Source organism: Xenopus tropicalis, chromosome 3 (genome assembly GCF_000004195.4).
Source record: "Xenopus tropicalis strain Nigerian chromosome 3, UCB_Xtro_10.0, whole genome shotgun sequence".
NCBI lineage: Eukaryota > Metazoa > Chordata > Amphibia > Anura > Pipidae > Xenopus > Xenopus tropicalis.
The window spans coordinates 55,814,140-55,958,318 of record NC_030679.2 but is presented as its reverse complement, the minus strand read 5'-3'; the positions used below and the strand labels follow the sequence as shown (position 1 = coordinate 55,958,318).

Here is a 144,179-nt window from a genome sequence, read left to right as displayed (position 1 = left end):
AGCCAAGGGGGCTGGCAAGTTGGTCCAGCGATGCGATCGCATCGCACGACCTACTTACCCAGCAGCAGACCGATCGCAGCGTCTTCTGCTTGTTGAGTCTGTTCCCCTGCTCCTTGCTCCTCCTAGCTCCGCCCACTCACTTCCTGTGCTGCGAGGACTGCAGAGAGGACTGCCTGCCTGCGATCCCTGCCGGTAAGTGCTCTTTATTTGCCTAATACACACACTTACACACATTTACAGGCATTTACACACATTTACACACACATCTACACACAATTTAGCATACTTTTTTTTTTTTTTGTCCGATTTTGCACACTCTAGCACACTTTAGCACACTTATATACACACTTACACACTATCACACACATTTTAGATGTCTGCACACATGTATACACAATTTTTTGTGTATACAAATTTTTTTTTTTTTTACTTTTTTTTTTACCCCTTTGTCTTTAGTTTTTTTCCCTAAAAATTTTATTTTGACACCATGACTATTGGATCTATTATTCTGACCACTAATTACACTGTCATGTGACTTATTTTGTTGTGTCATCGATTTACACAATTTTTGTGGTTTCATTGCATTTTTATCCCTGTATAACTGTTCCTAATCTGTTTTTAGCGTAGCTTTGCCATGCGGTACTTTGGTGTAGAAAAATAACTTTACCTATTTTGAATTCCTCAGAATGTGTACTTTCCAAAAATATATGGTTTTCTGGGGGTCCCTGTGTAGTTTGGGGGTGTTACACATAATACGCTGTCAGGGGGCTCTGTGTGCAAAAGCTGAGCTGGCAGGCGAGAAATCCTTATGCGCTATTTTCTTTTTGGGGTCAGTACATACCGCAGACTTTGGTATATTTATGCATATTGGGCATCAAACTGTTCAGTAGGCCTCTGGTGTTCCTATTTGGGGTGATTTGCCATTGTACGCAAGAAATTGTGTGAGATAAATGCGGCAAACTGCAACATTTTTATGCGATTTTCTCAAATGTCATAAAAACCAATAACTTTAGGAACGCTCTGCAGATTGGTACTTTGGTGTAGAAAGGACTCTTTACCCTTGTTGGATTTGTCAGAATGTGTACTTTCCAAAAATATATGGTTTTCTGGGGGTCCCTGTGTAGTTTGGGGGTCTTACTTCATATAATACGCTGTCAGGGGGCTCTGTGTGCAAAAGCTGAGCTGGCAGGCGAGAAATCCTTATGCGCTATTTTCATTTTTGGGTCAGTACATACCGCAGACTTTGGTATATCTATGCATATTGGGCATCAAACTGTTCAGTAGGCCTCTGGTGTTCCTATTTGGGGTGTGTTGCCTTTGTACGCAAGAAATTGTGTGAGATAAATGCGGCAAACTGCAACATTTTTATGCGATTTTCTCAAAAGTCATAAAAACCACTAACTTTAGGAAAGCTTTGCAGATTGGTACTTTGGTGTAGAAAGGACTCTTTACCGTTGTTGGATTTGTCAGAATGTGTACTTTCCAAAAATATATGGTTTTCTGGGGGTCCCTGTGTAGTTTGGGGGTCTTACTGCATATAATACGCTGTCAGGGGGCTCAGTGTGCAAAAGCTGAGCTGGCAGGCGAGAAATCCTTACGTGCTATTTTCATTTTTGGGTCAGTACATGCCGCAGACTTTGGTATATCTATGCATATTGGGCATCAAACTGTTCAGTAGGCCTCTGGTGTTCCTATTTGGGGTAACTTGCCTTTGTACGCAAGAAATTGTGTGAGATAAATGCGGCAAACTGCAACATTTTTATGCGATTTTCTCAAAAGTCATAAAAACCACTAATTTTGGAAAGCTTTGCAGATTGGTACTTTGGTGTAGAAAGGACTCTTTACCATTGTTGGATTTGTCAGAATGTGTACTTTCCAAAAATATATGGTTTTCTGGGGGTCCCTGTGTAGTTTGGGGGTCTTACTGCATATAATACGCTGTCAGGGGGCTCAGTGTGCAAAAGCTGAGCTGGCAGGCGAGAAATCCTTACGTGCTATTTTCATTTTTGGGTCAGTACATGCCGCAGACTTTGGTATATCTATGCATATTGGGCATCAAACTGTTCAGTAGGCCTCTGGTGTTCCTATTTGGGGTGTGTTGCCTTTGTACGCAAGAAATTGTGTGAGATAAATGCGGCAAACTGCAACATTTTTATGCGATTTTCTCAAAAGTCATAAAAACCACTAACTTTAGGAAAGCTTTGCAGATTGGTACTTTGGTGTAGAAAGGACTCTTTACCGTTGTTGGATTTGTCAGAATGTGTACTTTCCAAAAATATATGGTTTTCTGGGGGTCCCTGTGTAGTTTGGGGGTCTTACTGCATATAATACGCTGTCAGGGGGCTCAGTGTGCAAAAGCTGAGCTGGCAGGCGAGAAATCCTCACGTGCTATTTTCATTTTTGGGTCAGTACATGCCGCAGACTTTGGTATATCTATGCATATTGGGCATCAAACTGTTCAGTAGGCCTCTGGTGTTCCTATTTGGGGTAACTTGCCTTTGTACGCAAGAAATTGTGTGAGATAAATGCGGCAAACTGCAACATTTTTATGCGATTTTCTCAAAAGTCATAAAAACCACTAACTTTAGGAAAGCTTTGCAGATTGGTACTTTGGTGTAGAAAGGACTCTTTACCCTTGTTGGATTTATCAGAATGTGTACTTTCCAAAAATATATGGTTTTCTGGGGGTCCCTGTGTAGTTTGGGGGTCTTACTTCATATAATAGGCTGTCAGGGGGCTCTGTGTGCAAAAACTGAGCTGGCAGGCGAGAAATCCTTATGCGCTATTTTCATTTTGGGGTCAGTACATACCGCAGACTTTGGTATATCTATGCATATTGGGCATCAAACTGTTCAGTAGGCCTCTGGTGTTCCTATTTGGGGTGTGTTGCCTTTGTACGCAAGAAATTGTGTGAGATAAATGCGGCAAACTGCAACATTTTTATGCGATTTTCTCAAAAGTCATAAAAACCACTAACTTTAGGAAAGCTTTGCAGATTGGTACTTTGGTGTAGAAAGGACTCTTTACCCTTGTTGGATTTGTCAGAATGTGTACTTTCCAAAAATATATGGTTTTCTGGGGGTCTCTGTATAGTTAGGGGGGTTACGGTACATAATACGCTGTCAGGGGGCTTTGTGTGCAAAAGCTAAGTTGGTGAGAAATCCATATGCGCTATTTTCATTTTGGATTCAGTACACACCACAGACTTTGGTATATCTATGCATATTGGGCATCAAACTGTTCAGTAGACCTTAGGTGTTCCTATTTGGGGTGATTTGCCATTGTATGCAAGAAATTGTGTGAGATAAATGTGGCAAACTGCAATATTTTTATGTGATTTTCTGAAATGTCATAAAAACCACTAGCTTTAGGAAAGCTTTGCAGATTGGTACTTTGGTGTAGAAAGGACTCTTTTCCCTTGTTGGATTTGTCAGAATGTGTACTTTCCAAAAATATAGGGTTTTTAGGGGTCACCCTACATTTCTGCAGCTTCCACCCCTCATAAAACTGCCATGCGTTTATGAATTAGGTAAAGATAAGCCATGAAATTAGTGTGCACAAGGTATATTTGGGGGTCTCTAAGTGCCATGTGCTTTGATAAACCTATGTACAGTGGGCATCAAACTGTTCAGTAGATCTCTGGGGTTCATATTTAGGGTGTTTTATCTTGGTACCTAATGACCTGTAGAAAATAAGATGCTGTATAGTGGAAGTTTTTAGGTGATTTTTGGAAATGCCATAAAAATCATCAAACTTAGGAAAGCTTTATGGCTTGGTACTTTGGAGTAGAAAGACATGGGTACCCATTTTAGATTCGGGGGGATGTGTACTTTCCAAAAATATATGACTTTCTGGGGTGAATGTACTTTTTACTAGCTTTATCCCACATATAATGATGTAAATGTATTGATTTTGCAGAAGCTGAAATGACAGAAATGACAGTACATATGGGGGTATGTTCTCATTGGGTCCCCTACATGCCACATACTTAGGTAACCTATACATATTGGGCCTTAAACTCTTCAGTGGGCCCCTGGCGTTCATATTTAGGGTGTTTTATCTTGGTACCTAATTCTATGTGGGAGATAAGATGCTGGAAACTGGAAGCTTTGAGTGGATTTTTAGAAATGTTATCAAAATTGCCAACTTTAGGAAAGCTTTGCGGCTTGGTACTTTGGAGTAGAAAGACATGGGTACCCATTTTAGATTCGGGGGAATGTGTACTTTCCAAAAATATATGGCTTTCTGGGGTGAATGTACTTTTTACTAGCTTTATCCCACATATAATGATGTAAATGTTGATTTTGCAGAAGCTGAAATAACAGAAATGACAGTACATATGGGGGTATGTTCACATTGGGGCCCCTACATGCCACATACTTAGGTAAACTTATACATATTGGGCATCAAACTGTTCAGTAGACCTCTGGGGTTCATATTTAGGGTGTTTTGTCTTGGTACCTAATGATCTGTAGAAAATAAGATGCTGCATAGTTGAAGTTTTGAGGTGATTTTTTGAAATGCCATAAAAATCGTCAAACTTAGGAAAGCTTTATGGCTTAGTACTGTGGAATAGAAAGACATGGGTACCCATTTTAGATTCGGGGGAATGAGTACTTTCCAAAAATATATGACTTTCTGGGGTGAATGTAATTTTTACTAGCTATATCCCACATGTAATGATGTAAATGTTGATTTTGCAGAAGCTGAAATGACAGAAATGACAGTACATATGGGTATATGTTCACATTGGGGCCCCTACATGCCACATACTTAGGTAAACCTATACATATTGGGCATCAAACTGTTCAGTAGACCTCTGGGGTTCATATTTAGGGTGTTTTATATTGGTATCTAATCACCTGTAGAAAATAAGATGCTGTATAGTGGAAGTTTTGAGGTGATTTTTGGAAATGCCATAAAAATCGTCAAACTTAGGAAAGCTTTATGGCTTGGTACTTTGGTGTAGAAAGACATGGGTACCCATTTTAGATTCGGGGGAATGTGTACTTTCCAAAAATATATGACTTTCTGGGGTGAATGTAATTTTTACTAGTTTTATCCCACATGTAATGATGTAAATGTTGATTTTGCAGAAGCTGAAATGACAGAAATGACAGTACATATGGGTATATGTTCACATTGGGACCCCTACATGCCACATACTTAGGTAAACCTATACATATTGGGCATCAAACTGTTCAGTAGACCTCTGGGGTTCATATTTAGGGTGTTTTATCTTGGTACCTAATAACCTGTGGAAAATAAGATGCTGCATAGTGGAAGTTTTGAGGTGATTTTTGGAAATGCCATAAAAATCGTCAAACTTAGGAAAGCTTTATGGCTTGGTACTGTGGAGTAGAAAGACATGGGTACCCATTTTAGATTCGGGGGAATGTGTACTTTCCAAAAATATATGACTTTCTGGGGTGAATGTACTTTTTACTAGCTTTATCCCGCATGTAATGATGTAAATGTTGATTTTGCAGAAGCTGAAATGACAGAAATGACAGTACATATGGGTATATGTTCACATTGGGGCCCCTACATGCCACATACTTAGGTAAACCTATACATATTGGGCATCAAACTGTTCAGTAGACCTCTGGGGTTCATATTTAGGGTGTTTTATCTTGGTATCTAATGACCTGTAGAAAATAAGATGCTGTATAGTGGAAGTTTTGAGGTGATTTTTGGAAATGCCATAAAAATTGTCAAACTTAGGAAAGCTTTATGGCTTGGTACTGTGGAGTAGAAAGACATGGGTACCCATTTTAGATTCGGGGGAATGTGTACTTTCCAAAAATATATGACTTTCTGGGGTGAATGTACTTTTTACTAGCTTTATCCCACATATAATGATGTAAATGTGTTGATTTTGCAGAAGCTGAAATGACAGAAATGATAGATCATATGGGGGTATGTTCTCATTGGGTCCCCTACATGCCACATACTTAGGTAAACCTATACATATTGGGCATCAAACTGTTCAGTGGGCCCCTGGCGTTCATATTTAGGGTGTTTTATCTTGGTACCTAATGCTATGTGGGAGATAAGATGCTGGAAACTGGAAGCTTTGAGTGGATTTTTGGAAATGTTATCAAAATTGCCAACTTTAGGAAAGCTTTGCGGCTTGGTACTGTGGAGTAGAAAGACATGGGTACCCATTTTAGATTCGGGGGAATGTGTACTTTCCAAAAATATATGGCTTTCTGGGGTGAATGTACTTTTTACTAGTTTTATCCCACATCTAATGATATAAATGTTGATTTTGCAGAAGCTGAAATAACAGAAATGACAGTACATATGGGGGTATGTTCACATTGAGGCCCCTACATGCCACATACTTAGCTAAACCTATACATATTGGGCATCAAACTGTTCAGTGGACCCCTGGTGTTCATATTTGGGGTGTTTTATTTGGTTACTTTATGACCTTTAGGAGTTAAGATACTATAGACTGGAAGCTTTGAAGCGATTTTAAAAAAATTTCACAAATTTTGATAAAAACCAATAACTTTAGGAAAGCATTGCGACTTGATAGTTTGGAGTAGACAAACAGTTGTGCCTATTCTGGATTCCCCAGAATCTCTTCTTTCTAAAAATGTAAAATTTTCTGGGATAAACTTTCTGTTAGTGGAATTTTTGGCCTTGAAATCTAAAGTATGCAGCTTTCTGGAGCAGTGCTTTGGAAATTTGGTAGTGTACTGCTGGGAGTTTTTGACCTATACAAGTGAGAAATCTCCATAAAACTATATCTATTTGGTATTGGCACGTTCAGGAGACATGGGACTTTCCAAATCAGTTGTAATTTCATGCATAAACTAATTTTTGTTTCTGGTGCATGTGTTTATATTATGGAAAATATGATTTTTTTTCATTTTTTAGACATTTAGAAGACTATATCTTGTTACAGAATTGGAATTACACAAAAATTCTACCATATTTTAAAAGCTTAGGTTGTCCTGAAAAAAACAATATATAGTTTTCCTGGGTAAACTAAAAGTCCCCCCAAGGAAAGGCCCCTAAAGTGAAACAGTGCAAAATGTTCAAAAACTGTCTGGCAGTAGAAGTTCCGCTTTGTCCAAAACGGCTGGCAGTGAAAGGGTTAACTGATGATTGTGATGCCAAGCTAAGACGTATAGAAAAGCCATTTTATGCACAGAAAGCTATTATAATGTGCATCGGTGTAACAATACATTATTTAACAAACTGTTTTACTAGAAACGCATATAATGGTTTTCATCTTGTTTTAAATCATAATACATTTCTGCTCCCCTCTATTAATAACCCATGTTGATGTTACTCAAAACCTGTTGTATTACTATAGGAGCAATGAATCAAACACTGGAGTCATAATTTGTTACTACAGCATGATGCAGCCTCCAAAAATATATTGTATCTTCACTCACATGAGCGTATCCCTAATTTCAGATCCTTGGCCACGATGTAAGCATTTGCAAGGCAAAAAATAATTGATGACATGAGGCTGTGACATAGCTTTAGCCATAGTAATATAAGCTTCTCTATCGTAAATGCTAAATATGAATATTATTTCAACAGAAGAGAAGGCGTGGATTCAACTTCTGTGCAGTACAGATAAGAAACAGGATTAGAACGTGTCCAGCTGTTGACACAGCTGATGCAATTGGTTGCCAAAAAAACAGGGACTTGCGATTATTGCATTCTTGTTACTGACATGAAAATGTTAAAAAAGCAAAAGTTAGAAAAGTGAAAATCCTTCTTCCTTAATATTTATGATGACTGCTATTAAATGCAATGGTAAAGCAGGACAAGTATAGTAGAAGTACAGCATATTGCATCTAACTCAAATACCAACATTTGTCAACAAATTGTTTAGCTCAACTCTAACTGGTATTGAACACCAGTATCCTGAGATGTAGGGGCAGACACAGTCAACAAAGGGCTTCTGTGCATAAGTACAGTGTTGGACTGGGATGCCTGTGGCCCACCAGAAAACCTTAGACTGTGAGCCCAGTCTCCAAACAATTTTTCCTTCTCTCTTCACTCACATTGTTTATTCTCTTAATCACTTCCCCATACATATAATTATTTATTCTTCCTTCTATCTATTCTCTTTGTTCTCAAATAGAAATTAGGAATGGCTATGGTAAAGGCATACAAGGAAAATGGCTGTGTGAGCAGGAGGGCCCACTGACACCTGGGCCCACCGGGAGTTTTCCTGGTATTCTGGTGGGCCAGTCCGACACTGCATAAGTAGTGCAAGGCCTTCCTGGTCATTGACCTGTCTCCTGTGGCTGACACGAGAGGGTGGGTAGTGGTTTAAGCTCCAGTATCTTGGTGGCCCCTGTGTAGCCATACCAGCTGTACAGTCTATATGCTTACAACAAATGAACAAATATAACACATATATTAAAAAATTATAAAGTATAAATTTATGTGAAAAGCACTTATAAATGGTGATGGCCATACACATAAGACCAATTATCTGAGGGTGCATGCACTAGTCGATGCACTAGTGATATTGGTCAGTTTTGGGTTTGGGCAGGTTTAAAAATTTCTTCTGCGAGTGTATCTTGTTGACCAGTGCATAGTGCATTAGCACGTGAGAAAGAAGGAGGAACCACAGCTCATCTTTACATTCTGTTGTTCTGAACATTTGTTCCAGAGTCAGTTATACATTTTCCAGAGTCAGTGCTAATACATCTTCTAGGTAAAAGGAGCCACCTTACTGTTAATCAAAATCTGACTCCAACTCCTGCTTGAAGAGCAAATAAAGAGAGACAGATGCTGAGAGGGGGGATAGTGAAGGTTAACATGAATATTTTAAAAATGGTACAGATTTGTTAATTAATTATTATTATTCTTTCAGTATGATGAAGCTCTATAACACTTTCATTTTCAAGTTAGTTTAAGCCAAAATTTTGTGATGGCCTGTGTGCTCCATCAGAGTTCATCTGGCTAGAAATAGATCAGTTCTCACAGTAACAGGAAAAAGTGTGGAAGTAAAAGACAGAACTTTGTACTTAAATTGGCTGATGTGACTTAGCATGTATGTGTGCCCTTGGTTTGTTTGTGTGCTCTGTGAATACTATGATCCCAGAAGGTGGCACTTAGTACTTAAAAATTTCTGTTCAAGATTAGCCAATGGCACACACTACTAGAAAAGTAGATGAAGCAGAGTTTTACATATGAGCTATTCTATGTGATATATTTTTATAAAACCTATATTGTTCAGGGGTAAAGTAAAATATGTAAAAATGCAATATTTACTGAAATATATATTTCAGTTAGGTAAAATTCTTTAACAAACCACATTATATAAACTCTGATTTAAAATATATTGGTTATGCATTCATTCTGAATGTATAGCTTTCCTTTAATGGCTATTTGCCACAAATGGATTGAATAGGCTGGAAAGTGAGCTTTAAACCTCTTTCCAGCCTATCCAATCACTAAGTGGATGTACCACAACTTACATTTTAAGAAAAAAAAACAGTTGTTAGCTGGATATTGTGCTGTTAATCATTGTTAATTTTTATATAAAATTAAACAGGGCTCTATGATTTCTAACAGTTACATAGAATATGTAATATATACTATTTTCATTTTTGAGACCCTACAGGCCACATACTTTGGTAAATCTATGTATATTGGGCATGAAATGGGGTATGGGTAAATAGGGAAAATCAGAAACTGTAGGTGAGCAAGGCATATGATAAAACTGGGTATGGCTTAAAAATTGTTGGTGTGGCTTATTATTGGCATACCACACTGCATGTGGTGCATGTAGCATCCCTCCACTTTTTTCACCCTAATCAAGCACTGAACATGGCTTACTTTTCTATTGAATGTACAATTTTACTTGTTAACTCCTTTCAGTGACCTCTGTTGGGTTTTTTTGGAAATACCTTGCATCCCTGCTTTCTATAATGCATGAAACCAATACTTTCCCAGCATACCAACCACTGCATTTTACTTTCCATTAATAATGTAGATTGATATGTAATATAAAGTGCAATGTTCATTACAGGTCTTGTCATTTATAGCAACCAATCAGCAGGTAGCATTCACTGGTTATCCGCTTAAAAGCAAACATCTTATTGGTTGCTATGGGTTGCTTTGTGCCTTTTATTGCATACGTAGTAAGAATAAAGGATAGCTGTCTTTATGAAAGGTAGATACAACACTTTAGTTACACTGGTTGTGTTACAATACCCTTCTTAAGGTTATATTATTTTTATTAGTAATGACTAAGACAATCAGGGCAACTTTATAATAATGAAGTTACTCTAGATTATATCCCCAGTAAATATCACCTGCAAAATTGTGCATGTCACTGATATTTTTAGATGATTTATGTTACTCAAATTCATGCACTGTGTAGCATTATTCTCATAAAACTATAAGAATGTTTAAGGAAAATCCAAATATTGAGGTATGTAACATTTTATCAAAGCAGCACCATACAGTGTTGATTATATAACAAACAAGTCACATGACGTTGTAGTGGGTGCAAACACAAAAGAGAAGAACAGCCAGTTTGTCCTGTTGGCTAAACATAGCCTTTCCAAGTAAATGTTGGCTGTCAGCAGGCAGTAACACATATATCTCTACTGAAAAGCACAGTAAAAGCCAGTTTTGGACATACCATTCATATAGCTGGAAACAATGGTTGTGGTTTTTTTTTACACTGTTTTGTAAATCAGATAGTGTGTCCCAGTGACAGAAAAGAAATAATTCTGATGCTTTTGTTTTACTGATATATATATTCATATTCTCCTTAGAAATCTCTCGTGTGCAGAAGGGAGAGATAACATGCCAGAGCTGGGTATGGGAACCTGTATGCAATGCAAGCCGAAAGAAAAGCACTCAACCACAAGGCTGAGAGACAAGAGGTTCTGCTGTAGCACAGAAACCCGCTGTATTGCTTTCTAACTGTGCCCACATTCTGCAATAATCAGTATTTGCCTGTTCTCCATATCCTCATAGCTCTTCCTGACTCCCAGGCCCTGAAAAAGTGGACAAGGTGCACTTATTGGCCACTGTTACCACAGGGTGAGCTGTGGTTAGGCAAGAAAGTATCATTTTCTCTGCGCAGCAGCCATTATGGCTACTGGCTTACCTGACTGATTTTTACAATATTTTAGTTAAATAATACATTTAAACAGTCCACCAGAAAATTGGCCTATTTCTGCGAGTCGGTTAGCATTTACCTCTGCATTAATTCCTGCCTAACTAAACTCTAAAAATAATTATGGCTAGACAATGCCATAATTATATACTGAACTTATTAAACTTTTTACTAAAGTAAATCTGAGCTGTCATATAATGAGAATCTGAATTAATTATAATCAGCCTTATACTGTTGCTTTTTTCTTTATATTTTTAGTTTGTCCCTAAACTTAGGTAACTGAAAGTATCACAGAGAATGTGCAGTGAATCAGCAAAAAAGAAGATGGGGCACTACAAGGGGATCTTCAAAGGCACAGATCTTCCCTACTAAAGGCTCTTGGGCTGAAGCCCAAAACATAATGTACAACATTTCTGCCCTACTTCTCTAGTGTAAAGGTGACCATACACGAGCAGATCCGCTCGCTTGGCGATGTCGCCAAGCAAGCGGATCTTCCCCCCGATATCCCCACCTATGGGTGGGCGATATCGGGGAGCATTTAGGTTAAAAAAAAATAATCCGATCGTTTGGCCCTGGGGCCAAACGATCGGATTATGTGGGCGGCAATGGGGCAGTCAGATCGGGGACCGCATCAACGAGCCGATGCGGTCCCCGATCCGACCAGATTTTCTAACCTGGCCGATCGAGATCTGGCCAATTTCAGTGCAGATCTCGGTCGGCCAGGCCGCTCTGCTCTCCCCATACACGGGCCGATTAGCTGCCGAATCTGTCCAACGGACCGATATCGGCAGCTATAGTCGGCCCGTGTATGGCCACCTTAACTTTAGTTCTCATTTAATTGTTACTTAATCTTTTTAAGGCTACTGCCACATGGAGGTTATCTTCAGGCCGAGAAGCTACCCCATGTGGCAGTAGCCTAATGGTTAAGGACTACTAATTTTGCATACACTGTTTTGTAAACTCAGACATTTAACAAGATTTAGCAAGATAACCATGTATGATTTAATTGGATTGAAAGCTTCTTTTGTCGTTCAGGAATACACAGCTACTTAAAATAACAGGATACTGCTAGCTAGTAGACAACTAATACACCATCCAAGCAAAAGCGGCGCGATTTCGGCAAATCGCCGAAGTTGCCTCTCGAGGCTTTGTCGGCGATTTCCCGAAATCGCGCTGCCGCGTGTGCCATCCCACCGGCGTCTTACATTTTCGCCGGTGGGATGGCAGGTGATGGCAACTCGGGGAGATTAGTCGCCGCGAACAGGGAGTTTTGTCGCGGGCGACTAATCTCCCCGTGTGCCAGAGCCCTTAGTGTAATCTGTGTAAAGTTGATTACATTACTTTCCTATTTCTTTCATTCTATGCTCACATTCCTTAGCCCAGAATTTTCAGACTTGTACAGTTGAAACCCCTTTTGTGGTCTTAACAACACACCCCATTGACAGATATCAAGATTATACATACTGTTTGTGTAATGCATGGTCATAACAGCCATCCTGCTATAGATATTGAGAGTATACTTATCTACATGTAGGAATCCACATTATCTTTTAAGATGCATATAGGCTGACAACAATTTTGTTGGAACTGTTATCAAGGCAAACATTGCATCATGTGACTTCTGACACCTTGCCCCCCAAGAGAGGCCAGCAGCAAGGTATGTAGATTTCTGCTTTAGATCATTAACACAACCAAAGAGCACATGTTGCCACTGCTGCCTTTCAGAAAGAACTAGGTACATTTTGCCAAGGCCAGTGCTGTCCAACTGGCGGCCCGCGGGCCGCATGCGGCCCGCGACCCCCCTCTGTGTGGCCCCCACCTGTCTGGCTGCTTTGATGGCTTACCTTTTGAGTAAGCATTAAATGGTATCAGTACTGAGATTAACTGGCCCCCTGCATGGTTCTCACCTCAGATTCAGGCTGTAATCCCTCTGTATTGTTTAAAAATGTAATCCCCTGTGTTTTTCACACCTTTTAATACCTGCATTGTTCACCCCCTGCAGTGTTCACACCTCAGGCTCAGACTGTAATCACTCCCATTGTTCACTTCTTCACACCTCAGACATAGGTACTGTAGGCAGAGTATGGCACATACAGCCAGCATAGGGCAGGGAGGGTATGGCACACACAGGCAGAGTATGGCACACACAGGCAGGGTAGGACAGGCAGAGTATGGCACACACAGGCAGGGTAGGACAGGCAGAGTATGGCACACACAGTCAGGGTAGGACAGGTAGAGTATGGCACACACAGACAGCATAGGACAGGCAGAGTGCTGCCTGTGTGTGCCATACTCTGCCTGCCCTATGCTGCTTGTGGGAGGTGAACCTGGCAGGGGTTTGTTGTGGGAGTTTGTTAGCAGTTGGAAATAGCCATTAAATGGTCCCAAAGGTGTGTAATTATGTACTGGGGGTTGCTCTGCTATCCACAGGGGAGGAGGAGGCATATGGAATTTAAGGGTATATCTTAATATGACATAATTCTTTCACATATGAATGATGGTTGATATCCCCACAGTAAGGACCAAGCATTTGGGATTTTGCTGTGCTACCACCATTGTGATAAAATAGGTGTGGTTTGAAGTGGGTGTGGTTTCAAAAAGGGGAGTGGTCAAAACTGGCGTCCATTAGCGGCCCTCCACTATGTCTGCTAGAGAAATTCCGGCCCTCGGCACCGTAGAAGTTGGACAGCACTGGCCAAGGCCAATAGCATAACTAGTTGTTACTAGTTCCCGCAGCTGAATATTCTTGGGGGCCCTAAAATTCGAGAAAGATTACCTTCTTAACAGACAAATATTAACATTGCTCATTAGTCAGGGTTTTTCTGGGCCTTCTATATTCCTTAACTTTTAGGTCTGATGCCTGTTAAATCATTCGGGGTATCTCATCACTGCTTCAGTATATTGTTGACTAGCCAAAATATTGATGACTGCCCTAATTCCATATGTATTTCTGTTTCTGTATGAATTTTACATCAGTATTTTCCATATTTCCCTGTTTCAAGGGCCCAGGATACTGTGGGACTTCCAGATGGAATTGAATCTGTCAGCCTCTTTGATAGATGACCTCTGTAAGTGAGGACATGCAAACAGAAGCACATTCAGAGTGGAGGGGTGACATTTGGAGACTATTAATTTCACCCTGTAGAACTGGACCCAGTCTGAGTGTTATATTGCTCTTACTTTGAACAAATATGATCTCATCTAACAGTCTTTCCTTAGTTAAGTGAAAACTAGGGTCATTGCAGTTTGAAGAGAAGGGACACACACACGCGCGCACACACACACACGCACACTAAACTTTACTTACTCTATATACATTTTTTTATGTAAAATTATTTTAGAATTCACAATAAGAGTATATAAGTATATGTCATTTTATGGGAACTGTTATTATGGCAAACTTTGCATCATGCTTAAATCTACTGTATGCACCAGAAAGGAGGAACCCACCATGCACATGGCCTGTATACTTATAGTCAATGTTGAGGGAAGGGAAATGTAAGGAGGTGCAGAAAAGAAAGTGAAAGTGATTGCGTGTCTCAGGCATAGAGAAAGGCAGCTGAGATTTTAAATCTCAGCTAAATCTCAGGTATGGATGTTTTAATAAGAAACTATTTTGTGTTTCATGTTTAATTTGAAAAGGACTTTTATTATACAGCTTTTTATGCCTGGGTGACAGATCTCCATTAACTGTAAATAAATCACAATATTAGAATGCAGCAAGATAAAAGGCAGGAGTTCATATGTTTTGAATATACTCTTCCCACTTTATTGACCAGTATTTTGGGGAATTTACATATACAGATATAGGATCTATTATCCAGAACACTTGAGACCAGTTTTTTATGGATATGGAATCTTTCTGTAATTTGGATCACCATACCTTAAGTCTGCTAAAAATCATTCAGCTTAGTTAGGACTGAGTACAAGGCAGTGTTTCATTATTACAGAGAATAAGGAAATCTTTTTTAAAAATGAGTTGCATAAAATTGTCTTTTTGTAATTCTGAGCTTTTTGGATGACACTTTTCCAGATAAATTATCCCATACCTGTATATGAAACCATTATTATAACAGGAAAGTAATCACTCACCTGAAATCTGCCCCTGTATTGCCATTGTATGGCCATTTACTTAGCTAAAAGTAAACCCTTCCATAAGGGTGTTGTAGCTCAGTAATTTGCCATAAGCTCTCCATACTCTGGCAGCTTTTAGGTGACAATTTGTCCCCTACCTGCAGCTCACCTGCTTGTGGATGGGCCTTCCCTGATGGGCTCGCCAATAGACATCTAGCTGAAAATTGGGCAAATCTCTATTGGTCAGGTTTAAAAATCCTGTCAGTGCGAAGGTGGGGTGCAATTTCAGAAAGTATGCACAGCAGGACACTATTTGAGTTTTACTTAATTAAACTGACTCCTTGGTCTCTCTCAGCTGCGCTGTCTGCCACTTATTGTGGCCATACACAGGCAGATTTCCGCTGCTGATTTGAGTCTCTCAGACTGGTTTAGCAGCTTATCTGCCCCTGTATAGGAACCCCTGACGTGTCTACCTGACTAATATCTGTCCAAAAATTGAGCAGGTGTCGATCAGACAGGTTTGATTTTGCAGTTGGATTGGGACCGTATGAACTCATTGATGCAGACTCGCTCCGATGGCTCCTATTCCTGTTGTTATCTGATTGTCATATGGGCTTATCAGCGGAAAGATCCACTCATTTAGTGACTTTGCCAAACAAGAGAACCTTACTGTGCGGCAAGCTTTACTCTTTTGGTGGGAGAAGGGGTTTATAATGTATGGTGGGACTGTAGTAGGGAGCAGATTGCCTTCCCTGCCTTGGGCGACAAAGCTTCTTGGGCCAGTTCTGGAAGGCAGTAAGCATTGGGCATCTCAGGTGTTTTGAGTCGGAAAGGCTAAGTCACTTGGGGGTGCTAAAATGTTAGGCACCCCCATGTGACTTTAATCGCTTACCTTGTACCCCGGGCTGGTGCCCCTGTTAGGAGAAAACAGCACCAGCCCAGGGTACCTGTAACAATGTGCTTCCTCCTTCCGGCTTCATTTCGCTGCGACTACACAATAGGCGCATGCACAGTAGAGTGAAAAGCCGACTTCTCTGTTAAAGTTCAGCCTTTCACTCTAATGCACATGCGCGCGCTCGTGAAGATGGAAAGAGGAAGCGCTGCAGGTACCCTGGCCTGGTGCTGTTCTCTCCTAACAGGGGCACCAGCCCGGGGTACAAGGTAAGCAATTCAAGTCACTTGGGGGTGCCTAACATTTTGGCACCCCCAAGTGACTTTGCCTTTCCTTCTCCTTTAAAAGAAGGGTCCTGGCTGCTCAGGGGTAGAGTTTAATGACATTATAAAGCGAACAAGGCCATAAATGGATCTCTCCTTGGTAAGTTATCAGATCACTTCAGTTTTCCAAGGTCATTGCTTTTTAAAAGCTGAATACAACATAATATGATATACACAAACATGCATGCGTTAATTAGCCCACAACCGCATTGCGTTAATTAGCACGCAGAAATAATACTAACGCATGATTCACAAACACTTAGACACGCTAAATATTGCATTAGTCTATGCAAAAATTAACACCTACTTGGGGCAGGCGGTAATTATAGAAAAGTATAGTTCAAGAGCTTTTGGCAACACAATATGGACTTTGCAGTGGATTTATTCAAGTATGTGTTGGTCCTAGAGTAATGTAGCCTTCAGTTTGCAGGGAAATGGTCATTCAAAAAAAAAAGTAGCTTTACGAATGTAATGGTTGTGTATGGCTAATATGGCGTGCGCGCGAAAAGTAGCCATTGCCACCAGCTATTCACTTTATTTTCAGTGGAAGACATTTCTGGAGATAAGTAGCTGAGTTTAACTGTGAGTGACTAATCACTCACAACTGATTGTGGGGGAGGGTGTATATGCAAAAAACAGATGTTATTCGCCATGTTTTTTGTACTTTACATCACGTACCTGTGTTTTCCCAGCGGTGCTGCAGCCAGCATGTGGGTAGTGTGCAGGGATGTCTGAATGCAGGTAGTTTCTAAATGAGCACTAAGGGGAATGGTCTAGCACTTGTATTGGGAGAATTAATAAATGAGGCCCCAGTTCTGGCTTGAAGCAGTTAGCTATTGAGGCCCATGATGTTAGCAACCACTTTAACCCACATCAACCTGCTATATGCACACTTTGTATATATACCTTAGCAGTGCGCCACTTTTTTTTTATGCATTGGTAAATTGATTTGTAAGGCAAGTTATAAATGCTGCCATGATAACTGTACTTGTGCTCTAGTACAATGCTGAAGCAAAAATTGCAGTGCATGAAATAAAAGTGGTACAGCAGATGGTTACTACTGAAGAGCTGGCACGTCCCGCTGGCTGCAAGAATGTCTCTGCCAAGCTCAGTGTAAGATGCTGGGAATCCTTTTCCGGTAAGTACTATTCACTTGTCATTTCTAATCAAATCTTGGCTCAAATGCACTTTCAAACAATAATTTTAATGGATTTTTTCAAATATTGCATAAATGTACTGAGGGTTTTCAAGCAATTTAAAAGTCACGTCATGGGAATCTGCACACATCCATTGAGACCGCTTTCAGAAAACACTATTTAACCCATAAAATGCAAGGCACATTTTGACAATAGTCGGAATAATTTATTTGTTCATCCAGTACACAGTAGGTTACCAATGCAGTATATAGAAAACAAAAATGAGGGAAATAAAGGGGAATGTTCAGGCACTCAGCTTATCCCCAAGAGCAGAGAGATATGAATTATTAGATCCCTGCTAGGTCAGCTCAACCCATAAAGTGCTTAACTTAAAACATGCCACTGTATACAACATCTAAATTGTAAATCAGTGTGTGTCCTCCCTCAGTTAAAACATATCAGCACAGGAGGTAATTGGCATCACAGTTACGTTTGTTTTATATCCAAAAACCCCAGCTCACGGTATAAATACACAGTCACCAATGAGAAATTCCAAGAGGTCCAAACAAAAGTTGTACATTCTGATCACAGCTCAGCTGATTTGTTCATCAGTGGGATGCTAAATCATCCATAGTCCACACTGATAAAAGCATATCCCACATAGTGTCTCTTCAGTTTCATTCAGCCAAAAAGAGAGAGTCTAAATATCTCTTAATGGCTTGATTATTTTGGGCTCTCCATACCGTGCAAAAAAAATGCCCACCGTCATAGCCTCAAATTTGAATTCACAGAATAATTTGTAGAAGCTTTGTGAGAGCTTGTTATTACCTTTGGGTTTGGTGTTCAAACAGATGAAATGTAAGAGACCAATTGATGGAAATGGAAAGACTGCTCCTAGAGCATTATTTAATCTTTGCAAAGGCTATTACATGGGAAAGCCTAATCAAAATTAAGAACACAGCAAATTATGCAAAGTTCTCCACAAATGCAATACAGTGATGTAAAATAAGGCATTTTGCTAAAATCTCTCGTTCTAGACTAATGAAGTTGTGGCTAAAGCTGGTACATCCATTCCACATAAATTTATATGCACTGTTACTGTTAGAACTGTAAATGGATACTGCATTAACAGGCAAATATTTGGTCAAAGATCCTTTTTTGGTCAGTTATTTAAAAGATCCAATTCCTGTGCTTAGTTGTTTGCCTTGTGATATACAATTTGAATGAAGCTCTGTGAAAACGGACATTTACATTGGAAATAAAAGTACTGCTACAACTGGAAAGGGACCACATTGCTCCATTAAACCTGCAGTCATTGGATGGATGTATTATTACAAGTACTAGTTTCTGCTACATGGCCAGTTTTCAAAATGTCTCCACTCAGCAACATTTCACTAGACTGTGCAAAGGACTTTGCACACAAAATGAAACTGCAACTCAATGTGAAACCAATCCATCTAAAATTGAGATTATTAACCTACTATGTCTCCCTATGAGATGCTGTTTCCCAGAACCTACGGAACAAGATATGATTAGAAAATCAGAATCTTCTAAATAGGATTCACCATTTGTGGTAACAATGAATAAAACTGGAGGTATTCAATAATGTGTTATAAGGCGGTTGTTGTTGACGGACACCCTTTGCCACACATGAAAAAAGTATTTTCAAAACTCCAAGGAGCTAAATTTCTACCCTAGATCTTAAGAATGTCTATCAGAGACCACACTGCATTTATCAATCATGATGGTTTGTGTTGCTTCAAGCATGTACATGATGTACTAGCTTCAGCATCTAGTTGTTTTCAAAGACTAATGTCTACAATACTCCATGACATTAGCGTACAATGCTATATGAATAATTCTCTACTGCAACTCAGAATCTTTATGATAAGCACCTTACATCCGTTTTAATAGGCACTGAATTATCAGGACTGAAACTGAACCTTTCTTAATGTAATTTTGAACAAATTTGTTTGTCATTCCTAGGTGATATAATTTTACAAGATAGATTACTGCCTGGCACTGAACATGTCAAAGCTGTTACAAAACATAAGGGTAACCGTAGGGGCGTATTTTCGGCCTGCGCTTATCCACAGGCTGACAATATGCCCATATTGTCAGCCTGTGGATACGCACAGGCCAACAATATGCCCCTACGTTTAAAAAATCTTCTTGTTGTGCCGGCACCCAGAAGCATTGAATCCACCCAGGTGCAGGCACACGCAGCCGATAACCATCAACTAACTAGAGACTTGCCGTTTGATGGTGGATATCAACTTTTTAAAAAAATTTTTAAACATAGGGACGTATTGTCATATTGACAATAAGCCGCATGTGATCTTATCCTAACAAGGGGTACCTTGGATTATAAGGTCCACTGGGGCAGGGACTGAGACAAATTATGTATATTATCTGTAAAGTGCTTTGGAATATGTTAATTCTATATAAATAGAGAAGACTAGGCCAAGACTCGCAACCTGGATTTTATAGATTCTGGCAAATGCCAGAGGGGCTGCTGTAAGATGCCATAGACAGTCACTCATTAGTGGACTGGAAGGGGGTTGTTTGGGCCTCTGTGTACTTGAAAGGTCAGGGCATATTCGGAATTTCTGTCCTGGAGAAACATAATATTCACAGATCACTGAACAGTTACGGTGTGCAGAGTAAATTTCTTCCTGCATAGCTCAAAGTAACAGAAACGTTCCTTCTTAAAGAAATGCTCATAATTCCAGATCTTTCCCTGAGAGGGCTTAAAACTGGTGCTTTGTAACTTGTTTCCATTATGTTGTTCTACTTCCTGCATGATAAACAAATAAGAAACATGTGGCATATATTTTATTTATTGTTCATCTGTATTCTGTTACTCTATTATTTTCAGATTGAATGAAAACCTACATTTGCCCTTATAGGATATACTTGCTGTTGTGCTCTTATTACTCTTTAGGAACCAAGGTATAAATAATGCAGATTTTGTTTACTCTCGATTTCTCAGGAAAGAGTCATGCTAGTGAATTCAAGGACCTGACTATTTAAATGAACCATAGAGAGCCATGCACTGGCTTGCAATGTTGGTATGGAAAGCCACAGTGAGGTATTTCCCATTTAAATACATTTCTAAGCCTTTGCATTATGTTCTGCCCACTGATTCCTGTCTGCTCTTAGCCATTACTCACTGTGCTTTCCTGCTGGGTAATGCATGCGCTAGCCACAGTGTAATAGCTGTATTATAAATGTATTACCATACCTTAAGTCTGCTAAAAGTATTTAAACCTGAAATAAATACAATGGTATTGTTTTGCCAGTGCCACCAATATGGATTCATGCAGCTCATTTACCATCATGTACTGTATTATTACTACAGAGAAAAAGGGAATGAGTTTGAGTTAGCTTTATATTCAGCAGCTCTCTAGTTCAGAATTTCATCAGCTTTCTGGTTGCTAGGGTCCAGATTACCCTGGCATCCAGGCATTGATTTAAAATGAAAGGCTGGAATATGAACAGAAGACGGTTTTAATATAAAGATGAGCAATAAAAGTAGCAATAACAATAAAGTTGTAGCTTTATAGAGAATTTGTTTTTTAGATGTTTAGATGTTTTTTAGATGTCAGTGACCCCTATTTGAAAGTGGAAAGAGTCATAAAAAGAAAGCAAATAATTCAAAAACTATATATAAAAAAAAGAAAAAACTAAGACCAATTGAAAACTTGCTTAGAATTAGCCATTCTATAACATACTAAGTTGAACTTGATGGACTCTGGTCTTTTTTCAACCCTATGTAACTATGTAACTACTATATGTAACCTAAATGTCAACCACACCTTTTAAACAAGTGTTGCAATGTATGTATTTGGGGTTCGTCCGGATCCTAAAATAGTGGATTTGGTGCATCCCTATTTTATATAAATTGTTTCTGAAGCAAACACACAACTTTTACCAGTGCAACTGTACATCATATTTTATTACTTTTGCTGTTACTGTTTCTTTAAGTCAATAGGGCACTATCATAAAAGCAATAATAATAGTTTAGTGTAGACAGTAGACACCCATACAAGGTAGTTTAGGGTTGGAAAACGTTCAAGTTTAATTTGAGTTTTATACAAAAAATGTAATAATTATTTAGCTATTTGTTATTGTTTCTCTCACAAAGCAGCAATTCTATCATGCATTATGGCTGAGAATTAAGCTATGTTTATAGGGCTATCAGGGATCCTCGTGAGTCTGGAGCATTTCATGTTATATGGTAAATTTTCCTAATGTGTTAATGTACTATTTCACACAAAAACACCTAGGGGCACATTTACTAAAATCTGATTTTTTGGGGCTTAAAATCACAATATGGTAAAAATTCGGAGTAACCACAATAATTTCTGATTTCTAAAATGTCTCGATCGTAGAAAAATATTGTAATTGCGTTCCAAAAGTCATAATATTTTCATACCGAAAAGTTAGTTAAACCACAATCACACAAAAAGAACTATGGAAAGCTCCTCCACACAATCATTTGTCATAGAAATTGAAAAAATATGACTATAGAGTAGGTTGGTTCCCACTAGTAGCAGGTACCTTATCAAAAACATGAAATAAGGACACAGTTGCATCAGAGAGTAAAAAAGGAATCAAGTGTGGAAATACACATTAATAGTGAAGGACATCTTGGAATTCAAAAATGTAAAAGATGAGTAAAAGAATCTTAACTTTGGCCCTCTATGAATAAGTATATTGTTCAAGTGGTATCAAGCTGCACTACTTGCCAAATCTTTGCGCCAGCGCTCCCAAAGAAGCCTTTAATACAAAGAGATGCCATGTGGTCCTTGGGATACAATGAGAGTCGATATATTTACATTAAATGGAAATAAGCTTTTGGCAATACTGGATGCATATTCTAAGTTAGTTAGTTAGTTAGTACACAAAATGCACCTGATAATAACCAGGAGCAAACATTTGCTTGTAGTGTGCAAGCATGCTATGGCCCATTAACCATTAAGACTTGTGAACAATGTAAAAGTGACATGGTCGGTTTGTTACCATCACATAATTATAGAAAATCAGTACTAGATTACACTCATTATAATGGTTTGTTGTTATTAACATCGTTTAGTGTTGTTCAAAAAGTTAAATAGGGAAGGATGTGTTGATAATTGTACATGTTAATAAAGTTGACTTAGCAAGGAAGCAGTTAGGTTAGAAGGAGATCAGAGTGAGCTGTACAGGCAGAGAGCCATGCTTCTTTCATGCATAGTATTTGAATAAATAAGTTCCTAGCTGCAAGAAGTTTCAAGAAAAATTGATACATACTTTAAATCTTGATCTGTGGGGAAAAACTTGATTTTTCTCCATTGAAGTTGAATTTTAGCCCATAATTGTTTGGTTTTTGAAGATTTTTAAAGATTTTACCAGCAATGTATGATCATTTTCTGTTAAACATTCCACTGAATATTTACTGGAAGACTAAAATAGAAAAACCAAGTACCATAAGTGAGGGAAGATTTATTTTATGATGTCTGGGTTATATCCTAATAAATACTTCTTAAGAGTTTTCAGTTTCATTGGTGCTATAAACATTAAACCTTATAGTGCACAGAAGAGCCAGGGCAAGGCTTCTCTTCTTGAGCAGCCTGTCCAAATACTTCAGATGGGTCACTTCTCAGGTGAATAAGAAGTGCAATGTAAATGTCATCAAGAAATGGCACTTGTTCCTACATGAGTCCTCTGTGGAGATGTGTACCATACCGCTACAGCAAGCTGAGAGTTTTGTAACGGCCCTCACATCACTGAAAATCTGTGGGTAGATCTTAAACATGCAAAGCAGCCCAAGAAAAGTTCAGAATTAGAAGTGATCTGCAAGGAAGAGTGGCTAGGGATGCCCACATTTTTGCTTTAAAGGCACAGGGGGCCAAGGGGGGGGGGGGGGCGGCATCAAAGAATCCACCTTAGGGGCCAGAAACGCAAAGCTCTTTCTGAACACCAGTGTCTTTAAAGGCTGAATACTCACATCTAGATTGTCGAATGTGCTGGGACAAACCCAGAAGAGCGTGCAGACCAGGATGCGCCAAAGGTAGGGAGGTGCCATGTAGAATGCATTCGCCGATGTTGGACCAAGCGTGTCTGACAATAAAATCTATTGGAAAACTGTAAGTGAGGCCCCTTTTTAAACTGACCATTCATTATATCATAGTGGGCAGATGGCACTCAAATACATGGATTGGTAAAAGCGAGTGAAAAGTGTGCAATGTTGAGTTGAATAATTTGTTAGATAAATACTGCCATTTGTAGCTTAGCCACCAGGTGGCGCCTTACAGAGGAAAGTCCCCAGGAGACTGTGGGAGAGACTGTGGGAGAGCAGCTGAATGATGCCAAGGAGCCTGAGGTCTGACACCTCAGCCAGGAGTAGTAGTCAGGTTAGTAAGTGACAGGTTAGATTTGTGGAGGCTAGTGAGCTGAGCAGCTGAGGCTCCAACGAGGAGATAGGAAGGGAACAGTGTCCCGGCGGTACCTCGCCCAGAAAGAAACTCAGCAGAAGAGGATCTAGGCTACGTAGGCTTGAATGCAAGGCCGACCCCTATGTTGAAAGTCCATAAGAAGGTACAGCTTCCCTGAAGAGAAGAAAGGAGCAGGGAAGTAGGCATCAGGCTGTGGCCCAGTGGTCTGGGATACTTCATGCTGGCCATCTTGTTCAATAGGAATTGGTTAGGCAAGGGTTACTTGAGAAGTTGTACTGCGCAATTTAAGTGTTTATGAGTTCATTTGCAATTTTGTGGTAATAAGGTATTACAAGTTCCCTGGTGTGTGTGTGACTGGTGCAAGTACTAAAAGAGGTTAAACAAGTTACACAATGATATCTTTAAGAATTGATACAGTGATGTAGGAACTATTCTGAAGAGAGGAACCTATAAGTGTATGGATACACTGAGGGAACATGCTTTTTTTCTGTGAAAAAACACAACTTTTCCCTTTACTATCACTGGCCAATGCTTACACTTATTTAAATACTAAGGGCTTGTTCAGTGGGTCTTTCCATAATGTATACTGTTTTGCTGGGTCCTTTAAAATGTTATGATTTCATATAATAGGAAGGATAGCCTAGAGCAGTGATCCCCAACCAGTGGCTCGTGAGCAACTTGTTGCTCCCCAACCCCTTGGATGTTGCTCCCAGTGGCCCCAAAGCAGGTGCCCATTTTTGAATTTCTGGTAAGGAGGCAAGTTTTGGTTGCATAAAAACCCAGTATAATGCCAAACAGAGTCTTCTATAAGCTGCCAGTCCACATAGGGGCTATTAAGTAGCAAATTATAGCTCTTATTGGCACCTCCAGGAACCTTTTTCATGCTTGTGTTGCTCCCCAACACTTTTTCAATTTAAATGTTGCTCACGGTATAAAAGGTTGGGGATCCCCGACCTAGAGTTATATGAAGCTGGAAAATACACAGATAGATCTAATTTGCATGACCCTGTTTGGCTGGAGAGTAATGCTATGTGCACTCCTTTTCTGCCTCAACACAATTAAGTTAAGATTTAACTTTCAGTATAAAGTTCCTTTCCATCAACATCTTGTTAACTAAGCTGATACACAGAGCACAAGGAAGGGTAAAGGGGCCAGTATATACATGTCCTAAGAATAGAATTAGGAGGGATACATGGAAAAAAAGCCAAAGTCAAACATTGTCAGGATGAAACCTTATTCAGCTGTGCATACCAACCTTATATACTAATGCCATAATCACACATACTTTATTTATTTAGTCCTTAGGGAATTTTTTTTTAATAAAGGAAATAAAGGAGATCTTTACAGGAAAAAATTATGTGTGCGCCAATTTTTTTTTTGCCACGTGACATTTTTGCTGATTTTTCTGAGAAATTTTCACTGAAGTGAAACGGGACAGATTCGCTCATCACTAGCCATTAACCCTTAAATTAAATATTTACAAGCCATAGAACTGAACTGCTGCCACAGCCTGTTCCAGGATCCATTATTTTTCTGTCTAGTTCAAAAATGCAACATTATATTTGAGTGCAGTATATGGGGTGCTAGATTGGATCCCAATGACAGAACTGCAGCTTACAATAAACGCTGGGAGTACACCAATACAATGATCCCATTTCACTAATATACCCTGCTAACAACAAGCCAAACCAGACTGATATGGTTTCACACCAAATAAGGTAGACAGCAGTAAACTATTGTACTGACATTTACAGTACAATGTATTATTATGGTATTATTTGTTTAGGAGCCAAAGATATAAATCCCTTCATATAGTACTACAGATTACTTTGACCTTGCAGGAAATTGTAATGATGCCTGTACATGGGCAGATGTTGGCTACCGACTCTCAAGGTGGCCATACATGTTGCGATCTACTTGTTTGGCAAGGTTGTCAAAAGAGCCCACCTACGGTGGGCCAAAGAATCAAATTAAAACAGCATAGGCACTAACGGACCAAGGAACACATTAACAAGCCAAAGCGGCCCCTTATACAAAGGCCAGATAATGGTTAGGGCTGTCAGGGGTGCCCATACATGGGCAGATAAGTGGGCGAATTGATCTGAAAGGACCCGTGCCCTTGTTTGGCCACCTTAAGGCTAGTGACGCCAGCATGAGGGAGTGAAAAAGGGCAATAACAGAACCGCAGAATTGGGATGGGAAAGGATACAAGGGAAGGGTTAGACAGGGAAGAAGTAGGAAACAGGTAAAAGGAAAGTAATTCTTGGGAGAGGAGGAAAATATAAAAAAACTTATAGGAGGAAAAGATGGTGGAAAGAAATGAAAAAATAGAGCAGAAAAACAGAGGAGAAAAATTAATGGAAAAGTCAGAAACAAAGAAAAGAGGTGAAGTAAGAAGTGAAATGCTTTAAAATGATAGAGTGTATGTATTGGTAAGCATTTGTATGCTTGTGGGGCCACGTGTCCCACGTCTCTTGGGCACTTAGGAACACCAAGGTAGCAGGGTAGAGTGGAAACGACTCCTAAATATCTTAACTGACACTGAAATTATACATTTCTTTGAAAAGAAAGTATCATGATTACATTGACCTATCCCTGTCCACCACAGGCCTAACAAATACCATTCAATGACAGGTCCAATATTTCACCAAAGTTATGCCTGGTGATAAAATTCAGCGCTGTTGTAATAAAGATTCTGATGCTTCAGATGACAAGTTTATTACCTGTAAACTTCATGTAGAAGTCTAAGTCTGACGGTTGTCTTCTGTGGCTGTCTGTGGGAATGAAACTGATACCTCCTCTGATCACTTTCCTGCAGTGCTTAGCAGCTGATTTTGACAGACAGATTGGTCTTCAATGGATACCTAGAAAAGGCTGTGAAGTGAATGTATCACAGCCAATATTTCTATTGGATGCAGATAAATTATGTGATTTTATTCCTTAGTTTCTACCAATATATTATTTCCTTAGTTTCTACCAATAAGGCCACATATAGAGCCTTTTATAAGTACAATGGGATGGGATCTTAAAGTCTCTTAAAATCTCTGCAGTTTAACTGATCATCAAGATTTATCGTCACCAAGTGGTCCTGTCAGTGTTTCTATCCCATCTTACTGTGACATTAACTATGTCCCTTAAAATTTGCAGTATATACGAAGTTTTATAAATAATTATAGTGCATTGGCTGTGTTTAGGCCAACAGATGAAAGGGTGATTTATCTGTTGGAGTAGTTCAGTCAACATAAAAGTGCCCCAGCCTGTGCCACCTTTCATTTACATTAGAAAATGCCTAAAAGCACTGTAAATGCAGTTCATAGCCCAAAAAATTGAACAGAGCATTTACAGGTCAATTATAAACTGTTCTAGATAAATAACCGAAATGAGATGTACAATTAGTAGCCCTCTTAAGGCAACTGTTGCCTGGAAATATACACAAATAATTTATCGAAATGGCCATTGTAGGCCATTGTCTGTGTTTCTTGTTGCTGTCTATGTGGTGTGGCTCACAGATATCCCCAGCATATTAACTGCCATTGCTTGGTTGTGGCGATAATAACTCCTCATGTCCTGAGGCTCTCACAGTCACATATTCATACAGACATACTTGTATATCATCAGCCCTCCATCTACTTTTCCCCATATCTAGAGTGCTAGCAAATATAGTTCACAGTGGAGTTGTGCAGGACTCAGTGGTAATGCTTTAACAACTTATTTATCAGAGCTCCAACATGGCAAACTATATATAGACATTTAGGCATGCAGCTCCCTCTAGTGGTACACAACACTAGTTTTAACCAGAAAAGTTGCCACCACTGAGGTGGATTTCCATGAAAAGCCACACACAAAATACCTGTTAGCAATAACAGACAGGAGTATGTGTTTGGTGTAAGGCTAATGGCAGACATGCCATGTTGTTGCTATTTCGTGACATGTGTCTGGGTATTGTCTCAGTGTAATATCTAATGGAAAAGCAAGGGATAAGGCAGGAGGAATGCAGGCAGACTTTTGTTGACATAAGTCTGAGAGTTGTCTCCCAGTATGGTTTAGGAAAATCCAGTGGGTTAGAGGCACAAAAGAATTTTTCTTGACGTCCGAGAACCATTTCCTAACAAAATGGAAAAACTACCAGCTAACAAATTTTCCATAGACTTTGCTTGTAGAGAATTCCTGGCATTTGTTGCCTATACTTGTTTTAAAAATAAGTTGTCAAACTTCATCTTAAAATTATCCAACAAAGGTTATTGTTCATAACACAGTCATTGATTTATTCTCATCACAGTTTATAGAACTTGCATATGGCACAACAGAAGGTTATTGAAATGGTTGTGTGTATTGGTGTCACCTCATTATTTGGGCCTTATAGTCAAGACTTGTTTTGGGTATCCTGCTATGAATGATATGTGCATTTATTACTCTGGGCTATTGGGCTATATTGTGATCCATGTAACCTACATAGGGTTACATTTTGGTGCCCAACTTAGGACATATTGGATAAATGGGAAAAACCCTAATTTTTTAGCCAATTATGAATAATACATTGGGCTGGTTTCACTTTGGACTAAACATTAATCCTATCTGTAAAAGTGGCCCCTGTCCATGTTTGGGCGTGTCCTAACAGTCCCTGCCAGAAGCACAGTATGGGGGGGAGAGCCAATCACAACCTTGCACTCACACAAGCAAAGACAAGCTATAGTTCCCTATCAGGTCATCCAAGCTGCTGATTGGTTCCTATCCTACAGTGCAGTGTACTGAGATCCGCCAGCTCCCCTGCACATCCAGAGAATTCAGCCAGCAGGAAGCGGAACAGGTGGGCGGGACTAGTGGGGTTTTGGTGGAATTTTTCAATAAATCAATCTGAAACACAACTTTAAGCACAATCCTTCTATATTTACAGGAGTATAATTCACTGGTATATGCATAACTTTTATAGGATACATCTATTGAAATAATCCTGAAAAGTGCAGGCCTTGCCAGACTCAAAAAAGAAATGCTGCATGGGACCCATTACTGTTAGGGCAGTGACACAGCGGGACATTTGTAGCCAGCATTAAAAAATTGGTACTGCTGGCTACAAATCTCCCCAAAAATTCCTTGCCATAGACTACCACTGGAATCGCCGCAAGTGAACATATTACTTGCAGCAATATGGCTTAATCGTGGGTAAATGCAAAGGGAGGCATATAAGTGGTATATAAGTAAAAGTTAATTGTGAATAATGTAATTACAGTTTTGGCATCCTGTACCTAGGAAGAGCATGCATTGAAAAACAACAGCAAAAAGTCCTTGAAACTGAAAGGCTCCCCTCTCTATTCTTATCACTCCCTAATAGCTAAACTACAATATCTTGGTGCAGTTTTCCCTAAGGGCTCTGGCACACGGGGGAGATTAGTCGCCCGCGATTAACTCCCTGTTCGCCCCGCCGCGTCTGCCATCCCGCCGGCGACTTACATGTTCGCCGGTGGGATGGCAGGGGTAGGCAACTCGGGGAGATTAGTCGCCCGCGAACAGGGAGTTAATCGCGGGCGACTAATCTCCCCCGTGTGCCAGAGCCCTAACAGGTTTCTTAAAATCTGAATATGACCTAGACACTGTTTTGGCACTTATTTGTAAATGCTTCCATTATTAAGTGGATTCCTTTGGTGCTTCAAGCTGTTTATGTGTTCCTAATATGTGACAATAATATGAGAAAAACTGTACTTGATTCTTTATATAGAAATTGGGTACTGAATTATGCAATAAAATAGATAATCGTCAGACTATTTTTTTCATACACATATAGTATATATATATATATATATTTAATTTTTTTTTAACTTTATATATTTTTTTACAATACAAACCATATTTAAGAATTAATATGTCCCTAAAATTGAAAAAACTTACAAGAATCCAATCCAGTGATCCCCAACCAGTGACTCGCCTGCAACATGTTGCTCACCAACCCTTTGTATGTTACTCCCACTGGCCTCAAAGCAGGTGCTTATTTTTGAATTCCTGGCTTGGGGCAAGTTTTGGTTGTATAAATACCAGTTATACTTCCAAACAGAACCTCCTGTAGACTGCCAGGCTTGTGTTGTTCCCCAGTTTTTTTTACATTTGAATGTGGCTCCTGGGTAAAAAACATGGGGGACCTCTAATCTACAGGGCAAAACCTTGTTTTTTTTAAAAAGATTGACATTAATCTTAGTACAAATATACAATATAAACATTTATATATTAGGGTTACCAGATCACTTGAAAATTAAGGGACACGTCTAGAAAGTGATCTGGTCATCCTGACAAAGTTGTTGCACTTGAAATGTTTAACAGCTAATGAATATTTAGAGTAATGGTGTCACCTAGTGGACAGAAGCTGTACTGTTTGTCATATTAGATATGCTTCTTTAGCATCAGTACTTGCATCTTCAAGTCAATGGCAGCAGGAGGTAATCGGGGTACTATTTAAATGGCTTCCATAAGCATTGTACATTGTACTAAGACAAAATATTATGTAGATATTTAGATACACTTTACAAAGGCTGTAAAAGAGATCTCAGGTCTGAGCCAAGGGGCATAGTTATGAAAGGGTGAAAGTGGAGCTCGCTCCAGTTTGCCAGCACAAAATTTCATAGCTTTCTGTTTACTTACATTGATTTTAAGGGCATATAAATGTGAAAACAGATCAATCTCAATTTTTGTCCTTTTATAACTATGACCCTAACAATCCTACCTAGGCTGGGCTCCCCTTTATTGATCTAAGTTCTGAGCAGGGCCCTCCTTACTTCCTTTAATAGTATTTTTATGTAATTTGTATCTGTGCTGTATTCACCCTTATTGTGTAGCACTGCAGAATATGTTGATACTTTATAAATATGTATTAACAATAATAACTGTTGAAGTCTAGTTTCACTATTTTAAGTATGGACTTAAACGAGAACTAAATCCTCCCACCAACCTCATCCAACAGCGCCCTGGTGAGCACCAGGCCAAAATCTTAATGTGCCCAAGGCAGTACCCATATTGGCACATCCCCCTATCATCACCCTCCTTCCTGCTCCTCCCCACTACCCCTCTGCACAATAAACATCCCAGATTTTCCCCCTTTACATAAAGAATGGGGGGCTGGGGCCTAAGGAGATCTGGAAGCAGTGACAAGCTACATAAGGGCTGGAACTCAGGGTTGGCAGGCAGAAAATGCCACCACTATTGCACCCTAGGCACATGCCTCTTCTGCCTACCATACTTGCCAACATTTGAAAAAGAAAAGAGGGACAAAAAGAAATGGTGCGTGTAGCGCTGTGAAAATGTTTTGACCGTGCCCATTTTTGCGACCACATCTCCTAAATACCATGCCCATTTTACTAAATTTGGCATGTTATTTGAACACATTTCTGGGAGTTTTGGAGTTGTTTTATATGTTATTACTGTTTTACTTGTGCCGGTAAAATTGCCGCAAGTCTCAGCGCAGGTGTGGCTTGTTAACATTCTGGGCTCTCTGCCAAAAGCTCACTGATTTAATTTAGTCTGAGAAACAATGTATCTAAGTGCAGTTGTAGCTTGTTAAGAATTCTGGGCTCTCTGCCAAAGCTACTTTTTAATTAAGTTTGTATTATTTTAGAGCTCAGTGCAGGAGATCAAAGGGAAATGAGGGACTTTTCAGTAAGAATCTGGGACTGTGTGTTGAGCTGTTAAAAGAGGGACTGTCCCGTGAAAATCGGGACAGTTGAGAGGCATGGCCTACCACTAGTTCCGGCCCTACTCCTGTAACAGAAATTACACTAAGCAGTAATTCACTAAGCACCATTTATAAAAACATAATTTCCAGGATATTTTTGTGTATTATATTACATATGTTTTTTGTGTATTATATTATAGTTTACAGAGGAGTTCTGTGATTACATAACCACAGGCACAAACCACAGACATCAAACAGTTACAACAAAAAGCAATAAAAACAACAATGTAATAATGTAACAAATTTCTCCGTGCAGATTTCATTCACTTCTCATTTGTAAAACTTATACCTGCACTTGTTTTAAAAATATCAAAATGTGCAGATATATATACAAACATATAGAAAGTTTGTCGCTGTTTCAGTCTGGGTTCTAAAACCTTTATCAACCATTTTCAGCAGAAACTTCATTAGTATGACATAAACACATGGAAGAGAATATGTCAAGCAACAATGCAATACATATCTGAGTTAACTATTAATCTACTCCATCTCATCTCTCTCCGGCAAAAAATAATTAGCCAATCATCCTGGAAGCTTGTTGCAGGAAGACCACAACAGATAACATCCCTCCAGTGTTTCTCAGGATTTGCAATTTAAACAATGAAAGCCTGTAAGTTGGTGACCCAGCTCTGCCTCTTCATAGTTTCTTTATTGTATCATCATCAACTGTCTCTCCATTTACCCCAGCAGAAGCCAAATGTTAGGCACCCCCAGTGATATCCTGGGCTGGTGCTGCTGTTTGCTGAAAGCTGCACTGGCCCGGGGTGCATTTATAGGGGCAAAAGAGAGCAATCTTCTTCTTCCTTCTTTATTTGTCAGTGGCTCTGGGGCAGTGCATGTGTGTAGAGTGCAAACGCACCTGATGTGAAGAGGGAAAAAGCTGAGAAAAAGAACAGGATATGCTACAGAAGTACCAGCCCAGGGTATCAGGGAAGCAATTATATATAGTACTGCAGTGGCTTGGACTTAGACTGCGTACTAATGCTTGGACCCCCAGGTGCAATAGTGTGGGGTCAGCCACAGGCACTCTTTACTTGTCCCATGTGGTAACAAGTTTCTTAAAGCATAAAGCCTAGTTGAATCTGTTGCTCTGGACTGCGCTCAGGAGATGAGGAAGCATCAAATTAGGTGGCAATTGGGGCTGCTGCCCAAACAACAAAATAATACCATACACTCATACAGAGTGTATTATTATAGGCCAAGGCCACATGAGATGCAAAAAGTATCATCTCTCTCTAAGATTCTGCTCACAGGTACAGTGAATTGCAAATCTATTTACACCAACTCAAATGGTTCCTAGATAATCCAGTATAGTTTTATGGATATTACATTGTGGGCACTGTTGACATTAAAAACTTAGTGCAACACCCAATCCCCGTGCATAGCAAGTGCTGGTGGATTAGCTGTTCTGTCTTGGCTGCCATAAAATGCAGCTTACATCTGCTTTTTTTCTCACTCTCTGCACAGTACTAGGGTGCCCACTTTCCTTTTACTGGTAAGTGACACTACCACAGCACAGTCCAAGCCCAAGTTGCCATTAGAATTGCTATATGACTGGGCAGTTTGTGCCCTCACCCAGTGCTGGACCAAGAAGTACTTCTGTATCTCATGTTCTTGCTTCTGCCCTTTCCCAGTTTCACTGCGGCAGTGGCACCAGCAGCCACCCTGTCAGAATTTCAACTCTTCCTGCTTTCACTTGCCCATTTCTGAAGTTAGAGCAACCAGGGTAGGTAGGAGTGAAGAGACTACTAAGTATATGTTGTTTTCTTATTGTGCCCGAGGCAGCTGACTACTCTGCCTACCCCGAATTCTGGCCCTGCCCTCGCCTCAACCAGTTCACAACTTGTTGTTGAGCCAGATCCTATATGTGAACCACCAGTCATTCTTCTAATATGTAAGTGTCAGTAAGCAGTTCATTAATAGCAACCTGCAAGACACAACAGTCCTTCTCAGCTCCTCTTGTATCTTAACCAGAGAATTTTAACTCTCTCATGCCCTGAAATCACCTTTGTGGGATTAAAAGAGAGCACATCTTTGCAGTGTTAGCTACCAAATGCAGGCATGGGGTGGATGCAGACCCACAGAGACTTTAAGTGGGGTAAGGTTGGGTGCAAAAAACATGCAAATTGTGTCCATTTTTTGTACTTTGCAGTAAAATATAGACTGACATGCTGTAGACTAAAACTTTCTGATTTTTGTCTCATGTGCATGCATAAGTCTGATGGAGGGATGACTAGTAAATAAAGGACACGTTATATATCTGTTATGGGGTTGGTTAAACCCTCTTTAAACCAAAATCAGTGCCTAGGGTTGCCATCTGGCCAATATGTGACTGGCCCAGTCGGTAAATTACCAACTACAAATTTACTGGCAATTAGGTAATATCCTACAATTCCTTCCCAGATTCCCCCTTATAAGGACAGGCCTGCCTATGCCTGTCCTGCCTATGCCAGTCCTGCCCATGATGTTATCACCCCACCCCCACATGACATCATTACCAACCTGCCAGAAGGTCAGTATTATTTAACAAAAAATAAGGGCAACCCTATCAGTTCCGCAATATATTTTCATTACGTCACTAAATTGGTAAAGTTGGCCATACAAGAATAGATTCACTCTTTTGGTAAGGTCACCCATGTGCAAGGCTGTTCCCATTCTCATCAGGGAGGTTAACAATCAGCTCTAATACTGTCCTTTTCAGTCTGCATCAATCAGGATTTTCAAATCTGTCTAAATGATCCCTGTCCGATTTTCAGCCAGATAATGGTAGGGCAGGTTGTCAGAAATGGGGCACATTACATAGGCCCATGTATGGGCAGTTTATCAGTAACGGGATTAGATATTCCTTTGGTAATTATTAATGTAGTTGTGAGACAAAGCCCTATCAGACACTAATGGCAGTGCTTTCAACGGAGAAATAACGTAAATCAGCAAAAGCATATTATCTTTTTGTTAACCACTACAGTTCTACAAATGAAGAGCGTGTATTGCAGCACAGAGCAATCCCCTGGAAGTTGGCTAGAGGGCGCTGTGGGAACAGGCTGCAGCTGTTTGACAGAACAGAAGGTTTGGATTGTAAACATTGTCGTTGGTTTGAATGATCGAGAAGAAAAGACATTCCCCTTTTCTATGCTCTTCCCCTTTGAAACCAATACAATACGAAAGTAACAGGCAAGAGCCTTTGTAGCCTCTGCTCCTTCCCCGCATTCGGTCTTTCCTTTTGGCTTCTGGCTGCACAGAGATATCTGCCCGCCGGGCCCTGGCACAGACATGTTCAGGAGGATTTTACAGCTGGTGAGCAGGGAGGGGAAGGCTGGCAGCTCAACACGTGAATGCCACTGCCCAGTGATATGTGTGTATGAGTGTGAGTATGTCAGTGTCAGTGTGAGTGTCAGTGTGTTAGTGTGTGCGTGAGTATGTTAGTGTGTATAAGGGTGAGTGTGTGAGTATGTTAGTGTGTGTGTGTGAGTGGGAGTGGGTGTGAATGAGCAGGGCCTGCACAACCAGGGAGTGCTGGCCTGGCAGCCAATACTGCTGGTAGCGTTGTTACACTGATTTAAAAGCTGTACCTCTCTGCCAGCACTTCATAGAGGGGATGCTGGGAGTTGTGGTGGTAAATATTTGTCCAGTACAGATTGATGATTTACTATTGTCAGCGCTGATATATTCAGATTTGTAAGTGAATGCCAGGTGAATACCAGGCATGGGATTGGAGCTGTGGTCAATGAAGAGTTATCATTAAGGCATTTAAAGAAGAACCAGGCCAGTGGTGCACACCAGCTCTGAGAATGCACCGGTCTGGCCATCCCTATCTCTGCTGCAAATCAGTTCAGCTTGAGGCAGTTCTAAAGTGCAGCGCAAGTGGATTGGGTCGCACCACTCAGTGGCCCTGGCACACTCTTGAAGGCAAGATCACCACTCTCACACACAGCACCAATGGAGATGGAGCTTCTGAATTCCTCCTCCCTTCTCCCCTCTCTCTCATTCCCTTGCTTCACGCAGCAGCAGGAGCTGCTAGGCAGATCAGTCACAGGAGCCCAAGAGCAGATCCCGCATTCCAGCCAGACAAGGCCACATTGTGAATCTCAGCAGCAAATGGGTAAGACTGATCATTTTTAACTGTTATTGCAGTAATTTGTTACTACTTTACTTTCCATTACTCTTGGAGGCTCATTTATCAATGAAGCCACAAGTGCGACACACGAAAATGGATTATTGCAATGATAATTGTACTCACATCCATCTGTGTCTGTCCTGCATCTGCTGATGTTTTTATTAACACCAGGTAACCCTGGAATTACTGCCACCTGTATATGGTGGTGACTCTAGGGTTCTCACAGCGTGTTGCATCAATAGCAATAGACTTATACTAAGCTAATGATGCTTTTGCCACATATGCTGGAAATTACTTAATTTTAACTCTGCAGATTCTAGCCACAATGTGCACCTGATTCATGGCACTGTGGATGGCTGCAGTGACTTTGCAATTCTGAGAAAAAATGCTGCATTGTTTGAAAAAAAAAATGTTGATTTATGTGTGAAAATAGCACTTTGCACATTGCACTAGACCAGACCTCACTTGGGCTCTTTAAGTATATAGATATATTTGAGGCCTATAGGGGAAAGGGGGGGGGGCGTGACCTATTTATCTATCAGCACAAGTTTTAATAAAAAGTCAACCTGACAGTAAATGAAGGTTGTTGATCCCCAGGACACAAAGCAGTAATTGGGCTACATCCCAAAGAACCTCAGGGGCCCCAGTTATAAAACTGTGAAAATACCTGCAAATGCTGCTTAGAGGAAGAGTAAATATCCTTTTTACTGAATAATTTTAGTGCCCCAAAAATAACCATCCATAATTGTCCTTCCTTAAGGGTCTGTCCATCATAATAGCATATTGCATTAACCCAGCAGCAGGCCCTGTGGATACAGGCAAATGCCAGAAGGGTCTCTTTAAGAAGCCATATTTAGTGGGCTGGTGAAGGGCTGTTTGGGCCTCTGTGTACTTAAAATACCAGGGTCTATTTTGAAAGCCAGTCAAGACCTGCCCAGCAGTGTGTAATATACATTATTCGACAAAGCAATTAAGCTGGTCACAGAATGTGGTTATGGTATACTGCTGGCCAAAACAGATATAGAGGGAAGATTTTTAATTAATTCCTATTCACCCAAGTTGTCACCATGTATAAGGTTTAGTGCCTCCATATGCTCCCTACCTTGCATAAATGATACGTAAGTTGGGGCAGGTTGGGAAGGCCTACGTGTTTTCCCGCGGCCACCCCACTTAGATTGAATGCTGGCTCGCAGTCAGCATTCAGTCCACGGGGGATGCCACAGATCTGTGTGCTCTGAAAAAAAGCACAGAAATGTGATGAAAAATTAAACAATACAGGGCCGATTGTTGCCTTTCTTTGCATTGTGCAAGCTGCTCGTGTTAGATATATAAGAGACATTCCTGTCAAATTTTAATAGCAAGTCACGTTCGTAGATAGAGCTGCTGTGGAACTTTATACTAATTCAGCAGGTTCCATTTGACTCGGGGCCTATCTCAAGATAGCTTGGTGCACCTATACCTGGCCTATTGAATGACTGGAGTTGAAGATGGGCTTACGAAGAACATGGTGCTGTGAAGTTTTTTGCTGGTGTTGGTAGCACCAGCCTTATGGTGGGACAAATCTGCTTTAATCCGCTATACTTTAGGAGAGGTGCAGGAATAACTTGTCTGCAAAATCCTATCCATTTCTAAAAAGTACTTGGATATATAGTACTTAACGCACTGCAGCATTATATTAAGCTAAGCCAAACACTTCCCTAGCTACTTAAATAATAAAGCAGACTCTTATATTTTCAGCTCTATCTCTTCATACAATTGAGATTAAGTGTTATTGCATTTTATTGTGCTTATAAAGACTATGAGTAGATAGAAATTACATATGGTAAATATAAAATCTATTTAAAGTCTGAAGTGGCTGAACTTTTGTCATTTCTTTTACAGATGCGTTTCACCAATTTGTTTTCATCATTGGGCAGAAGAACAATAACCCACTTATTAATAACCCAGAGAAGGACTTATTGTTCCCTATAAAGGAAATTACTACATCTTGGAATACAGGGAGCAATCTGGGTTGATATTTTTTTAATCTTGTCCCAATTTACATCCAGGCTGGGACTCGGCAAAATGCCATCCTTTAAACTGGTTATATTAATCAGAATGTGCATGGCCCAAATAAACCTGTCCATGCCAAAACAGATAATAATATGGTCCGAAATAGTTCCTTGCTTGATCTGGAGAACAAGATGCCATATCTAAAATGTTCAAAGCTGAACATCTCTACTTACTGATGCATGGATTTGGAAGTAAAATTAAATGGCCTTTATAGACCAAACAAAATCTACTTAAGTGATATTGGTTGGATATTTTTAATGTGAAAGCCCCAAAACTTATTTGAGAGTGTAGCTTTTTGGTGGGGAAGGGCCAAAGCTAAAGTCATTTGGCATGGAGGGAAGTTAAGCTGGTCTGTTAATCTATATAAATGAGCTCCTGGCTGTGTTCAAGGCAGAGTTGAAAGGAGGTCTGACAAGAACAGGCTGGCCAGGATCTAATTAAGTAGCGTATAGGAGAACTAAAGCTTATCAAAGAAACAGGCTGAAATTGCTGCACATTATGTTTTGAGATTTTGTACCATCCCAAGGCTGCCACAGTCCTTTATCAGTGAAGATTGGTAAATCTGAAGTTGTGCAGTTTGCTTAAGAATTTAATGATCAGCCCTGTAGCATTTTCTGCTTTATGACAACTCATAAGTTTAGCTTTTAACAACTGCCCAGATCACATTGAGTATCTGTGTGTCCTAACAAGATCCAAGATGGTGACCCCCTGTCCACAACTTTGAAGGCCTGAATCATTACAGTACATGTAGTATATAAAATACAGCATTTTCGTCCCATATTTGTTTTGGGGATTTAGTGCTCATTTAAGTAAGTGATTTAACCCTTTCCCTGCCATCAACGTAGGTACTACGTTGTTTTTTAAAAAAAAGCAGTTTCCTGCCAACAACGTAGTACCTATGTTATTGCTGGCTAAGCGATTCTCTCTGCACCGGCGGCAAAAGCCGCCGGTGCAGAGAGACAGATGTGCCCCCAACCCCTTCAGCAACAAGCCGAGGGGGTTGGGGGGTTGGTCCTGCGATGCGATTGTCGCAGGACCGTCCTACAAGCAGCAGATGCGATCGCATCTGCTGTTTGTACTGCTTCCTCCTTCCCCCCCCAGCGCCGCCTCCCACCTACTCCCGAGGACTGCAGCATGGAGGAGCAGGCAAGCAATCTGATCTTCAGGACAGGTAAGTGCGATTTTATTTTTATTTATAAACACTTTTACACACACTTACATACATTTATACACACATACAACACAATTTAGCACAGGTTTTTTCTTTTTCCACTTTGCACACTTATATACACTAATATACACTTAAATACACACTGTCACACAACTTTTACATGTGCACATGTATACACAAGCTCACAAAAACTTTTTTTACATTTTTATTTCATTTTACGTCTTTTTTTACATTTTTTTCCCCCTAAAAACTGTTTATTTTGACAGCGTGACTATTGGATCAGATATTCTAACCACTAATTATGCTGTCATGTGACTTATTTTGTTGTTTCATTGATTTGCACAATTTTTGTGGTTTTATTGCACTTTTATCCCTATATTAGTGTTCCTGATCTGATTTTAGCATAGCTTTGCCATGTGTAACTTTGGTGTACAAAAATAACTTTACCTATTTTTAATTCATCAGAATGTGTAAAATATATTGTTTTCTGGGGGTCTCTGTATAGTTAGCGGGTGTTATGGCACATAATACGCTGTCTGGGGGCTCTGTGCAAAACCTGAGTTGGCAGGTGAGAAATCCATATGCGCTATTTTCATTTTGGGGTCAGTACACACCACAGACTTTGGTATATCTATGCATATTGGGCATCAAACTGTTCAGTAGACCTTAGGTGTTACTATTTGGGGTGATTTGCCTTTGTATGCAAGAAATTGTGAGAGATAAATGCGGCAAACTGCAACATTTTTATGCAATTTTCTGAAATGTCATAAAAACCACTAACTTTAGGAAAGCTTTGTTGATTGGTATTTTGGTGTAGAAAGGACTCTTTACCCTTGTTGGATTTGTCAGAATGTGTACTTTACAAAAATATATGGGTTTTCTGGGGGTCTCTGTATAGTTAGGGGGTGTTACGGTACATAATACTCTGTCAGGGGGCTCTGTGTGCAAAAGCTGAGTTGTAGCGAAAAATCCATATGCGCTATTTTCATTTTGGGTTCAGTACACACCACAGACTTTGGTATTTCTATGTAAATTGGGCATCAAACTGTTCAGTAGACCTCTGGTGTTTCTATTTGGGGTGATTTGCCATTGTATGCAATAAATTGTGTGAGATAAATGCGACAAACTGCAATATTTTTATTCGATTTTCTGAAATGTCATAAAAACCACTAATGTTAGGAAAGCTCTGCAGATTGGTACTTTGGTGTAGAAAGGACTCTTTACCCATGTTAGATTTTTCAGAATGTGTACTTTCCAAAAATATAGGGTTTTTAGGGGTCACCTACATTTCTGCAGCTTCTACCCCTCATAAAACTGCCATGTGTTTATGAATTTGGTAAAGGTAAGCCATGAAATTAGTGTGCACAGGATATATTTGGGGGTCTCTAAGTGCCATGTGCTTTGATAAACCTATGTACAGTGGGCATCAAACTGTTCAGTAGACCTCTGGGGTTCATATTTAGGGTGTTTTATCTTGGTACCTAATGACCTGTAGAAAATAAGATGCTGCATAGTGGAAGTTTTGAGGTGATTTTTGGAAATGCCATAAAAATTGTTAAACTTAGGAAAGCTTTGTGGCTTGGTACTTTGGAGTAGAAAGACATGGATACCCATTTTAGATTTGGGGGAATGCGTGCTTTCCAAAAATATATGACTTTCTGGGGTGAATGTACTATTTAATAGCGTTATCCCACGTATAATGATGTAAATATGTTGATTTTGCAGAAGCTGAAATGACAGAAATGATAGATTATATGGGGGTATGTTCACATTGGGGCCCCTACATGCCACATACTTGGGTAAACCTATATATATTGGGCATCAAACTGTTCAGTGGACCCCTGACGTTCAAATTCAGGGTGTTTTATCTTGGTACCTAATGATATGTGGGAGATAAGATGCTGGAAACTGGAAGCTTTGAGTGGATTTTTGGAAATGTTATCAAAATTGCCAACTTTAGGAAAGCTTTGCGGCTTGGTACTTTGGAGTAGAAAGACATGAGTACCCATTTTAGATTTGGGGGAATGTGTACGTTCCAAAAATATGACTTTCTGGGATGAATTGACTTTTTACTAGCGTTATCCCACATAAAATGATGTACCGTATTTTCCGGTGTATAAGATGACTTTTTAACCCCGAAAAATCCATGCCAAAGTCGGGGGTCATCTTATACGCCGGGTACTTACTCAAAGTATAAGCCGAGTGCGCTCGCCCCCCCGCCCCCCCCCGTGTGGACGTATGTTAGGCACCCCTGGCCGTTCGTACTGCGCAAAAAATAAAAATAAAACAGAAAATAATACCTAATATCAACCTTGCATCCTTGGGTGGGCACCCCTCACATCCTCGTTCAACCGGCGCATCCCTTTGTCGTGCCGCTCTCACCACCCCCCCTTTGCACACAGACGTCGCATACGCGCAAGACGCGACATCTGTGCAGGCTGGGGCAGCGCATGGGGGAGGTGCGTGCGGCGCGACAAAGGGATGCGCCGGTTGAGGGGTGATGTGAGGGGTGCCCAAGGATGCAAGGTTGATATTAGCTTTTATTTTTATTTTGCGCAGTACGAACGGCCAGGGGGGGTGCAGGGGGCAGAACATACGTGCAGATCATTTACTGATTTCATACTGATCATTTACTGATCCCCCACAGGGAGAAGGGAACATTAGATTCTGCAGGTGATCTGTATTTGATTGCACTGGATTGCGCAGTAATGGGTGAACATCTGGGTGCCATTAAGTTATTGCCCTATATGTCCTGCGTTGTTGGTCAGTATCCTAATGCAGAGCCGATGGGTTATAGTGCAAAAACTAGCGACAGATGACTTATTCAAGGGCATGGGGGGTTCCGGGCGCTCTATTGCTACTTCCCCTTTAATAGAAACTGGATATGGGCCAGGCAGGACTTTTGCCCTGGTCCTTCAGAGTGTCCGCTGGAATTGCCTGTGATTGATGTTGACAAAGATGCAAAAGCTATGTAATGAGTAACGAGTATTTGAAGAGGGGTAGTCTTATACAGCGAGTATATTCCAAACTCTATATTTTAACTGGAAACGTTGGGGGGTCGTCTTATACGCCCAGTCGTCTTATACGCCGGAAAATACGGTAAATGTTGATTTTGCAGAAGCTGAAATGACAGTACATATGGGGGGTATGTTCACATTGGGGCCCCTACATGCCGCATACTTAGGTAAACCAATGCATATTGGGAATCAAACTGTTCAGTGGACCCCTAGCGTTCATATTTAGGGTGTTTTATCTGGTTACTTGACCTGTAGGAGATAAGATACTATAGACTGGAAGCTTTGAAGCGATTTTTAAAAAATTTCACAAATTTTGATAAAAACCAATAACTTTAGGAAAGCATTGCAGCTTGATAGTTTGAGTAGACAGACAGCTGTGCCTAATTTGGATTCCCCAGAATCTGTTCTTTCTAAAAATGTATAATTTTCTGGGATAAACCTTCTGTTAGTGGAATTTTTGGCCTTAAAATCTAAAGTATGCAGCTTTCTGGAGCAGTGCTTTGGAAATTTGGTAGTGTACTGCTGGAAGTTTTTGACCTATACAAGTGAGAAATCTCCATAAAACTATATATATATTTGGTATTGGCACGTTCAGGAGACATGGGACTTTCCAAATCAGGTGTATTCATGCATAAAATAATTTTTGTGTCTGGTATATGTGTTTATATTATGGAAAATATTATTTTTTTCATTTCTTAGACATTTAGAAGCCTGTATCTTGTTACAGAATTGGAATTACACAAAAAAAACATATTTTAAAAGCTTAGGTTGTCCTGAAAAAAACTATATATTGTTTTCCTGGGTAAACTAAAAGTCCCCCCGAGGAAAGGCCCCTAAAGTGAAAGTGGCGTTTCATGAAACTGTTAGCTTAAGGAGGGGTTAGGAAATGGCTGTTATCAGTATCAATGTTTCCTTTCAATCTGTAGAATCACTTATGCCTGTAAAAAAATACATTTATATTTATGTCTGGAAGTTCATATAGTTATCTCTAATTGTGTGTATTTCGATGGTGGTTGATATGTTGACAGTATAAAACTTTAGGAGCATAAATTCAGCCCATCAGTGTCATTACAAAAGTAGGTCACAAAGGTGTTAGGGGACCTTACACATGTCTTTGTGTTGTAGTACCTGTTGACTCTTTGGGGGCCATTTACTAAACGTCTGATTTGTTTTTTTTTGCGGTTCGAATTTTAACGCTAAAAGTTATGGAAAAAAAGTTGCACCTTTTATGAGATGTACTATGCGTATAAATGGCTAAGAATCTGAATGGCAGCTGTCCCTTCCCTTTCCTGAAAGATCCTTCTTTTGCCTCAAAGCTTTTGAGGTTTTGGATTTTCGATGCTGGTTTTGTGCGACAATTTGAAAAGTTTGAGTTTTTGGAGAGACAGTTTCAAAAAGACGCAATTTCTGACATTTGTTGAAATGAGTTTAGTCGAATTTTTAAAAATATGAGAAAAGAGTTTTAGTAAATCTGCACCTTTGTGTGAGACCATGCCTATTTCATTCTAGGATGCTTCTTTATGTATGATTACTATGTTGTAGATGTGTGCTGTCTATAACCTTCCAGTGTTGAAGCGCAGGGACCCCTAAAGGTCCCCATACACTGGCAGATCCGCTCGCTTGGCGATGTCGCCAAGTGAGCGGATCTTCTCCCGATTATCCCCACCTACGGGTGGGCGATATCGGGAGAATCCAGAATATTTCAATCATTTGGCCCTGGGGTCAAACGATCGAATTATAATGATGGGCATAGGTAAAGTCAGCCCGGGGACCGCATCAACGAGCCATTGCGGTCCCTGATCCGACTAGATTTTCTAACCTGGCCGATCGAGATCTGCCCGATTTCAGGCTAGATATCGTTGGCCAGGCCTGTCGGAAGTGCTCATACACGGGCCGATTAGCTGCCAAATCAGTCCAAGGGACCGATATCAGCAGCTACTGTCGGCCCGTGTATGGGGACCTTTAGTCCTCATGTGGCATGGAAACATGTCTGCATCAGAAACTTATGGGTCATGACTAGTTTAGTTACTTATAATTGGTGCCGATATATATTATATATGGTGGCAATATATTGGTTAGGGTTAAGCATAGCAAGTATTGGTTGCCAGATTTAGTTAAGGATAGCAACAGGGTAGAAAGGTTAGTGATGGGAAAAGTCAAACTATATGAGCAGGGTGCTCAGTCAGGGCCTTGCCACTTCATTGTCTCTACCAGGAGGTAAAAGAGTTGTCATGGCACCAGATAGTCCCAGAGGAGACCGCCTGCAGGATGTTCTTCACTGTATACAGTTCAAACCAGGGAAGTGATGAAAAGCATTCCATCCATAAATGTGGCAGTGCCAGTGTGCCCCAGGATACTACAGCTTTTCTGTTAACCCAAGATCGGCTTAAGAAAAAAAACTCAGACTTTTACGGCAGCAGAGCATTGCTGACAAAGATATTAAGAAAGAAGCTCCCAACTAATGGAATCTCCAGGGCATCTACCACAAGCAGGGGAAGTCACTCTGGGAAATGACCATACATGTTCCCGCCATCGCAAAGGCTGACATTCACAGTTGTTCCAGCTAGCTGACTTTCTTTGCCAGGAACTGTAATACCTGTTTTTCAGCCAGTGCTAACGCATTAAAACCAATGGCCAATGCTCTTTCTGCACAAGGACCTCCCTTTACTTTTCTACTGGTGCAGGGACAGTCCGCTTCACACTGCTGGACCAAGACTAGATAAGCAGTTTATAGGTAATCATGATCTTTGGCTTTTATATTCTCTTGTTTCTTTCTCACCTCTGGCTCATGTACAGATAAAGATTGCTGTGAAGAATATATAAGATACTTAATGACTTCAGAATGATATTTCATTTTTAATTGATTATATTTAGAAGCTTATTCATTTTCATGAAATGAAGCTTATATTTTCATTGTACTATCTCTTAAAGGTACCAGATCAATGGATATTTCTATTTTATTACCCTGCACCAAATTAACATGCATGTACAGTAAGTATTTTTTTCTGGAGAAACTGGCATATATTTCTTTTTAATGTTTTCTGTGTGTCAGATAATGCTTTAACCTTGTTTATTTTTTTTTCTTCCAATGCCATTTCCTCTGTTTGAAATGAACACTCCACTCTATGTAATGCCGCACCTAAATCCACATGTAAATCAGTAGCCTGAATGACTAATGCGTGTACTTTGGCTCTTGGTGACGTTTGGCAAGGACTTACCAGTTGAGGGTTTATGTGTTGGTTTAGTCCTTGACTTAATATAACTTTACTTAAAGTTCTTTTGAGCTCTCATTGAATGAAATTGTTAATGTTCCTGAGTGGTATTTGAATTTTCACATTTTTAATCATTGGATCAGCTAGTGCTAGAAACACTGTGATGAATATAATTTACAAAGACACAAGAGTGTGACTTATGTAGAGCGCACATCTGTCTGGGGTCTTGCTGCACTCTGCACTTTGCGCTGGATATATAATCCAGTGCAGTGTGAAACTTTAGAAGATGCAGGCCAACCCTGTCCTTGCCACTTGCCCTACAGGCCCTATCTCACCCTGCATCTGCCTCTCAAGTTAGGTGGTGGGTGGCTGGGTGCCTGTGTTCTACCATCATCCTCCCCCATGAATGCAGTGCTGCCAAATACAGCCAGCTTTGTATTCCTAGAGACAGAGGCAGGTCTCTGTGTTTAATTTAAGCAGATTGGAGCTGCTTTTCACCTTTGCACCCTGTCTTTTGTGTTGTCATTTTTTTCTGTATTGTTGGGCTTAGTTGTCTTGTGGCCAACCATCACAGGATACTGTTTAATGTCTGCTTGGGCCAAGATGGACTGACTTGGCAAACTATTGTTCTAGCTGAATCCATAAGGGGATATTAAGTTTCCTGTCCAAGCTGCACAATCCTCCATGCAGACACATGTTGCTGCACCAGTATACATGGCAAAATGTGAAGTGCAGTATTTGTTTTCTGCAAACAATTAGTTAAGTAATGGCTTAGATGGTCCACCTACTGCTCAGTGCACATTCTTTCCCTAATTGCAGCCAGAAAATAATAAATTTAACTTACAAGACCTACAAGAAATTAGAGAAAATGTAAAAAATATTGCTCAACCATAGCATAGGCTGTTGCCATCATTTGATTTTTGTAATCACACATTGCTAATCAGTTCACATGATACATGGCTCTTTGCCTAAAACTGTGTGTGTGATTCAGCTTCTGACTCACTCTGCCATTAAGTAATAAAGCTGCACACAGGAAAACATGAATAGTTAAAATGCACAAGCATTTCTATAACAGGTACAAAGATAGAGATACTATTGACAGTTATGTGGTAGGGGACAAGGTTTTGTACTTTTTATTTGGTTAGCTAATTGGGGTGCATTTTCAAGTAAGATTGAAAATTAAAAGCTCATTATTTTTAACCCACACGTTCACAAGCTGAAAGAATAATTGTGTTTTCTACAGATCACTGGGGCATTAATGTTCCATGGATTACTATGATTCGCAGAAATAATTGACACAAACACACTTTTTTCCCAGAAAGTACATTGTCAGACTTTTTATAGAATCTAGCAGCGTTGAACTGGCCCCCAGGGTACCAGGAAGAATCATTGTAAGTACCAGCCCTAGTGGACCCATCCACCAACCACCAGTGTTGTTCTGGCAGAAAGAACATGAGCAGCAGGTGAGGACTTGTGGCAATGGGGCTGATGGCAGAAGTTGGGGTTGTGGTAGGCTGCAAGGAGGGGTGGGTGGTTGATGGCCTTGGATGTCATGTCTTCTGGTTTGCCCAAGGGTTTTCAGAATGTTATAGTAGTTCTGGGTGAACACCAACTGAACTGGATTGCATAGTTGATCTACCATATTTATTGGATACAGACAAGTACAGCCTTCAAGCTAATAGCACAAGATTTTTGGCAGGGTTTTATAATGGGAGCAAAAGAGTCTGAAATCGCCTCAGCTCTTCTAACTTTCATTGTGTTGAAAAGAGTACACCTGAAAATGCACTCTAGAAGGATAAGCACCAGTGCAGGTGCATCCCGTTGAATTAATTGGAGGGCACCAGGAAGGGGGGAATTTGGCTCATTATAGTGTTGCATATGTGTTAAACTCTTGCTGTCAGTGTGTTTTAAAACACATTTTTAATGTTAAGCACAAGATAATCTTTTAGATTGTAAGCTTTACGGAGCAGGAACCTTTTTCCTTTCACACTAAGCACTTAATGTTATTACTATAACTGTATTTTTGTATTTGTTTTTATTTTCTTATTTTTTTGAGCTCTGTTCTAAATAAAAATATACATACAAATACATTTTCAGATTAATTTTTTGAAAGAATGTGGAGATGTGCAATGTTTTGTGTTATGAGGAAATGTGTTGCATGGAACAAGTGTCACAGGATTATACTGGCCTTTTTTTTTTGTTTTGAAAATTTCCTTTTAATATACTTTTTATGTTAGAGCCTTGCTAATTGTCTTGTGTTTCATTTGTTTAAGACTCCTGGCAGAGTTGGCTCACAGAACTCTGAATCTGACTCATCAGCCACTCCAGGAAATGCTGAAAGCTCATCAGAGGTAAGATTTTTATTCAGGAATCACTTGGATAATGATCAGCTTACATGTTCATTTGAGCAGGGACCTTGCTATCTCATCACCTTCAGAAGAGCACAGGCTGTTTGAAATCAGTGGCTGCTGTGTAACTGTTCTTCTGTGTATATCTTAATTGTTCTTTACAGGAAAATGATTAAAAGCATCTTTAAACCATGATGATTTAAAACTGTGTAACTGAAGATAAAGCTGGTTTATTTCTAGTTCAGTAGCATATTTATAAAACCGGAGACCATCCTTTTAAACTCATAATGCTCTGATTTTTTTAAGGGGTTATTAGCAGGCTTTCAGGTGGAGGAGATTCCCCCATTTTCAAAATAGCTCTTCACGCAACTTCAGAAAACCAAAACGTTGGCCAGGTCTTTCCACTGGCGGTACCCTTTGTTGTCAGTGGAAAGGCATTTAGGAGAATTTATTCGCCCGCAGTGGCAGAGATCTGTTGAGGGCGACTAATCTCTGTTTGGGACCTCAGCAATACATTTACTAATAACTTTAAAACCACTGAAAATTTGTAAGTAATGTATATTAGAATGTTGCTTACAATTATATATTATTTTATTATGCAAAAATACATATTTTGGGCAAGGATCCCTTACCTAAGAAGTAGGGCAGAAATATTGCACATTATATTCTAGAGTTCTGTACCAGCCGAAGGCAACCACAGTCCATTAGCAGACATCTGTGCTTTTAAGGATGACCCATCTTCTTTTTTTCATTTGATTCACAGAACATGCTCTGTGTTGCTGTCTGTTACTTGAGCTCAGGGACAAAATTGATGCCATGTAATCATCGCTTTCTCTTATGTGATAGGCAGTATTTGATACCTAAGTGGAAGTAACAAGAATCGAAAGCAGTTGATGTCTGTTTAGATTTGTCTTTTAGAAGCATATACATTTTCTTAAGCTTAAGAGATATTTGTGCTGTCCTAAAAGGTGTTGTTCTGCAGGGCTTCATCTGTCCAGCATGCATGAAAACGTTTATCACTTCTAGTGAACTGGCCAACCATTACGAGAATGAGCATATGGATTCAGAAACAAAGGAACAGAAGCCTCTTGCTCAAATACCTGGTGTAACTGTGTGTTGTTTTATGTTTCCAGCTGATTATGACTTCTGATTAAAAAAAAATCCTATATTGCTTTGGCACCTTTTGTTTAAGAAGAATATTGAATGCAACACCTACATTGTATCATATATCCGGGGAGCCTTGTGTCTTTGATTTGCATGACTGCATTACACTAACAGCACAATTGTGCTGTAGATGTCTGAATGCTTAGAGTTCAGTAATATCAGGCCCCTGGATGTGTGAAAGGTGCTTTCTGGGGCTTACTGGTGGTAATTCTGCATCATTATTCCCTTGTTTCATTCAAATGGTCCTCTCTGCTAGAACACTATTACAATTTTAAATGTTGCCTTAAGGTTATTGCGTTTGCTTTTGCATGACTTCCTGACACAGCTATTATTAATTTTATTATTAACATTTATTTATAAAGCGCCAACATATTCCGCAGTGCCGTACAATAAGTGGGTGGCTAGTTCTTAATCTGCCAAGCCACAGACAGTTTGTGTTTAGAAATTATTTTATTCTTAAAGTCTTAATCTAAAGCATTAACTGAGCACCACCTCAAGTTTTTTAACTGCGCCATCTTAAAAAAATCAAGGGTTGGCTCCCTGTACAGCAGGCCCCTCCCATTAGAAGTCATGTTCCCCATGGCACTACAGCAGGGTTGGGATTGGTAGCATCTCTAAGCCTAGTGCAGTGCTGTGACACCTTTAGCAACCTCCTGTGCCATTGCCGTGTCTTGATCAATGTTAAGTTATGGACACACCACTCTCAGTAGGCTACATGCTTAACACATTCATTTTTGTAATGTGACATCACATTACCTATATGTCCTGTATGATGACAGGGACAGTGAACTAGCATGGGGATATTGTGAAGATATCACAGCAGTGTGGTGGCATTGAGGATATTATTCTGGCCCAGTGCAGTGCTATAACAGGCGGAGCTGACATCACCCTGTGTATTAGACTTCTGAAGTCCATACTCCTCACATTATCACACTTTTCGCATTAAAACTATATTAATTTCCTACTAGGAAAGACATAGATAATTTGCTTTCCAGGGAAATCAGTGCCATTGGTGGAACCTATTTGCCTTCGTCTATCTTTCTGCCAGAGGTAGTGTATATGAAAGAATTAGGCACGTGCCATAGTTTCTGTACTAACACATTAGTTCATGCAAACTTGCATATTATTATTGTATAGTCCCTATTTCTGCTGGGAAACCACAGGATGTTATAATTAATGCAGGAAGCAGTTGTGGTGGGTGAATACATATGAATGAATGAATAAATAGTTAGACTTCGGTTTACTTTGTTCAGCTTTCCTTTAATTCTCTTTTCTGTGTCAGTCTGACTTTAACTTTTATTGCCATATAGACACCTGCTTGTTGTACTGCAAAGTTGTAGTCTAAAAAACAGAATTATTTGCCTTGGAGGTCACCAAAGTGTAAAAGGCAAGATCACTGGGTACACTAAGGGGCTGATTTACTAAGACACGATTTTGAATCCGAATTGGAAAAATTCCGATTGGAAACGAACATTTTGCGACTTTTTCGTATTTTTTGCGATTTTTTTCGGCGTCTTTACGATTTTTGCGAAAAAACGCGAGTTTTTCGTAGCCATTATGAAAGTTGCGCAAAGTCGCGATTTTTTCGTAGCGTTAACACTTGCGCACAAAGTCGCGCCTTTTTCGTAGCGTTAAAACTTAAAAGGCGCAACGTTTCGCGCAAGTTTTAACGCTACGAAAAAATCGTGACTTTGCGCAACTTTCGGAATGGCTACGAAAAACTCGCGTTTTTTCGCAAAAATCGTAAAGACGCCGAAAAAATCACAAAATACCGATCATTACGAAAAAAACGCAATCGGATGCATTCGCCCCGTTCGTGGGTTAGTAAATGTGCCCCTTAGTGATCACAATGAAATGTAGTGTGTTCTGTGCAGAATTTTAACAAATTGCATTACTACTGTACATGCAATTTGTAGTCTTAAAATTCAAACTGAACATGTTTTACATTCAATTTTTGACGCTTTATGAATTATGATTCAAGTGAAAGGAGAGAGCAGCATATTCTGATACAAATCATCGTAATCCCCTCAAAAACTTACTATATAGCCAATAAATGCAATATACAAACAGTAATACTAAAAATGAGAACTTAAAAGTAATTAAAATATATTGTACTGTTACCCTGTACTGCTAAAAGATGTGTGTTTGCTACAGGAATACTACTATAGTTTAAACATATAAGCTGCATTGTAGCCAAGGGTGCAGCCATTCTAGCTGGAAAAAAGGAGAAAAGGCACAGGTTACATAGCAGATAACAGATACTGTAGAATACAATGGCGAACAATCTGTTATCTGCTGTGACCTGTGCCTTTTCTCCTTTAAATGGCTGCCCCCATGGTTACACAGCAGCTTTGTTTATATAAACCATAGTAGTGTTTCTGTAGCAAACACACCCATTGTACCAATGCAAGCCTGGTGATACGTTTACCTTCTTGTTTTTCTAAGACAAGCAACATTTTTCAAATTAAATGTATCATGTGAGTGGAGTTACTGCAGCATCAGTCATTAATCATAATAAGCATGATAAAGAGAAAAGGGAAAGAAATATATCCCCCCCCCCATATATCAACATTATTGTTTGTCTGTTTAGCCCATCAAAACCATCCATAAGTGAATGTCACAAAGGAGGCTTGTATGTTTAATATCATTTGACTCCAGTTGTTAGGTTTAGCCAATGGGAATTTACCTGCTGTAACAGTATCTTCATGGTTATGACTTCATTAGCTGAATTTGCTGAAATCACATGAAAAAACAGCTCACATGCCCTTTAATCATTAGAATAAAAGCTCTTTGGGGCAGGAATCCCTTTCTCCTGAATGTTTAAAAGTAATGTAGAACTAGATCGCTATGAAAAGCATTAATCTACAAAATTCAGCTTTAATCATTTTATAATGATTTGACCTCTTTTTTTCTAATCTTTTTTTGGCTCTTATAGGGTGGTGGTTATATTTCTTCTGTTCGTTTTGGTGCTGACATTTATTCTATTCATATAGGGTTTCATTTGTCCGCTGTGTATGAAATCCCATGCAACAGCTGAAGAACTTTTTGTGCACTATGAAGCATCTCACGAACCTGCCAATGACCCTGGTCAAGGAGGAGAAACCAATCTGTCGCCAAAAAGGTGAGGAGCACTCGTTTGTTTTATCCCAATATGCAACAACACGATTTCTGACATGTGGCAGTGCATTAGATATTGGTCAGGAGAGCTACTTGAGAATAACTGGCAGCTAGAATAGGTAAATGCTACCAGCTTTATAAGCTTGCATTCTGAATTACAGGCCTATATGTTAACATACTTGTAACCAAAATTATTGGAGAATTGTGTTCCCTTTAAGGATGTTGGAGATCATTTAACAATGCCCCCACCTGAAGAAGGGCCACAGAATATTGTGTGGTTCCTCCAGCCTTTAACCCTCCTTAGCAGAGTAGCCTTTTTTGCTGTACTTTAAAGTAAAGCAGCTACTTGTGATGGACCTAGACTTTTTGCATGAGAATGTGCAAGAAAGTTTGTGAAACATATAAGTGTATGCATTTGTTATTGGGAATAGTATAATTTAGCACAATACACAGGTCAGTAGACTGCTGACACAGCAAAAGTACCTGATGTGGAAGCAAGTATTGACATACAGTGGCTTGCAAAAGTATTCGGCCCCCTTGAACTTTTCCACATTTTGTCGCATTACAGCCACAAACATGAATCAATTTTATTGGAATTCCACGTGAAAGACCAATACAAAGTGGTGTACACGTGAGAAGTGGAACGAAAATCATACATGATTCCAAACATTTTTTACAAATAAATAACTGCAAAGTGGGGTGTGCGGAAATTATTCAGCCCCCTTTGGTCTGAGTGCAGTCAGTTGCCCATAGACATTGCCTGATGAGTGCTAATGACTAAATAGAGTGCACCTGTGTGTAATCTAATGTCAGTACAAATACAGCTGCTCTGTGACGGCCTCAGAGGTTGTCTAAGAGAATATTGGGAGCAACAACACCATGAAGTCCAAAGAACACACCAGACAGGTCAGGGATAAAGTTATTGAGAAATTTAAAGCAGGCTTAGGCTACAAAAAGATTTCCAAAGCCTTGAACATCCCACGGAGCACTGTTCAAGCGATCATTCAGAAATGGAAGGAGTATGGCACAACTGTAAACCTACCAAGACAAGGCCGTCCACCTAAACTCACTGGCCAAACAAGGAGAGCGCTGATCAGAAATGCAGCCAAGAGGCCCATGGTGACTCTGGACGAGCTGCAGAGATCTACAGCTCAGGTGGGGGAATCTGTCCATAGGACAACTATTAGTCGTGCACTGCACAAAGTTGGCCTTTATGGAAGAGTGGCAAGAAGAAAGCCATTGTTAACAGAAAACCATAAGAAGTCCCGTTTGCAGTTTGCCACAAGCCATGTGGGGGACACAGCAAACATGTGGAAGAAGGTGCTCTGGTCAGATGAGACCAAAATGGAACTTTCTGGCCAAAATGCAAAACGCTATGTGTGGCGGAAAACTAACACTGCGCATCACTCTGAACACACCATCCCCACTGTCAAATATGGTGGTGGCAGCATCATGCTCTGGGGGGGCTTCTCTTCAGCAGGGACAGGGAAGCTGGTCAGAGTTGATGGGAAGATGGATGGAGCCAAATACAGGGCAATCTTGGAAGAAAACCTCTTGGAGTCTGCAAAAGACTTGAGACTGGGGCGGAGGTTCACCTTCCAGCAGGACAATGACCCTAAACATAAAGCCAGGGCAACAATGGAATGGTTTAAAACAAAACATATCCATGTGTTAGAATGGCCCAGTCAAAGTCCAGATCTAAATCCAATGGAGAATCTGTGGCAAGATCTGAAAACTGCTGTTCACAAACGCTGCCCATGTAATCTGACTGAGCTGGAGCTGTTTTGCAAAGAAGAATGGGCAAGGATTTCAGTCTCTAGATGTGCAAAGCTGGTAGAGACATACCCTAAAAGCCTGGCAGCTGTAATTGCAGCAAAAGGTGGTTCGACAAAGTATTGACTCAGGGGGCTGAATAATTACGCACACCCCACTTTGCAGTTATTTATTTGTAAAAAATGTTTGGAATCATGTATGATTTTCCTTCCACTTCTCACGTGTACACCACTTTGTATTGGTCTTTCACGTGGAATTCCAATAAAATTGATTCATGTTTGTGGCTGTAATGTGACAAAATGTGGAAAAGTTCAAGGGGGCCGAATACTTTTGCAAGCCACTGTATGTTTGGCCTGTATTATCACTGGGTTAACTATTTTTGGCATATACTCATATCCTGCAAAGTACCAAAGCTGCACCTATTGAACTCAGTTGAGAGCTCTAAATACATGCATCTTTTTGCATGCAAAATGGAATACTTTGTAGATAAAAATATAGTAATGAATCTAAAATGTATGTAAACCTCTATTTCTCCTGATGTTCTGCCAGAAATAGATTAATACGGTGATGTTGGATTAAAATTCCCAGTTTGTGGCATCAGCCCTGAAGCAGAACAGTATTATATCTTGAAAATACGTGACCAACAATTTTATCAACTGAAATCTATCTGTGTACTCCAGGAAAATATAGTCTTTCCTTTTTGCTGTTTCTGGAAATTCATTTAGTTTTTCATCTTGCTCATTAAGGAGCTGAGAGAATTTATTTCTAGGCTTACCAATAATTTCACTCTCTAATAATACCATCAGTGCAAAAAAGGCCAATCTTAACAGCTTTCCACAAATCATCCTATATCCATTTTCCTCATTAAGGTATAGCTGGCTGCCCTTGCTATATGGCAAGTGAACGTATATTTCCCACTCTTAAGGATGATGGGCTCTATAACCTTATTAAAACTTGTTTGAAAAAACTTTGCTGTCCAATTTGTCAATATTAATTGAAGGCCACATAGTACAGGTATTGGACCTATTGTCCAGAATGCTTGGGACCTGGGGTTTTCCAGATAAGGGATCTTTTCGTAATTTGGATCACCATACCTTAAGTCTACTAAAAAAATCATTTAAATATTGAATAAACCCAATAGGATTGTTTTGCCTCAAATAAGGATTAATTATATCTTTGTTGGGATCAAGTACAAGATACTGTTTTATAATTACAGAGAAAAAGGAAATAATTTTCAAAAATTAGAATTAGTTCCTTATAATGGAGTCTATGGGAGACGGCCCTTCCGTAATTCAGAACTTTCTGGATAACGGGTTTCCAGATAACCTATCCCATACCTGTATATAAAGAATAAAGATGTTTTGTACTGTTTGTTATATGAACATTATTTTATATATTGTTGCATACTAAATTGTTGCTATATTAATACTTGTTCATAATAATATTCTCTTTGCCATTTTAGTTCATACTAGACACACTTCTCACACTTTTTTTCATAGGGTGCAATACAACAGTGGCAATCACTGATTTGTGCTATAGGTACTCTAAATGAGGTTTAGAATGCCAACACCAGGCTTTCAGCTTAACCCTTTTACTGCCAGCCATTTTGGTCAAAGCGGAACTTGTATTGCCAGACAGTTTTTGAACATTTTGCACTGTTTCACTTTAGGGGCCTTTCCTCGGGGGGACTTTTAGTTTACCAAGGAAAACAATATATCGTTTTTTTCAGAACAACCTAAGCTTTCAAAATATGGTAGAATTTTTGTGTAATTCCAATTCTGTAACAAGATATAGGCTTCTAAATGTCTAAAAATGCAAAAAAAATCAAATTTTCCATAATATAATCACACATACTAGAAACAAAAATTATTTTATGCACGAATATACAACTGATTTGGAAAGTCCCATGTCTCCTGAACGTGCCAATACCAAATATATATAGTTTTATGGAGATTTCTCACTTGTATAGGTCAAAAACTCCCAGCAGTACACTACCAAATTCCCAAAGCACTGCTCCAAAAAAACTGCATACTTTGGATTTCAAGGTCAAAATTCCACTAACAGAAGGTTTATCCCAGAAAATTGTACATTTTTGGAAAGAACAGATTCTGGGGAATACAGAATAGGCACAACTGTCTGTCTACTCCAAACTATCAAGTCGCAATGCTTTCCTAAAGTTATTGGTTTTTATCAAAATTTGTGATTTTTTTTAAAAATCGCTTCAAAGCTTCTAGTCTATAGTATCTTATCTCCTACAGGTCATAAAGTAACCAAATAAAACACCCTAAATATGAATGCCTGGGGTCCACTGAACAGTTTGATGCCCAATATGTATAGGTTTACCTAAGTATGTGGCATGTAGGGGCCCCAATGTGAACATACCCCATATGAACTGTCATTTCTGTCATTTCAGCTTCTGCAAAATCAACACATTTACATCATTATATGTGGGATGAAGCTAGTAAAAAGTACGCTCACCCCAGAAAGTCATATATTTTTGGAAAGTACACATTCCCCCGAATCTAAAATGGGTACCCATGTCTTTCTACTCCAAAGTACCAAGCCGCACAGCTTTTCTAAAGTTAGCAATTTTGATGACATTTCCAAAAATCCCCTCAAAGCTTCCACTTGGCAGCATCTTATCTCCCACATAGCATTAGGTACCAAGATAAAACACCCTGAATTTGAACACCAGGGGTCCACTGAACAGTTTGATGCCCAATATGTATAGGTTTACCCAAGTATGTGGCATGTAGGGGCCCGAATGTGAACATACCCCCATATATACTGTCATTTCTGTCATTTCAGCTCCTGCAAAATCAACACATTTACATCATTATATGTGAGATAAAGCTACAAAAAAGTACGCTCACCCCAGAAAGCCATATATTTTTGGAAAGTACACATTCCCCCGAATCTAAAATGGGTACCCATGTCTTTCTACTCCAAAGTACCAAGCCGCACAGCTTTTCTAAAGTTAGCAATTTTGATGACATTTCCAAAAATCCCCTCAAAGCTTCCATTTTGAAGCATCTTATCTCCCACATAGCATTAGGTACCAAGATAAAACACCCTGAATTTGAACGCCAGGGGTCCACTGAACAGTTTGATGCCCAATATGTATAGGTTTACCTAAGTATGTGGCATGTAGGGGCCCCAATGTGAACATACCCCCATATATACTGTCATTTCTGTCATTTCAGCTCATGCAAAATCAACACATTTACATCATTATATGTGGGATAAAGCTACAAAAAAGTACGCTCACCCCAGAAAGTCATATATTTTTGGAAAGTACACATTCCCCCGAATCTAAAATGGGTACCCATGTCTTTCTACTCCAAAGTACCAAGCCGCACAGCTTTTCTAAAGTTAGCAATTTTGATGACATTTCCAAAAATCCCCTCAAAGCTTCCACTTTGCAGCATCTTATCTCCCACATAGTGTTAGGTACCAAGATAAAACACCCTAAATTTGAACGCCAGGGGTCCACTGAACAGTTTGATGCCCAATATGTATAGGTTTACCTAAGTATGTGGCATGTAGGGGCCCCAATGGGAACATACCCCCATATGATCTATCATTTCAGCTCCTGCAAAATCAACACATTTACATCCTTTATGTGGGATAATGCTACAAAAAAAGTACATTCACCCCAGAAAGCCATATATTTTTGGAAAATACACATCCCCCCGAATCTATAATGGGTAAATATTTCTTATTGCTACAAAGTACCAAGCTGTAAAGCTTTCCTAAGTTTGCAGATTTATATGACATTTTCGAAAATCGCATAAAAATGTTGCAATTTGCCGCATTTATCTCTCACAATTTCTTGATAAAGATCAGATAAAGACAAATCACCCCAAAAAGGAACACCGGAGGTCTACTGAACAGTTTGATGCCCAATATGCATAGATATACCAAAGTCTGCGGTATGTACTGAACCCAAAATGAAAATAGCGCATAAGGATTTCTCGCCTGCCAGCTCAGCTTTTGCACACAGAGCCCCCTGTCAGTGTATTATGTGCCAAAACTTCCCCTAACCATACAGTGACCCCCACAAAACCATATATTTTTGGAAAGTACACATTCTGACAAATCCAACAAGGGTAAAGAGTCCTTTCTACACCAAAGTACCAATCTGCAGAGCTTTCCTAAAGTTATTGGTTTTTATGACATTTCAGAAAATCGCCTAAAAATGTTGCAATTTGTCGCATTTATCTCACACAATTTCTTGCGTACAAAGGCAAGTCACCCCAAATAGGAACACCAGAGGCCTACTGAACAGTTTGATGCCCAATATGCATAGATATACCAAAGTCTGCGGTATGTACTGAACCCTAAATGAAAATAGCGCATAAGGATTTCTCGCCTGCCAGCTCAGCTTTTGCACACAGAGCCCCCTGTCAGTGTATTATGTGCCAAAACTTCCCCTAACTATACAGATCCCCCACAAAACCATATATTTTTGGAAAGTACACATTCTGACAAATCCAACAAGGGTAAAGAGTCCTTTCTACACCAAAGTACCAATCTGCAGAGCTTTCCTAAAGTTATTGGTTTTTATGACATTTCAGAAAATTGCCTAAAAATGTTGCAATTTGTCGTATTTATCTCACACAATTTCTTGCGTACAAAGGCAAGTCACCCCAAATAGGAACACCAGAGGCCTACTGAACAGTTTGATGCCCAATATGCATAGATATACCAAAGTCTGCAGTATGTACTGAACCCTAAATGAAAATAGCGCATAAGGATTTCTCGCCTGCCAGCTCAGCTTTTGCACACAGAGCCCCCTGTCAGTGTATTATGTGCCAAAACTTCCCCTAACTATACAGAGACCCCCACAAAACCATATATTTTTGGAAAGTACACATTCTGACAAATCCAACAAGGGTAAAGAGTCCTTTCTACACCAAAGTACCAAGCCGCAAAGCTTTCCTAAAGTTATCGGTTTTTATGAGATTTCAGAAAATCGCCTAAAAATGTTGCAATTTGCCGCATTTATCTCACACAATTTCACAGCTTTACACAGCTTTTGCACACAGAGCCCCGTCAGTGTATTATGTGCAGTAACCCCCCCTAACTATACAGTGACCCCCAGAAAACCATATATTTTTGGAAAGTACACATTCTGATGAATTCAAAATAGGTAAAGTTATTTTTGTACACCAAAGTTACACATGGCAAAGCTACGCTAAAAACAGATCAGGAACACTTATATAGGGATAAAATGTGATAAAACCACAAAAATTGTGCAAATCAGTGAAACAACAAAATAAGTTACATGACAGTGTAATTCGTGGCCAGAATATCTGATCCAATAGTTACGCTGTCAAAATAAACAGTTTTTAGGTAAAAGAAAATAAAAACAAAGTGGTAATATGAAAAAAAAAAAAAAAAAAAAGCAAAACAAAAAAAAACCAAAGTGTTTGTGTATACATGTGTGTACATGTGTAAAAGTTGTGTGATAGTGTGTAAGTGTGTATATGAGTGTAAATAAGTGTATAAAAGTGTGAAAAATGAAAAAAAATAAAATAAAAAAATGCTAAAATGTGTGCTGTAAGTGTGTGTAAATGTATGTAAGTGTGTATAAATGTATGTAAATGTGTGTATAAGTGTGTAAAAGTGTGTAAATGCAATAAAAAAAAAAAGTCCTTACCTGTTCCTGAAGACCGATCGCCTCCTTCGTCATTTGGGCCGGCGCTGGGGGAGAGGGAGGAAGCAGGAAGCAGCAGATGCGATGCGATCGCATCTGCTGCTTCCTGGAGGGTCCTGCGAGCGATCGGCTCGCAGGACCCTGATGACAGCCCCCCTGGCACATTGCCCAGGGGGGCTGTCATTGTTAGAAGCCCTCTGCAGCGGCGGCACATGCCGCCGCTGCAGAGGGCAGCGCTTAAACGCCAACGACGTATGAGACACGTCGTTGGCGTTTAAGCCCTTTTACTGCCAGCACGTATGCCATACGTGCTTGGCAGTAAAAGAGTTAATAACTGTTTGTTTTTCTATGCACTTCCTCTCTAGTCAAGCCTAAGCTATTGAGCCAAAGGGAAGTGCCCTTCAGCTGGAATTAAAAGACTTTAAGACCTTATTAAAGGTTTAAACTAACAGTGGTTCTCGAAAGCTTGTGAACCCTTTAAAATTTTCTGTATTTTTATATGAATGTGACCTAAAACATCAATAATAATTTTTGTTTCATTTGTTTAACTTGGGGTTTCTTCGTCTACTTTTAGGACTTATTTGAAAATCAGATGATGTTTTAGGTCAGATTCATAGAAAAATATAGAATATTTGAAAGGGTTCACAAACTTTCAAGCATCACATTACATACCCTTTAGAAAACTTATACTAATAACTGATGTAATAGGACATCCAAAGGGAAAGGGAAAAAAAACCAAACCACACATCATCTGTATAGGACAGAGACTACACGTGAACAAATAATCCTACAGTTTGGTGGAAAGTCATTGAATTATATTAAACAAATGTTAAATTCTCTGTTGTGTTGCTAGCTTTAATATAAAGTAAATATGCCTTTTGCTGTGAGTTTCTCCTTGTATACCACTAATCAGTAACATTTATTATTAATTGGATATCTGATGATTGATATGTCTTATTTGATTACAGAGATGAAGTGCTCTTACTTCGTCAGGAAGTCAAAGATTTACAGACCTCATTAAAGGTTTGAACTTGCACACCCTTACATACCCTTCAGAAAACACATACAAACCAGAATTTACAATACTGCTGAATATCTGATGTGTTGCAGCCTTTGCCATGTCTGGCTAAGGTTGAGGGCAAGTTGCCTGACACTAAAACTATTTTCTGAATTTCTTTATTGTTTCTTTTAATGTTGCCTGCAAGAGAACTTTGCACGACTTCAGATAAACAAAAATATGTGTATGCCTTTCCATTTGTTGCCGGTGGAAAGGCATTTTAGAGAAATAAGTCGCCCGCGTTAGCAGAAATGTATAGCAGGCGAGTAATCTCTCTTTGTGGGGCATTAGCCTTGGTTTTAAAGTGTCTCCTTCCTAACACAAACCTGTGCACATTCATAGGCCAAAAGTCATCATATTTATTTAGTTGCATTTAGTAAATTATTTTTGCTTTTGGTTACGCCTCTTAGGAAGAAAAATGGTTTTCAGAAGAGTTGAAGAAAGAGTTGGAAAATGTTCAAGGGCAACTGAAGCAAGTAATTCCTTTAAAATATTTGAAATAAGCATATGGCAAGCTGAGTGAATGGGGGGGGGGGGGTTGTATTGACCACTTTCACTGATGCCCTATAAATTGCAATGCAGACTTAGGTACCACCTAGGTACCTGGTCCTAATATAGTTAGGTATATATAGATATGTATATAGTAGTATCATAGATATAGAAGATTTAGAAGCAGAATAGGTACGTGCCTACTGCCCCCTCACACTTGCTCCCTAGGCATGTGCCTATTCTGTCTACCCCTAGTTCTGACACTGAATATACTCGGGGGATTATTTTCATAGTATAAAGATTAATCTGTGTTGAACTCTAAGAATATTAAAGATAATAAAAACAAATCTATCCTACAATAAATCTGGATTCTATAGCCACTAACCTCAACAACAACTGTTTACGTTGGACGGAAGCAAAATAAAAAGGCAAAATATTAGTATTAGTATTATATACACCCGTGTAAATTTTAATGCAGGTATGGGAGCTATTATGTGGAATCTGGATAAGGGTATAACCACACATTCACACACACTGCATTACTTTGTGAACAGGGCTTTGCTGAAACCTTCTGCATAGCATGCACTAACTAACCTGCATAAATCCATATCGGTAGCGAAACAATTCTATTGTTTTTTTTAATGTTTACATGTTTTTGCTAAGATTAAAGAATGTTGCAAATTAGAGATCCCTTAAGGTCACCTTTTAAACTGTGACTTCCTGGTTTAATTTTGTATTTCTAGACTATTCTTTTTGTAAGAAATATAAATATTATCTCTTAAAAGGGACATACTGTGTTAAAAAAAAAACAAGAATGTGCCAGTGCATTATACAAAGAATGTGTTCAGGCTTATTTATTAAAAATGTCTCCAAAAATGCAACCCCTCCCTCCCATCTGTTTTACTTACTGATGTTTTCTCTCCAGGCTTTGCAGGGTAGCTGACAGGACTTAGTACACAGCTCTTTAGAGTAGAAACTTAATGATCAAACCCTGTATTTGCTTGTGTGACTGCAGGCCTGTGATTGGCTTTCCCTTTCCTACTGTGCTTCTGTCAGGGACAGTTAGCATATGCCCACTCCTCATTTGAAACACGGACAGGGTGCATAGCAGATTTATAGGGAGCCCAAATAAAGTTGCCATTTTAGTTAGTTTATTATCATTTTTAGCCCAGTGTAACCCAGCACCATATATTATTCTTTATTGCTTACCGCATTAGGGGAATTTTTACTAATGATATATGTCTCCTTTAATTTTTTTTTCTCTCTACCCTTAGAACACAATTTCAGATGGGATGACCACAATTGCAGCTACAGGTACATAATGTATTTATTTAAGTGCACATTTCAAAATTTGATGTTAAGCTGGTCTTACACATACTGATAAAATAATATCATGCGATTTTCAGTATGTGTATGTAAGGTGGAGGATGCTAACTTTTTATATTTAATATACTATATTGATTAGTTTATTGAGCAGGTTTGAAAATTTCATTGGACAGCATCTTTTTGAGAAACTGTGAGGATGTACTTTAGCTCCTTGGAGTGATAACCGTTTCGCTCCACCATTCTGTGAAGTGAACCCTAGGCATCATCTACAGTGGTGTGAAAAACTATTTGCCCCCTTCCTGATTTCTTATTCTTTTGCATGTTTGTCACACTTAAATGTTTCTGCTCATCAAAAACCGTTAACTATTAGTCAAAGATAACATAATTGAACACAAAATGCAGTTTTTAAATGAAGGTTTACGTTATTAAGGGAGAAAAAAAACTCCAAATCTACATGGCCCTGTGTGAAAAAGTGATTGCCCCCCTTGTTAAAAAATAACTTAACTGTGGTTTATCACACCTGAGTTCAATTTCTGTAGTCATCCCCAGGCCTGATTACTGCCACACCTGTTTCAATCAAGAAATCACTTAAATAGGACCTACCTGACACAGAGAAGTAGACCAAAAGCACCTCAAAAGCTAGACATCATGCCAAGATCCAAAGAAATTGAGGAACAAATGAGAACAAAAGTAATTGAGATCTATCAGTCTGGTAAAGGTTATAAAGCCATTTCTAAAGCTTTGGGACTCCAGCAAACCACAGTGAGAGCCATTATCCACAAATGGCAAAAACATGGAACAGTGGTGAACCTTTCCAGGAGTGGCCGGCTGACCAAAATTACCCCAAGAGCGCAGAGACAACTCTTTCGAGAGCCCACAAAAGACCCCAGGACAACATCTAAAGAACTGCAGGCCTCACTTGCCTCAATTAAGGTCAGTGTTCACGACTCCACCATAAGAAAGAGACTGGGCAAAAACGGCCTGCATGGCAGATTTCCAAGGCGCAAACCACTTTTAAGCAAAAAGAACATTAAGGCTCGTCTCAATTTTGCTAAAAAACATCTCAATGATTTCCAAGACTTTTGGGAAAATACCTTGTGGAACGACGAGACAAAAGTTGAACTTTTTGGAAGGTGCGTGTCCCGTTACATCTGGCGTAAAAGTAACACAGCATTTCAGAAAAAGAACATCATACCAACAGTAAAATATGGTGGCGGTAGTGTGATGGTCTGGGGTTGTTTTGCTGCTTCAGGACCTGGAAGGCTTGCTGTGATAGATGGAACCATGAATTCTACTGTCTACCAAAAAATCCTGAAGGAGAATGTCCGGCCATCTGTTCGTCAACTCAAGCTGAAGCGATCTTGGGTGCTTCAGCAGGACAATGACCCAAAACACACTAGCAAATCCACCTCTGAATGGCTGAAGAAAAACAAAATGAAGACTTTGGAGTGGCCTAGTCAAAGTCCTGACCTGAATCCTATTGAGATGTTGTGGCATGACCTTAAAAAGGCGGTTCATGCTAGAAAACCCTCAAATAAAGCTGAATTACAACAATTCTGCAAAGATGAGTGGGCCAAAATTCCTCCAGAGCACTGTAAAAGACTCGTTGCAAGTTATCGCAAACGCTTGATTGCAGTTATTGCTGCTAAGGGTGGCCCAACCAGTTATTAGGTTCAGGGGGCAATTACTTTTTCACACAGGGCCATGTAGGTTTGGATTTTTTTTCTTCCTAAATAATAAAAACCCTCATTTAAAAACTGCATTTTGTGTTTACTTGTGTTATCTTTGACTAATAGTTAAATGTGTTTGATGATCAGAAACATTTTGTGTGACAAACATGCAAAAGAATAATAAATCAGGAAGGGGGCAAATAGTTTTTCACACCACTGTATATATTTGAACTGAACAATATTTGAAGGACCAGCTGCATATCTATCCTATAATAAACTGGGTAGCACTTCTAATGCCCAGATTGTTTCTTAGGGGCACCTATAAGAATTGATTTGTTTTCTAATCAAAACTACAGTCTTTCACAAATAGCTTTGCACTGTCACTAATCAAAAGCTCTCTTGGACACCCCACATCAACCATAAATGCATCCTGGGTAATGCCATCCTCTTCATTTTTGCACAATTACCTAAGATCATTGAATGTTAAAGGAGAAGAAAAGGTAAAAACTAAATAAGCTAAGTAAATACAGCCATAAGCACCCACAGAAACGCTGTACTGTGTTCTCTTTCAAAAGAAACAGGATTTCTTGTCTGTTTGTTTTCCTTTGCCATTCATGTCAGTAGGAAAGAATTCATAGTGGTGGTGATGGCAGCCGTTTTGTTCCTGCTATAATAAGCAGTGGTCAGAAATGACTTTATGGCATTTCTTTAAGCCTGAGCTGTTACAGGAAATATAATATAATACATTTTATGTACCTGGGAATAAGTGCCTGGTATTTTTGCTGTTGATTTTTATTTTTCCCAGTTTGTCTCTACGTTTGTTAAGTGGCATATCGGCCATTTTCCATTTTAGTTCTTAGCTGTAGGGCTAAATGAGTGCAATGTGAATAACCCTACCTAAATATAATATGTTTTCATATTTTAAATGTATGTTGCCTTTTGTTTGGTGTTTGTACATTATTCATAAATATTAATTTAAAATTACTTTGTTTGCATTGTCCTCACAGAGCTTCAGTCTTTAGAACAGAAGTTAGAAGAGGCCCAGACAGAAATGTTTAATATAAAGCAAATGAAGGATTTATTTGAACAGAAAGCAGCTCAACAGGCTACTGAAGTAGTTGGTAGGTGTTCTGCACAAATGCGCTTGGATTCACATCAGAATCTTTTTGTTCAGTATCATATGGCAGATTAATATATCACTTATTGATCTGTTATTTTCTTTTATTTCTCCAATGCTAAAATCAGATTTAAAGGCATCATATGATGAAGAGAAGAGTAACTTGGCAGCTGCACGGGAGAAAGTAAAAGGTTTAACACAAGATCTGGATTCAAAGTTACACGTGATTGAAGACTTGAAGAATGAGCTGGTAAATACACCATGAGGGCATTTTTGCAGTAGTTTTGTTCTGTTTACCCAAAGTCATTTTAGATGTGAGACAGAATTCTGTTACCCTTCATTCATTCAGAATGAATGACTATATCTGTGCCGAGTTTTGTAACATGTCCAAACTATGCTGATGCTATTTTTCAGTGGTCAGCTGAATCACCAGATCCTAATTATACTCCTATTGTTTTCTAATTCCCTTGCAAGTATCTAGCAGGAATATGTGAATAGTACTCAGGTGCTGGGGTACTAGGTCATTGGGGGGGTCTGCAAGCAGAAAGGGCCAATTATAGAACTCTTCACAGCAGGGGCATTTTTCAAAATACTGTACATATGCATCCTATAAAGACTATGCCTGCATTGGTACTCCCAGTACTGAGCAGCAAAATATAAGGTTGTATTTTTTTAATTTGTTTAAATAGTCTTGGTTAAATTTGAAGAAGACATTATCTGCAGTATAAAAGCACAAAGAACATAGCAGATATGTGGCAGCAATGGTTATAGCATTAAAGGAAACCTTTAAAATTTCCTTTTGCTTTTACATTTTTTTAGTAAAATATGTTGACCTATTATCACTAGACTATTAGCCTGTGCCATTGTGTCCTTTGGATCTGCATAAAGGTGTGCAAATGTTTGTCATACAAAGGTGTATGCAGATGGTTTTTATGGCTAATCTTCTAGCCTTATGTATAGCTATAGTTTTGTTGCCTTGCAGCTTCAGCGACCTGGGATTGAAGATGTTGCTGTGTTGAAGAAGGAGCTTGTCCAGGTCCAGACGCTGATGGACAAAACAACGCTAGATGCTGAAAAAGAATCAGAGAAGCTGAAAGATGAGTGCAGACAGCTGCAGGCACAAATCTCTAACTCTGAGGTAAAGCATCCATGCTTGGCGTAAGTGCTGGAAAGATGATCACCTAGAAACAAAACAAGCTCTGTATGATAACTCCAACAATACTTAATTTTCTGATTGTGGAAATATTCAGCTCTACAGTATTTAGGACTTAATTCTGTGTTATATAATTGTTTAAAACACTCTGTGATATTAATAGTAGAATGGGTAAGGGTACATATGTGTTTATATGGTTTTATGTGTGTATATGATACCTGCACACATTGTCTGAGCTAAATATTGGCAAACGTTACTGTTTTTTTTAATGTAGTGCGACATGCTGAATGCCTGTACACGCAATTTTGGGGGAATTAGCATTGGTAGGCAGGCAGGCATGCAGAGGATCTGGAGCATAGAGACAGGGACACCAAGTCTTCAGGCAAAACTCAGGTTTATTAAGGGCCCATTCTTCCCAACAGAAACATAAAGACAATAGTTCATACACAGTTCAGGGTTTTGAGATGTCCCTTCTTCAGGGTTCTCACCTTCCAGGGTTATTTTCCACGCTCTGGAACACTCAGGCTTCACACTAAGCCTTGCTGAGCCCTCTCAGCACTCATTCATTCGGTCAGCACTCCCTCTGCTTCCTGGCAGTGGCAGGTGGCACCCCCAGCTCCTCTGGGAGTTCCTCACACAGGCAGCCCTCCTGCTCTGTGCCCTGCTCTGAGAGTGACCTTCACATAGTCACAGTTCAATCCCCCTCTGTAAATCACACAACCCTTTTTATTGGCTGCTCACCTGCAGCCTAATCAGGCAGCTCCCTACAGCTGGCCAAATCAAACCTTAAAGGAGATTTACTCCAAAACAGCATTACCTGCTGTAAAACCAGGTATTTTACCTTGAATACTGGTGGAAATACACCAAATAACGCTCTTTCCCATTGCATCTCTCACAGTAGCTACCGGGGTTCCAAAATGTTAAAACCAATCTATGTGCTGGTTACACATGATTAAATGCAGGTGGATGTGTAAAATATGGCAGGTGGTATCATTGTGTCCTTGTGCTTGAATCTGAATGTTAACACAGTCAGTCTTGTCATCATCTGCTGTAGCCTGACAGTGATGTGTGTATATTGGGCTGAGTGGAATTTTCAGTAGTACTCCTATGAAGCTTCCTATTGTCTTGTCTGTATGGGTTAAATACTTCCATCAGGTTGTTAATGCAGTTTTATTGGTTTCTGTGAAAACCGGGGCTTAGCATATTAAACATGTTGCTTCATGCTTTAGCATGGGACATTTTTGTCCCATTCTCCTTGTATGGAAAGAATGACATACCGAGGATGTTTTTCATTTTCTTAAAGGAATGCTAAAGGCTGTCAATGGTTTAAGCAGGAAATATGCCTTAGGCTGAACATTCATATTGTTACATAGTTAATTTCAGATAAAAAAGGAAAAATGTCCATCAAGTGTAACCCCTTTGAATAAACCCCAGCATGTACTAATAATTTTATATGAAATGAATTATGGACCGATATTCAAGTACTTTGGATATGGGTCATTCCAGGACTGGACAGGTTAGAAAATTTAATTTGCCAGTGCCCCATTTTGGAATATCGGCACATGAGAAAGTCAAGAAGAGCTGCAGCTCCTCTTTACTTTCTGCCATTTCAGTTGTTTGTGTGCTCTGCATAAATGATCAAAACAATAGGAAGATGGCCATAATGTGTGTGTGGTCCTTGTTTTGATATCAAGTCATTGTATGGCCTCAAAGGCATATAGCTTATTTTATACAAAAACCCTATAACAGCAATGATCCATGCTTCAAATCTATCCTTTCTTATCTTTTCCATCTCCTTATGCCCTTTTATTTGTTTTGGCAGTGGAGAACATGGTCAGTCATTATTGTGGCCCTCTGTTTCTAGGAAGTTGTATAGCGCTACTGTACCCAACCACTGCATATTCTCATGTATGTATCTGAATAGGAAGTGTCATACTGCTAACCTCAACTGTTGCAAACCTGAAAATTCTCCACAGACTGTACCACCAGAATATAAGTAAAAAAAAAATTACATAATGAACTTTTGTTTTGATATAATGCTTTCCCTTTGTGAAAAATAAGGAATAAGGAAACCTGTGACTAAATTGTGCAATGTTTATATGGAGCATACAAGGTCAGTGATACAACTGTTACTGCTCTGTAGCTTCCTATTAGTTAATGAATACACTGAAAATAAGTACAAGTGTTGGGGTCAATGTTGGAATTAGGTTTGCAAGCATGCTGGCTATTGTTTAGTATAAATATAGTGCTGTGCAGTCTAAACCAACAAAGGATGTTCTTAGCCTCCTTTTTTTAGTCTGCTATTCATAGAATTGCTTGCTGTAGCATGTGTCATTTGAGAAGTCAGAAATAACTGGCTTTGGTTCTACAATGAATTACTGCGCAAACATGATTTATTGGTGGTCAAGGACTTCCTTCTTAATTAGCTTTGTCTGGGAGCCTGAGGTTTGAAAATGATCAGGTTTAAATCTGAGTAGATAGCTGTGACTTACTGTAGAGGGTGTCTTCCTTCTTCATGCCTAGTTATTACAATTTTAACAAGGGTTATCATTTTGTTGCAATATACAACATACTGTAATGCCTTCAGTGGGTGTGTGGCTGTTTCACATTTCACTACACAGAAAATAACCTGCCATGTTCTGCAGCTATGCTGCATATAGCTTCTGCGGGACATATTTTATTTAGTTAATAAATATTCTTAGAGGTTCTAGGCCTACAATACACAAGTATGATGTTTTAAGGCTGAGCCCACAAATGCTTGCGAGTCACAGGTCTAAGATCAGTGTTACTTTGACATCAACAGTGAGTGGATTCATTTGGGCAATGATAAGAGTGCCCATTTGTCACTTATATTTAATTAGGAATCTTAACTCTTATGGATTACATAAAACTAAAGCTACACAGAAGCAATTGACTAAAGCAGTGGTTCTCAACCTGGGGGTCGGGACCCATTTGGAGGTCGAATGACCCTTTCACAGGGGTCGCCTAAGACCATCAGAAAACACATATTTCCGATGGTTTTAGGAATAATGTTATGGTTGGGGGTCACCACAGCATGAGGAACTGTACTAAAGGGTCGCAGCATTAGGAAGGTTGAGAACCACTGGACTAAAGGGAGATGTTCCCAGTACCAATTGCTTCTGATTTCTGGACAGAACAATGTCCTTGCAGCCTATAGACTTCAGGCCTGACTGTCAGCTGAAACAATCTATGGCTTACATTGTGAACATTTTACAATGGTTTAAATAGATGTCCCATGGAGGAGATGAGAATAGATGTCCCATGGAGTCATTTAGACTTGATTAACCATGGAGGAGTTTAGAATTGCTGGCTCAAACGTCTTCCTCCCAGTCTTTCCAAGTGGGACTAAAGCCACAGAACCCAAATCACTCCATATAACTCCAGCTTTGTATGTGGCTTTCCCATAGGATGTATTTATTTACCCAGGATTTCTTGTCAAATGGAAAAATGTACATTAATCCTGTGCAATGCTGCATCTGAATAAGGACATAACTTGAAAATAATAATGAAACCTGACATAAAGTTAGCATATCTGCAAACATATCCAGTGTTTGTTGTTTCTATTTTTTAAGTCGTCTTATTCCCTTCATGTTTAGGTGACTATTACTCAACTGAAAGCTGAACTTGCTAAAGGCCCTCAAGAAGTTGCAGTTTATGTCCAGGAATTGCAGCAACTCAAAACTGCTTTGACTGAGTTAAATCAAAAACATGATGTAAGTAAGCACATTTTGGCTTATGCGCCTTACTGTCAATTGTTTTTTAGAAAAGAAAATTAGATATCTTAAGGTACGTCTGTTATTTTAATGGCATTGCCCAGTGATACCCTTCTTCTAATCACAAAAAATGTAAAATTCCCCCTTTTTTCTGCTGCCATCCCCACAGGCATGTTTCATAAGCTTCCCAATTTGAATGGATATGTTAATGGTAAAAAAGAAAAAAAAGTGCATAGTTTTGATACAAATTGGTTGCAAGTCATATCTATCATTTCCATGGGCACATCTAGTTCGCCTATGGACACAACTTGCTGTGGGAACCCTGGAGAAAAAGGTTCCCCAGTGGCAGTAGGCTCACTTGCATACCAGTTTTTAAAAGAGAGGATGGATGTAATTTGCACCCATATAGAAACGCAAGCATATGTTTGGACTCAAATACTGTACATTGTCAATTTAAACTTTCCATTACACCCATTTTTGAGCATAAATGACTCCTGTGTTCCACAGGGCAGTTTAATACATTGCACCTTGTCAAGACTGACAAGCATTTAAATATCGGTTACGGGTATTGCATGTTCATGGTTCAAAGTTTATCTTGGAAAGGAATCCACACCCTACAAAACATTTTTTTAATATGTGTACAAATGTGACAGAAAGTATAACGTGCCAGAGCTTAGTCACCTTGTAAACATTTCTACAGGCATATCAGGAGCATCCTAAAGCCTCAAAGCGTCCGTTTCATAGAGAGGTCACTGTGGCATTATTGATGACGTGCTTGCTTATTAAAAAAACTGCAGCTGAATATAAGAGAGAGCTAGTATCCAAATTGATATAGATATATACACGGAACATGGTAGTTCTTGATTACTTTGGAATATGAGAGAACAATTTGTAACAAGCCTTTTTTTTTTTTTTTTTTTTGTAGAGTTTGATGGAAAAATTTTTGAAGAAGGAATTGGATTACACCCAGCTTGAGGAGAAACAAAATGAGGAGTCCACTGCAAGGAAAAACCTGCAAGTCCTTCTCAATCAGAAGGACGTGGAGTTCCAGCAATTGCAAGCTCGGCTCTCTGCAAGAGACATGTCGCTGCAGACCGTTAAGGCTGAGGTGGGCGAGAAGGCTGAGACAAATCAGAAACTAAAAGCGGAACTCTCAGAAGTCGAAACCAAATATCAGCATCTCAAAGCCGAATTTAAGCAGCTTCAGCAGCAACGGGAAGAGAAGGAGCAGCTTAGTTTGCAGCAGCAAAGTGAGATCAATCAGGTGACTGGTCTTAATATTCTGAATTAATAGAAAACAGAGAATTGTATGTAGACTTGTTCTGTTGTGTATTTAGTTATTTTTTATTGCAGAATACTTGTTTAATGTTTTTTTTTTATGTCTTTGCTTATGCAAAGAGTTGCATTCTAAGGTACCAAGCTTTAGCACATACAGGTGGCAGTACCCTGATTCGAAGGATAGTGACAAGTGCAGGGCCTTTCATGTCTTGCAACATATTGTGACGCTGTCTTGGACAGGAATGGTGCTTACATGTATTCAAGGCATTTAGCCAGAAATATTAAGCTCCAGACTGCTTGTAGCTAAATAAAATTGAATGCATCCTTAAATACATATAAGTGCCATTCCTCTTTTACTCAAGACAGTGTTCTATGATGATTCCTAGCCAGATATCCACCACTTAAATTTGTGATAAATGGAGTGCAGGTGATTTTTTTATAAATTGTAACCCACTGTACACACTACACTTATGCACAAAGCAAAAGCATCCCCACCTAGGGCTACAGCAGCCATTGGTTTAAGAACCAATTTACTAAAATAGTAATAGTTTTGTTAACTTAATGAGTTACTCTCTGTCTTTTAGAACCTGTTAGTTAGGTCTTGTTCTAAAGATAGTTACTGATAAGTTAACCATATCATTTGAAAAATCAGCGAAACTCCTAATAAATGCAAACTGATGTATTGCAGGGGATGATAGGGCAATAAAAAAAAGGGAAGCCAATTCTATGGGAGGGGGAGGAGGAGAAGGGAGGGGGAGGGGGAGAGCGGGGCAAACTAAGTAGACTCCTGCCCTGAAGGATTTTTCTGAGAGAAGGAAGTCTAAAACTGAAGAGTCTACTCAGTTTGATCCTCTCTCCCTCTCCCCCTTCCATCAGAATTGGCTTCCCCCTCCAAACTCTGTGTAATCTTAGCTACCAGCAGCCACATCTGCATCACTGAAGCTACTGAAACCAAACTAAAATAACAGCTGCTATCTTAAACAGAGGGAGCTTCTAGGGCTCTTTACTCAGGTATGTTAATGGTTTCTGCAGAACAAATAAAGTGTTCTAGGTGGCACTAATGTGGCTAATCTATTGCGAGTAAAATGCCAAAATTACTTTCCTTTTCCTTTAAAGGACAATGAAAGGTTAATATAAATTAAAAGTAAGTCTAAAGGCATTCTTTTTAAGTACTTACTGCATATCTAAATTCCCAGATCCCTGCTTGCTTCTCTGAGATATGGTGCTGGCAGCCTACAGCAGCGTGAAGACTACAGTGACATCACTGAAATCTCTCTGTCCTTCCTGTAGGCTGCCAGCGGCAGCCTTCCTATTCTCTGAGCATGTGTGTTACTTGATCCTGTCTGCTGTTCTGAGCTACACATGCCCACCAGCCAATCAGAAGCGGATCTGGCAGAGGGGGGGGGGGGGGGGAGGGAATGAAACACATGTGCAGTATGAAGCAAGGAGGGAAAGGAAGGGAGAATACCTTTTTAGAGATGGCTGCCTCTTCTAGAAAATGTAAAGTAAGTGTGACTGAGTAAATATTTGATTAGGTGAGCCAAAAGTGTGGTGTTTTTACTAAACAATAGGAGGACTATTGGGCAGTATGCTTTTTAAATTTTGACTTGCATTCTCCTTTAAATAGCTGAAAAAATACAGCAATCAAACTGACTGAAAGCACCCCATGTTCCATTAACATTAAGGAAGACAAAGATATTTTTGCAGTGAGAGCTGTAAAGTTGTGGAATGCCGTCTCTGAAGCAGATGTAATAGCAGATATATTTGACAGTTTTAAGAAAGGGTTGGATGCCATAGGCAGGTTTCCTTGGGCAAAAGTTTGGACATATGTCTTATTTCAATGTCATCTTTAAATGCATTAGTTCAGCCTTGTTTTCTGAAAGTGTCCCCAGTTTTTCACACAAACTGGTAACCTATCACCTCTTGCCAACTGCTAGGCACAGGTCTGCTTTTAAGAGCAGACCTTACAAGTAGCCTGAGACTCCTTTATACGCACCATGAGAGTTTCATAACACCGAAGATTGAGACTGAGCCAACCCCTGCTGGGTTGCTGTTAATGATGCATTGAAGAAATGTATCCAGTGTTAATATGAAGATCCTGCTGTATGGGTGATTAACCAGTGGAAAATACCTGAAAACTGACCCCAGCACTGTGTATTTAGCTTCACAGCAAGTTACTGGAGACAGAGCGCCAACTAGGGGAAGCTCATGGGAGGCTGAAGGAGCAGAGGCAGCTGTCTGCTGAGAAACTGATGGACAAGGAGCAGCAGGTGGCTGATCTACAGCTGAAACTCTCACGTGCTGAGGAGCAGGTAGGGTTGTCAGCTCCTGCTTTTATTTCTAGCAGCTTTCCTCCTGTCACTGAAAGCTGCTGCCTCTCACCTTGTGAAAGTCATTGAACAGTAACTTAACGTGGTATATTTATACACACTGTAATCTCTCTCTTTTTTTTTTTTATTCAAAAGTCACACTTACAAAATAAATTATTACAAGGAACTTTTTTTTTTTATTTTAATACTCATTAAAACAAATCCCTGTGCTTCCCTAGCTAATGTTCCCTGTTCAGGGCTAAAATGTTTCCTGTCACAACCAAAATGTTTGTACAGGTATGGGACCAGTTATCCAGAATGCTTGGGACCTGATAAGGGATCTGTAATCTGTAATGATAAAACAGCACCTTGTACTTGATCCCAACTAATATATAATTAATCCTTATTGAAGGCAAAACAATGCTATTAGGTTTATTCAATATTTAAATGATTTTTAGCAGACTGAAGTTATGGGGACCAAATTACGGGAAGATCCCTTAAGTCTGCTAAAAATCATTTAAATATTGAATAAACCTAATAGCATTGTTTTGCCTTCAATAACGATTAATGATATCTTAGTTGATATCAAGTACAAGGTACTGTTTTATCATTACAGAGAAAAAGGAAAAATTAGAATTATTTGCTTATAATGGAATCTATGGGAGATAACCTTTCTGTAATTCTGAACTTTCTGGATAACGGGTTTCCGGATAAGGGATCCCATACCTATACTTTGAAAAATAAAAACAGTTAAAAAAAAAGTGTGTTGGCCTATTTGTTTTACCTCTTTCCAAAGCAGAAGTTAATATAGCATGTGGTTATGAAACAAAAAAGCATTCCCCAAAAAAGACCAAGGCTGGGATTTAAAATTGGGCCTCTGTGTACTTGAAATGCCAGGGCCTAACAGCCCCCCACCAGCCCACTAAATAGTGACTGTGTATGGCATCTTACAGCAGCCCCTCTGGCATTTGCCAGAATCCACAGATTGTGAGTCTGGGCCTGCCTCAAAACTTTGTTGGATTTCTGTTTAACTGAGTAAACCAAAGGGGATTTCCTCTGTCTCCATTGCCTGTTGAGTGCCCATACCCTTTTTTTGCTTGTGTTATACAAGGGAGTGGCGTCTCCCCAGAGAACAGTGTGCCCTGCAGTATTTGTTTTAGATGCCTAGGTGCACATGGAATCCATGCCTATAGTGTCCCTTAGCAACCAAAAATCAGGTTTATTTTGCCAGAGCATTTGTATTTTTTTCCTGTTCAAACTTTCTGCTATAGAAAGCTGTAATCAAAAGTTAAAAAAGAAAATTGAAACTGATTTTTATCATTGTCTGATACTCATTTGTAAGAAGAACATGCAGTTAAGCCCTGGCACAGGGGGTATATTTATAAGTAGGAATTTTAAATATTCTGTGTTTGTATCAGTTTCATATCGGTTCTATTTAATTACCACTACAGCTCAAAGAAAAGACTTCCGCGTCTACTGACTTGCAGCATCAATTGGAAAAGATAAGGCAACAGCATCAGGAACAGACCAACCTCCAGCAGAATACCACATCCAAATTGAGAGAAGCCCAAGTAAGAACGGACTTGATGGCAAAATCCAACAGGGGCAGTAAACTGGGCAAAGTGTAGTGTAATAATACTCGAATGTTTACAGATTTTGATGCTGTTCTATAGGTCAATGGTGTCCTACTTACAAGCACAATCAAAACAATCACTAGTCTACTGAAAATCCCCCTGTGTAAACTCAATTATTCCTACCTGCCAGATGAAGCCTTTTTATGCTATTAGATAGATAGCAGCTTATGATACAGAGAGCTTCTTAGTGGACTGGTTATTCGATTGACAAATAGAATGTGACCTTAATTTTAGTTTTAGAATTTGCCGTATTTAGTGCAAGAAATAACAAAAACCATACATGTTTCTTTGTTAGAACAATATACAAAATGTGCATTCAGCAAAAGCCCTATTCATTCCACTAATATTTAGAAAGCATGTATTTGTCAGCAGAAACGCATAAACCATTTCTTTCACCCTATACATTTATGCTGTTGTAGCTATTCTCCCATCAAAGATACATCTAGTTTAAGAATAAACTATATTGCCCAGAATTGTTTTCCCTGAGTCTTACTTTGCATGATGTGACTAAAACCAAGTGTATATGGAAAGCTACTTACCAAAGCCAAATTGAAGCTCTAACAGCCCAACATATAACGAGCTATAGGATGGGGCACAGGTGTCAGATTCTTTGTAAGTTTACTGTTTAAAGTAAAGTGGTATGGGTGGCTGTGAGCTGAGACTTAGGGGCAGATTTATAAAAATCTGAGATTAGAGCTCACAACAGAAAAATTCACCCACTTTCTATTCATTTCTATGGGATTTTTGAAAGCATATTTACCAGTAAGTGAAAGTTATGGTTTACCATTTGATAAATACGATTTGCCCCTTTGAGACTGCAAGTTTAAAAACTGCCAGGCACACAGCCTGTTAACAAGTCAGCATTAACATTCATGATATCTGCAGCCCCAAAAACCAATTCTACCACAAAATATATGCATTTTTGTCTTTAAAAACACACGTCTTCTTACTCTTGCAGCTTTTTTTCAGTTTTATGTATTGTTTTCCTTCTTTCTGCTTTCATATTTACTGTTAGCACACTGCTGAGTACATTATTGGTCAGTTTTGAAATCTGAAAGCAAGTGTGCATGCTTTGTTCCTTGTTGGATCCAATTGTTGATTTTTGTTCCCCAGAATGATTTAGAACAAGTCTTACGGCAGATTGGGGACAAAGACCAGAAAATCCAGAACCTTGAAGCACTATTGGAGAAAAGCAAAAAGAACATTTCTCTTCTTGAAAAAGAACGAGAAGATTTATATGCCAAAATTCAAGCTGGTGAAGGAGAAACTGCAGTTCTAAACCAACTTCAAGAGAAAAACCACGCTTTGCAGGAACAGGTAATGTGTTTTTTTTTTTTTCTTGTTAAAAATGTGGTCAACAATATGTGCAAGGTATTGGTGCAATGAATCTATATTTCATTTAATCGTAGAAGTAGTTGGAGACTATTAGACTATTGTATTTGTATTTAGACTTCTGCAAATAGGCTTTATCAAGTGCATAACTTTTTAGGATGATTGGCTCGACAGGTTGTTTATCATGACTACCATATCCTTTGCTACCAAATAGAAAATGTTTATAAAGTGTGTGGCCGTAGCTTATTGTGTATTTTGAAGACAATGAAGGTCCTTTCCCTTCAGATTAACTAACATGTATAACTGTTTGCTAGTGTCAAAATTCTCTACAACAATGTAAATTTAACCCCTAGGGGTGGTTTCAGTTGATTAAAATGAAGTGTTTTAGCTGTATGGTCCTTTGGGTAATGACACATGCTGGAACATTCACCAATTTTCTCCAACCCACCTTGTGGTCAGTGTGCAGTAAAAAGAAAGGCATCCACCTCTTGGATTGAATTGGATTTTGTCTCCAAAGTGCCTGGTGTGAGATTAGCCTTGAATGGAGGCATATGTTTAAATTGCATAATCTTTTTCCTCTTATTAGTTAACCCAGCTTACAGAGAAGTTAAAAAATCAATCAGAAAGTCACAAACAAGCCCAGGAAAACTTGCATGAGCAGGTTCAGGAGCAGAAGTCCCAACTCAGAGCCTCCCAAGATCGTGTCCTGGCACTTGAGGCAACACTTAATGAAGTCACCAGTCAGCTAAATGAGAGCAAAGAGAAAATGGTTCAACTGGATTTACAGGTAAATAAATCATTTAATACAGGCCGGGTGATCTACACCCACATTTTCTTGCTGCCAGCTGTTCTTAATTTCTTGTTGCAGCCCCTGTTTTTAAAACTGACAAGTTCACAGTAAAAAAAAAATAAATTAATAAATCAGTCAATCAAAGACAATTTCAGTGTCTGCTTCCACTTAAACCTATAATTATTAAACATATTCAGGGCCAGAATTAAATTTTACCCTTAGACAGGATCATCCCACTGTCAACTCACTCCCTCCTTGCTTTTGTACTTTTAGCATTAGAATAAGGGAGCTAGGGCTAACAACTTTACGTCCTAGGTCTGGGCCTTTGTAGCATCTCCACAAATCCAGGTATGAACATATGTACAAAACCCTTATCAATACCCTTAAAGCTTTTCATATATGCTAGTTATGGTACTTGTGGCACTGAGTGGCTCCTTGTAGTGCACTTTCCTTGGTGCAATGTCCAGTAATTAGGTGTCCCTGGAATCTGCAGCATGAAAGAATACGTATAGATAATTATAGTTATTAAAAAGCACACTGATAATTGCAGTGTTATAAAACTATGTGTATAACTCTATAATCCATGTATCTCTACTTGCAGATCAAAGCAAAAACTGAACTTTTGTTAGCAGCAGAGGCAGCAAAGACAGCGCAAAGAGTAGATCTTCAGAACCACTTGGATACAGCCCAAAATGCACTGCAGGATAAGCAACAGGTGCTGCATTCATTGATTAAAAAAAACTGCTTTGCTTTTTCCTGGACTTGGAATCTGTTATTTTAGGACATAACTGGGGTGCATATAAACCATTGTTCTTTGGAAATATGCAATTATGTTTTGACTTTTTGTTATTGCTTAGATATGGGGCATAAGCGTTGTGGTGTTGGTTCTTGTTAAAGAATGGAAATTCTTATATGAGATATTAGGTTATTGTATGAAATTAACACATGTTGCATCTGAACAGGAATTAAACAAAGTGAACGCACAACTGGAACAAGTAACAGCAAAGTTAAATGACAAGCAGGAGTACAGCATTCAACTGGAGGCGAACCTTAAGGAGTACAAAGAGAAGCACCTTAATCTGGAACAGAAGTCTGAAGCTCTGGAAGGGCAGCTTAAGGTTTGTAGCAGGTTCCGTTCAGTACAAACTTGTTAGCCATTTAATTACCAGTACAATTATGAGCATGCATTTTACTTTTTTATAGTAAAGGTTTGTATTTGTATTGTATATATGATAACAAGCATTCATACCTTTTATGGGGCATATGGGTGTAGGCCAGGGGGTTGCAAGCATGGGAGTTTGGAGTTTTCCTTAGCTATTAACATATTGTTAGGGAAGTTCCACGTTTACAGATATTTTTCATTTTTTTTTTTTTACAAGGGTACAATTTGCAGGTTAATGTTAAAAACCAAAACACCTGCCTGGTCAGGTTTTTGGATCAGATGTTTATAGCCCCACATTTGCCTGTGATAAAGTCTTATTTAAATGTACGAACATAGAAGTAGAAAAATCCCCTAAACTTGGAGGTGGCAGTATGCCAGTCAGTTTGTAAGGGAGTGAAACTATAATATGATACTGATTTGTTTGGTGCACATATGGCATGGTTTAGTCTTTGTGTAGAACCTTATAACCATTTATATGTACAAGGACCCACCAACCGTGCAGAATTCAGAATTCAGCACAGGGTGATCAGTTTGTATTGATACAGCTCCTGTTTGTTCCACTGTGGCTTTGCAGAGTGTGCACTTTTGGTGGTTCATGAGGACACGTTACAAAGCCTATGCTTTAAAGGAGAAAGAAAGGTAAAAACTAAGTAAGCTTTATCAGAAAGGTCTATGTAAATACAGCCATAAGTGCTCACAGAAATGCTGCACTGACTTCTTTTTGAAAAGATTTCTTGTGTCTGTAATTCATGTGCCAGAGACACGCAGCTTTCTGCTGTCTCCCCTCTCCTGCTCCCCCCTCCCTCAAGAATGCAAAGAACTCCCTCCCCCCCTTAGGAATGTGGATCTGAGCCAATCAGCAGGAAGCTGACTCATAGGGGCACATTTACTAATCCACGAATGCTCCAAATGCGTTTTTTTTGTAATGAGCATATTTTTTGCGACAGTTTTGTACCTTGCACTACTTTTTCATATTTTTCGCGACTTTTTCGTACTATGTGACAAAATTTGCGCAACAAAATTGTATTGTCGTGCCGAGTACGAAAGTTTCGGATTCATTCAAGCTTAATTATCGTGACTTTCCTTGAGCCAGGTTGGAGCTGCAGAGTACCATTCCTATGGGAGGATTCCAAAATCATGCACAGAAGGATCAAAGTCGGAAAGGTTTTTCTGCATTTTACGATCGTTCAATACAAACTTTAGTGATTTTTGGATCGCCAATATAATATTTTTGTGACTAATACGATTTTTTCGTAAGCATATTCTTAATATTTGCGATCTTCAGAAATTTTCATATCCAATGGAACTCGCGTTTTCATGAATGTGCCCCATAGTCTAACTAACTGAGCATGTTCTCTTGGTCTGGGTGTCTGTGCAGGAGTGAGGCATTATGGGAACTTTCTTTACACAGCTCAGCGTTTTTTCTTCCTGTTTGGATTCTGATCATCTGAACTTCTGAAATATGGGGAGACTTAAGGGCACTATTGAGAGAACTGAAGGTATGCCTGCAGCTTGAGATTAACTCTTTATTAGCCTTTAATTCTCCTTTAAGAGCAATATATACCTCTGTGAAGTAAGGTTTAGTTTTAATTAAAGGTGAAAATCATAGTATAAACTATCAAATATGTTTTAATCTTTTAACAGAAACTTGAAACAGATCTAATCAGTGTGAAAGCAAACCGGGAACAGACAACCCAGGAGCTGCAGCAGCAGAAGCAGCAGAGCGCTCAGATGGAATTGAAATCTGCAGAGCTGAGCAAGCAGTTAGAAGAGGAGAAAGGACTGTAAGTCACTTGCTGTTTGTGTAACAATTTTTGTTTCAGACACGACTGATACAAGCATTGCATATTGTTTTGCATACAAATTGCCCCTTAAGATTGAGGGGTTGGTTCAAAAGTCAAAAGTAGGGTGCAGTCTCACTTTGCATTTTGCCTTCCATCCTCGATGAATTGCTGAAGGTTTAGGACCTGGCATTACAAACAAACTAAGGCCCAAACAGCCCCCACCAGCTCAATAAATAGTGACGGTCTTGTTTAGAGTTTCCCATCTGCATTAAGGGTGAAGACACATGGAGCTATTAGTAGCAGCTACTTGTCCTGGCTACTAAGGGCTCTGGCACACTCCCTTGACAAATCTCCCTTGTCGCGGGCGACTAATCTCCCCGATATGACATCCCACCAGCAAAAATGTAAATCGCCAGTGGGATGGCATACGCGGCGGCGCGATTGCCGAAGTTGCCTCTCGAGGCAACTTCGGCGCTTTCCGCAAATCGCGGCACCGCGTATGCCATCCCACCGGCGATTTACATTTTCACCGGTGGGATGTCATATCGGGGAGATTAGTCGCCCGCAACAAGAGAGATTTGTCGCGGGCGACTAATCTCCCTCGGGTGCCAGAGCCGATCATTTGCTGATAACGGTTTCTACGTGTGTTTTGGCAGGGTATCTTCTGGTGTTTAGTAGCCATGACAAGTAGCTGCTACTAAGTAGCTCTGTGTGTCTTCACCCTTAGGGCTCTGGCACACGGGGAGTAAGTAACATCTAAGTCGCTGGCGGGATGGCACACGCAGCGGCGCGATTTCCCGAAATCGCCGAAAAAGACTCGCAAGGCTTTTTCGCCGATTTGCGCGAAATCGCGCCGCCGCGTGTGCCATCCCGCCGGCGACTTACATGTTCGCCGGTGCGATGGCAGGGGAAGGCAACTCGGGGAGATTAGTCGCCCGGCGAACAGGGAGTTTTGTCGCGGGCGACTAATCTCCCCGTGTGCCAGAGCCCTTAAACAAACCTCTCCCTTATCTAAGCAGCAGCCTTTGAACAGCTTATTATCAGGGGCTTATCAGTGGACCGGTTAATTGGTTTTATCAGCTTCTGTGAAGTTTTCAAGATCAGGAAGTGACAGGGAGTACTAAAGTCAAATTAGCTTCATATTCTTGCTTTGTGCCAGAAATAACAGAAACCATAGGTATTTCTTAATTAAACCAATAGGCAAAAAGTTTTCTCAGGACAACCCCTATTTATTCAGCTAATGTTGAAAAGGGGTGTGTACTGTCCCTTTAAATCTAATGCTACCTGATATTTCCACAGGGTATCAAGCATGAAACTGGAACTACAGAAGAAAGTGGAGTCTCTCCAGCAGTCAAAGGAATTCATTTCAAAACAAGATCAAGAAAGGAACAGTTTGAAGGAGAATATAGAAAAGTTAAAGCAAGACCTGGAGAAAATATCAGGCAAAATGCAAGATGCCGTGACAAGCCTAGAGAAAACCAAACTGGAGAGAGACGCTTTGCAAAAAGATCTTGCAGAGACCAAGAAGAAATTATCTGAGAGCAGCAAATCTTTACAGGAATCAAGAGATCAACTGGAAAAAGAAAAACTGAAAGGAAAGAAAACAGTTGAAAACATGGTGAGTTAATTAGGTTATAGCTGAAAACAGGGGTTGTACATATGCACTCTCTAGTTTATTAAAGGTCCAGTACATTTGCCATAGAATATAACTGTAATTCTTTAGTCCCTGCCTGATCATTCATGGTATGGCTTGAAAATGAGGCAGTAGGCATTTTCGAGCAATTATACTTATATTCTATGGTAAGGTTTTTTGAACGTTTTGTCACCAACCGTGATGACTGCCAGATTTCCCAAATCACCTGTCAATACATAGAAAAGCATGTGCAATGCTCTGCCTAATGCAGGGACTGCAAGTGAGAGGTGGATATGCAGAAAGTTTATGAAACTGCACAGCAAAATGTGGTGACAGGAAATTTTAGTGTTGCTAAAGCAAGACCAAGGTGGCAGCTATTGGCTCATGAATGGGAAAGGGCCTGTCTGAGTGGGGGGGCAGGGGGGGTGCTATGGAAACTGTAATCCTTAACTTTCTCTTCTTGTGCTAAAATATAAAAAAAGGAACTTGCTTCATAACCAAACTAATAATATAACAAACTTGCCACTTCCTTTATTAGGAGAAGTCACAGGAAGAAGTGAAATTGAATCTACAAAGACAGGTGGATGCAACTGCAAAGGAGGTGAATGAGCTCAAGTCTATGCTGGAAAATAAGCAGGAGGTAAATCATTTTTCTTTACCTTTTATAATTTTGAGCAGGTAACAATATATGGTTTGTGTTTTTTCTCTCCCTCCTGGTGGATAGTTCTTTGGATAGCTCTTATTTCCCTTCTCATAGAGAGCCATGTTGACCATTAAGTTCCAGCAGGAGGCCCCTTGGGACTTGGATTAGGGCAGGATGTTAGCGATATGTGGTTTTCATTATAATTGTAATATTTTTCCATTGTTGCACATGAGTGTAAAATGAGTATAAAATGACACTTGTAGCACTCCAGACTTGCTGTAAAAAATGTTGATTTGTGTTGCAATTTTTTACTTCAGACATCATGCAAGCCTGGTGTGATAAGGTTGAGAGATCATCCATGGTGGTAGTATAGAGGAGACTTATGAATTATGGCTGAACACAATGCAGTATTTAATTTTTAGATTATCTGTATAGTTTTACTATAAACCGTTCATATGAATGACTAGGGATATATAATATTATTGCAGTTTTCCAGAAATAATTTCTTATAGTGTTTGAATAAGTGTCTTGATTGCCTGCATTTTGGGATTCCCTAACTGAACACTGTAGTGTTCCATTTATAGCATGTGCAGGGCGTTCATTTACTAGCACTGAATGAATAAATGCCTCTTTTCAGTGACTCACAGCAACCAGTGAGAGATTTATTGTTATTAATCCACCTTTACACTGATCTCTTTGGGGTAAAGACAGATGGAGTGATTAGTCACCGCAATTTTTAAAAATCTGTTCGCAACTAATCAACCCGGCGAAAACAGTAGCAGTTTGTCCCATACCGCATATTTCCATTGCAGCAACTTGTACATTTCTATGTGGAGTTTATGAAAATACAGGTAAAAATATATTCATTTGTTCCTTGAAAAGGAATCCACCCAGACAAAGGCTGAGTTGGATAAAGCCCGTGGCTACGTTGCAAAGCTGCACAGTGCTATCAAAGAAAAGGAGAAAGCTGAGCAGGAGCTCCAGACAGAACTGAAAAAGATGCATGAAACTTCAGATCAGGAGAAAGTGCAACACAAATCTGAGATTGAAGCCATGACCACTCAGTTAGCACAAAAGGTAAATGCAGAACTCAAATAACTTTCCTGCTGTGTAGCCAGAGATCTTGATGTAATGATTCTGTACCCTTGTGGTACTGGCTGAGTTAGCATGCTAAATGACAACACAATATATACAGTCATTATTTCTTTATCTAATTTATTAAACCGTCTTTTAGCTTATGGGGTGAATCATTAGATTGCTGCAGTTTCGGTTATCCATAGGTTTGGCTAGATCACCCAGGATATATGCTACAATCGAATTACTTGACAGTCTGCTGTCTTGCTAGAGTGGGGCCTTAGAGGTTGTATACATCAAGTAACGCCTGTTAAATACATTTATACTTATATTCTCTGCACAGGTGGTCTTGACTGTTAAACCAGTTTAGCAAAATTCAGCTTTCCACCAACCAAGATTCAAGTTCCCAGAATGCCTTGCCTTGATTTTTCACAAATCTGTAATTCACAGAAAATGCACGGCATTGTGGGATCTGGAGTCTTGACTGAAGGAGAGCTGGCTTCAAGAGTCAGGAGGGGCAGTGCAAAAGATAGAAAGGGACACTAGTAATTGCATTTATAATTACCATAACTTTCAATCATATTGGGAATATCATTAGAATTTTCACATTTGAGTGGAGTTTCCCTTTAATCTTGACTTTGCACAACCTGAACCTTTTTCACTATTGCACTATTTTTGCTTTATAGGCAGAACAAGAAGGAAAATTACAGCAGCAAGTGAAAGGATTAACCAGTGAACTGGAAACTGAGAAAGGAAAAGTGTCTGATCTGCAGAAGTCCCACAAACTCCTTCAGGAGAAAGTGAATAGCCTTCAGTCAGATATGTACGGGAAAGAGTCAGAAGTATCTGCAATACGGCAGGATCTGAAAGTAGGACTCTGACGTAGCACTTATATTTTTTATGTTTTGTTTCAAGAAATATACATGGGATTTTGTTCAATGTGACCAAATTATGTCTACTTTTATATCTGTTGCAAAACAGTGTAGTTGGCCTTAGGGTTTCCACATGCTCAGAAACTGACATTCTGGGAACTGTTAGGAAAAAAAATGGTAGAAAGTACATTATCAAGGACATTTTACACAGATACACTCCCCAAACAGGTGTTCCTTTATATTGCATCTTTTTCTTCATTCTTTAATATTTGACATTGGGAAATTAGTTCAATACATATTTTCTAGCATTCTTTTTTTTTTACTTTTGTTCTCCTTTAATTCTTCTCTATTCTTTTTATTATTATTATTATTATTATTATTAGAAACCAAGGGAGGTTTCAGTGTGATGCCTGTAGTTCTTCAGAAGGCCAAATGTGCCTATTCTATTTTAAGGGTGATTACAAGAACAATAATATGCATGATTACACTGACATCAGAAAAGATGTTGTTCTGAACATTGCAGGAATTGCCCATCTTTTGCTTTCCTTTTTTGTATTAATTTTTTTTACAAGTACAGTGATTTAGGATATAACATCAGTCTTGGGAATAATGAAGGTGTTTGTTTGTTACCAGAATACAGAGGAAAAGCTTATTCTTGCACAGGAAGAGCTAAAAACAAACAGGAATGAAGTCAATGGCCACAAAAAGCTTATACAAGAACTAACTGCTGTGAGAGGGACCTTGGAGCAGGATATAGCTAAAAATAAGAACTTGCTGAAGGAACGGGAAAAAATACTGCAGGAACTGCAGGAGCAGAAGGTTTGTTTCCTGTTCTGCTTTTCTGCTGTTTGTTAGGCAATTTTATACACTCAAATAACTCAAACATGTTCATGATTTTTATATGACCGTACTGTGATGATGTGTTTAGGATGACTTACTATTACTCCTCACACTTACATGTGCCTGTTCTTTTTCTTTCTCTGCTCATCCTCCATAAGCTCTTAACAGAAACAACTATGGTCACAGCAGGGTCCCATCACTTCTGGTAACCAGTGAAAAACATGGTGGCTCACAAATCCTATTAAAAAACTATTAAAAGCATAGCAACAGTGAAACCATTTCCTGCTCCAGTGGATGGTTTTTGTGTTGCAAAATATTTTATTTGTGTGTATTTTTGTTTCTGTTTGTTAATGTGGTTATCTGATTTTATTGGCATGCTTCCCCCATTGTAAAGCCACCATCAGCACATTCATTGATTTTATTTGTAGTACTGACCCATCCCAGTAAGAACTGACCCAGTAAGAACATATCATTTTTATTTATAGTCGGGTATCCCTGTTCAGTATTATTATGAGTATTACTGCAATGTCCTTGCAGGCTCTTTTTTGGTGTTATGCTTTTACTGCTTTCCCCACTAGTGCTATCATCTTCTTAATATGCTCTGTTCATGCAGAGTTTGGTACTTAGTTTCCTTAAGCCTTCACTAGGAAAGCACTTTGTAGCCATCTGTAGTCAGAGAAATAACCATTTACCTTTGCTCTGTCTCCTCTAATTAGTGGTTTTCTATTAACGCTGAATACCTACACAAATGGCAAAGAAATGTCTCCTCCTGATTAATGTAGGTGTCCCTCCGCTTGCCAAAACAGTTTCTCAGCAAACTGTTTCTCATGCTGTGCTTCATCTTGAATATTCTAGAGTGGAAGAGAAAGTGTGCCATTTTGAGCGCTGTGAACATAATCAGTTAATCACAATACTATTCAGTATCCCAAAGTCTTTATACAAAAATGATCTTATAAACTTCAAGAAAACCCCCACATCATAAATGAAGAATTTGTCAGTAACATTCTCCCAGTCACTTAAGCTAAACGGGGATCTTTTGCTCAGATAATTTTTAAGGATAACCATACAACTCATTACAACTTAAAAACACCCCTTTATCAGAACTGTGAAAGTCTGCAAGGGTTCATTAACCCATAGTAGCCATTTACTTGAGATTTACTTGACTACAGTACCTAATCAAAGCTAATTGCTGATTGGTTGCTTTAGCTTAATGCATATATGCATGTTTAGGCTAATGCCACACAGGGGCTAATCCTGGCTGGTGGAAAAGCGCAGGCTAATCAGCCCCAGCGCTGACATTAGCTTTCTTCAGTGTAGTACACTTCAGGGAGTACACTCGGGCCGACACAATGGTTGGAACTATTGTACTTTTCCGTAGGCTGAGATAAGCCCACATGTGGCATTAGCCTTACCTATTATTAGTACATTAGCTCTAAAGTATTTGAATTAAGTTATGGTAAAGAATATATGTAACCCTAAAACAACACAGCAACTGACTACGTAGTAATCACGCAAGATTTTTTTGATTACGTTTGGACAAAACAACTACTCTGAATGCTAGAAAGGACACAGCTGGGGAATGGTAGCATACATAGCATTTATTACTAATGCCAATAAACTTAAGCATTATAGTAAATAAACCAGATACCTAAAACACAATGACTGCGGTTGTACATTGTGCCAAGTTCATTGTGCATTAAACATACAATGTACATGCTGGATTTGTTTTCACTCTTTTATGTTCTTTCACTTTCTTTGTTAGTACCATGCAGTAAGTAATTGCAATATTGGGATCTACCTTCTTGCTGTAGCTGATTAGGATCAGATGCTGTCAACGTGTCAAGATTATTCACCCTATTTATCTCATTAAAGGAGAAGGAAAGATAAAAACTAAGTAACTTTATCAGAAAGGTCTATGTAAATACAGCCATAAGCACTCACAGAAACGCTGCACAAACGAGTCCTCTGTCAAAAGATTTGTTGTCTCTGTTTCCCTGTGCCAGAGACACACAGCTCTCTCCCCTCTCCTTCTCCCCCTCCCTCAAGAATGCTAAGAACTTACTCCGCCCCCTTAGGAATGTGGATCTGAGCCAATCAGCAGGAAGCTTCCTCATAGTCTTACAAACTGAGCTTGTACACCGGTCTGGGTACAGGAGCGAGGCATTGTGGGAACTTTCTTTACACAGCTCAGCGTTTTTATTTCCTATGAGGCTTTTGATCATCTGAATGGGAGAAATATGGGGAGACTTAAGGGCACTATTGAGAAGAACTGAAGGTATGCCTGCAATTTGAGATTAACTCTTTATTATCCTTTCCTTCTCCTTTAATAGCATTGCAAGTGCTAGGGTCCTGGCACAAAAAAATAGCAGCATAGCATTCAGGAATTGTGTGACGTCAACTAGAGTACAGTTCTGAGTAGATCAGTGATCCCCAACCAGGGGCTCATGAGCAACATGTTGCTCCCCAACCCCTTGGATGTTGCTCCCAGTGGCCTCAAATCATTTGCTTATTTATGAATTTCTGGAGGCAAGTTTTGGTTGCATAAAAAACATGCGTACTGCCATACAGAGCCTCCTGTAGGCTGCAAGTCCCTATAGGGGCTACCAAATAGCCAATTATAGCTGTTATTTGGGACCCCCAGGACTTCATTCTTGTGTTTGCTCTCCAACTCTTTTTACATTTAAAAGTGACTCACTGGTAAAAAGGATTGGGGACCCCTGGAGTAGATTTAATTTGCTATTGGACTACTACAGAACTCTTTTCAGCAAGAGGACAGTCGCAAACCACGTGATTAAGTGTAGGTGAGTTAAGGTTTTTGTTCACTTGGTTTGTTTTCATATATGTTTGCTACAATTTGTTTTTTTCAGGTCTTAATAGAGAAGGACATAAGTGATGAAAAACTGAAAGTAACTAATCTAAACTCCTTAAATGAGAAGCTTAAGGGAGAATTAATCCAGACTAGAGAAGAACTAAAGAGCATCAAAGATGAATGCCAAAAGGTAATTACCAGTTGCTTAAAATTAAGTAAACTGGTTTGTGCCCAACAAAATGCATTGCAGACCTCTTATGCATTGCTTTCTATATTTTGAGGACAGTTCTTTAGAATTCTTTACAGTTAGTATTTACAGTTCATTGTTTGTCATTGCCAACAGAAAACCAGCAGTTTTGAGGATGCCAAACAGCTACTAATCCAGCAGAAGCTGGAGTTGCAGGCCAAACTTGACAGCTCAGCTTCAGTTCTACAACAGGAAAAGAATAGCCAACAGGCTCTGAAGGAGGACATCAAGAAAAAGCAAGAGGACTGGAAAAAACATAGCACGGAGATGAGAGAGAAATTGGTAAGAGCAGTTTGCGCTTGTATTTGATTGACAGAATCCTCTGGAACTGAGGAATCACAAACCGTACATCAACTGTAATAGACCGCTTCCCTTCCCAATTGTTTTTCATGAACTGGGAAATATCAAGAAAAATCACATTTCATTCAAAAATTCATATTAAAAATATACAAACACCACAAAGTGCCGCCTTACGCATTTCGTACCCTACCGGTACTTAGTCATAGGCAGTTGTGACCCCATGGGTTCTAAAGCGCATATTTAATCATAAAGTTGCCCCACCCATCATTAAAAACATTATTATGTAAAGAAAGACACCACTCCCTGCATATCAAAAATTTTACAAATATATTGACAGGGTTTTTAACTTTTTATTAAAACACATTAGTAGGGTTCTGTATAGTACTATGTCAGTAAAAAATATATACTAAGTCAAAGTCCCAAAAAGTAAAAACTTAAATAGCATAATCATTTGATAAAATTCAATCATACATTCCAAGTTTATCAAAGGAAAGAAAAAATCAATTTCAAGAAAACATATCTATACTATGCCTTACAGTATCATTGCAAATAGTTGTTAAAATATATATAGCCCTATTGTGCAAGTGTGGTTTTATTTCAATTATATAAACAATACATTATTCAGACTCATAGTTAAGACCTAAAGGTAAATGCGTACGTAGATAAAAAATCCAAAATACCCCTCTCCTTGCTAAAAGACTAAGGGGCTGATTTACTTACCCACGAACGGGTCGAATGGAGTCCGATTGCGTTTTTTTCGTAATGATCGGTACTTTGCGATTTTTTCGTATGTTTTGCGATTTTTTCGGATTCTTTACGAATTTTTCGGATCCAATACGATTTTTGCGTAAAAACGCGAGTTTTCCTATCCTTTACGAAAGTTGCGTAAAAAGTTGCGCATTTTGCGTAGCGTTAAAACTTACGCGAAAAGTTGCGCATTTTTCGCGTAAGTTTTAACGCTACGCAAAATGCGCAACTTTTTACGCAACTTTTGTAATGGATACGAAAAACTCGCGTTTTTACGCAAAAATCGTATTGGTAACGAAAAATTCGTACAGAATCCGAAAAAATCGCAAAACATACGAAAAAGTCGCAAAATGTTCGTTTTCAAGTCGGAACTTTTCCAATTCGGGTCGGATTCGTGGGTTAGTAAATCAGCCCCTAAGTCTTACTTTCTCAATGCCTTGGACTAAAAAGTTTGTATCATTCCTATTGCATAATGCAAAATGTCTTGTTATATTACTCTTCTCTATTGCTAAGGGAATTTTTATCTGACTTAAATGTTCCCTTATCCTTTCCTTCAGTGGTCTATTAGTACATCCCACATATTGCTTCTGGCACTTTAAACGAGTAACTAGGTAGATGACTGTATATTACAATTAATATAATCTCTGATCTTAAAGCTCTTATTTGTAACAGTTGATTTAAATTCTTTAGAGACTTAAGTATGTTGGCAAGTTACACACCTACGACTGCCACATTTATAATTCCCTGAAGTATGACGAAAATTTCGACTATTCTCGTACGCCAGATCAGTAAACAAACTTGATGACAGTAAATCCTTAAGTGTATGTGCTCGCTTAGGAATAGCACTAATTCCCTGATTGAGTACACTGAAAAAATTATCCGCATACAAAATAGGCAAATATCTTTTAAGAATATTAAGAATCTTATAATATTGTTTACTATATCAAATGGAATTTTATCTGCCCATTTCTTACCTTGATTTTTCTCACCTACCTGGGCTAATAGCTCCTTTCTCTCCACATTCAGGGCTCTCTGGTAAGCCATTACTACCACCTGTTGTTTGTAACCTCGTTCTATAAATCTCCTACCCATCTCACTAGCTTGATCATAGAAGGTTTTTTACTGTTGAGCAGTTCCTGCGTAACCTCAGGAACTGGCCAACAGGTCTCTATCAGGCTCTTTGGATGGCATGAAGATGCACGCAGGACATATTGCCACTACATGGCTTCCGAAAAATTGCGGTGTGAATCTCCTTGCTAACTGCCATAAATACTACATCCAAAAATTCTATTCTCTCCCTATTGTATAGACTGGCGAACCTTAAATTTAGATTATTGATATTGATATCTCATACAAAAGTCTCAAATACTTCCTGACATCCACCCCAAATGCACAATAGATCATCAATGTACCGTAAACACATCTTAAGATTCCCTCTAATAGCTGCAGAGATGTGGGTCTCCACATCAACCCATATAGAGGTTGGTATACAAGGAGGCAAATTCTTCCCCCATCACTGTACCACAACTCTGCAGATAAAAGCAGGCATCAAAGATGAAATAGTTGTGTTCCAATAGAAAACGAATGGCCTTTAAAAGAAATTGTATCAGTGCATCCGAATAATTACTATATTTTTCTAAATGGTACTGAACTGCAAGAAGACCCTGTTCATGTGGGATGGAAGAGTATAGCGAGGACACGTCGAGTTTACCCCCAGCCATAACTCTACGTACAACAAGACCCATCAGTGAAAAATATATAATACAATGAAGTGTCTCGAGTAGATAAGAGTAATATAACAAGACATTTGGCATTTTGCAATAGGAGTGATACAAGCTTCTTTTCAGTCCAAGGCATTGAGAAAGTGTGACGGGGTGATCTACTTAGTCTTTTAGCAAGGAGAGATCTTTTGGATTTTTTATCTACATACACTTTTGTATATTTTTAATATGGATTTTTGAAAAAAAAAATTGATTTTTCTTTAAATTTGCTGTGAAGTGTGATTTTGTTTGATTTGCCCTTTAAATCTGGGGCCTGTGTCCCATTTATTTTGGCCCCCTTTTTGAGTGGCCATTAAGGATCCTTAATTTTGATATAACACGTATGGGAAATATCAAGCACATAATGCTTCTTACATTGCATTTCCATACACTTCCATTGCTTGTATAAGCAGAAAGTCGGCACACATGCAAGCATATGGTTAGGGTTTGCATGTGTAAGCCATGTGTTTATTTAATTCTTTTAGCATCTTTCCCTGTCCAAGAAAGACAAGAATTGTAAAATAAGTATTTGCAGGGTTTGTTATTTCTTTGCTGAACCAGTAGAACTGTACTGTACTGGTGCACTAATTAATATAGATGATTGTTAAATTTATGGCAAAGAAATGGTAATTTATTTATTTCTTATTTATTCTATTTATCCACTCATAGCATATTCTACCCAATGTACCTTTCTTTATATCTTTTCATTGACATTATAAGTCTGCAGAAGCAAAAGAAAAAGAAGAACAAAAGAAGAAACATGAGGAGAATGAGTCAAAGCTAAACATGCAGATTACAGCTTTAAATGAGAACCTGGCAACGTTAAAGAAGGAATGGCAGAGCAGCCAACGTAGGGTCGGTGAGCTGGAGAAGCAAACAGACGACCTGCGGGGAGAGATTGCAGTATTAGAAGCAACAGTCCAAAACAATCAGGACGACAGACGTGCTTTGTTAGAAAGGTGGGTCTGTTAGGGGTGGTCCAAATTGCCCTACAAAATAGGCAGTGTCAGTGGAAGGCCTGCATGCTAATAAGCAATACAAAATAATCAAACTGAAGCCTTACAGAGAAATAGTTTTGTGGCTACTGGAGTCAGTAACAAACATTTGAGAAGAAGATTAGAAAAATGTATTTCCTATACATATGTTATATCAGTCCCTGAGCTCTAATCTCAAATAATCCCAATAGCTGTGGTGGCTCGTTATTTGAAGGGACCAGATTACCTGTTTAAAGAAGAAATAATGCTTTGGAAACAAATTATGCTAAAACGTGGGGTTATGAGTGAGCTTAACACTTTCATGATTGCCTTTTATTGAGGGTGATTCACCCTTGGCATATACTACCAAAAATGTCATAAAGTACAGAGGGGTTTGACAGCACAGAACACTGTACCTGTATATAGCAGTAAGACTAAAATCCCTCTTGATGTATTATGTGGTTGCATTTTTACATTTTACCACAAGGTGGCACCACATAATTGTTTATGTAAGGTGCTTTGCTTCACTTGTGCACTAGTCATATGCAATGTAGAAAATCTTAACCGGAATCTATTTTTCTTTTGGATTTCCAGGATGTTGTCTAAAATGTAACAATAGGAAGAAAAAAAAAATCAAGGTAGCAGAAAGGCCTTACCTAAGTATATTCTTTGTCACTGCAATACTTACCAGTAAATTTAAAATTTACCTCCAATTTCATCCATGTCTAACGAAGGGAAAGACGTGTGTGTGAGACATTCTGAGAACTCCTATAAACATGAAATTAAGCATGGGTAGCTGAAAGAGAACATATCTCAATAATAGTAGAGCTTCATTAAACTGCCACTGCTGATAATTCTACAGGAACCAAAATTATTTTTTGAAATTGTAATCATATTAAGGTAATCTTAAAACTATTAAAGGTGTGTATTTTTTTACATAACACAAATGCACTCAGCAAAATTTCACCACATTCATTGTTCTGTCACCCTAAATGTTTTTAATTTCATTATGTGTTTTTAATTCCAGGTGTCTTAAAAGTGAGGGTGAAATTGAAAAGCTCCAAGCCAAAATTTTCGAACTGCGGAAAAAAGTAGATGAATCTTCTTATGCAATGGAGGAACTTGGCAGGGAAAACCAATCACTACAGGTATGTCTTGCAAATTGTATACTGCTACTGAGGCTCTGCTTTATTATATTGGCATATTGGGAAAATCAGAGTAGAGGTTGTGTTAGCAGCAAATAAAATGTATATTATTATTGTTATTGGCAGGATTATACTTCATAATAAAGTCTTAGTAGTGCACTCTGTTTGATTAGTGCATGCTATGCAGAGGGATGTTGCAGGTCTCAGAAGACTAGCCATTGGCAGGTTGGAAGGTGTTCTCTGGAGATGTCATGGCGGACATACTGGCTAGTTTTCATGTGATAGACCACAGTACCCTAAACCAGTGTACTAAATGGAATCATCATTGTCAACCTTTCCTCTTTTGTGTCTCTGATGGCACTCACTCACTTGATGGAAACCTGATCTCTTTTCCCTGCTGTTAGCTCGCATTAGTATATAACACAGGAATATGAATGTTAAAATGACAATCCATATTTTATCCATATCCAGATAAAGCACAACCAAGCACTCAGTAGGAAGTGGACAGAGGACCACGAAGTGCAGAACTGCATGTCATGTGGCAGAGGATTTTCTGTAACAATAAGAAGGGTATGTGAAATGATAGCTACTATATTTCAGATATGTTCAAAGCTATGTGCACTTTTCATGAGTTTACCGAGTGTGTCCCAGCTTGGCAAAAGAGTACATAGCAGCCCAGCTATTTCTTTGCAATGCTGCATTCTGCTTTCCATTCCATTTTAGATTGCAGGCCTTTGGATCCAGCGCTGTGTTAGTCATGCGCATATTTTAGCCACACAAGGTAGAGAGTGGCAGGATACAGAGCCTGCCTGGGGACCTTTGCTGGCACTGCCTTTTGCACTGATTGCCAGAATTTTTTATCCGGCACTCAGAGCCTACTGCTGGCTGGGTTATGGACTTTATCCTTTTAGCATAAAAATGTCACATTGAGTTGCAGTAAATCTAATCTTATTTTGTCTTTTCATTTGCAGCACCACTGTAGACAGTGTGGAAATATCTTCTGTCATGAATGTTCCTCGAAGAATGCCTTAACGCCCTCCTCCAAAAAAGCTGTGCGTGTTTGTGATACATGTTTTGGTGACCTGCAAGGATAGGAGCCACTCCCTCAATAGATACCTGCAAATTACACATAGTATTTTTGTTAATGCACTTCATAAAGCACTCAAAGTACTTATTTCTTTGGATGAAGATTGATTGTAACCTTTGGCACCACAGTATACCTTTGGAAATATTTTATTGATACAAAGTCAGATAATTGTATTTTTCATGACAACATGAGGCCAGTTGATGGTCTTTATCCTGCCTTTAGCTTTCAGTCAAGATTTTTTAAATGTGTTTTTAGTTTGTTTGGTTTGGCTGCCTGTAAATAGTAGGCTAACAAAGAGGCAACTGCGTATTTTTATACATAATTTCAGAGTATACCAGGAAATCAGTCCAATAGTTTACTAATATTTGGGTTCGGTGGGAATAATAATCTGGCTCTCATGGTTTATACCTTTCTTTTATTAGGGGCAGCGACTTGCCACTGTTTCTATTGTTCCTTTCCTATTGCCATTGTGCCCCGCTCTTGTATTTTGGTTGTTGTTCTCCTTGTGGCTTGTGTCACACATGGAGAATATCTGTATTCTAACACAAGATCCATTCTTTCCTGTAGGATCCTAATAGTCTATTTGCTGTACAAAACACAATGAGAAAATGCTGTTCACTAAACTCCCTGTGTGACCTAAGCCCTTGCCTCCACTGCTGCACAAAGCTGTACAAAAACGTTCACCTTCCTAGAAGCTAAACCCTATTGAGATATTCTTAGAACTGTTATATAGCACCAAACAGAGCTGGAAGAAGGCCTTTTGTTTGTAATAAAATGAAAGCCCAAAATGAATCCTGCAGCTGTATTTGCTCAGTGTCCCAGCCATGGGAAGTGAAAGCATCGTTTAAGCAGGTACCATCATTGCGGCTAGGATGAAACTATGTTATTGGCCTTTTAAAGTGACACTGATACATCCAGATTTATACACGAGTGTGTTTCTTCCGGATGCTTGCTAGCACTAATGTAACCTGTTAAACTAACACCTTCCCTTACCTGTAGCCAATCCCAGTTATTTTTGTCTATTAATCTACAACACCTTTTCAGTGATCGCTGCTGCAGCAGTAATATCCTTGGTGGTTGGGCAATAGTGATGTGTGGGCCGACAAAAAGCTGACCCTAACCTGTGTCAAACCTGTATCTACCTCTGTTTATAGACCCACGCCAACCCACGACATCTCTGATGTCATAAAGAGGGTGGGATGAAGCTGGTATGCGCCTATAAATAGAGGCTACAGTAGGTGGAAGTGGGGTTTAGTAAGTTCACGGCTGTGGAGGGAAGAAGGTAAAGTTTGGACTGAACGTGCCGATGACCAGCAAGTCTTGTGCACATGTGGGGCTAAAGGGGGGGGGTGGGAGTCAAGGAATGTGTCACTGTCACTTTAAATAGACAACTCCTGCTCAAAAGTTAGTGGACTGTTGCTCTTTATGTTAAAACTGAACAAGAGCTAAAGATACTGCTGCATTGTAACCCCAAGAGCCATGTTTGGAATATTTCATGGGTCTGCAAATGCAACTCTGAGCAAATTGTTCTTCCTTTTGAAACTACTGTTCATTTTTCATATAGGCTTCACACTGTCCCTGTTTGTTCTCGTCAGCATTTTAACTGACAATAGTAAACACGAATATTAATTTTACATACTGGCTCATGCGAAATGCTAAACCACTTTAGTAGCTTCACGTGTGAGAGTTGAATGCTGTTAGTATTTTATTAGTAGATTTGGAAGATTGTCTTAATCCTGTGTTATTCAGTATGTGTACAATGATCATCATTTTTAGAACTGTATTTTCTACAGAACAATAAAACTGGTTCAGTTCATCTTCTGCAGAAAGAACGGCACAGTGAGGCACGTTAAAGCTAATGCCTGCTCGAAACCTGATCCAGATATGATACAGGCATGGGATGTATTATCCAGAGACCCGTTATCCACAAAGATCCAAATTATTGGAAGGCCATCGCCCATAGAAACCATTTTAATTAAACATTTGAAATTTTAAAAAATGATTTCCTTTATCTCTGTATTAATAAATCAGTACTTGATCCTAACTAAGATATAATTTATCCTTATTAGAGGCAAAGACAATCCTATTGGGTTTATTTAATGTTTTAATAATCTTTTAGCAGACTTAAGGTATGGAGAGCCAAATTACGGAAAATTCCCTTCTCCAGAAAACCCCAGCTTACGAGTATTCTGGATAACAGGTCCCATACCTGTACAAGGCAGGGTGCAAGGTTTGTAGGTTTTACTGAAGGCTGTTGTCTTTGTACTGAGCTCTATTTGGAGGCATGTAGGTACTTAGTTGTGACTAGTAAACATGAAAGGCTGATAGACTGAGGCTGACAGACTCATGCTGCTCTGTATTTTGCAGAATTAAGACAACTGTGTGGAGGTGGTGATTTGGAATATTGCACTAAGAATTAGAAAGAGGCCTACCTTTTTATTGCATGAAGCTGTTTGCTAGAACTACTTTGTATTTTTGGTATTGCACGGTATCTATTTAGAGAGACTGTAGGGGATCTTGGTCAGTTGTCAGCTCAGCCAAGTTTTGGGGTGCATCAGAAAATGGAAGAGCATCAGCACTCGTGATCCATGGGCCTAATGGGAATATCCCCATGAGAAGCAGTTAATGTATGTTCATGAATGGTTCTGAGGGAATATTGTGATGCTTGCTGAAGGTTTATGGCAACACATGTATTCTTTTCTATTTACAGTATTTAGAAAATGCCAACATTCTGTACAGGGATCTATCCTGTTTATTAGCAGATCACAGCAAGTTGAAACAAGTGCTTCCTTTTATGTTCAAACCCCACTTTGAGCCCCAAATCTGTACAGGGTCACCTTAGCTCATTATAGTGTTTAAAATATATTGAAAGATTACCGTATCTGCCATTTAACCATTTCGTTCCAATAATATCTACTTTAGCAGATAAATTATAATCCGAAATTTCACTTTCAATGAACTTCAAGCTCAGCATCCAGAAGACAAAATAGCCATTCTCCCCATTCAATCTTTAAGCTGGGCCCTCAAACCATGGCACCAAGTCATGGGCAAGGGGAAGCTAACCTGCAAATCTTATATACTGTTTGCTTTTGAACTTCTTTGTAATTACCATAAATTGCCCATGTGATTCATAGTTTCTTGGCCTTCAATTAGCATTTTTCTGGAATTGTGAGTGTGCACATTACATGCAACTGCTGTTTAAGTGACAAATGTTTTTATTTCTGCCAGCCAAGATCTAGAACTGCTTAATGTCCAATTGTGCCCTTAAATTTCCAATTTCATTCTTCGTTTACTTTATAAAGACAAAAGAAGGGTATAGGACAGTGGAACAATGACCGTAAATCTTCGCTGAAAGGTAACTGTACATTAGGATTATTTTCCCATTGGGTGATCCACTAATATTGAGGCAGCTGTGCACTGTGTATTAACCTTCAGACTGACATTCTCACCATATTGTAGTTTATGTACGTGACATTTGGCCCTTCCCTTAGATGTAACATATGTCCTACGTGGATAATATTTAGCAGTACTTGGTTATATACAGTCATACATATGTTTGTCAGTTTAGAGTGCAAATATGGCAGAATATCTGCTTTGTCTGTGCTTTATTATTAAACTGGGCATTTCTGCTCTATTTATCAAAGTATTCTTTTTAGATGGAAGGCATCAGGCAAGATCTATTGCTTTGTGACTGCATGCGTTTCAAAGTTATTCTTGCTTTCACTATCCTACCCATCTACCTCCAAACACTAATCTCTAGTGATAACTGATATATTATAACATCCACGCTGGAACTCTACCAATTGCCAAATTTGAAAGCAAAACACTGTGTAACCACGTGCATGGCCTTGCCAAGATAAAGTTTTCGTGGATTGTGGATGCCTTTCCATAACATCAATTAACATGTGTAGGCTTAGAAAATTCAGGACAGAATTAAACAGTTAAATGTTTTTTTTTTGTTTACTTTTTTTAAAAATGTTATTTGTCTAAAGTGTTTTTGAGAATATAGACTGATAGCTGCATCTATCTGTGTGTAGCCCCTTTTGGGGGTACCCAAGTTCTTTTGCCTGCTGAATGTTATGCTGGTGCTTTAAAGAGGTGTGGGGGGTAAGCTTTTTGTACACTAAACAGCTATGAACACATGGTTAAGCAAAATGGTAACGAAACCATCACTTTCAATATTCAGGCTGCTCCTAGCAACTGGGAAAAACATCATCTTATTACCAAGTCCAGTTGCTTCCTGCTGAAAGAAAGCTTCCAGGAATGTTACATACCCATCTTTCAGTGATAATGATATTCACTGGCACTTGGCTTAATTGTCAGTAGAGATCACTGCAGATTTAATATGGGGCCCTTTGATTGTTAACCCTAAAAAATGCCCTTTGCAGACTGTAGGGGCAGATTTATCAAAATGTGAGTTTAGAGCTTAATAAATAAAAACTCACCCACGTTCTATTCATTCCTATGGGATTTTCAGAAGCGTATTTATGAAATGGTGAGTTCTAGCATTCACCCATTGATAAATCCACTTCTAAAAATCCCATAGGAATGAATAGAATGTGGGTGAGTTTTGATGTATTAAGCTCTAAACTCACATTTTGATAAATCTGCCCGTAGTGTCCTTGGCAAATAAGCTCCCCTTCCTGCAGTGTTGTATTTAGGTCCTAATGGTGCACCTTTAGTTTTGACATCAATGTATCTTGTTATAAACTGCAGATGTGTTCTAAATGTCTCATCTACAAACCATGGGCTAATAACTTCATAAGTGCAATATTTATGAAAACCATGTACTTTTGTAACTTGTTCGGCGTTGTTTTGTTCACTCTCTTTAACATGTTCTGCAAAAAAAATAAATGATCCCTGTAATGCTCCTTTGTATTGTTATAATGTGTTGCCACTGACCATGCCAATGTTGTGCCAATGATGTGTATACTCAAACACTTACACTGGATATACAAAGGGTACACACCCCTGCAATATGGCAGGTTTTGGTTCAGAACTTATTCCACCTTTATCTGCCATCTATACAAAGAAGTTGAAAACAAATCAGAAACCGTTTATTGAAAAAAAAAATGAAAAAAAGCAATCATGCAAAACGTGGTTGCATCCGTTTGGCACATCTGGGCTTGGCAATTTTTGCCCATTCCTCCTTGGAAAAGTTTTCCAGATCTGTCAAATTGTGAGGGCATTTTCTGTGCACAGATTTTTTCACGTCACCCCACCGATTTTCAATCAGATTAATGTTGGGGGTCTGACTGGGCCATTTCACAACATTGATGGTCCTTTGGTGAAGCCATTGCTTTGTTGATTTAGATGTATGCTTTGGGTCATTGTCATGCTGAAAGACCCTCCCATTGTGCATATTAAGCCTAAACAAAGACAGTGTTGACTGATTCAGGATGGGATATTATTGTTATATTGAAAATGACACCTAGGAGTATATCACCAAAGGCTAAAAAATACTCCCACCAGCAGTTTACTTGTATAGGCTTTAGGAGAATGTTGGGAAGAGTTTTACGTTTTTATAAGTATAAGTCAATTCAGTGGCAGAACCCATTGTTCCTAGTTTCTTGTAAAGAATGAGACCCCTCATGTGCTGCAGTTTGGTTGCTGTAAATACGTGTATGTTATGGGTGATGTTGATGTGCAGTATTGTACAGAATCATATAGCTAGTTGTACAGAGTGGTGAGTGTGCTAACTACGTCTCGCTGTGGCTTAAGGGTAGTAGGTTATATTTCAGCAAAATGAACACTGCCTGCCTACACAAGGAGATACCAAAAAAAACCTTATTCATTTTTTGGGTCATTATAATCTGAATTTAAATAATGGTATTTTCTTTGCTGGTTTCATTGGTAAAAAATGTTATAGAGCGTTGATACTCTGCACTTTCATAAATACATTTTACTATGCTGTATTCACATTATATGCTTCAGTTGTGTAACATGTTAAGTATTTTAACTGCCTTCTAAACTCATTACCGCCAATAAGTAGGCACAGTTCATATATAGGAGAAACTTGGGTAGCAGGGTGGCCTTATGGTTTGGTGTTGGAGATTAGTGGAAAGAACAGCTTGTTGCTCCTGTCAGTACTCTGAAACAGAACCTTTTAGATATTTGGAAACTCTATGTCGTACTGAACTGGTTGAGTGGGACCAGTCGCATTTGCATTAGCAATGAATATCTCTAGAGTAATGTTCTTAATTTACCCTTGCATTGGAGGGCCCGAAGCAACTTCCTGCTCTGCTGAACAGGAAGTCATTTGTACAAAGGAAAACTGATTCGCTAAAGTATAAGGACCAGTCTTTTGGGTACTTTCTGTTCAGATACCATTTCTTTCTCACTTTAATGCTGATAAACGCCTAAGGGTCCTATCACATGGAACATTTTGTCGCCCACAATAAATCTACACTATAATGGGTGACTAGATGTCCCTAGTTTCCTTCCCCCAGCAATAATGTAAACTGCCGGCAGGGAAACATACTAGTCGCTTCAGCTTTCCAAAGTAGCCTAAAGTTGCTTTGTAAGGAAGCTCTGGGCTACTTGAGAAACCCAAAGCGACATCTATGTTTCCCCACTGGAGATTTACATTATTGCTTGAGGGAAAGTATTTTCAGAAGACTAGTTGTCCATAGTAGCACAGATTTACCATGGGGATTATTCTCCTAGTGCACCATCAAGTGGTAACTTTAATTAAAGGAGATCCTACAACCTTAAGAGTGGGGTAAACTCAGTGAAATCAATAACTACCAGAGTGAAGCAGTTGGATATGGTTTATTTTAGGGTTCACACTACAGAGTTCAGTCTATTTGCAGTTGGAACGACTGCTGTCTAAATTGTGAGTATGGGCTGTAGGATTAGCCTAGGAGCACAAAAGCGCAGAATGTGGCCCACACAGTGTGCCAACCAAGCCTAAGAACGCAGCCTCCATTAAACCAGATACATTGATGGGATGCATTTTAATTCAGTTTTATCTGTTGTTTCTGTTTAATGTCCTCCAACTCTGATTGCAAAGTTATTCTTTAAGTTTCGTACATCTACCTTTTTCTTCCTGACCTCCAGAATGGCCATGTGACAGCCACGTGCTGCATGCTGCCTCCATGCTTAGTACCAGTATTCTTTTTGCCAGTTCCCTTTATAATAATGCTGCTTTTAGCCATGGCAAACAGATTGGTTGATATTGTAGAAGCAATGAGGAATAAGCCGGCATTTAAAGGAGAAAATATATTGTATTGTAAGGGTTATTTTCCATTTGGATTTCCTTAGACTGCATTATTGCAAGGGCGTGGTTTGCTTAGTATACACCAAAGGATAAATAAATGGAAAATGAGCACTACTTACAATTTAGATCTATTTTGCCTTTAAGGACTATATGGAAAAACTCCAGGTTTCTGTGGAAAGACATTTGCACATATTCTGTAAGCGCCTGTGAAGCTGCTCTGGACGTGTATGCACTTTGCAGGTTGCACACATGGCACTACACTGTAACTGGATGATACGCACTATGTGAACAAAAGATTTTTCATTGTGATTTTGCATGTATTGTATTTCTCCAAGCTTTTCTTTCCAAAGCCCTTCTTTCATGGCTATGTTTGCGGCGTGTGGTCATGTAGTGGTGCCTTACATTGTGAACAACTTTATTCCAGTAAATAGGACGAATGTCTGTGGTCGCGCATCAGCTAATGAGGATTTGTCCAGTGAGATGGAAGAATGCTTGTTGAAAAAATGTTTTTCTAATATGTATAAAAATGACAATGAATAAACATTGATATTTCTAACAGCTACTGCCATCATGTTCTGTCGTTTTTTTCTCTAGCGTGTTAATAGGCGTTCTCCTGTAAATGAGCAAACCCAGTGCCGGTGCAATGAATCACGGCTGTGGTGACTAAGGCTCCTGGGAGCACTAATTTACTACAACCAGAGAGCCACAAGTTCAACATCCATATTGCATGGAATTACACACTGTGTTGGTTAAATTATAAGACAAGATATAATGGCTGGTAAGTGGGGGGTGCCAAAATGTTAGGCATCCACTCCCCCCAGTGATTATAAATGCTTACCCGGGCCAGTGCTTCTGTTTGAATAACTCTGCCGCCCATGAATACTTTAGTGAGTTTGTGCATTTGTCAGTCTGAGGCATGGCACGTGTGCATCCCAAAAGCCGCCCTGTCTGTACAGTGACTTTCGGATGCAGAAGGAAGCAGACTGGCGTAGATATGCTGGTGGAAAAAACACCTTGTCCGACATAGCCCTTAGTTTGCCTGCCACTTTGCAGATGGGGTGAATTTTGGGCCACAAATTCACACGTCATTTCTCTGCTTGGCTATGCTAAGGCTGATGTCCCACAGATCTCTGCTATCAAGGGTGACTAACCGCTCTGAAATGCCTTTCCACCAGCAACAATAGGAGTCGCCGGTGGAAACGCATAACTTTCGTTTTCCGAAGGCCTTTCCACCTGCCAGTCAGATGGAAAATGCACCAAATCACCTTCCGCAATTCCCTTCAGCTCTTTTGTGCCATTTTCAGCTGGCTGAAACCAGATAAACTTCTCTGTGGATAAGCAGTGCAAATACCACTGCAGATAAGACAAATATACCAGGATTAAAATAAAGGTTTGGCTAATGTAAACTGAACATAGAAAAATGTGGCACACAGAAGTTTAGTCTTTGCTGGCTGCCCTGAAACAGGCTCCAGTAAGTAGAGCCCTAGAGGCAGAGCAGCATTGACGTTTTCTGTTAAGGTGGCCGATTCGGCCCATTCAAAACACTATGGCAGCTCATCTGCCCATACCTGGCTGATATCTGGCCTGTTTAGTATTCCCATCAGATTTAGGACATTTGCTCTGTAATGTAGTCGTCACCCCAATGGCCTGTATCCCTGTTGTGATCCAGTCGTTTAGGAGCAGCCCGATATGGCGACCTCACCAAATGAGCAGATTTTATAATGCATAGTCAGCTTTAGGCTTATATTAGACCATGAATTCTGTTCTGTGTGCATAGTGATAGGTAAATATCATTCCATGTCTTAAAACATGGGGTGTCATTGGGAGATATTTGCTTTTTCTCCTTCAGCAAAGAAAACAATATCTCCAATCCTTCTCACCCATTCTTCTTCTCTCCCTTTTACTCACCTCATAAGATATTCTGTCTAATTTCATAAAGATATCAGGGAGGCAGGCCTTTCTGGGTGCCCCATACATGGCCAATAAGCTGCCGACACAGTCTAGAGGGACTAGGTCAGAAGCTTTTTTCAGTTGATAAGTTTGTTTGCTCACCCTATGTTAAACGGGGATGACTGGCCACTGACAGATCATTCTTACTGGGAAATCCTCTTGCATTTATATTTACTGTATGTTTGGGATTCTGTACTGTAGAGAGCTAGGTGATAGAAATCCAGCGTGGAATGGCCAAAGAAGAATAACACATTCTCTTTACTATTTACCAATCATAAAAAAACTTTTTTTAAAAGGTAAAACACAAAATGAATAACAGGTAAGTGCCTAAGTGGCCAGTTTGATTATTGGGCAGGTTTGGAAATGTAATCTGCTGATGCACCAGTTCATGTTGTATTGGCAGAAGTGCTTCCTGCAGTTCAAACAATCGGAAAATGCGGCCCTACCACGTGTGGCCTCTTATACGCTCTCTGTCTCTTTGGCATAGGTGTCTGGTGGCCAATCATATACCCAGCTGACCCTTGTATAAGATAAATCAATCCTTGCGATTTCCTTCCTGCTCTATTGCAGATATCCCAGGGCGTAGCTTGCTCATATTCCTACCTATCCTCCCTGTCTCATGGGGATATTAAAAATAAAATGCAACTTAAACATTTAAAGAGGTGTGGTACTTTAAATTACCATCAAATATTATGGTGCCGTATAAATGCTGGGGTCTAAATGCTAATACAACCTGGTTGAAACAGACTGTGGTCTTTATTTCTACAAAATATAAGGGGGGGGCTTTACACCCAAAAACACTAACACAATATAAGTTACACTCAAACTCTAAGAAACATTATTAAAAATACAAAATGCAAATACTGTACACAGAGAATCTATATAATTAAAATGGACACCTAAACAAAGTGCAAGGTGTACAATGAACAAATCTAGATTTCTGCTGACTCCGATGATTGCCACAAGGTTGAAAGGCGCTTTGATCTGTGTGTTTCTGTGTAGCAAGACATGGCCGTTTCTATCTGTGACATCCAGGTTTTCTGTGCAAAGAAATAGGCAAAACAGTGTTCTGTGAATCAATCACACAAATTGCCCTTTTTTTGTCAGTAATACAAAAATAGCGCATATTAGCTGTGACTGGTCTAGTGTTAGATTAGAAAACCTGTATGTTTAGTCTTCAAGGCACACAGATAAAGTGATTTGCCCAAGGCTGCAAACCAAGGCCTCCATGAGTCATGGGGTTAAAAGCAGGCAATAGTAAATTAAGCCCTTAATGGATTTCAAAGTCGCTTCAAAATTGACTTGCTACAGCAACTGCGCAACCTTTCACTGGGTATTGGTTTCTTTAGCTCAGTTCAATAATTGTGCTTTGCTCTTGATTCTGACCTGTGAGTTAGGTGCGCCTCACACAAACCTGTAAGACGTGAAAATCTTCTTACATTTAGTTTATAACAATTAGTCACTATGAAAGGAAAAAGTATTTGGCAAGCACAGGTGTGAATCGTGATATTTGGGGATGCAACCAACTGATGTGCGCTTTCCCATGATATGAAGAATAATGTTAATGGTGCTTGTCTCTGAGGCCCACCGGGCACCCAAACCAGACCTTGCAAGACCTGACACTACTCGGAGATGAGAGAAAACCAGAAGAAAACAGATGATCGCTCCATCTACCCAATATCTTTCCATTGCCATTGATACAAACCTTCTCTGATTCTGTGTGTGCTTGGAGAATGAAGGCAGCTATGCATTGCTGGTATCTATTCTCATGCTGGACCATAAAAGCATTCTTCATGCCGTATACTGTAAAAAGAAGATATAAGGGTGAAAAAGAATATTATTTCACTGTCTTTTTTAACCTTTCAGAGTTGCACTGTGTAAGGTGATGGCAGAATATACAGTACATACTGCCCTGAAATATATACAGTAGGGTGGTTGTTATTCCTAAACCAAGCATAACATGTTATTATAGTGGAAAAGAGTTGTATGGCTATAAAGGCTTTGGAATTAACCCATCACTGCCAAACTTACTGCCATCCGTAAGGCAAGCTATAAAAATCGCACACAAACATTCCATGTTAAATGTGCAAGCCTGCTTTCCAACACCTCTCCCAGGCGACCTATCTACTACCATCTACCTGGAACCTAATCTTATAAGCCCTTTTTTGTTTATTAGGGCTCTGGCACACAGGGAGATTAGTCACGGGCGACTAATCTCCCTGAACTACCATCCCACCGGCGAAAATGTAATTCGCCGGTGGGATGGCACACGCTGCGCAGGTGATTTCAGCAAATCACCGAAGTTGCCTCGCGAGGCAAAAAATCTACCCTGCTCCAATAATTGCCCTATCCTGCAAACCATTTATTATTTTGAATGCTTTATTAGAAAATACCTGCTAAAACTTGGCTTCCGGTCATTTGAAATACGGCGATGCAGAAGAAGCAGAATCCACTATGTGACGATCGATTGATCCTAGCCCAACTCCTTCCTATACAGAAAGAAGGCTAGGAGGAGAAGTCGATCGTCGCATCGACGTATTTCAAATGACCGGAAGCCAAGTTTTAGCAGGTATTTTCTAATAATGCATTTAAAATAATAAATGGTGAGCAGGGTACAATAGATTTTTTACTTAAAACATTTTAGTGTTACTTTTCCTTTAACTTCTCACACAGCTGCCCAAAGCCCACTGAGCATGTGTGTGTCACTGACACTTCTAACAAAATACAAGATGTGAACTCCTGTTACAACTTTGAAGTCCTGGATCAATACTGTTAAAAAGATGCTGAAACTTAAGGTTGGCGCAATAACTTCAGTATATAAAATACAGCAATAGTAAGTGCAGTATAGGATAAACCTTTAACCTGAATCAAGGAAGGCTTTAGCGTAAGTCAAAAATAGCATTTGCCCTGGGCATCAGCAACTGAGGGACTCCCTCTGTATCAGTTGTTAGATATTTTCAGTATATAAATATTACCTGGTTGCCAAACCTGAATCATTATAATAACCCTATTCGCCTGACGCAAATTACATGCTACAGCACAGAAACAGAATACATTGTAAGGAAAGATGTTTTTGTAAGATCCTTGTCAAATTCTCAAGGAAGCTGATTTTGTAGCAAACATCAATTTTGTTTACTATAAAACAACATACCCGTGACATGGTATTGATCAACAGTTTTCAGACTTAATCTGTCTAGTGCAATAGGCTGGTCTACTACTTTGCAGTAGCCTCCTTCCTTAGTCACCATCTGCAGCTCTGGGTGAAGGCATGGGTACTGGTTAACCTCCAAATTTGTAGATTTCTGTAAGCAAATCAGTGATAAAGTCAGTAGTGGTAATAAACTGATTTAAATATTGATTAAAGATCAGCGATTACAGAGAATTCCTAAAAATCTCAGTAAAAGTAACTAGAAATAGTTGAAATGAGATGGGGAAGCAAAGGTATTGGTGTGCAGAGGAGGAACAAGCTCAGAAGGAGCAGAGAGGACACGGGGAAAGTAATGAAATGGAGCAATACGTTGGAGAGGGCTTGGCGATGAAAAGGAGTTGGAAAAGCAGAGAAGGCAAGGAGAATAGCAATGGAGAATGGGGGAGAGCACACAAAGGTGGTGGTGGCATATAAGGAACACCGGGGGTCATTTATAAAATCCACACAGCGCAGAATCATTCACACAGTAAACATATTTGCTCCTTTGTTTATATTTATAAAGCAAACATAATTGCAAATTTTTATTTGCAGTGCAAATGTCTGCAAACACTTTTTAAATATTGTCATATTCACAAATAGCAAATATTTATGCACACACTTTGGTTGTGGACAAATATTCACTAAACTGATTTTGCAATTTGAAAATTACCGCTATATTCACAGACAATAACCACTCACAAAGGGCATGCAAATCGCAATCTCATTTGTGAATTTTTGTGCACAATTTGCATTACAAAAAAAGGAAAGAGGGGCACAGCACTGCAAAATGTTAACATTTAGGGGAAAATGTGTGCAAAACAACTATTTATGGAAAAAATATGCACTGTGCAAACTTTATAAATAACCCCACTGTGCTGAGGCGCTATGCTCCCTGAAACCCAGGACACACCATGAACCAGAAGGATTATGCTGAGCTGTGGCTGGTGTAAACATCTTGGTATGTGGCATAACCTAGGCAGAGCCAATGCCTTCCTAATAACCTAGCTATGTTTGTAATATGATAGATGATATATTTGAACCCTTATATGGCCCAATGGGCTGAGTAACTTATCTAGACCAGGGATCCCCAACCTTTTTCACCCGTGAGCAACATTCAAATGTAAAAAGAGTTGGGGAGCAACACAAGCATGAAAAAGATACCTGGAGGTGCCATATAAGGGCTATGATTGGCTATTTGGTAGCCCCTTTGTGGACTGGCAGCATACAGAAGGCTCTGTTTGGCTTTACACTGGGTTTTATGCATCCAAAACTTGCCTCCAAGCCAAGTATTCAAAAAATGAGCACCTACTTTGAGGCCACTGGGAGCAACATCCAAGGGGTTGGGGAGCAACATGTTGCTCATGAGCTACTGGTTGGGGATCACTGATCTAGACTAACAACCGATATTGTCACAAGGTATTTACAAGATTTAATATAAAACCTGGTAAACTTTTTGGGAATCGCTCGCTAAGCTTGTTGGCTTATAAACTGACAGAGTACTTCAGTACTAATAAGATTTATTATGAGGCCCAAGCCTTGTTGTCTTGCCCATAATGTACAACATCTGTTAACTTGAAAATGATGCCAGCATATCCGTGCTACAAACCACTACTCTACTTGTACTTGTTTTATCCCCACAACGATGGCACCATATACCCTCTGCCTCCTCCCCTGAATCCGAACAATAATAATAGTGTAAACAGATTTTAATAAAGCTGTGCTAAGCTCTATCCAGATGAGTTACCCTTTTATTCCGCTTTATCTTTGTTATGAGCAGAAAGTCATCAAAGAGAAACAGATATACATCAAGGAGTCTGGTACTTTCTGGAGAAAAACAAAGATAGATACATGTTATGGGTTTTACATATGTGTATAGCTACTGCTTAGAGCAATGACACACAGGGTGTTTTACTGCTCCTGTTAAACTGCAGGTGACTAAATGCCCATAATGCCTTGTCATTGCCTGCAGTGTATACTGCCATGCGTATGATATTCAAATCCCTTAATCATGGAAAAAACGTTGGGCTTTATCATGAAATTAAGTGAACTGCCCACTTTTTACAAGAGTTTTGCGGTCTGTGATTAAATGTTGCATTACAACCCATGTGCCATTGCCCATAAACAATCTTTCTTATTCTGTTCCAAATACAAATTCACTTTTGAATATCACATATGAGATGCTATCTAGACTGCACACACACACACTGATGCTTCTTACTGCAAAAGTTTTATGCATTTACTAATGATGCAAATATCACATGTGAACTGCAATACAAACACTGGTACTGGGCACAAATGAAGCCACCTACCTGTTAGGATGAGCTTTCCTTCATGCAGAAGGTCCCTATTTAGGGAAGACAGCATGCTCTCTACATTGGGTTCTTTAAAATGGTGTTTAAGGCCCTTGGATGTAAAAAATAAATACATTTAAAAAAAGGGAAAAACGTTCTTTTTCAAAAGTAATTTTAGCTAGAATTCTGCTAACAGTTTCTGCATGTTTTATACTGTCTCTCACACAAACATTACATCAACCTGTTAGCATCCAGCAATATCACAATGTGTGCTCATAAGCACTTCACAGGTCACATGGGCCAGTAGTTTGTGTACTAGTCTGTTTATTATACATACCCATAAGGATTAACATACCCCTAGCCCTTAAAACCAATGCTGCAGAGCATTTGAATCCTTAGGGGCATGTATAATAAACTGCTATTTAATGTAACTATTCTATATTGGTGATTTTGGTTAAAAAAAATGATTTGTGTGGTTCTGTTCAGTCAATAGTTTGAAACACCACCCTGACTTATCTGTTTTTTATTATCACTGATTAACCATGCTTTTTTTGGCATGTTAGGATTGTATACGAGGCTACTGCATTCTAAGGGCTCATACTCACAAGCGTTTTTTAATGCATTTATAAACGCACGCCGAGCCCCAAAACATGCATCATATGCATTTACATGCATTTTTTTAAACGCAGCTAAATGTGTCAGTTCAAAATGCAACCCACTAATCTACCAAATTATGAACGTATGTCAAGCACAAGAAAATGTAGCATGTTACGTCTAAAAAAACCACGATGAAATGTGAATGCAGGAAAATGCAACTCTGAATACTCGTGAGTACAGCCAGGTAGAATATAATGGAATCAATTAGCAAATGTGTTTAGGTATTTAGGTATATATCAAACTGTGTCTCAAACGAGTGTCAAATGCATAAAAAAGTGCTTGTGAGTACAACCCCGTATAAATGGAGCCAGAAGCAAGAGTTATACCCTCTCTCCAAAACATTAATGCACAGCTGAGCAGTTGTAATAAGTAACTGCTTCCTAGATGTGGATGTTTAGCTGGTGCTGTGCAGCAGGGCAGCTTTATTAATGCTCACAGCAGGCTTTCTGCAGTTGCACCAACCAGAGTTTTACATTCAAGTTTTGGGTTTTTTGCACTTAATAAATATCAGATATTCGAGTTTTTGAGCCATACTTTGAATTTTGTTTATTTATAGTTTAAATAAACTAAAAAAAATTGAATTAAAACGATATTAAATCACCCACAAAGTGTACCCTTCATTTGGCACTAGGGAAATGTGCAGTCCCTTGATACCTTCCCAGAGAACTTATATGATCCTAGTATTTATAAATTCAGAGATAATACTGCAAGTAAAACTTGATAACGTAATATAAAGTTCTGCATAATGAACATCCCTTAAGGGTGAAGACACATGGGGCGTTTAGTTGTGGCGACTAATCCGCGCAGCAAAAATGTGCAATTACTCGCCGCAACTGTCTTGATTAAAAGTTGCTGCGACTAAACGCCCCGTGCGTCCTCACCCTAAAAGTATGCAAGCAAATAGTCAATTAAACAACAAACACATGCTTACAAATAGGGAGGAGCAAAACTGCCTGTTGCTTTGCAGAAAAAATTATGAAACGTCAAAAAAAAAAAATGAACGAAATGGAAGTAATGCACTGGAGTCAATGGGCCCTTTCTGCCACTCAATGGCTATTTTTTCTCTTGGTTTTCCTTGCTCCAAATGCATTGGAGTCAATGGGAGTTTTTTTCTTACATTTTTTTCCCTGCATAAAAAAGTGCAATTTTGTTGCAGCAATCCAGAACACATTGCTAAAATTTTCCCCATAAAGCTGTTTCAGCTGAAAAGATTCACTCATCTCTACTTACAAATAATCCCTGGTTATTACTGTTAGGGAATGCATGCATTCTAACTTCCTAATTTACTGAAATATAAGGGCAAAATCTAAAGCAAAAATCTAAAGCAACATCCCTTTTCATCCAGTTTGTGAGTTGCCATTACTTGATGTGGCTGTTACACTTCAGCTTGACAATACCCAACGTTCATTTTTTATTGGAAGTTTCAACTTATTAGTGTAAATACAAATGCCCATAGAACTCTTGCCATCTATATTATAATATAACGTTGAGAATCCTATGCAGTTCTATATTCAAAGTTTTTCAGTGAGGGCCTGCCCCTTAAAGCTTCAGGTACTGTACCCCTGACTGCATTGACCAACCAGTAAAAATAATACTTGTGAAAAATGTTATCAATAGAGACTATAGATAACTCATGTACCAAGGCCAATATTTTCTTTGGCAGAAAAGGCAGTAACCCAGGCCAAAGATGAAATTAATTTAATTGCCCCTCCACAATTGGCAAATTCTAGCTGTCCTGCATCCATGCTACAGAAGGAAACAGTACTACAGTGCTACAGTAGCCAGGCCAATAATGTTTAATGGAACATAAATGTAATATAACTCAACTTATTAAAGGAACAGTAACATCAAAAAATTAAAGCGTTTTAAAGTAATTAAAATATTATGTGCTGTTGATCTGCAAAAAACTGGTGTTTTTTGCTACAGAAAAGCTACTATATAAATAAGCTGCTGTGTAGCCATGGGGGCAGCCATTCAAGCTGGAAAAAGGAGAAAAGGCACAGGTTACATAGCAGATAACTAGTAGATAAGCCCCGTATAATGGGGGTTTATCTGTTATCTGTTAAGTAACCTATGCCTTTTCTCCTTTGTATGGCTGCGCCCATGGCTACACAGCAGCTTACTTATATAAACTATAGTAGTCTTTCTGAGGCAAACACACCAGTTGTAGCAATGCAGGGCAACAGTACATTATATTGTTATTACTTTTATACACTTTCATTTTTTGGTGTTACTGTTCCTTTAATGTGAATGGAGAGACTAGGTACCTATAGCTACCCAGAACAGAAATGTGAGATTGATAAGGCCATCTTATTCATGTTTGCAATATTAATTTCCATCTGTTCTTCTTAAGCAATTTAAAGGAAAAGGAAGTTATCTCCAGTCTAATGGAAAGTATCTTCCATATTTATATGAAAGGAATACTTTTGCATTAACGCGCCAACCAATTATGGATTCTCTATGCATGAATTTTCTTGCTAGGTGAAACAAGAGTACTCCTCCATTCTATAGCAATTTCTTAATAAAGCCAATTTCATCTCATTCATTTCATTCTCCCAATGGACAGTTCAGAAGATTTATGCTTTAAAAAACTATTGTCAAACTGGTGCAAAAATAAAAGTGAAAGAACATTTATAAATGTTTGATAAATCTACCCCAAAATCTTTAATAACATTTTGCTTCTTTACAAAAAAAAAAAAAGCTTTCTATGCATTTGGCTTTATTTGAAAATAATGTGGCAGCCATGCTAGCAGGGTACCATTTCCCTTTAACACTGCTATTGTTGTGACAAACATGGACAAACAAATGCTTATGTGCTGAACACTCAAGACTGACAGGAGCCACCCCACAGGCAGCCAAAGTTGTTTTGGAAAAAGGAATGCGGTTTTATCCTATCGTGTTGACAGAATTCGTCCTCCGAGCTGTTGGCCTGGGAACAGTCCTAGCCTCGAGACTAGTGAAAGCAGCAGCCCCAGGGGGTAGAGACTATGGAGTAGATATGGATGTTTAGCTGGTGCTGTGCAGCAGGGCAGCTTTATTAATGCTCACAGCAGGCTTTCTGCAGTTGCACCAATCACATCAAGTCAATATAAATGTTTGTGCCTGGGGTGGAAGCTGGTTGCTGTGCAATGAAGACATGAACTTTCTCTAGGTGAAGCCAGTTTTATACATTTACATTTTCTAACTTTGCTGCAAGACCCACAGAAAACCTGATTTACTTTAACTGAACATATTAAAGCTGCTTTTCTTGGTTTGGATGGACCTGTCAGCTTTCTTTCATCCATGAGATTCCAGCTCAAGCTTACTCAAAAATGATTCTTAGGACTGAATTGTACATGTTAATTTAAGCCAGTGGTACTCCAAGCGTTCTTTCCATGTCTGTTTCTACATAGGCAAAGGGAATGCCTGGTGTACCACTGGCCTAACGCAAAAGGCAGATCTGTTCCCATACACTCCATGTTATCGACACACTAGCAGGCATCGGCTGGTGTTTCTGTACAGACAATGCCTAGAGTGCCACTGACCTTACACAGTAACAAAGATGTATTTATATAAGAAAAGCACAGGAGAGTACAATATATAGGTTTACTAGACTAACATAAAATCTGACAGCACTATATAATGGCAAATGTAATATTAAATAGAGATGAAAAAAGAAGGGAAATCACTGTATATAACAATAATATAATTTTCTCTTTTCTGAACGTAATCAGATGAAAAGCAATAATAGACAATGACAACCGATTATCTGCCAAATAAAAATAAGCTGGAAGGAAATAGGAAAAAATACTTTTCCCCCCAAAACTAATGTTATAAAAATCACAAAAATGTAAGATATTCTTCATTGTTCCCCTCTTAGCAATCTGTCTCTCTTTATGCAGTCGGAGTCAAATTTTGATTGACAGGTTGAATACATTCTTTGGGGGGTTGCACCCTTTGCCTAGAAGATGTATTAGAGCTTACCCTTTTAAAATAACCAGAAATCCTGTTTCTCTACATCAATCAGTCATTTTGTTTGTGCTGAAGTCGGTTATTTGAGTGATCTTTAAAACTCCTTCTGAGAAAGCCAGCCCCCCCCAAAAAGATGTATTAGACCTACCTGCCAATCAAAATCTGACCCCAACTTCTGCATGAAGAGAGACAGTTGCTGAGAGGGAGATAGTAAATAGCAATTTCAGAAACAGTACAGAATTTTAATTGATTATAATTAGAAAGTTTCATATTTCATATTTATTTTTCATTTTCCTCCTTTAACAAATTTTCACATTGTTGTCTGATACAATGTGGCTGCTGGGTCCAGTCCAGTATTTGCCTCTCTATATCAATCATAAACACCCTGTCTGTTCCACCCAACAAATAAGTACAGGAATCATACCTCTGGAATGAAAAACCTTTTGTCTCTCTCCCATAATGATGGCCACACAATAACCTCCTGGAGTTGCTTGTATTTCTGAGATTTATCGAGCCATTTTACCTTCCCCTCAAGGTCCCCTGAAAGTTAAAAGGCATTTTAAATTGGTTTTGGGCTTTTGTTTCAGAAAGAAGCTATTTTATCATTTTAACCTTATAAAAAAAGTGTGCGTATTATATATGGCTGATACAAAGAACCTTAGTGGGAGGGGTTATAATAAAAGTCATAAATGGAGAAAAATTTGCATAAGTAAGATTAAAATTCTCATTTTGCAATGTAATATTTTTAATTAGACAGATATTGCACTTTTAAGGCATGCTTGAAAGTGATGTAATCGTTTGGAACAAAAAGAACTGAAACAAACTATAAAATGTGCAATCTTTCCTCAACTGAAATAAATGCTCACTAAACAGTTTCCAGGTCCCCTAAAGCAAATATGCTTGCACAGAGGCATTTATGTGTTGCAAATATTTTTCCGTTACTGCCTTTTATTACATTCTTCTATTAAAGTTTTATTTGAGTATCAAAGTTGCAAAATTTGGATGCCCCTTTGCCCAAACGTATAGGCACAGCCAGAAGCTTCATATAGTCTTTGAATGCTGTATTATTTAACTTCATAATTGTATGTTATAGCAATAAACCAAATCATGTTTGATCTTTGTTGATGGATGATAGATCTGCAATTGCCTATTTGTCTTATGCCAGAACCAGCTGTGGTTACACTTAAGCCTTCTGTACTCATTGAACTATATCTCAATGTTCAAATGCATTGTAGAGTTCATGTGATATGCTCAGATATGTTTACAAATTATAAGTTAAAGCTAACAGAACTGAACTTGTTCACGAGGGATAAGATTGCAAAGGTTAAGATTTGATAAGAAATCTGTAGTAGTCATGACAGACAGTTTTTATCTGCATTGTACAGTCAATGTTTCTGATTTTTCCATGGAGACACCACAGTGAATCAACATGGAACTAGTATCAAGAGGCTAGCCTTCTCTTTTATACTCTAATAGCCATTTGTGATCAACAAAATTGTATTTTCATTTTTATGTCACAGTGGAAAATATGTGGTTTTCATAAACTAGGCTAATAATCCGTTTCAAGACGTCAGCACCAGTATTTACTGCTTTTAAGATTATTAAAAATGCTATAATTAGGGCTATTTGTCCCCCTATCATGCTATTTCTGGAATGACTATCATGCTTTCAAAGCAAGTTATTTAACCAGCAGTTCAACTGACATCACAAAATCATTCTGGTTTTGTTACTCACGTAGTGTGCTCTCTACTTTATCTTTCACAGAGTAGATGGCGATTTTCTCAGTTACGTCAGTGCTTTGTTTCCAGATATTCTTTAGGAGTAGTGGATAACGAGTTAGTCGATGTAAAGGTGCTACTAGCAGGTCTGAGAGATGCAGCCTTCTACACTGCTCATGCTGTTCACACCACTACTAAACAAAAAGCAACAGTGGTTAGAAGATGAGCATTTATACACACACGTTATCAATTGTTTTACTATAATAATATGACATTGCTACGTTATTTGAATGATCACTTTCTACAACAAACCAACAGCTAGTACTGTATATAGCTGGCCGGCTTTTATGATCATTCGTTATTATGAGATTTTATTCATAAAGCACCATGATATGCTGCAGCACTGTGCTAATCACATCATTGTGCAGAGCAGAAGAAGAAAACAGACACATTACTTTAAGATAGATGGCAAAGTCATCTCGTTGCTTGAGGCTTTCCAGGTATATAACAGCAGAAGTATAATTCAGGCAGTAAACCTCGTGGCTGAGACAGAGGCTGTCCTTGAAATGCTAAAAAAGCAAACAAGACAGCAAACTTAACAATAATAAGATCATATTTATATTAGATTTTGCCAAAGGCCTTGAAGCTGATTTGTCCAAAAGATGTTATTTTCATCTTTTGATGAGGCTTCGACATGAAACCACCTCTTTTGAAGCATCACATATAAAGGACATAACTAAAACAAGCATGTAACCAATATAAGTGTGACAATAAAATGAACATTTATTCAAACTGACTACTGCTTTTTAAACTAATACACAAAGTTCATAGAGCACCCCTTTATTTTATCATTGACACATATCCTGGTCTTCCTGTTTCACTAAGCACCTAGTAAAAGGTATCCATATAGCCAAATGTATCATAGGTTATGTCAGTTTAAGACTTTTTTTATGTAATGTGTTACCTCACTATATTACTGCCAGAGAGGGAAGCATTACACATACCTTTGTTAGCAAGCCTGCCAGTGGGGGAGAGAATGAAGCTGTACTTCCTAGTTCTCTGCTTTTAATAGTATTGAGTAGGCCAACAGCAAAATTAAGGCTTTCCTGTGGAAAAAAAAATTGCATATATCAGGGGACAGATTATATGTCAGTGTCCAGTGTGTTTCTGCTCAGCAAACTTGAAATTGCCTTACTTTGTGAAATATATTGCCAGAATAGTAATGTATAGTATCTCTGACCAGTTTATGCCCTTTTACCATCTTTTTCAGAGGGAAATTATATATAAATAGATTGCCTTGCACCCAAACACTGCAGAGAAGAGAAATGCCCCACATTAATCTTCTTGCTCCTACCACTCAAGTCACTATGGGGTGATGATTGTTCCCCTCTGTATAACCATAAAATAAATCAAGACCCCAGCATTATTATTAACACTGCCTCTGATTCTAATGCCATAGGTCAGGGTTTGACATGACCTTCCTAACACATATAACCATGGGGAAGGCATGGGTCATGGCACATCTATGCAGAATCACTTACTGAATTCTCCATACCCCAAATCACAAGAGGATTAGAAAAAGGTGGTTGCAACAAGTGCAATACCAGTAATACGAGACCCTAGTTTATAAACAGATCAGTGATTTACATAAACAAATCTGCAGCCCAAGTGAAACTGAAAATCCAGAGATTAATTCAGCACTTATTTTAAATGCCAATTGAGTGTATCCTTTCCTACTCAGAGCTGTGAGCTAGAATCCTGTTAGACTCTACTGCAATTGTTTTCATTCTTTGAATGCTTAATTAAGGCAGTTCTTTTTTATTCAAAGCTTTGGCATTTGAGGTGGTTTCAGCAGTGATCAAAATCCTAGGGATCATTACAATATGCTTCCCAGTGACAACAATGGAAAGCAGTAGGAGTACTACTCTCCAAACATTTGTCATGCAAAAACGAGGCAGTATATGCATAAGAGATTCTGTCTCTATTGTGAAGTTTTATATAGGCCATGGGGTGAATGCTTGGGTAAGAAACTGAGGCTCAGATCATCAGGTTGCTAACTTATATAGTAATTATTATAGACAAAAGAACAGTTTCCCAGAAAAAAACATTTACCTGGATCAGTTCCTCGAGGTTGGCAAATAACCTCACCACATCCACATCCAGCAAATGGTCATTGCTCTGCAAATGCTGTAGTGCACTAAAAAACACCTATAACATAAAAATGTGATACTAACATTTATAGCCTGATTGTTTTAACAAACCATATTTCACTAAATCACAGTAAATGGGAACAAGTTTATAAACTTATTGCTTGACAACTTTATGTCACATGTTGTTGAGGAGCCAACCAGGAACCATGCTATAACGGATCTAGTGATCATGACCCAGAACATACATCAAATGTGCAAGTGGTTGAACCCCTCGGTAACAGTGACCATAATATTATATCTTTTAATGTAATGGTACAAAAATAAATATACACTGGGGCAACAAAGACCCTGAATTTTAGAAAAACACATTTTAGCTCCTGAAGGGCAGTGCTTCAGAGCATAGATTGGGGCATTATGTTTTCTGCTAAAACACACAGAGCAGAAATGGTTGTCATTTAAAATGGTATTAAATGATTACTGTTCTCACTGTATTCCCTTAAGAAGTAAGCAATTAGAAATCACCCTATGTGGCTTAATTTGGAGGTAAAGAATTTAATAGGTAAAAAAAGTCAGAGGGGACAGAAGCAGCATTTAATGAATATACACACTATAACAAGTGCTGTAAAACAGCAATCCGGAAGGCAAGGATAGAAAAGGAGGAGTGCATTGCAGCAATGGCTAAAACTAACCCCAAAAAGTTTTTTAAATATATTAATAGTAAAAAGATGCTGGTTGAGAGTGTGGCCCCATTGAATTATGGTAACAATATGGTTACAACGGATACAGAAAAGGCATATATGCTAAACCAGTTCTTTTCTTTAGTTTATACTGAAGAGTGCCAAGACCTACTCAATAGCTGCACTGTTGGCTCAGCTCAGTCTAGTCAGTGGTTGACGCAGGATATGATACATAAAGATTTACTCAAAATTAATGTGAACAAGGCACCAGGGCCAGATGGAATACACCCACGGGTACTAAGAGCTAGGGTCAGTTTTACAATGGCCTTTGTTTCTGATATTCTCAGACTTGCTTTCATCTGGTATGGTACCTATGGATTGGAGTAAAGGTTATATAATTTCTATATTTAAAAAGGGTATACATTCAGCCTGAAAATTATAGGCCAGTAAGTTTGACATCTGTGGTGGGCAAGTTATTTGAAGGCTTGTTAAGGGATCAAATACAAAATTATGTTCTGAAGAATGGCATTATGAGCAGTAATCAGCATGGCATTATGAAGGACAGGTCCTGTCAAGACTAATTTGATTGCTTTCCAGTGTCCGACTGGCCTACCAGGACACCAGGAAAACTCCTGGTGGGCCCAGGTGTCAGTGGGCCTTCTTGTTTCTATCTATTTAGCCTATTTCATGGTCATTCCCTATTTCTGTACAGGAACATGGAAGCTTGATAGATGGAAGAATAGGGTATAGTATGTAGAGAAAAAAGACTAGGATAATAAAGAGTTTGAAGGATGAGAGGAGGAATTAAAGTTTTGAGAGCGGGCCCCTGCCATCTCAGTCCGACACTGTTGCTTTCTATGACAAGGTTAGTAAGAAGCTGGAGAGTGGGGATGCAGTAGATGTGATCTAGTTGGATTTTGCCAATGCATTTGATACTGTGCCCCAAAAAACAACTGCTTTCTAAACTAAGGTCTGTTGACCTTAGTGAAGTCGTTTGGACATGGATAGGAAACTGGCTACAGGATCGGGTACAGAGGGTGGTTGTTAATGGTACATTCTCTACTTGGAATAAGGTTCTCAGTGGGGTCCCTCAGGGTTCTGTACTGGGTCCACAATTTTTGTTTAAATTGTTTAAATTGTTCATTAATGACTTAGGGGAGGGTATTATAAGTAAAGAATCAGTGTTTTCAGATGAAAAAAAACTCTGCAGTCCAATCAATTCACTCCAGGATGTATAATCCTTCCAGGATGATCTTGACAAACTGACAATCTGGGCGGCTAAGCAGCAGGTGAATAAATGTGGATAAATGTAAGGTCATACACCTGGGATGTAAAAATATGCTAGGTTAATTGACCTTAGCAACTAAGCTGCGGGAATGGTAAGATGCAAGACAAATAGTAGAAACCTAAACAGTATACAGTTAAACAAAATAATAACAATGTAGCTTTGCAATTTCTTCTTATGGTTAGGGTCAATGACCTTAGCAATGGTGAACTATTTTGAATTTCAAATAATAAAAAGAAAACTGAAAAGTAATAATATTAATAATTCAATAAAATCCAGACACAAACGCAATATATACAGCGAAAGGGCAGCGCTCACTATGTCAGTGTCCCTTTAAGAACCACCAAGTCAAATCAATCAAATGAACTAGGCTACTAACATATTTTTAGTTTTATTACTTAATCCTATTTGAGATGTTACTTACCTTTTTCAGAACTAGCAACTGGTCTAGGTGGTAAGTGCACTCAGAGGTGAAAAGTTCCCATACAGACTCTTGGCGTCTTCTGTTTGATTTATGAAGGTTCTCCGTGTTCTCTGCAGTGTGCATACTTATAACTTCATTCCATGTTTTGTCCTAGATACCAATTGTACAGGAACATTTAATAAATTGATAGATTGTCACCTAATTCACTCAGCGCCAAAGCTGTAAGGGGTGGATTTCATTACTTAGAAGACAATTTATTCATATTTCATACCATTTAGCATGACAGTTTCAGAACTTTTTGTCCAAGATGTAAACTCTGTAAACTCCTGTAAACTCTCTTACAGCATTACCTGCCTGCAGTTTTGTAGATAAATCCCCTTCAGTGATTAAACTCGATTTGGAAGTAGAGATCAACAAAAACATATTTGAAAAGGTTTGCTGGTATCCAGAATGTATTATCTTGCAGCTCAAAATATAGCTTTACTCCTACTCCATAAACAAACAAACAAACTAAAGCCTCTCTAGATTAAGTAACAATGTTTATCAATATGTTTAGGAGCTAGTGGGGGAACACTCTACCCATTTAATTGTCTATGCGTTGGGCTAAATGAGAGTAGTAGTTTTCAGAGATTACTGACATTATTTATTTATTAAAATAACAAAATGATTCAAAATTCCCTATGTGCTCTTGGGTTTGTACGTATATTGAGTAATATAACTTATGTAGAAATGTCCAAAATGAAAAAACCTTAGGCTTCTGAAGAATAGATGGATTTATGGCTTCACACAAATAACAACTTCTCATTAGAAGAGTTTACCTTAAGAATGTAAAGCTCATTTCCTGTGAAGTCTTGGATCTTAACACTTGAGAGGCAGTTTTCCAAATCAGATATTTGCTTTTGCTTTCCTTTCATTAGCTAAAGGATGAAAATGCCAAATTTAAATGTCCATATTTTTTAAATTATTCTTTACAATATATACTTTCCTTAAGAAATAACAGTTTACATGTACATTAATTCCTGGAGGACATTTTCAGACCATAGTATGCTGCAAAATGGACAATTTAGCCTAACTCTCTATCAGATAAGCAAAATAACTGATTCCGTTCTTTAGTACTAGAGAACTGAAACCCCAAATGTTGTTCACTGTGGCGTGTCAAATTAAGTGGGGTTATAACAACAGAATTTATGAACTGCCAATACACAGAGGCTGGCAGTGTTTTTATTGGCAGTGGCCAATAAAATATACCAAGAAAACAAGCCTTGTCACTGGTACAGTGAATGTATACAATAAGGACAAATAAAAAAGGTATTTTGCTGTTACAGCATGCTCCATCGTTGCTTTCTATTTCATATTTTTTGTTAATAGTTCCTCCGCTAAGACCAGGTAGCTCCTTTATTACTGGATGAAAGAATATTTGATTTTCAGACAATTATACAGAAAAGGCTCCCATAAGGATAATGGCACATGGAACATTTTCTGTGCTGGCATGTATACGTCAGTGGAGAAAAGCTGTTCTGCTGCCTTCTGTCCCCTATATGTATGTGTGCTGACAGACACAGCCTGTTACTGCACACACAAAGCAGATTTCAGCACGAAAAATTTCCATGTGCCATTAACCTAAGATTTGCTGCAGCATAACATTTAAAGGAAGGAAAAGTTCTACTCTGACTAAAGAATACTTGCAGCAATCCATTGCTCAATAAGTATACCTCATAATAGTTAGTTAGATGGAAATTTAATCTGCTAGATCTTTTGATGAAATAATTATATTACATTTAATTATTAAAAAATAAAGCGTGCTGGTTTGAACTTTTGATTCTCTTTGCCATTCATGATGCAATTTCTCAGTTTTCTAATGCAGTGAAATTTTCATATTGAATGGGTATTGTATTTATACTTTAGCCAAGAATCTACTCACAGTTCCTTTCTTAGAAAATGGCCACTTTGGTTTCTTGGAATCTAGGGGAAAAGTACATAAGACGACATTAAGTAAAAATCATGGTGATTTGTGCTAATTTTTTGTACGTTACACCATTTAGCCCTAAAGGCTAAGCAATTCAATCAATTATGGGTTATTACATTTTCTTTAATAAGAAACTTTAGAAATGTTAAAACTTTTAGTTGCAAATACACTGTTCTTTGCAATGCATGAATGATGTTACATTGTTATCCTCTTACTGTTGTCTAGAAAATAAAAATCATAATGTTAGTTACAATTAATAATATTAATTACAGGACAGTCTAACCCTTTTGCAGTTTGTATGATCACAATAATGAGTTCATCTATAGCACTCATAGGAACCCAGAGAGCACATTTATTCTGGAATAAATCACATCAATTTCCTCACAGGAATGCTTTGCACCAATGTATTTTAATTCCTGCTCTTTTGCTTTTCCCTCATGTGGCTGCCAGCAGTCACAGGAAGCCTTGTGCAGCATTTTCTGTTGATTTACTTTGAGGATATTATACCTAAATATGTATTTATAATATTAAATATTAGTTTACATGGACCAATTGTTTTCTACAAATGACCTTTTTTTAAAGACAAAAGAGTGTGAATAATGGTCTGTGATGGTCCCTAATGAGTGGTTTGGCTGATTAAACTCTGATAATATAGGTCAGATCAGTGGAATATGACAGCATGTGTGTGGCCACTTTTAGTAATTAGGATGCAAAGCACCAGACAACAAACAGGATACAAAGGGGAAGAACATTACTTCAGGCACAATTAACAGATAAATGGCAGAAAATGAATCAAGAGAAACAGATTAAGAGTCACTAGAGTGTGCACTTCCTACTTTCCTTTTGTTTATCTCTCAGCATTATAATATATTACAAAGCCTATTGTAATTCAGTGAATGTGGCCCAGGCACCTTACAACAATTACACTGGTCAGTAGTTTGCTGAAGAACTGCCATATATATATAGCCAGAGAATGCCCTCTGATAAAGGTTAAAGGCTGTGGTTTGAGGGTACAGCGTGGAATAATAGGACCACACTGACTAGTAATTAAAAGTTGTTACTAATTTATGCTATTTAACTGGGAATGTATAGAAATGTATTGATCCTTGTATTGTACTGATTGACTACCCCAACTACTTCCTTAATTTTTCTTTTCTTATATCCAAAAGAAAGAACGGAAAACAAAAAATGCCCTGCTCTACAATGCCATGGAAAACTTCTAGGATTTAACTTGATACTAAGAATATTATCTTATAAAATACAATGAATGTATTCAAAATAACTGAAAAGCTTGCTTCAGCATACAACTCTTCTTCATTCATAACAAAAACTTCAAGGCTAGTAGCACACAGGGCTAATGATCTGCATTTCTTTGTCTGTGTATTCTATGCAGGCCGAGAAAAGCCAAAGCACTCTCATCCATTCTTTATATAAATTACTTTACTTGTGCTAAAACAGCACACATATATATATATATATATATATATATATATACACACGCATACACACACCTAGGACTGTGTCCTTCTTTTTGGAGATTTGGAAATAACCAGGGAGGACTATGACAAAAGGTTCTGTGAACCACTGATCTTAGAACAAATAAAACATCTGTACCTGCACTTGAAACCCATGTTGAGTGATACATGTAATCAGAGGCTCCATCAGACACCAAGAGATCCCCAGGAAACACTTCCAAGCCAGGCAAGCTTAATACTACAGAACTGCGTCTCCGTGCCAGCAGCCTTTAAAAATTAAAGACAAAAAAATGAGAAAAATCACAATCAAAAAAGGCATGCTGATAATAGAGGTCTGATTTACAACAGCCATGCTATGCGCTGCACATCATCTGCCACTCCCCCAGTTGCAGACAAATAATTGTTGTTAAAGGTGGCTATACACTATAAGATCTGCTTCCACAGATATGCCCACCTAAGGTGGGTGATATCAGAGTAATCTGATCTTTTGGCCTTTGGGCCAAACAATCAAATTACAAGAATGGGTATAGGACCTATTGGAGCAAGGACCAACATCAATGAGCAGAAGTGGTCCCCAACCCAAAGGGAAAATCAAACCTGCCGCATCAATAACTGGATAATTATAGGCCAGATATCAGTTGGGTAGGCCGTCGGGGTGCCCATACATGGACAGATAAGCTGCCGAATCAGCCTGAAGGGCCCGAATTGGTAGCTTATGTCTGCCCGTGTATGGCTACCTTAAGAATCTTTTACTGCACATTCATATTGTAGTGTTAGTGACGCTGAAGCACGGCTTGCAGTTTCCATCCAACTTGTTTAGGCAATATTTGTACTTTACCTCCCACCAATATAATTTTTTTTAATAAAAAGGGGTGTACAATTTTGCAAATAGCAACAAGGCACTTGTTCCATTTATTCCTTTTTATACATGTTCAATTCATGGCATGCAGGATTAATAGATAGTGCTAGCAAAGCAAATGGGTAAATTCTGCCACAAATCTGAAGGGACTCACTAGTGGTGATTAGACAAAAAAGTCTGCTTGGCACCACCAGAGACCTGGTTGCTTTTAAATACAGATGTATTACTCACAATAAAAATGTTACCTTTTATAAATGGTTTTAGGGAATATGAATCCACTATTTATATTAACTTCGTTATATCTATTGGCAGACATATATATATATATATGTACAGGATTTATTAAAAACAAAGTTTACTTAAAGGGCATATCAGAACTGTGTGAGAAACCCTGACTGCTTTAGGTTCTGCTTAGCAATGAATACCAACACTTCATTTTGATGTCAGATAGTGCACCACATTACAGCATTTATTTCCTTTGAAGTGACACAGCGGCCCCCAGGTAGGGTTGCAACATCTTCTGGAAAAGAACCCCAACCTTTCTATACTTTAATCTTTCTTCCCTATTAATAACATCAAGCATAATTTTTGCTAGCCAGGTCATCCCTACCCCCAGGAATTAATTTGTTTCCTGCTCCTAACCTTTTCCATCTGCATACTTATGAATGTTACAAAATAGTTTTGTCCCTGTTTCATTCTGTGAACTCACTGGCACGTTTTTGTTAGATGGTATTTATCATACCATATGACACTGAATGTGCTGAAATTAGTCAAATTACTGTTGATTATTACTTATAAATATGGTACATTTTTCACTGAATTGGTATTTATTCAATTATAGATACCAAAACCTGTAGTCATTGTATTATAGGGCTGGTGGCATGCTTGCAAATTATATGTTCGTTAGGTAGTACCTGTTAAAAGTAATGCTACATTGCAGCTGCTATTTAATTAAATTCTGACTGCATGCTTATTAAACAAATGGTTTAATTACCCACGTGAGCCTTCATAATGAAAACATTCTGTTGTAGTACTAAGTATGTCCTGACAGTGAGTCATTGGTAAGAATTACAGCTAACTTGCTTTTCCACGACTTTTAACCTACAGTTTAGAAGGAACTATACCGCAAATAATGGGAACAATAGAATGGACAAAGGTTTCAAGCTTCCTTTTGATGAAGTGGAATTGATTTAATAGATAAAACAAGAGGTGCGTAGGTTGTAAAACTTGCTGTCATTCCAGTGAAAGAAACAAAGATGAAGTAAAACAAATACAAATATTGATCAAGTGAAACTGGCTTCATATCAGCAAAGTGCAGTGTGATGACTATAGGTTCTATCTATGCAATCTCAGTTGTGCAAAACAACAGCAATCCTACACTATATAAGGAAATAAATCTACTGTATGCGCTATTTTGAGAGAAATGTCAGGCTATATGAAAATCCTTAAAATAATAAAGAACCAATACCTTAAAATTGCAGTTGAATGGGATAGTCCCAGCTTTATTACACGTTACTCATGACACTTTAAACACAATCACTGAGGAAGGGCCATGTGGGCCCAGAAACCCGAGTTTCTGGCCCGAGTTTAAGTGTCATGAGCACTGTGTAATAAATCTGGGACTATGCCATTCAACTGCACTTTTAAGGTATTGGTCCTTTATTATTTTAAGTCTATATTACTGGCATATGGCTGGGCCAGTATTAATACCTGTACTCCTATTTCTTATATCTCTCATTATATCAAAATCATTATTTCCTGACATGTTTTTAGTAGTACATAGTACCTAAACTTACAGGCCTGATTCCGGAAGGACACTTAGGAGGGTTAGGAGACGCCTGCCGCAAGTGTAGGGGCTGATTCTTCTTCTGCGTTTATCAGCAGGCTGAGAATTAGCCCCCAGTGGCATTAGTCTTAGTGTGAAAGAAAAATGCAAATTGAAGAGAATAAATGGACCATTTTAACCAGCAATGTGTCTAAACATCTGTAAACTATTAGTCAAAGAGCATCATGAATATGTTTGCTGAAGGGAACATCCATCTATAAGGAACACAAAAGTATTCAAAGTACTAATGGTTCTTCCTTAAAGTGGGTTTCTTATGTACATATTTACATAGTATCTAATGGACAGAAAACTTGAGTGTTTCCTACCAGATTAATGTACAGGGGGAAAGATCAGAAGACAAAAGCTTCCCCAAATGTAACGTAAGAGAAGAGCAGGTTCAGGGTTGTAGTTCTTGTCTGCTGTAAACATTTACAAAATGTACTCCAAAATTGAAAGGATTATTCAAATTTATTAAAAGGACAATAAATACTTTTGGTTCAACACAACCTACATTTATGCCTTGTACATTTTAGGGACAGCAGCTCCCAACACTTCTGTTCACACACAAAAATGTATGGTTTTTGAATTTCATCAGCCATGTAACTCTTAGAAGACTGACTTCCAAGTTCCATAAAGTATTTATTCAACGGGGTCCTCAAACTTCCGCCCCTCCACCTTGGACCCTTGTGGCTAGATTGAACCTATCTCTTTCCTAAAGTACAATTTTTACCCTCTCTGACCCATCCTTATATATTTAAGTATTGACATAGAAATTTCACCATATCCTTCAGTTGTCATACCTGCTTATATATAATGTGGATTTTTTTGCACTGACCCAATCAGTAAAAACCAGTAAAAAAAATGCTAAATGCTGAAAGACTTGAGCAATCATAAATCTGCTCACCCCGAATAACATTTTCTATTGTTCTAATTCCTCCTTTGGCTTTTAGCAAAAAGTATTTATGATCAATCTTACAATGTCATTCTCATGCATCCAAATCTATAGACATTCATACAAAAGCAAAAGCTCGTTATTAAAGGTACAGGGGCACAGGCCCTATTTAATGAATAGGGCTTATTCTAAGCATAGTTTTTGCCTATAATTTAAGAAAAACTTTTTTTAATTTCTTGAGTTAAATAGAGTAAATAGAGAAATTAAAACTACTTAATGTTTCTATCTTCCGACAAATGTAATCTGTAAAAAGGAACACTTTTTACTTACCTTGAGTGATGTAATGCTTTTATCTAAAAGACAGAAAAACAAAAATGGTTTACTATTTCATTAATGCAGCAATGATTCCTTTTATTTAGGTATATGAACATACATTGAATGCACTCTAATCTATGTAATTAATATGTAGAGAATAAGTGCAGAGATGTCAGTTACTTTAGTTCACTACAGGCAAAGGGAGAACTCAAAAATATAAAAAAAAACAAAAACAAAAAGGGATACAGTTTCAAATAAGGGTCAAACATTTCTGGAGGTTTTGGGGTCTTGTTTTATAGATGAAAGTCTCATTTCCCCCAAGAGACCTATTTATCTTATTAGTTCCAATTGTATCTAAGTGCAGGTGTTGAGTATTCTGGGCTCTCTGCCAAAAGCCTACCTATCTAATTACATGTATCTTTTCTGGCGTTCAGTACAGGAGATCAAAGGCAAAGCAATAAGTATCCGGAACTGTGGGCTGAGTTGTTAAAATGTCCCCCGAGAATTGGGACATGCAATAATTTTAAGTTAGTTATTTATTTTACATTAAACAGCTATAATATGCACTAACAGATGGAATACATTGATTAAAGAAGTGTTTATATGTTGCAATATATTTACTCTAGTAGCACTTAATCACCTCATTAATGTGAAGGCTACAGGATGATAACATTATATCTACTGTTTTCTACCAAACCCACAAATCTTGTTCATATTCCCAAATCCCTGCTTGAGTGTATTTTTTGTTCCCTGTCCTGATAATCCTATTCTACAGACTTTGCCCTGACACAAAATACACTGGCCTCTATGCTCTTGACCTTTATCTATAAGCAACTACACTTCATGTATACAATCTACTAATGGACTTTACTTATTAAACCAGAGCCTGGTATTTTGCTTGTGCTCAAGGAAGACTCCAACCCTGGACATTAAGACCAGGCAGCACTTGTGTGATATTACAGCTACGTAAAGCCAATGCAGCTTTTGTAAGTGTATGAGTGTGCAAATAGGAGGTACTAAACCAAAAGGCTCTCATGGTTTAAGGTTTTCCAATACAAAGCAGCCCTTGAAATTCTACTGGAGCACTGGTGCAAAAGTAAATGTGCTATTAATAAAACAACCTAATGCCCCTTTAACTTAAGAGCAGATTTAATTTTTTTTCAGCAGGTAATTCTTTTCAGGTAGGAGAGTGTAACTATGCTCTCTAGTTATCTTGTCCCTGTCCAAGTCCAGAAATGCTATGCTATGGGTCAGGATAAAGAGGCACTTCAGTATTGCAGAGCCTTGCATTGGGCCAAATATAGCTCTTTTTTTTCCTGCACGAATTCCGAGTCCTGCCATTGTTTGTAAAATGTATATGTATTGTATTTTACAGTGAAAAATAAACAGAGTACTAAACACAAGCCTTTTTCACACTTGTTAGAGAGCGAGTGCCAACCTTGTCTAATTGTATATGACCCACCTTCTGTACAACCACAGTAACAGTAATCGCCACAAACAGAGATTCATCAAACAATAGTTGTGCCAACATTTAAACAAAGAGGTGGTTGCTAGGCTAGTTTAGTGCTGAATTGTCTTTAGAAAGAGTTATAATGAACAGTACAAGGAACAAACTGTTATAGATATATGCCATAACTTCCTAATATATTTATACAAATCAGTTGTACCTAAGATAGGCTAATGGTCCAGAAACTACTCTACAGTGATCTATAAATGATATGCATAGGTGTAACTAAATGCAGTCTATTGTTATCTCATGTCATAATTGCATAGTAGAGCAAAACAATTTACTTTATAGCCATTAACAAAGCATGTGGCGGTGTTAGAACTGCAGTCTTAAAAAATCCCAGCAACTGTTTTGCAATGACATGTAAAATGAGTTAATCAATAAAACTGATTTCACTTTAATCTATCATTACTGTATTCAAGCACAGGAGAGCAGAACAATTTACTTTATTGCCATTCACAAAGCATGTAAAGGTGTATTAGAACCTCAGTCTTCAAAAATCCCAGCAACTGTTTTACAATAAAATGTAAAATGAGCCAATCAACTGATTTCACTGTAATTATTATTACTGTATTCTGGTTTTTGAACAGAACTAACTGCCCACCTCACACACACAGAGACAATGGGAGATTAAATAAAAAAGGACAGATTTACAACGTGAAGAGATGTACTGCACAAAGGTACCAGAAGGGTTCGGCCCTTCTGCTACAAACTTAGGGAACAATATAAGTTTTATATAAGTTTAATATAAGTTTTGTTTAACGTTTACACCCATTTAATGTACAACACTGTAAAATATTTTGCATTTTATAATTGTCAATAATAATATTAAAAGTGTGGCAACGTATGTACCAGGTCTAGTAATCCACAGCAACCAATAAATTATACTCACAGGATTAATATTTCCCCTTACTGTTGTTCAACTCTAAATTAACTTTAGAATGACATGGACATTGGCAATTGGTTTTTTTTTTATTTTTTGTGGCTTTTCAGTTATAAAGGTTATTTGTTACTAGGGTACTGTTTACCTTAAGTTAACTTAAAGGTGAATCACCCTTTTAAATACCATTTCCAGGAGCAGGATGCTATCCAGTGCTCTATGCTCAGTGCTGACTGCAAGATCGTCCTTTACTCTCCACTTGCACTCACTATCCTTTAGTGAATGTCATGAAGTGGACAGTGAAGAACAACCCCGCTAATACTGACACTCACTCCATACTTCTGTAAAGCCTCATTATATGTAGCTTAATCCATGTGAGCACAGCAATGGGATATGCCACACGTGTTCTGTTTTAGCAGCTAAGCTACTGTCTACTTGTGTGGGAGGTGTTACAGATGTGCCGCAGGTGGACCACCTTGCCCATCTGTCTTTCAATTTATCCCTAAAGCATAAGAACAGACTTATGTGCACAGTGAACCCTGTGAACAGTTTCATATCTCAGATAAACATATATATCTATATCTATATCTACTGTATATATATATATATATATATAGAATACACTTGTTTTAAGCAAAGGTGGGAAAGATTTAGGGCTCTGGTACACGGGGAGATTAGTCGTCCGTGGCAAAACTCCCTGCTCGCGGGCGACTAATCTCCCTGAGTTGCCTTCCCCCTGCCATCCCACCGGCGAACATGTAAGATTTCCCGAAATCGCCCCGCCGCGTCTGCCATCCCGCCGGCGACTTACATGTTCGCCGGTGGGATGGCAGGGGGAAGGCAACTCGGGGAGATTAGTCGCCCGCGAGCAGGGAGTTTTGCCGCGGGCGACTAATCTCCCCGTGTACCAGAGCCCTTATTTGTTTAATGCTCCAGAAGGTTTTAATTCTCCTAAAAAACATCATTAGTTATATTGTCGGGTTGCATTTATTCTACGCAAAGTTACAAAATCTTACCTTGGGGCTTAGGTTGCCAGAATCATCATCATTATTATAGTTTTCTGTAGTGGATCCAATTATATATCTGTTCTCTGAATGCTCCATAGACTTGTCAACAGTTGACCACTGACTGTGTAATAGGATGTCATCTGTGCAATTATTATTATTAATGTTTTCCTCTGGGTCTTTGGGAATAGCAGCTCTGTCATTTTCTGAAACAGACACCCCTTCTGATGTTGAGATTGTACATTGGGGACTCCATGGTGGGCTATCCCAAAGATGCCCAGCTAAATTATTTAGTGCAGATTGCTCTTTTGAGGTTGGGAACTTGGTAACATCAAAAATGTCTTGCAATGGCATAAAATGCCCATGTGTGTGTTTTCTTAGTCTTCTTAAGGTAGGGGAAGTAGAAATCCTTGCAGGGGCTTGTCTATCGAACTGAAAAGGTGTGTTATGATTTCCATCTGTCTCATTGGGAGGGAACATTAAAATAAGGGGAGGGATATTATGAACCTTTCGGTGCACAGTTTCTGAGGTTGGCTTTGTGTTGTCTTTACATATCTGTACATCTTTTGTCACAGAATTACCCCCTGATGTGTGCACTTCACCAGATGAATCAATAAGGTCACACACTGTTCCATTTCCAACCTTCATTTCATATGCAGTAGTGTTAAAAATCTCTTCATTCATCACGGGAAAGAACATATGCAGAGGTTCCTCCATGTTTAGGCATCTCTTAGCATTTGGAGTTCCTGTGTAAAAAAAAAAAAGGTCCATAAATTAATAAAAACATTTTTTATGCAATCTTTTTTATTGTACTGTATATTAAACCTGATATGGGGTGCAATTTGGGGTGATAAGCCTTGGCCCTGTGCTGCAATTGTTATAATACCTACCACCCACTCATTAGAGGAGAAGATGTTAGCATAAAAGGGTTGTTTCTTAGAAGAATTTTATCACAAGCAAGCACAGAACCAAGTTAACATATATAAAATGTATAAAATTGCAGACAAAATACTTTTGAAAGGGAATAACTTCTGATGGTAACAAATAAAAAAAAGCCAGGGAAGGAATATTTACCTTGACTTTTTTGAAAAATGTTGGACAGACAGTGGCAACCTAAAGGCCAGTCAGCATGAAATTTGGTGATAATGCATGGCCAATAGAATAGTGTTTTCACTGATTCCTGAATAACATGTACCAAAAAAGACCAAAATCATCTGCTCTTAAATATACGTATGCACATTTACTATAAGTTTTGAGTGTCTCTCTTGAATATGATTAACATATTTGCAATACTCTGTGCTCACAGACCAATCTGATTGGAGAGGGGGTAAGCAAAGGTAGTAGTGCCTAGGGCAACAATGGATGGCAATCCAGCACTGAATCCAATAACCTTCTAAAAGGAGGCTAGCTTTTTTTAAAATGTTTACAGTGAAGATAGTGTATGTGGAGATGGGACTACTGTACCAGATACAGACATGCATGGGATTTTAATGGCCCAGAACCTGCATGTATACCCTACGTGGGCTTTAATATTTCAATAAAACCAATAAGTTGGCCTTTGTTAGATCATCCCATTTGAATTTTAAGTGTTCCCCGTAACTAATCTAATTTCTTATATGAACCCACATTTTTACCTTTTCTCTTAGCTTGCATAGGTTGCACACATGAAAATAGTCTTCTTTAGATAGCTTGACTGCAGCTTTGCAACACTGGTTATAATTTACATAGTTTCTATATGATGTTCCCATCCCATCTGACTTGTAGACTTTTGCGCCCCTTCTTCTTTTTGTATCCTGTCTTCCAGCCAAATGCACCTTTATTCGACTTTTCCACATTAACATTTGTTTTCTACCAACTTGTTCAGCTTAAGCAAATAGTTTAGTGGATATAGTTTAGGATTTGTATTGCTTTACATATGAACAAGCAGAGGGGTTGACTCAGTTTTGTGAGCTGCTCTGAAAAAGCTCTAGTCCATTCTACTTCTTGAGTACTTCTAAGATTTAATTGAGTACTTCTAAGATTTAATTCAAAATGCTCAACATTCTGCCTACAAGCTTTGCAAAACAATAAAATTTTTAATCACTAAGGACAAGAATTCCTGGTCAACACTGAAAGAATGTTATAGGCAAGTTTTTAACAGACTACAAAGGCCCTCCATTAGAAGTCGTAACTGCCTTAATTGATTGTTATCCATGCGACAACACCAGGCTTAATGAGTTTCAATAATGTGGTCAAGAACACTTTTGCAATATATTTCCTGATGGAATGCTGGTGACCTAGCGGGTGATTTTTAACAGGGAGAAAGTTGACCTGTGAATGAGCTTCAGCCTGTAAGTTAGCCATTAAAGAAGGAAAACACATAAGCAAAATGGGGATTCCTTGACAGGCTTCATGATACTTTGCCTAAGGAAATAAATGTAAAATTATTATTTTATGCTGTTACCCCTATAATTCTTTATGCTATAGAAATAATGTATTCATGTACGTGCCAGCAACAGAAAACACATACGTTTCTATAGCAATAAATGTGATAGCAGTTGTTGCTAAATGAATTGTGTACTTTTGATATCTAGGAATCATGGTAACTATATATACGTATATTTGTAAAGGATCGTGGAATATTATTAAGTGGATTTGTGTTCAGGTACTGGTATCTATTATCTGGGGTGCTTGAGACCTGGTTTTTCCTGATAAGTTCCAGAATAAGCTTGTAGTTAAATAAACACAGTGCTCACTGTTGTATAGGACAGTAACACACAAGGAGAGTCGCCCTGGGATTAATCTATTCTAGTGCTGGCGCCTAATCTCTTTGAATGTAAATCGCTGAAAAACATAGGTGTCACTTCAGCTTTCCAAAGTCGGAAAGCTCCAATTTACATTCTCGCCGTTAATAATAATAATAGACTAGTCGTGTTTGCAGCAGAGACTGGCTTGGCGTGTGCTCTTTCCACTGAATATTGGAAGTACATGAGTTGGAATCCAGACAGTCGGATTCCTGGAAAAGTGGGGCAGTTTGTGGGGAAAAATAAGAGTTGAGAAAATCTGTTGTGGAAGCAATCGCCTCGTGTGTCATGGTCTGTACAGAAGTGTAAATTGTATTTTTCTACAGGTGACTGCATGATTGTTTGTCCAAGTTTCATTCATTTTTTTTGAGTACAGTGTAATTAACTTTGTAGGATTTAGTCTAGAAGGAAAAACATCTTGTCTACAAACCTTATGATGCAATAACATTTATAATCACTGAGCACAGGAATTCCAAGTAAACACTGGAATAATTGTATTAGACAGGTTTTTTTGACAGACTACAAAAGGACTCCATTTGCATTTATAAAGAAAAGAACTGCCTTAATTGGTTACTATCCATGCAACAACACCAGGCTTAAGTAGTTTAAATAGTGTGTTTCAGAGCATTTTTGCAATATACAGTACTTACTAATGGGTGAGTGTGGGTGGCCTAGGGCTTCATTTTAAATGGGAAATTTCCCTAGTTTGAAGTCTCTTTGCTTGTTGTGTTCTTGTCAGTGCATTTTTGCTTCAATACCCAGTGCTAGAGGGCCTAACCAGCTTCCATTAACATAAACAAGCCTCTGGGATCAATCACACCTCAATCTATTATATCTATAAATGACTGAATATTCTTCCTGTCCTAGATCTGATCATGTGCAGATCCCCATAAAACATTAGTAGACCACTGAACTCATGAAACACATCTCTGACAAATCAGACATGCAATAGAAATCTTTTTGACTAGCACTATTCCACTGAAAAGAAGAACAATACATTTTATTTTTAAAAATGCTGCTGTATGTTATTATAGTAGTTTTTAGACAATTACTAGAGATTGTGACTGTCAGTGCTGTACACTTTTACCTTTCTGGGTAATTCTTATTATCTATTATTGTAACATGAAAACACACACATACTGAGGAGCCTTTATCACAACCCCCGCATCCTTTATGGTATTTCTTGATTAGTCCATGGGCCAAACAGAAGGACAGCTTACAAATGGCCATACATGGTATTGGCATGGTAAATATCCCAAACCTTTTGAACTGCAGGAATTCCCCTTTCACGTCCCCCTCTGTCAGTCCCCCATGTACTTGGCAACATGGTGCATAGATAAATTAAGTGCCCTTTCAAACCTGTGTAATCGACAAACCAACCAATATCCATGATACATTGATTTTGGTTGGGATCATTCACCCAGTTCAGATGTGTGCGGTAAATTGTTTAAATGCTTTTAAGGCTAATGCCAGACGAGTCGTAGGGTGGATATTTTTGGCAAGTGAAAAAGCACTTGCTGAAAATACCGCCCTAAGCACCCGAGCGTATCCCATTCATTCGGTCGCAGGCACAAGTAGGAGGCGTAGGGAGGAATTTTCGGCAAGCGTTTTTCCGCTTGCCGAAAATATCCGCCCTGTGCCTCGTCTGGCATTAGCCTAAGCAAAAGGTTGGTCCAGCTACACAGATTAACCCATTGCCTGGCAAACAACATTCAGCAGATGTTTTATCAGGTTGAAATAATGCAGAGAACCTTATGAGTAACATATAGCTCGCCACCCCCTTTGTTACCAGTGGCCTCATTTTTAAACTTCTGGCTTGGAGGCAAGTTTAAAACCAGAGGCAGCAGTCCTAGTGGGGCTACCAAATAGTCAATCACAGCCATTATTTTGCATTCCCAAATAACTTTTTTTCATTATTGTGTGGCTCACTGATATTTTTACATCTGAGTGTGGTAAAAAAAAGGCTGGGGATCCCTGGCACAGAGGGATACTGGCCAAATGGGGACAGACCCTATCCCTAATATTATGGTGGCTAAATATGTAAAGTTATATTTTTCTGCCTATATATTGATGAGCTGGAGTAGCCATAATTATTTACGCAAGACAAAATAATCCAGAAACAATAACCTTTGTGGACAAAAATATATAAACATTATGTAAACATTACTGTATTGTATGAAGAAGTAAATTGCTACCAAACAAGAGGATCTTTGACTGATACCTGGGTCAATAAACTGCCAACTCAGTCAGGTGTGGATGAGTAATTCCATCTATGGCCAGCTTAAAGGACAAGGAAAGGTTACAACACTGGAGGGCTAAGAAATATGTTAGGCCTCATCCCATCCTAGAGAATTAAATTGTTAACTTCTTCCCTGTACTGGTGCTCCTGTTCAATAAAATTGCACCAGTCTGGGGACCACTTACTCAAGCACCACAACCGCATTTTTGTTATATGTCCCAAGACTCCCTTGTGGGTTTTTTGGGCTTGTGTTCTTGGGTTTACACAGTAAAAATCCCTATATTACAGTCTAAAACATTTGTGTGGTAGAACAGGGCACAGCTCCTACCTTTCTCTAAAACAAAAATACTAAGTATTGCTCTAAATGATGGAAAATAGAAGGGGCATTATGTTGACCGGTAATGGATTTAGAAAACTTCACTGGTCTTTATATCATCTTGCTATATTAAATAAGTGGTATACCAAAGTGCAGAAGATGCATTTAACAGTTAAAAAAATTGGGGTTTCAATATGTTAGGCACTCTAAATGTATTAAATCTGTAACTTTTTGCATCTGTCCAGGGATCTTACTCACTAAATAATGCATGACCATCATGTAGTATTTCCCAAGGTTCCCTTGTAGTCATTTAGACTTGCAATTGAAACAGTGCTTACCAGGCTTATACAAAACCACAAGGGAGCCATGTAAAATACTACAAAGATGATGGTGACTTACTTAGTGAGTAACCTTACTATCTTTCCTTGTAGTAGAGCAATATTTTGTTGTTTTGTTTGTTTAAAGAAAGGTTAGGAACAGTTCCCTGTTTTGCAACACAAAAGTTGGTGGCTGTAAATATAACATAGCTAGGTGGATATGTGGACAAATGCTTGAAATTGCCCCTCAGTTGACTTGAATGTTAATCACCTGGACCCTGCTGGTGCACTGCTGCATTTCCGAATGATAATTGCCTGATCTTCAAGTGCACTGGCAGGGCCCAAGTCATTCCTATTCAAGTCAATAGAGGGGCAAGTATAAGTATACTGCTTTACCACAAGCTGGGATGTACATCACACAGGAGGTGGTTATTGCCCTGTGTGCCATTGCCCTCTATTATTATCTAATATCTAGAACACACAATTTCCAGCAGGACAGGGGAGTTGATATCAAATACTGCTGTTTGGAGATCTGTCATGCATGAAAAAGTATATCCTGATAACACACAATAGGAATTGCTTACAGTGTATCAATTGTTTCCCTTTAAGTAGAGCACACTCTTTTCTAAACAATCAGGTGAACACAACTGCCTATCTTAATAGAGCAGGTAATTATCCTTGATTGAATGGGTACATAATATGCATTCTTGGCACAAGATGAAGCAAATAACGTACAGCTAATAAGCAGTAAAACCAACAGAATATGTGTTAAACACCTGACTACTCCCTAAAGCAAACTGTCATGTTTCAATAGTACTTTTCCATTTCACACCAGCTCCAAAATATATCTCTGCTTTTATGTACTTTTAAGCCAATTTTCATGCCACATATGGCAATAAAGCACAATGTAATGCAAAATATTCTTATGGTTTATATTGTACAAGCAATAAGGAATATTCCAAGCACTCATTTTCTACCCATAAACTGCATGCAATTACATGTAACAAGGAAAACATAGGGCTCTTTAATGTCTGCAAGTGAAGTTACAGTCCACATAATTTCCCCATAGTCAGTTATGCCTAAATCCACTTTCATTAAATGTAATTGCTTTAAAATGTGCTCCTTCCACTTCTGTACAGTTGTGTTTGGGGCCGCTCAGTCCTTCCTGTCTTCCGTTTCAAATACCTCCAGCCCTACCACCACTTATGGACTAAGCAGTAGCTCCAGTGTTTCCCTCAGCATCACCTCTGAACTGGGCAAGTAGTTCAGGGTATCCATCAGCTCCACCTCTGGACCCAGTAGTAGCTCCAAGGTTTCCCTTTAGCGTCACCTCCAGACCAAGCAGTAGCTCCAGGGTTTCCCTCAGCATCCCCTCCAGACCAGGTAGTAGCTCCAGGGTTTCCCTTTAGCGTCACCTCCAGACCAAGCAGTAGCTCCAGGGTTTCCCTCGGCATCCCCTCCAGACCAGGTAGTAGCTCCAGGGTTTCCCTCAGCATCACCTCTGGACCAGGCAGTAGCTCCAGGGTTTCCCTCAGTGCCCCCTCTGGGCCGGTAGTAGCTCCAGGGTTTCCCTCAGCGTCACCTCCAGACCAAGCAGTAGCTCCAGGGTTTCCCTCGGCATCCCCTCCAGACCAGGTAGTAGCTCCAGGGTTTCCCTCAGCACCACATCCAGTCCAGGCAGTAGCTCCAGGTTCTCCCTCAGTGCCCTGTGTCAATCACAGCAGTTCAGTTGCCCCAAAAGAATAAGGCACACGTGTCACTTGCATGCCGAACACCGGAAATGATGCCAGCCAACACCAGTAATGATGCCAAGGAACACCAGAAATATCAGGCAGACGTTAAAAATATTTGCACAATTTCACTGATTGTGAGTTGTGTCAGTTTTATCTATTTTGGCAAATTGCACGCAATAGTAGGCGTAGTGTAATTGCATCAAGAGAATCTCCTATATGTTGCTGTGGTGATTGCGCTGAAATTGTACTTTGTCCACTGCACTTGCAGACATAAATGAGCCCTCAGATCCCTCCAGATGTTCACATACACAGATTTCTTTTTCTTATGGAGATGGATTTAGCCCTATAATATTTATATCAAGATTTTGCAATAAAATCTTTTCAATTTAATCTGCAGCCCACTAACTAGTGCTGAACTACAACTTTCAGAACAGCTCCAAAGGCCACAGGACAAGCATTGTAATTTTCTGACTGCTGGGTGATTGTCAGTCGCTATAGTATAAAGTACTAAGAAAAGAGTTTATCTATTAGGGCGAAGACACATGGAGCTACTTAGTAGCAGCTACTTGTCACAGCTACTTAATGCCAGAAAATACCTTGCATAGACAATACTGAAAACTGCCTCTGCAAAACACATGTAGAGGCAATTATCAGTAAATGATCAGCATTGTCTGTTTCTGTAGCCACTACAAGTAGATGCTACTAGTGTATCTTCACCCTTAGGGCAGTGGCGCAAATGGAGATTAGTCGCCCACAATAAATCTACACTATTACGGGTGACTAATCTCCCCAACATGCCATCCCATTGGCTGGCGGGATGGCATATACGTCGCTTCGGTTTTCCAAAGTTGCCCGAATTTTCCTTGCGAGGCAACTTAGGGTGACCGAAGAGATGCGTATACCATCCCACCGGCGATTTACATTCTTGCCGGTGGAATGGCATGTCGGGGAGACAAACCTGGCCCAAATGCTATTAGTACCACGGTGCTTTCTAATGTAGCCAGTAAGCAAGTGTTTTGAGAGCTGCTAATGTTAAAATGCAATATTTGCCCTAGTTCCAAATACACCGATGAAATTAAACTACGATAATAATAAAAATGCAGTAAGAACTCTACAATGTTCACAACAACTTTATAGCTATATTATTATCAATTGCATTTTTTACAGTGGTATTTATCATAGAAAGAGAGGAATCATAGGATTCCTCTCTATCTATGATAAATACTGCTGGAGAGACATAACTTGAGTTCACACGATTAAGAGATAACACATAACATAACTTTACTCTTGTTAACAAAATGTAGTGTATGGGCTACAAAGTCATTCAAATTGGCTTATGGGGCCACTTATGGGGCCATATATACACATATGTGCTTACAGACAGTGCAGTTGCTTAAAACACAGGTATTGGACATATCTACCTACAAAGATTCTTATAATTATCAAGAAAGCTCAAAACTACATTATATAATCTCCCTCTCCCATAGAGTCCTATTTAAACAAGCAATTTTTTTTTTCCGAATCTGTGTTTATAATGTAATAATTACAGAGAACCTTGTACAGGATAACTATTCATACTAACATCCTTAAAGCAGTCCTGCATGTCTTTAGTAACTTTAAGGAATGGTGCTCCAAATTCTAGAAAACCCTGTATCCAAAAACCCCAAGCATTCTAGATAATAAAGTACCTGAAACTGTAGTGATGAACTTTTTCACAAGTTCATTAAGTTAATCAGAAATGTTCACATTTTAAATGATAAAGATAATAGTCTCCGAGATACTGACAGCCACTGGCTGATAACCATACGCAGTAGTCCCTTTGCGAGATTCAGACAAGGTAGGAGTCGATCCACTTACCCCTCAGTCAGCTGCAGGTTTAATGCCGCCATAACTGCTATGCTGGATCGCTTGTGTTTCATGCAAACTCCCAGGAGAGAAGGAAACAAACAGGCAGCAGCCCAGCCCTACTCTATTCTCCTGGCTCTGCCTCAGCAGCTCAGCAGCTACTAAATCCTCTGCTCACAGACACAACATTTCTAACACTCCTGTTCGCCGCAGAGGTCAGAGAGGTGGTGGCTTGTGGATACAGTGCAGCCAAGCGTAACCGTACCTCACAGCCACTGCCTTCCCTATTGCCAGGGATGGCGGACACAGGCAACTGCTCCTACAATGAGTGCTTGGAACAAATGACCATCTTTTCAGAGTAAATGAAATTGCATGAGGCAGGCATGACAGGAAACAGGTTCCTCTGGTAATATTTAAGAAATCTGACAGAACTTGTCTTCTTTCACATTTTTTTTTCACACGTGTTAATCTCCACCCTGAAGTGGTGAAATAGTGTAAGAATGCCTTTTAACAATAAATATAGCTTTCCTGTATATGTTTTCTGCAAGGAAATGACACCTCGGTGAAGTGCTTCTGTGTGGATAAAGGCTTAGGTGGTAAAGCAAATGAGAGAAGCAGGTATTAGGAAGCAATACAAAAGCATTAATTTCACTTTCTCTGTCATGGACAAGGCACTCTGGGGCAGACTGGGCTGTACAGCACAAGGCCAGGGGCTGTAAAAGCACATACCTTAGATAGTTTTGTTTAGTTAATGTCTGGTCTGTTGTGACACATGACATTGCATAGAGATAATGGTCTCCGTTAAGGTGGCCCTGACGGCCCTATTCAATTGATATCTGGTTGAAAATTGTCCAGGTGTTGATTTGGGCAGGTTTGATTTTTTTAGTCAGATCAAGTACCACATCAGCTCATTGATGTGGTCTTTGCTCCAACTTTCTGTATCCTCTACATCAGGGATCCCCGACCTTTCATACCCATGAGACACATTCAAATGGAAAAGGATTTGGAGAGCAACACAAGCATGAAAAAAGGTCCTGGGGGTGCAAATAAGAGCTATAATTGGCTATTTGGTAGCCCCTAAGGGGACTGGCAGCCTATAGAAGGCACTGTTTGGCAATTACACTGGGTTTTATGAAACCAAAACTTGCCCCCAAGTCAGGAATTCAAAAATAAGCACCTGCATTGAGGCCCCTGGAAGCAATAGCCAAGGGGTTGGTTAGCAACCTGTTGCTCAAACCACTGGTTGGGGATCACTGCTCTACATTGTAATGCAATCATTTGGCCCTAGGGCCACCTTTATCCCTAGGGATTCTGTACTCATTAAGGCAGAGACCAAAACAGTGAAAATTAGGTGACAGAATTAAATTGATTATAAAAATTTATAAATTGACTAAAAAATACAAAATTATTAATAAAATTACTTTTTTTTTCTCACCAAGGAAAAAAAGATTTTTGCCATTTTTCAACTAGGTATAGGTTAAAATCTTTTTAACTTTCATGAATGTAAAAAGCACCTTTTTTAGCAGGGAAAAAAACTTGACCTTTACTAAATGTGCTCCAAGGTTCACTCTTTAAGGTATCATGTATTACTTTATAACCCTGCTGGTCTATTCATTTCTCTCTTTTTTTACACAAATAGCAGGAAAAAATTAAAATATTTTTTGTAACTTTTATAACCTGCTTAAAATTGCATCTGATCCATTTGAAGCAGCGTAGGTGGTTTTTCACGGTGAGGGCAGTGAGGTTGGGGAATGCCCTTCCTAGAGATGTGGTAATGGCAGATTCTGTTAATGCCTTTAAGAGGGGCTTGGGTGAGTTCTTGAACAAGCAGAGTATCCAAGGCTATTGTGATACTGAAATCTACAGTTAGTATTAATGTTTGTATATATAGTTTATGTATGTGATAGTATAGATTGGTAAGTATAGGTTGTGTGTGCTGGGTTTATTTGGAAGGGTTGAACATGATGGACTCTGGTCTCTTTTCAACCCAATGTAACAGATATCGACAAGTCTGCTGACTCCATTAAGCTGTATTTTGTTGTATTCAGTTTACATGGAAAAGTTACAATTTAGCGATGTCATTTTATAATAGCTTCCACCAAAAACCGATTATGGCAATAGATTTACAGAAAGCAAAATCAAGTTTGAAAACTGTCTGGCTAAATGCAGAAAGAGTGTTGTAAAACTGTCCAAAGTAATTTTACCAGCAATACACAAACTTGAGAAAGGATGCTACACATGCAGATAAAACTGACTGTGATTATTGCCAATGAGATTTTTTTAATATAACATTTCTGTAAACCCAGAAAATACAGTGCACATGTACTTTGAAATTATCTCAATTTCCCATCTCATGTTTCATACAAGTATCACATTTGCTTATTCTGAAGAGAAATGCAATATCTTATCATTGCACAATATTACAAACTACATTTGAATGTGATCTTCCAGAAATATTATGTACTTAAGACTTTACGTAAGGTGCTTTTGTTATTCTAGTGTAAATGTTTTTCCTGCGTTATTCTTGTGAGCAATGGATTCCACAGCATTTTTACATCCTGGTTTGGAATCTACACAGAGGCTGTTTTCCCATAACAAAAAAACTTTAAAATCATATGTAAAATTCTGCTGGAGGAGTAGGGAAATACCATAGGGTTGATTCACTAAAGTGCGATAACGCATATCGCATGCTTTTTTTGCGTTAAAATTGATGCAAAAAAAAATGCACGATTCGCTAAAGTATTATCGTGTGCATTAAATCGCATGCGTTAAATTTTGCGCTACCGCATGCGTTAATTATACCGCTTTGCGTTAATTTGCGCGCAGAAATAATACTAACGCATGATTCACAAACACTTAGATGCGCTAAATATTGCATTTGTCTGTGCGAAAAATAACACCTACTTGAGGCAGGCGGTAATTATAGAAAAGTACAGTTAATAAGCTTTTGGCAATAAAATATGGACTTTGCAGTGTTATTTATTCAAGTATGTGTTGGCCCTAGAGTGATGCAGCCTCCGGTTTGCAGGGAAATGGTCATTTTCTTAAAAGTAGTTTTACGAAAGTAATGCCGTGTATGGCTAATGTGTTTTTTCGCACGCGGCAACTATTTGTGCGTGATGTGTTCATTAGCGCGCATTCCGTCAAATACCACATGAAAATAGTCTTCGCAACTTAAATAACACAAGCAGCATCGTGTCTAAATTAACGCAAGTATCCTTTTAGTGAATTGTGCGTTAAGACGTGATAAAATTTTTAACGCATGCTATAAAGAACGCACGTTTTAACGCACTTTAGTGAATCAACACTCATATCTCCTGGTTATTTCCCTCAACTTTCCTTGCAAGGCAACTTCAGGTTTCTTCACCTACTGCTGATTTACATTATCGCCAGTAGGAAAGCATTGAGAGGAGATTAGCACCACCAGAGGAGATTAATTGTGGGGCATCTAATCTCTTCATGTGCCATTGCCATTAAGTATTGATGCAGATTTCTGTTGGCAAAATACCCCACATAACTGCCTCCCACTGCTCCCATTAGCCTTAGCGGGAAATGCATGTAAGTGCAGGAGTGAGCAGCCAAAAAAATGTGCTGCTGAGCATCTTTGGGTTGGAAAGCAGTTACACCTGCCATTCTATGTGGTGTATCTATGTCAAGGGGAGAAATAGAATGTACAACATTACCATAAATAGAAAAATGGAAAAATGATGCCTTATTCACCATTAAATCTTTCTAGAGGATACAAGGGCAATACTTAAGATTAGACTAAAGGATGGTACATCACTTATTTTGGGGGGAAAAATTATAGTCAGAGTTGTGTAATTCTGTCTCTGACATTGTTATACTGGCAAAAAATTTCAAGAAAGAGGTGGACGCAAGTGAAAAAAATAGATGGTTAGTGAAATGAATTAGTAAAAAGCTGATCCAGAGACTGATCTAGGTGACCTTTTGTCATAGAGGAATTGTTTCTTTTCCTCTGAGACAAACTGGAGTCATGTTTATATGTTATTTATCTTTGCTTCCTCTGGATCGACTAGAAATTGAGTAGGTTTCACTTGAACAAAAGGTTGAACTTAAGGAATGTGTGTCTTCTATTGGCCTTATCTCTTATGGAACGATATAATACAGCCTGCAGCCTCATTTGTATTGTATTGCATATCCTACATATCCCTACAAAACTTTTAATGTCAGAGAAGCAAGAAGCCCATTGTATTTGGAGATAACATAAGGTAACATTCATATTCTTAATTAAGCTATTTTTTCTTTGAAACCATGTAAAATTTGTGATCACCCCTCCCCTGACCAAATGGATGTTGTTATAACATCCATGCTTCTTGATAAACCAACAATCAATACTGGTTAGAGTAGACTGAAATATACTCAATTAATCAGCATGATTTCCCTTCGTTTTATTGTTTGTAGGCAC

General features: G+C 38.9%; 2 protein-coding genes and 1 long non-coding RNA gene across 5 annotated transcripts; 2 read left to right on the top strand and 1 right to left on the bottom strand.

Annotated features, from left to right (window-relative positions):
* The first annotated feature begins 34,711 nt into the window (after nucleotides 1-34,711).
* eea1 (early endosome antigen 1) lies at nucleotides 34,712-96,066 on the top strand. Of its 3 annotated transcripts, XM_012959889.3 has the most exons (30): nucleotides 43,850-44,783; nucleotides 44,981-45,040; nucleotides 47,535-47,612; nucleotides 51,767-51,894; nucleotides 60,291-60,345; nucleotides 60,790-60,855; nucleotides 62,143-62,182; nucleotides 64,872-64,985; nucleotides 65,110-65,231; nucleotides 65,964-66,119; nucleotides 69,752-69,868; nucleotides 70,794-71,132; nucleotides 73,309-73,458; nucleotides 74,907-75,026; nucleotides 76,203-76,406; nucleotides 77,008-77,208; nucleotides 77,813-77,926; nucleotides 78,174-78,329; nucleotides 80,018-80,157; nucleotides 81,457-81,775; nucleotides 82,329-82,430; nucleotides 83,316-83,510; nucleotides 84,194-84,376; nucleotides 85,013-85,198; nucleotides 88,087-88,218; nucleotides 88,372-88,557; nucleotides 91,803-92,041; nucleotides 93,084-93,204; nucleotides 93,673-93,771; nucleotides 94,173-96,066. In XM_012959889.3, the coding sequence occupies exons 4-30, from the start codon at nucleotides 51,788-51,790 to the stop codon at nucleotides 94,293-94,295; spliced, it is 4,086 nt and encodes a 1,361-aa protein (XP_012815343.2). In that variant the 5' UTR covers nucleotides 43,850-44,783; nucleotides 44,981-45,040; nucleotides 47,535-47,612; nucleotides 51,767-51,787; the 3' UTR covers nucleotides 94,296-96,066. The 3 variants fall into 3 exon arrangements, with proteins under 3 accessions (XP_002935361.2, XP_012815343.2, XP_004912974.3); XM_002935315.5 differs by lacking the exons at nucleotides 43,850-44,783; nucleotides 44,981-45,040 and adding an exon at nucleotides 34,712-34,989; XM_004912917.4 differs by lacking the exons at nucleotides 43,850-44,783; nucleotides 44,981-45,040; nucleotides 47,535-47,612 and having other exon boundaries at nucleotides 51,861-51,894; nucleotides 60,790-60,851.
* LOC116409734 lies at nucleotides 34,996-38,701 on the top strand. The gene is made up of 2 exons (XR_004221973.1): nucleotides 34,996-35,794; nucleotides 37,691-38,701. It is a non-coding gene; the product is annotated as an uncharacterized LOC116409734 (long non-coding RNA).
* Nucleotides 96,067-104,194: 8,128 nt separating the features above from the next.
* Nucleotides 104,195-140,169, bottom strand: plekhg7 (pleckstrin homology and RhoGEF domain containing G7). Its single transcript, XM_004912915.4, has 17 exons — nucleotides 139,766-140,169; nucleotides 130,533-131,266; nucleotides 127,145-127,167; nucleotides 123,378-123,505; nucleotides 121,719-121,759; nucleotides 120,616-120,714; nucleotides 119,798-119,947; nucleotides 117,374-117,469; nucleotides 116,266-116,367; nucleotides 115,717-115,830; nucleotides 115,278-115,452; nucleotides 113,968-114,083; nucleotides 108,954-109,047; nucleotides 108,389-108,468; nucleotides 106,609-106,759; nucleotides 105,163-105,260; nucleotides 104,195-104,497 (listed from the first exon to the last, which is right to left on the bottom strand). Exons 2-17 carry the CDS (start codon nucleotides 131,235-131,237, stop codon nucleotides 104,390-104,392), a joined length of 2,280 nt encoding a protein of 759 aa, XP_004912972.1. The 5' UTR covers nucleotides 131,238-131,266; nucleotides 139,766-140,169; the 3' UTR covers nucleotides 104,195-104,389.
* Between the last annotated feature and the right edge of the window lie 4,010 nt (nucleotides 140,170-144,179).

Excerpts from the sequence above, each read along its gene's own strand:
- eea1 (XM_002935315.5), top strand. The coding sequence starts at position 34,966 with ATGTTCAGGAGGATTTTACAGCTG. Across the intron at positions 75,027-76,202 it reads CCAAATTGAGAGAAGCCCAA|AATGATTTAGAACAAGTCTT; the intron begins GTAAGAACGGAC and ends TTTGTTCCCCAG. Across the intron at positions 82,431-83,315 it reads TGCTGGAAAATAAGCAGGAG|GAATCCACCCAGACAAAGGC; the intron begins GTAAATCATTTT and ends TTCCTTGAAAAG.
- plekhg7 (XM_004912915.4), bottom strand. The coding sequence starts at position 131,237 with ATGGAGGAACCTCTGCATATGTTCTTTCCCGTGATGAATGAAGAGATT. Across the intron at positions 123,506-127,144 it reads AAAGCATTACATCACTCAAG|GCTGCTGGCACGGAGACGCA; the intron begins GTAAGTAAAAAG and ends TAATTTTTAAAG. Across the intron at positions 119,948-120,615 it reads ATGAGCTTTACATTCTTAAG|GACAAAACATGGAATGAAGT; the intron begins GTAAACTCTTCT and ends ATTGGTATCTAG.